At 43.7% G+C, this 110,855-nt stretch overlaps 5 protein-coding genes, 1 long non-coding RNA gene, 3 other non-coding genes and 1 pseudogene across 9 annotated transcripts in view; 5 read left to right on the plus strand and 5 right to left on the minus strand.

Annotated features, from left to right (window-relative positions):
• The window catches only part of SENP7 (SUMO specific peptidase 7), a 115,447-nt gene extending 113,524 nt beyond the window's left edge, over positions 1-1,923 (minus strand). The window contains exon 1 of the mRNA XM_049785597.1: positions 1,752-1,923. Within this exon, the coding sequence (XP_049641554.1) occupies positions 1,752-1,923 (172 nt within the window). The remainder of the gene's footprint in view (positions 1-1,751) is intronic.
• Positions 1,924-19,627: 17,704 nt separating this feature from the next.
• Positions 19,628-19,734, minus strand: LOC126026648 (U6 spliceosomal RNA). Its single transcript, XR_007501871.1, has one exon. It is a non-coding gene; the product is annotated as a U6 spliceosomal RNA (small nuclear RNA).
• A 3,495-nt stretch (positions 19,735-23,229) lies between these two features.
• Positions 23,230-27,989, plus strand: LOC126025966 (uncharacterized). Its single transcript, XR_007501547.1, has 3 exons — positions 23,230-23,276; positions 24,009-24,098; positions 27,924-27,989. It is a non-coding gene; the product is annotated as an uncharacterized LOC126025966 (long non-coding RNA).
• On the plus strand, positions 24,643-24,776 carry LOC126026948 (small nucleolar RNA SNORA36 family). The gene has a single exon (XR_007502131.1). It is a non-coding gene; the product is annotated as a small nucleolar RNA SNORA36 family (small nucleolar RNA).
• Positions 27,990-29,754: 1,765 nt separating the features above from the next.
• On the plus strand, positions 29,755-31,053 carry TRMT10C (tRNA methyltransferase 10C, mitochondrial RNase P subunit). The gene has a single exon (XM_049785651.1). It carries the CDS (start codon positions 29,774-29,776, stop codon positions 31,013-31,015), a length of 1,242 nt encoding a protein of 413 aa, XP_049641608.1. The 5' UTR covers positions 29,755-29,773; the 3' UTR covers positions 31,016-31,053.
• A 5,001-nt stretch (positions 31,054-36,054) lies between these two features.
• PCNP (PEST proteolytic signal containing nuclear protein) lies at positions 36,055-56,817 on the plus strand. Its single transcript, XM_049785672.1, has 5 exons — positions 36,055-36,209; positions 43,599-43,813; positions 46,913-46,987; positions 51,600-51,655; positions 55,613-56,817. Exons 1-5 carry the CDS (start codon positions 36,146-36,148, stop codon positions 55,737-55,739), a joined length of 537 nt encoding a protein of 178 aa, XP_049641629.1. The 5' UTR covers positions 36,055-36,145; the 3' UTR covers positions 55,740-56,817.
• Positions 56,818-59,606: 2,789 nt separating this feature from the next.
• On the minus strand, positions 59,607-91,886 carry ZBTB11 (zinc finger and BTB domain containing 11). The gene is made up of 11 exons (XM_049785644.1): positions 91,575-91,886; positions 86,015-86,250; positions 83,007-83,238; positions 77,630-78,483; positions 76,239-76,415; positions 72,293-72,538; positions 68,891-69,035; positions 67,187-67,304; positions 63,394-63,552; positions 62,708-62,883; positions 59,607-60,412 (listed from the first exon to the last, which is right to left on the minus strand). The coding sequence occupies exons 1-11, from the start codon at positions 91,882-91,884 to the stop codon at positions 59,895-59,897; spliced, it is 3,171 nt and encodes a 1,056-aa protein (XP_049641601.1). The 5' UTR covers positions 91,885-91,886; the 3' UTR covers positions 59,607-59,894.
• On the plus strand, positions 69,689-69,796 carry LOC126026804 (U6 spliceosomal RNA). The gene has a single exon (XR_007502021.1). It is a non-coding gene; the product is annotated as a U6 spliceosomal RNA (small nuclear RNA).
• A 2,329-nt stretch (positions 91,887-94,215) lies between the features above and the next one.
• Positions 94,216-99,448, minus strand: RPL24 (ribosomal protein L24; the record flags this gene model as incomplete). The annotated part of the gene is made up of 5 exons (XM_049785598.1): positions 94,216-94,355; positions 95,667-95,730; positions 96,082-96,218; positions 98,757-98,867; positions 99,362-99,448. Coding segments are annotated over 5 exons (480 nt in total), but the record flags the coding sequence as incomplete, so codon positions are not given.
• Positions 99,449-102,456: 3,008 nt separating this feature from the next.
• On the minus strand, positions 102,457-103,825 carry LOC126025965 (AP-3 complex subunit sigma-1-like; annotated as a pseudogene).
• Between the last annotated feature and the right edge of the window lie 7,030 nt (positions 103,826-110,855).

Raw genomic sequence — 110,855 nt, forward strand, 5'->3', positions numbered from 1 at the left:
GGAGAGGTGAGCTATAGTATATTATATTTGGAATAAACCTGCTCTACTTGGAGGCATGTATGCTCAAAGTAAATAATGTCTTCCTAATAGACACAAAAAATAACACTGCTTTTCAATTAAGGCAATATTTTTTTTTCCAGAGATTCATAAACACACCCCTTTAACAATGCAGGCAGAAAAACAATATGAGGGGCCAAAACAATAGTGCTTGCCTTACCCGGGCTATCCAGCGCTATCCAAGGATGAACCACGGTTCGATCCCCCAGCGTCCCATAGGGTCCCCCAAGCCAGGAGCAATTTCTGAGCATACAGCCAGGAGTAACCCCTGAGCCATCACTGGGTGTAGCCCAACAAAGCAAAATAAATAAAGAAAGAAAATGAAGTAACTGATTTATTTATTGCTGTTTGCATATACAGTATTTTAAGCTTATTATCAAATAGTTTGGTCATCTCCTCTTCCTAGGTGGCCATAGTGCTAACCTCACTTGAAGGAGATGTTTGAGAGCTGAGATGTTTGACAAAAATCTGTTGACCAGGAGGAGTTCCACCTGTTATCTAGTAATCGCACTTCTTTTATGTTTCCAAGAATGGAATACCCAAAACTTAACCGCAAAGGGATCACCAAAGCCAAACTAGGTTGAAGATAGATAGATAGATGATAGATTGATAGATAGATAGATAGATAGAGAGAGAGAGATAGATAGATAGATAGATAGATAGATAGATAGATAGATAGATAGATAGATAGATAGATAGATAGATAGATAGATAGATAGATAGATAGATAGATAGATAGATAAGTTTGGGGCCATTTGTGGAAGAAGATTGACACAGATAGTGGGAAGGGTCCTGCCTCACTGTCTAACTCAAATTTAACGATGAAGGTTTCTGTTGATCACAATTGTTAGAATAAAATTTTTAAAAGATGTATAAAAAATGTGCTTTATAAAGATGACTTTGAATTCTTTGTTCGATTTTGGGGGATTACTTTTAGAAGCAGCTGTAGAAAGTTTGGAAAAAGAAAGAGGTTACTTTCTTAAGGGGGAATCTGTTCTGTTAGAACTGGGTAAATAGGGGCCTGAGCAATAGCTTGCCTTGCACAAGTGGCTGTCCCAGGATGGATCTGGGTTCGATCCCTGGTGTCCCATATAGTCCCTCCCAAGCCAGGAGTGATTTCTGAGCGCGTAGCCAGAAGTAACCCCTGAGTGAGTTTCAAAGAGTATGGCCCAAAAACCAAAACCAAGGAAAAAAAAGAACTAGGTAAATAAAAAATAAATTAAAAAAGTATGCTTTATAAAACATGGCATCAAATTCTTCAAGTATTTTTGGGGGGTGATCCCTTTTAGCAGCAGCTATAGAAGTTTGGAAAAGAAATAAGATTACTTCCATAAAGTGGGGGGGAGAAAGGCCTGCTCTGCAAGAACTGGGGTGCAAGAACACAAGTGTCAATTAGCAAGCTCCACCCCTCCTTCTCCTGTGCACAAGCTGAGTCTCCCCGCCCCCCACCCACCCCCACCCCCCAGAGAGAAGCAATCAGCAAAGGGAAGGAAAAAAAAATGTTTAAGGAGGCCGAAGAGAATAGCATGGAGGTAAGGTGGTTCGAATCCCGGCATCCCATATGGTCCCTGTGAGCCTGCAGGAGCAATTTCTGAGTGTAGAGCCAGGAGAAACCCCTGAGCACCTGCTGGGTGTGACCCAAAAACAAAAACAAGAAAAAAATAGAAGAAAATAAGGATTAGGCAAAGTGGGACCTGGGTGGAAAGAGGAGGAAGGCGTGGCAACCCGGGGAGGCAGCGTGTAGGAGGAGGCAGAGGAGGAGGGCAAAGGGGGAGAGGGAGCTGGGGCGGCCTGGGGTGGGGTCCCCTCCGTCCCCCCAAAGCAGGGAGGGGTATGCCCTGGGAGTCTCCTCTGCCCTCCTCCCATTGTGCTCCTCCCTTCCCCCCCTCCCGCGCCAGTGCTCCCTCCCCCCTCCGTCCCAGCCCCTGGGGCGCAGAGCCAGCCAGGGGCCCTCGGACGTGAGCACCGGGAGGAGCCAGATTGCTCGGGGCCTCGTCCCCCCGCGCTCACCGGAGGACGCCCGCCGCCTCCCAGCCTTGCCCCGGTCCATTCTGGCTGCAGCTCCAGCTCCAGCTCCAGCTTGAGTCGCAGGCGCAGGCGCTGTCACCCTGGGACCCTTCAGCCTCGGGGGGAGGGTAGGAGCGAAAAAAAAAAAGGCCTGCGAAGGGCCCGCCGCGCAGGCGCAAGACCGGCGTCGCAGCAGCAGCAGCGCCTCCGGCCGGAAGTGACTCCCGGGCCCTCTCTTTCTCACTTCCGCCTCTACTCGGAAGTCACTACTCGCGACTTATTTTCTGCTCGGGGCTGGGACCTTGGTTTCTTTATGTTTTGGTTTGGTTTCTTGCACCCGGAAATCATTTCCTGGGACTTATTTTTTGCTGCTGGGCTGGTAGCTTTTTCTTTCTTTTTTTGTTTTTCTTTCTTTATTCCTTTTTCTTTTTTTTCTTTTTTCTATTTTTTCTTTTCTTATTTTCTTTTTTTTTTTTTTACTCGGAAATCACTTCCTGGGACTTATTTTTTGCTCCTGACCTGGTAGCTTTTTTTTCTTTTTTATTTTATTTTATTTATTTATTTTTTTGCACCCGAAAATCACTTCCTGGGACTTTTTTTTTTTTTTTTTTTTTTTTGCTCCTGGGCTGGTAGCTTCTTTTTTCTTTTTCTTTTTTTTGCACCTGCCGCAGCTTCAGTTGAGCTGTTGGCCATCGTTTGGCCTGGCTTCATTTAAGGAGGTGGGGTGCGAAGCCTTTTAGGTATTTGGAAGACTAGTTGAGTAAAAATTAAAAGGAGGAAAAACTTGAGGATTTCCTTGAAGTTCACGTATCATATTTGAAAAGGACCCTAGAAATATGAGCATTAAAAAGAAAAGAAAAAAGAAATATAAGCGTTAACTCTTGTGACCTTCCTGACACTGCTTTTTCTTTTCCTTGATATCCTATATCTAATGTATCTTCCTGGTACTTCCTCAAATTCTAAAAACAATTCTTTATGAGACTCAAAACATAAATAACCCAAGAGCCTAATTCTCTTGGTTTAGCAATTGAAGTGAAGATAAATGAGTCCAACTAAGGACAGAATTTGATAGCAATTGAGATTTCTTTATAAATACAAACGCAACACATTTTAAATCACCAGGATGGGGTGGAGAAGAATGGAACCTGGAAGGCAGTCAACTAGACTTAATTTTTTTGTTTTGTTTCATTTTGTTTTTTGTTGTTTTCTTTTTCTCTTAAATACAGGCTTTCTACTTCTCTCATTCATTGACATAGTTCTCAGTGTAGTTATTTCTCTAACTGCACTCACCAATCTTTGTGGTGAGCTTCATATCATGAGCTGGTCCGTCCTGCCCTCATCTCTGGGAATTATTATAATAATGTCTTTTCTTTTTGTTTTTGTTTTTGTTTTAGGGTCACACCCGGCAGTGCTCAGGGGTTATTCCTGGCTCTATGCTGAGATATCGCCCCTGGAGGGCACAGGGGACCATATGGGATGCCGGGATTCGAATCACTGTCCTTCTGCATGAAAGGCAAATGCCTTACCTCCATGCTATCTCTCCGGCCCCTTTTATTTTTCTTAAAACCCATAAATAGGGGCCGGAGAGATAGCATGGAGGCAGGGTGTTTGCCTTGCATGCAGAAGGACAGTGGTTCGAATCCCGGCATCCCATATGGTCCCCTGAGCCTGCCAGGAGTGATTTCTGAGCGTATAGCCAGGAGTAACCCCTGAACACTGCCAGGTGTGACTCAGAAACCAAATAAATAAATAAATAAAAAACAACCCATAAACAAGTGAAACTATTCTTTGTCACTTTCCCTCTGACTTATTTTACTCAGCATGATAGTTTTCTTTTTTCTTTTTTAATTTAATTTAATTTTATTATTATTTTTTAATTTTTAACTGAAACCCAACTACAAACATGTTATAATCACGATGTTTAAACAAAGACACTATTATAAGAAAAGAAATTAAAAATAAATCTTCAATCCATTTTTTTCCTCTTCTTTTTCTTCTTCCTCTTTCTGAGATCAGACGAGATCAGGCACATTCAAGGTGGTATAGCTGTAGACTCTTCTTCCTCTTTCTCCTCTTCTTCTTTCTCTTATTCTTCTTCCTCTTCTTTTCTTCCACCTCTTCTACTTCTTCCTCTTCTTTTTCTTTCTCCTCCTCTTCATTTTATTCTTTCTCTTCTTTCCCTTCTTCCTCTTGTCTTTTTTCTTCTTTTCCTTCTTCCCCTTTCTCCTCTTTTTTCTCTTCTTTTTCTTCTTCCTCCTACTCTTCATCCTCCTTTTATTCTTCCTCTTCTTCCTCTTCTTTTTATCTTCTTTTCTTACTATTCTTTGCCCTCTTCTTACTCTTCTTTTTCAGAAGAAAAGGAATCCTTTTCATCTTCCCCCTCTTCTTACTATTTTTCACAATAATCTTTTTACTCCTTTTCACCATATTCTTCTTCTTTGCCTTATTTTTCTTATTCTTCTTCGCCTTATTCTTCTTCCTCCTCTTCCTGATCTCACTCTTCCTCCAACTCTTTATTATTCTTATTCTGTTTCTGGGACTTCATTGATTTCTATGTTGTTTCTGTTGAGTTTCTCAAAGATCTATGTTCATCAATTCACATTCTTTGAGCAGTTTAGACATTGTCTGATCATTTGCTTTAAAGTTCTCTTCCAATTTCTTCTGTTGTATGGAGTTGTTTTGCATCTCATCCTCTGGCTCACTGACCCCATTTGCAGCTGCCATTAACTCCAGTGGAGAGGTGTTCCATTGAGGTTTTCAGTTCATAAGTCGAGTTTACTTAAGTGTGAAAATTTCTGATTTCAATCATCAAATCCTCTTGATGCTTATTTGTGCTCCATTCAAGGCTATTGATGCCTTTTTTGAGCTCACTGAACATCTTCCATAATTCTGCTCTAGACATCTTATTTGAGAGGATACCTAACAGTTTGGTACATTTTGGATTATCAGAGCAGCCATCTTGATTCTTTTTTTGTTTGTTTTGTTTTGTTTTTGTTTTTTGTTTTTGGGCCACACCCGGCGGTGCTCAGGGGTTACTCCTGGCTGTCTGCTCAGAAATAGCTCCTGGCAGGCAGGGGGGACCATATGGGACACTGGGATTCGAACCAACCACCTTTGGTCCTGGGTCGGCTGCTTGCAAGGCAAATGCCGCTGTGCTAGCTTTCCGGGCCCCCATCTTGATTCTTTAAACATGAGGTTGTACTGCAAAATTTCCCCATTGTTCAGGTTGTAGGTTGCTTTTTACAATGTGGAGAAATGGGATTCCCGGGTCAAGAGATAAGAGTTGCCCTGGAGCTCCTCGGGTGTGGGTCCTGGAGAGATTATGATCCTTGGTATCTCTTGGGCTCTCTCCCGAGGAAAGAAGCTGTTTCATTTTGTTTTAACAATGTTAACAATGAGTTGCGGGCCGGGACGGTGGCGCTAGAGGTAAGGTGTCTGCCTTGCAAGCGCTAGCGTAGGACGGACCGCGGTTCGATCCCCCGGCGTCCCATATGGTCCCCCCAAGCCAGGGGCGATTTCTGAGCGCATAGCTAGGAGTAACCCCTCAGCGTCAAACGGGTGTGGCCCAGAAACCAAAAAAAAAAAAAAAAAAACAAAAAACAAAAAAACAATGAGTTGCTACAATACAGTTACTACAAAGTATTACAGCAGCATATAAGATAATAAACCCTGTCAATGAATTCAGCCCCTAGTATTTACAATGGATTCTTTTGGGAAATTTTTGAAGGACTTGTGCGTTCTAAAAACTACTCTATTGGGGGCCAGAAAGATAGCACAGCGGTAGGGCGTTTGCCTTGCATGCAGAAGGATGGTGGTTTGAATCCTGGCATCTCATATGGTTCCCCCAAGCCCACCAGGAGCGATTTCTGAACGCAGAACCAGTAGTAACCCCTGTGCACCGCCGGCCATGACCCAAAAACCAGAAAGGAAGGAAGGAAGGAAGGAAGGAAGGAAGGAAGGAAGGAAGGAAGGAAGGAAGGAAGGAAGGAAGGAAGGAAGGGAGGGAGGGAGGGAGGGAGGGAGGGAGGGAGGGAGGGAGGAAGGAAGAGAGGGAGGAGATAGAGAGAGAAGGGGAGGAAGGAAGGAAGGAAGGAAGGAAGGAAGGAAGGAAGGAAGGAAGGAAGGAAGGAAGGAAGGAAGGAAGGAAGGAAGGAAGGAAGGAAGGAAGGAAGGAAAACTACTCTACTCACATAAGTTCACTATTTGAATAATGTTTAATAATATATTTAAGCACCATGATTATATTTAAATGATTTTCAATGGATAAGCTTTCATCAGTAAGCTTAGCAAAATTCATCAGTCTGGTTCTGATCAGACACAGAAAGGTCAGAGAGATAGCATAGAAGTAAGGAATTTGCCTTGCATGCAGAAGGTCGGTGGTTCAAATCCCAGCATCCCATATGGTCTCCAGGCCTGTCAGGAGCAATTTCTTTTCTTTTCTTTTCTTTTCTTTTTTTTTTTTTGGTTTTGGGGCCACACCCGGCATTGCTCAGGGGTTACTCCTGGCTGTCTGCTCAGAAATAGCTCCTGGCAGGCACAGGGGACCAAATGGGACACCGGGATTCGAACCAACCACCTTTGGTCCTGGATCGGCTGCTTGCAAGGCAAACGCCACTGTGCTATCTCTTGGGGCCCAGGAGCAATTTCTGAGCATAGAGCCAGAAGTAACCCCTGAGCACTGTCAGGTTGACCCAAAAATCAAAAAAGGAAGGAAGGAAGGAAGGAAGGAAGGAAGGAAGGAAGGAAGGAAGGAAGGAAGGAAGGAAGGAAGGAAGGAAGGAAGGAAGGAAGGAAGGAAGGAAGGAAGGAAGGAAGGAGAAAAAGGAAGAAAGGAAAGAAAGAGAGAGAGAGAGAGGAGAGAGAGAGAGAGAGAGAGAGAAAGAGAGAGAGAGAGAGAGAGAGAGAGAGAGAGAGAGAGAGAGAGAGAGAAGATGAGAATATTCCAAACTAGAAGGGACCCTGGAGAAATCCTCCGTGTTTTACCAAAACCAGCAAAAGGACTTCTGCAGCTCCATGCCAGAGTCCGAATGAGAGTTGCATGAATGCATCTTAATTGGGTCTTGGGCTGCAGAAGTCAAGTCTGGGAAGCCTCAGGTGCAGCGAACTATTGGGCTGGGGAAGTGAATGTCTTACATAACAGAAAAGTTGAAAAGCCTGAATATATTAGGACAGGCTGAGACTGAAATTCACTTCAAGGACTTTATTTAGAAGCCCTAGCAAAGCATTGCTGACTAAGAAAAAAATTCACAGCTTCTGTTTCCTTCTAAACGTAGCTAATACATTTAGCTAAAAAAAAAAAAAAAAATCAACCCAGCTTAATTCACATCTGGCTCTTCCCTCAGAGATCTCTCCTGGTAGTGCACAGGGCACCATATGTGATGCTAGAGGTTGATCCCAGCTTGGCCTCATATTAGACAAGCACTTTACTTACTGTACTATCCCTCCAACCCTTTAACAACTTTCTTTTGCAAGCTGTCATCGAAGTTACATTCTAAATGAAACATGATAAACTGAAGAGAGAAAGTCCCCGACCCCAACATTTGGCAACCACGAAGGGATTCCTCAGCAGGTGCTGGAGACGTTTCAACGAGACTAGATTGGGTGAGACCTTTGTTTGTACTTGTTTGTCTTGCTCATTTTGTCTTGCTTTGTGAAAGATGCCTGGTTTCTGTGCAGGTGGCGACTGTGTGTGTGTGCAGGAGGCTGTTTTGGTTACACTTGCGACTGGTTTGTGTCAAGTTTTGTCTTTGAATATTCCTCACTGACTGCCTCCTTTGTTTATTCGCCTTTTTGGTGATTCTGAGTCTGAGTCGAAAGCAAGCTAACGGACTTTCACTCTCACTCTCACTCTCTCTCTCTGGCATCTGATATGGCTATGAGATCTCTGGTGGTTGGAATTGTGGCTCTGCTGCTCTTCGTTTTTGTGAAAGTTGGCTCCTTGGTGGTTGCTGAGGTGAGACCCCCCAGGGAGGAGTTAGTCTTCGCTGGGGACAAGACCCTCGCACAGTATAAAGGTCCTGTTGTGCACTAGATGCTCAGTACTGGTGGCCGTGTACACTGACCCCTGAGAAGGGGACTACTGTGTAGTTAGCCAGCCCAACAGACGTGTTGTGGCAGACTACCGACCCAAGATCAAGGGACACCTTGATGGTTGCTGAGGTGAGACCCCCCCAGAGAGGAGTTAGCCTCCGCTGGGGACAAGACCCTCGCACTGTACTGAGCTGAACAGGATATTAGGAGCTGGAACTTAGACTGCTTGTCAGCATGGAGCAAAAGTTTCCCCCCACTCTCTCTCAGTACAGTGCGAGGGTCTTGTCCCCAGTCTCTGTCTCTCTGTCTCTCTGTCTCTCTGTCTATCTGTCTCTCTCTCTCTCCCTCCCTCCCTCTCTCTCTCCCTCCCTCCCTCTCTCTCTCCCTCTCTCTCTCCCCCCCTCTCTCTCCCTCCCTCCCTCCCTCCCCCCCCTCTCTCAACCTTTTTTTTTTTTTTTTTTTTTGGGGGGGTTTTGGGTCACACCTGGCGATGCTCAGGGGTTCCTCCTGGCTATCTGCTCAGAAATAGCTCCTGGCAGGCACGGGGGACCATATGGGACACCGGGATTCGAACCAACCACCTTTGGTCCTGGATCGGCTGCTTGCAAGGCAAACGCCGCTGTGCTATCTCTCCGGGCCCTCCTCTCTCACCCTTGATCATTGGTCTGAAAGTAAGAGCCCAGAAACTTTCCTTCCCAAACAAGAAAGGAAGGTTGGATGGCCAGTTAAAGGGACATTCCATCATGACTTGATTCTAAGAGTTAAAAGTGTTATGCTTTTTCTCTCCTAACCACTCAGGATTGCATTCGTTGAGGCTGTTCCAGTGTGGTGCCATTGTCAGTCTGTCTGTTTTTTGTTTGTTTGTTTGTTTGTTTTTTGTCTGTGGTTCTGTGTTCCGTGTCTTCTTTGCCTGGTTTAAACATGAAGGGAAACTCTAGGAAAAATGCCACATCTCTTCAGGTCAGAAATTGTGTGTTAAGCCGGCTTTGTTATTCTAGGGACATGGCAGAGTGTGTCGGAAATCGTAAACCCCAGATTTCTCAATGGCCATGGGGATAAATTTTCCCTGGAGAATTTCTGGACTTTGAGATCACCCAGATTTCCTGCCATGTGTTAGTTAAGGCCAGAAAAAAGATAGACTTGTGGCTAGAGAGAGGAGCAAGGCAAAATGAAAACATCATGGAAGCTGGTGCCGCGGGCCACTCTTAACTGGCCACTTTTTGGCTGAAAAGAAAAAGAAAAGTGCTTTTATAACTCTCCAACCTGGAGAGATGTCTATCTGAAGAAAGGATTCACCCAGCCCCCAAGGCAAGGCTAGCTATTGTCTTCCCAGACTCACCTTGCTGGGAAGTGTGGGTGTAGGCAAAGTAATTCCAGTGGGTCCTTTACATATCAAAGGAAGGACCAGAGCTATGGGAGAAAGTCTTTATTTAGTTAATGGCTGGGAGTCAAGAGGAAAAAATTGAGCATTTAAATTTCTCTGACTTAGAAGTTTCTTAGAATGAACAATTGGGTGGAAAATGTTGCAAATTATTGTGATTGGCCTTTTTTAGATAATATTGTTAATTTGTGAATGTATGTTATTGTTAAAGTAATTCAATTCAATTTATCTCACCAAACTTAATGGTGGGTCTTAAGATAGCTTTAATATGAAAATCTTGATGGTACTAGGTTATAATATCTAAAGAAAAGGAATCAACAGAATTTGGTCCCACTAGGTGCAAAAATATTCGGCAAAGTAATTCCAAATTGGCAGCAAACCATTTAAAGCTCTGTTGCTAGGGCCCTTGTGCTGGGTTCTAGGCTGTAAACTTGGAAAGCTGGTCCTTAAGGAAAGGCTGCTCTGAGTTGGGTGCACATGCTTGAGGAGCTCTGGGCTGCAGTCTCTATGCTGATTGGGTGTCCACACTAAGTTAAGCATCAATATGGTGACCCCCCCTGGGAGTGGGGGACCACCAGGTTGCCTAAGAGGAGCAAACTGGCTCAGGTCAGAAATGGAGCAGGTCAAAGCTCCCATGCTAATCAGTAGTGGCTGAATGCACAAAGTTTAAGAATGTGCAAAAACGGGGCCGGAGTGATAGCATGGAGGTAAGGCGTTTGCCTTTCATGCAGGAGGTCATCGGTTCAAATCCCGGCGTCCCATATGGTCCCCCGTGCCTGCCAGGAGCAATTTCTGAGCATGGAGCCAGGAGTAACTCCTGAGCACTGCCGGGTGTGACCCAAAAACCACAAAAAAAAAAAAAAAAAAAAAAAAAGAATGTGCAAAAGGGACCAAGAATCAAACTAGATGATTAAACCTGGGTTAAATTAGTTAATGTGTTGCATTAAAAGAAGTTTAAGGGGCTGGAGAGATAGCATGGAGGTAAGGCGTTTGCCTTTCATGCAAGAGGTCATCAGTTCGAATCCCAGCGTCCCATATGGTCCCCCGTGCCTGCCAGGAGCAATTTCTGAGCATGGAGCCAGGAGTAACCCCTGAGCACTGCCGGGAGTGACCCAAAAACCACAAAAAAAAAAAAAAAAAAAGAAGTTTAAATGTTTCAAAACATGTCATAGTGTTCTCATGTTTTTTTACAATTTTTTATTATTTGCTACCAAGAATATTAATAAGTGTATCACAAAAAGCTTTGTGAATATGGTCATGGTAAAAAAAATTAAAAATATAAAAAAATTATTTAAAAAGATTCTAGACAGTCAAATGGGTTTAGAATGTTCGGTGCAAATTTAAGTAATATTTTCTTTTCTCTCCTACTAGCACCTTTCAGTAAGTACCTTTCATTTTTTTATGTCATGGAATCATGTTGCTTTGCACAAGATACAAGCAGATGGTTTTCTTCTCTGCATAAGGAGTGATCCCAATGCAGACAGGAAATCTTAAAATTAGTGAGGGGACCCCAAAACCCTCTTTCAGAGGAATAGTTGGAGTTGAGGTGGTGTGACAAGCAGGCACCCTTAAGCATTTGACTGTAAAGACAGGGAAGACACCAAGATGAATGGCCTGAGTATTTCCTAGGAGTTTCTGAATCTGCACTAACTGTTCACAGCCTGTGGGCCCTGCTCTCATCTTCAACTCTCAGTCTCAAGAAAAGGAAAAAAAGAGGATTCGAGGTCAGAGTCTCTGCCAAACCTGAAGAGGAGTGGAACAGACAGGCCACCTCTGGAAATTCCTACAGAGGGCGAGATGCCCACGGCCATCTGCAAGATCATTATACTGAACTGACCAACTCATCTGCCAAACCTGAGTGACCGTGACATGATGAACCTGCTGTGTCTCCAACCTATCCTCAAAAATGCCCTGTAAGTAATGGGGGTGCCCCAGATGGTGATTTCTCCAACAGTGCTATTTATGTGCAAAGGAAAAAGCCAAGTTATTCAAATCCCTGGTAAGGTACAGGATAAAGGTGGAAAGAGAAACTATTTTTGTAGCTAATTAAATTAAACAGATTCTAGTGAACCTAACCTAAAACCCACTTCTTTGAAGTAACTTATGTAAAAATGTTCTTACTAGTTGTACTAGACCAGATCATAAATTGTAAATGCAAGCGTTAGTCTGGCTGAAGTAAGTCAGAGCTGTGTTTATTGATAATGCTATAAAGTTTTGATTTCTGTTGTTTAATTTGTGCTATCATTACAGATAATAAGAACAGCTGTACTATTTACTGCTCCAAGGCCTGATTGGGTTAAGTAATATTCCCCTGTCTAATTGATCTGATCCTTTTCAGGTATTAAGACTGCAGAAGCGAACCAGTTAACTGCTCAGTTAGGGAAATATGAGATTTCACCGTATCTAGAAATTGAAACTACAGTCCCTTGCCAGCCTGAAGTAGCTACAGAAAATTGATCTTCGGCCGGGCGGTGGCGCAAGAGGTAAGGTGCCTGCCTTGCCTGCGCTAGCCTTGGACGGACCACAGTTCGATCCCCCGGCGTCCCATATGGTCCCCCAAGCCAGGAGCAACTTCTGAGCGCATAGCCAGGAGTAACCCCTGAGTGTCAACGGGTGTGGCCCAAAAACCAAAAAAAAAAAAAAAAAAAAAAGAAAATTGATCTTCGATCATGTTCCCTTTAATGACTTCTAGGGTGATGAAATCTCTAGGGAAAACATGGAGCAGAATGGTCATCAAAAAAAAAAAAAAAAAACCTTCCAGGGAAATAGGGGAAAGGGAAGGGCCACAAAAATTCAATGAGCCGGGCCGGGCGGTGGCGCAAGAGGTAAGGTGCCTGCCTTGCCTGCGCTAGCCTTGGACGGACCACAGTTCGATCCCCCGGCGTCCCATATGGTCCCCCAAGCCAGGAGCAACTTCTGAGCGCATAGCCAGGAGTAACCCCTGAGTGTCAACGGGTGTGGCCCAAAAACCAAAAAAAAAAAAAAAAAAAAAGAAAATTGATCTTCGATCATGTTCCCTTTAATGACTTCTAGGGTGATGAAATCTCTAGGGAAAACATGGAGCAGAATGGTCATCAAAAAAAAAAAAAAAAAACCTTCCAGGGAAATAGGGGAAAGGGAAGGGCCACAAAAATTCAATGAGCCGGGCCGGGCGGTGGCGCAAGAGGTAAGGTGCCTGCCTTGCCTGCGCTAGCCTTGGACGGACCGCGGTTCGATCCCCCGGCGTCCCATATGGTCCCCCAAGCCAGGAGCAACTTCTGAGCGCATAGCCAGGAGTAACCCCTGAGCGTTACTGGGTGTGGCCCAAAAACCAAAAAAAAAAATAAATAAATAAAAAAATTCAATGAGCCAAGTTGACAATTGAAAATAACACTATGTCTATCTATCTCAAAGGTTGAAGCAGGTAGCAAGAATAAACCGACAATAACATTTAACAAAAATGTGTGGTATAAGGAAAGAAGCAAAAATTATGCTTCCTTTGGTAATGTTAAGAGTAAAAAAATTATTACTAGATATAAAATTTCTTCATCTCTGTCTGACCCAGGAAAGGCAACTGGAGTTTAGGACTCTATTATTCTCTCTACCCCAACAGCTGTTTAAGTTGCAGGATTGAAAAGGAAGCAGGAACCTCCTTTTTTTTGTGGTTGAATCACAGCCTAAATGAGAAGAAAATCCTGCAAATTCAGCTGAGTCAGCTCACAGGACCAGAACAGAAGGCAGACAGTTCTGGTGTTCCTGAAGCAGTGATCATGACTGCACAGCAACTAACAAGAATGACATCCTCTTACCCAGACTGTGGATGTGGGGGGCTAAACTGTCACCATAGGTCTCCTCCCCTAAACCTTGACTTGGTGTAATTTGCTTGGAATCTCTAGTTATATACAAAATCTGTTCTTACTAAGGTGTAAGTGTTAAAAAAAATGGATACCAACCAAACCATGGGTTTGGGTTCTGGGAAGAAAAAGTTTCCCTGCTGGATATAAGGATGCATCAGAGTAGCCTAATGGAAGCAGCACAGAGGGAGCTGGATCTGAGGCTAAGGCTAAAAGGTCTCAGGCAGAGTGTTGTCAACCTAAGTTCTCTTTGTTTAAAAGTTTCCCCTTTTGAGTGCATCTTTTGCTTTAAAATCCTTCATAAACTCTTAGTGACTTTGACTCTGGCTTGTAACAAGTCAGAAGCAACAAAAGGCCTGGTCCCACTCAAGATAGGGCTATATGCTCTCAATCCACCCCTGGCCTGTTTTAGAAGATTACTTCTAAAAGATTAAAGTAAACTAGCCACCTCCCATCCTTTAGGGTAAGAATGCAGCCCTAAATGTAATATTTACCCTGCATAATAAAGGATGTAACCACCTCCCTTAGGTTTTATTGATATGTAACTTCCCTTAGGTTTTTGTGTGTGTGTGTGTGTGTGTGTGTGTGTGTGTGTGTGTGTGTGTGTGTGTGTGTGTGTGTGTGTGATTTTTGGGTCACACCCGGCAGTGCTCAGGGGTTATTCCTGGCTCCAGGCTCAGAAATTGCTCCTGACAGGCTCGGGGACCATATGGGACTCTGGGATTCGAACCAATGACCTTCTGCATGAAAGGCAAACGCCTTACCCTCCATGCTCTCTCTCCGGCCCCTAGGTTTTTTTGTTTGTTTGTTTGTTTGGGCCACACCCGGTGACGCTCAGGGGTTACTCCTGGCTATGCGCTTAGAAGTCGCTCCTGGCTTGGGGGACCATATGGGACACCGGGGGATGGAACCAAGGTCCATCCAAGGCTAGCGCAGGCAAGGCAGGCACCTTACCTCTAGCGCCACCGCCCGGCCCCTTCCCTTAGGTTTTTATGTTTGTCTCTTTGTTGTGATAAAGGTTCCTTTCTCCTAACTGAATTAGGATGTCTGCGTTTAAATGTTTTTATATTGGGCCCGGAGAGATAGCACAGCGGCGTTTGCCTTGCAAGCAGCTGATCCAGGACCGAAGGTGGTTGGTTTGAATCCTGGTGTCCCATATGGTCCCCCGTGCCTGCCAGGACCTATTTCTGAGCAGACAGCCAGGAGTAACCCCTGAGCACCGCCGGGTGTGACCCAAAAAGAAAAATGTTTTTATAAGATAAAAACCACAGCTGTAGTTCAAAGTTAAGATATCAGCATGGTTGGGCCCGGAGAGATAGCACAGTGGCCTTTGCCTTGCAAGCAGCCGATCCAGGACCAAAGGTGGTTGGTTCAAATCCCGGTGTCCCATATGGTCCCCCGTGCCTGCCAGGAGCTATTTCTGAGCAGACAGCCAGGAGTAACCCCTGAGCACCACCGGGTGTGGCCCAAAAACCAAAAAAAAACAAAAAAAAAAAAAAAAGAAAGATGTCAGCATGGGACTACTGAGAATTCTGTTTATGGGTGATTGTCCTTTCACTGTAACATTACCTTGTCCTCTTACTTTGCATCTTTGTTCTCATAATTAAAATAAAAATTAATAAAAAAAAAACCTCACAGCTGTAAAATAAGGGATGGTAATGCTGTACCTTTGCTGTATAAAAACTTGTGAAAATTGTGTTTCAGGGTCTTTGCTCTGGGGTTCATCCTTCAGCACTGGCCCTGGTGTCACCCTGGCATGAGAAAGGAGGTTTAGAGCATGAGCAACTGAAAAAATGAAGTTGCCAAGTGTTAGGTCACACTTTATTTTACCTAAAACAAAGATGATCCCTGATTCCTTTGTACATTTGTACATTCCTTTGTACATTTTTTTACAACTTTGATTACCCCAAAACAGAGATTGTCTTACTTGTAAACTTGTGTGGGACTGGCTCAGATAGCTTTCTGTCCTTCCTCTGTCTTTACTACCCCACCAAGGGGTAGTCTTACTCAATAAAAATGGCAGTTCTGGGGGCTGGAGAGATAGCATGGAGGTAGGGAGTTTGCTTTGCATGCAGAAGAACTGTGGTTCGAATCCCATAAGCCTGCCAGGAGCGATTTCTGAGCATAGAACCAGGAGTATCCCCTGAGTGCTGCTGGGTGTGACCCAAAAACAAAACAAAAAAAAATGGGGGTTCTGGTTCTCCAGACGAGATACAAGACTGCCAGGCTATATGTGTTTCACCCTCAACCTCGTTTGGATTATTTCACCAGCGATCCTAAATCAGACTCATTCACCTGGACATGCAGATAAGGCATATGGAGTGATTTTATAGCTAAGTAAAAAGACAGGAGGGGCCAGAGAAATGGCATGGACGTAAGACGTTTGTCTTGCATGAAGAAGGTCGGTGGTTCGAATCCCGGCATCCCATATGGTCCCCCGAGCTTGCCAGGATCAATTTCTGAGCATAGAGCCAGGAGGAACCCCTGAGCCCGCTGGGTATGATCCAAAAAATAAACAAACAAACAAATACAAAGAGAACTATGTGTGTGAGGGCAGAGTAGGTGCTAAAAGGGAAGATTTATTGCCAAGAAGCAAGGTAAGGGGCAGCAAATAAAAAAGTCTGTAAAGGGACCCGGAGAGATAGCACAGGGTGTTTGCCTTGCAAGCAGCCGATCCAGGACCTAAGGTGGTTGGTTCGAATCCCGGTGTCCCATATGGTCCTCCGTGCCTGCCAGGAGCTATTTCTGAGCAGACAGCCAGGAGTAACCCCTGAGCACCGCCAGGTGTGGTCCAAAAAACCAAAAAAAACAAAAAAAAATCTGTAAAGGATAAGGGAGATTCCTAATAGGCTGACTCAATTGTATTCTTTCAGGTCACAATGAAAAATACTGAATGGAAAAAAAAGTGTAATTTTATCAGACATCAAAAGGATATTTCACTTCCCTTTGGAAATAAATTGATTAAGCAGAATTCTTCTAAAACTTTACTGAGCAGATCAAGTATAGTGCTTAACGCCAGAGTTAGTGAAAAGGCTGGTTTGCAGGCTAGCTTTGGTTTGGTTGCATTAGAGAACTTCTTTGAGTCCTCTCCCGGGAAGTAGATGCACAGATGGCAAAATATGAAGAAAAATGAGAGAGAGATCACAAAAATCAATGTGGGAGAACAATGTTCTGAATTTAATGTGAAGAATAAGGGTATAAATGGGGGATTTAGTCAGCCACAGTTTTTTCTAAGGCATGAAAAGAATGCTCTCCTATGTAAAATTACAACATGACTCTTGTAAACGGAAAAACAAAAGAATCCACATGGCTCTTGATGAATAGATGCATTTCAAGTAAGAATCCAGAGTTAAGGGGCCAGAGTGGTGGCGGGAGGGGTAAGGCATCTGCCTTGCATACGCTAGCTAGGACAGACTGCAGTTTGATCCCCTGGCATCCCATATGATCCCCCAAGCCAGGAGCGATTTCTGAGTACATAGCCAGGAGAAACCCCTGAGCATCACCAGGTGTGGCCCAAAAAACAACAACAACAAAAAGAGTCCAGAGTTAAGAAGAAAAGATTAATTTTAACATCTTTTTTTTTTTTTTTTTTTTTTTTTGGTTTTTGGGTTACACCCGGCAGTGCTCAGGGATTACTCCTGGCTGTCTGCTCAGAAATAGCTCCTGGCAGGCACGGGGGACCATATGGGACACCGGGATTCGAACCAACCACCTTTGGTCCTGAATCGGCTGCTTGCAAGGCAAACACCGCTGTGCTATCTCTCTGGGCCCTAATTTTAACATCTTAAAGCAGGTCCTTTCCAGCTAGTCTTGGATGTCAATACTGATTAGGTAATTTTGCAAAAAGCTGTTTTTTTCTATTTTCTGAGGAAACAGGTTTTGTTTTAGGGGCTAATCCAGATAACTAACTTCCTAAAGTCTTACTAAGAAATGTTTTTAGGAAAAAACAAGTTTTTCTGAAAGAGATGCAAACTACCTGGTGAAGATTTTTCTCAATAGCCCAATGCTATTTCCTGGACAAAACTTTGTAAGTTCTGAGGCAAAAATTAATTAGCAATAGGCCGGAGAGTTAGCATGGAGGTGGGGCATTTGCCTTGCATGCAGAAGGACGGTAGTTCAAATCCTGACATCCCATATGGTCCCCCGAGCCTTCCAGGAACGATTTCTGAGTGTAAAGCCAAGGAGTAACCCCTGAATGCTGCCGGGTATGACCCAAAACCCAAAAATAAATAAATAAATTAGCAAATGTTCGAAAGGCACAACATTTCTTTTTGTTTAAAACTGCAAGAGCGGCCGGCGAGGTGGTGCTAGAGGTAAGGTGCCTTGCCTTGCAAGCGCTAGCCAAGGATCAGGACCACGGTTCGATCCCCCAGTGTCCCATATGGTCCCCCCAAGCCAGGGGCAATTTCTGAGCACTTAGCCAGGAATAACCCCTGAGCATCAAATGGGTGTGGCCCGAAAAAAAACAAAAAATCAAAACAAAAAAATTGCAAGAGCATATAGAAGACAAAAAGAAATAAAGTTGTTTTTGGTGCTGAGTTTTCCAGGTAAAAAGAAAATAAATCAAGGCTATATTTTCCTATAATAATCCTCATGTTAGAAAGTACTGTATTGGGGCCGGGTAGGTGGCGCTGGAGGTAAGGTGTCTGCCTTGCAAGCGCTAGCCAAGGAAGGACCGCGGTTCGATCCCCCGGCGTCCCATATGGTCCCCCTATGCCAGGGGCGATTTCTGAGCACATAGCCAGGAGTAACCCCTGAACGTCAAACGGGTGTGGCCCAAAAACCAAAAAAAAAAAAAGAAAGTACTGTATTTTTCGGGGCTGGAGATATAGCTTGGAGGTAAGGTGTTCGCCTCTCATACAGAAGGTCAGTGGTTCGAATCCCGGCATCCCATATGGTCCCCTGAGCCTGCCAGGAGCGATTTCTGAGCATAGAGCCAGGAGTAACCCCTGAGCACTGCTGGGTGTGACCCAAAAACAAAAAAGCAAACAAAAAAAAGAAAGTACTGTATTTTTCAGCATATAAGGCGACTGGGCATGTAAAATAATCCACTACTTTTCCTGTTAAAGCATAGGGCTTTGGCTATATTCACCATATAAGACTACCTCTCTTTTTGGGGGAGAGTTGGGGTCACACCTGGTGGTGCTTAGGGGTCACTCCTGACTCTGTGCTCAGAAATTGCCCCTGGCAGGCACAGGGGACCATATGAGATGCTGGGATTTGAACCACCGTCTGTCCTGTGTTGGTTACATGCAAGGCAAATACCTTAACCGCTGTGCTATCACTCCAGCCCCAAGACTACCTCTCTTTTAACGCACACCAAATGGAAATTTAAAAACATAAGAGAAAAAGAGTAGAACCCTCAAAGGTCAACAGTATATGTTTCATAAAGCTAGACTTTGGAGTTCCAAGAAGCATTTTACATTTGTCATTTGTAGTGAGTGACTCTGATTTTTTAAATTGTGATCTACATCAAGAGTAGGGAGAGGGGCTCCTCCAAGAGCAGCTGGCTGGGGTGCAGTGATTAATAGGACCGCTAGAGGAAGACAGAGAATCTCCTCTGTGTCCCATCAAAGCTGAACTTTGATGAACTTTGAGAAGACTGAGCACATATGAGCAACAACACCCGGTGGCTGGATTGGATGCAGAGCTCGGTAACTTAGCTCCTCTGTGTGCGCTGAAAGATGAATCAGGAGAAGCAGAGGACTGAGTGATGATACCTGGCAGCTGCATGGGATGCGGCGGTAAGAGGGGGGTGGATCACTCATCTCTGAGCTGGAGTAAGTTTCAGCATGCTGTATACTGGATGGGGTCTGAGAGATAGCACAGCAGTAGGGCATTTGCTTTGCTCACAACCTATCCAGGACAGATGGTGGTTCGAATTTCAGTATCCCATATCCCTTGCCAGGGGCGATTTCTTTTTTGTTTGTTTGTTTTTCATTTTTTTGTTTTTGTTTTTGTTTTTGGGCCACACCCGGCGGTGCTCAGGGGTTACTCCTGGCTCTCTGCTCAGAAATAGCTCCTGGCAGGCACGGGGGACCATATGGGACACCGGGATTCGAACCAACCACCTTAGGTCCTAGATCGGCTGCTTGCAAGGCAAACGCCGCTGTGCTATCTCTCCGGGCCCGCCAGGGGCGATTTCTGAACACAGAACCAGGAGTAACACCTGAGCACCACTAGCTGTGACCCAAAAACAAAACAACCAAAAAAAGGGGGGGGGGAGTAAAAAGTTTTACTATTTACACACAAAATACAGCAGACAAGAGACTCATCTTTAGGCCAATTAAATGTTTTTTTTTTGTTTTTTTTGTTTTTTTTAAATATGGAACGCTTCACGAATTTGCGTGTCATCCTTGCGCAGGGGCCATGCTAATCTTCTCCGTATCGTTCCAATTTTAGTATATGTGCTGCTGAAGCGAGCACTAAATGTTTGTTATAAAGCGAACAAAATGTCAGTACCATACCATTAATCTCATTGTGAGATATTTCTCAGGAATTTTTGTCCAGCCATCCACACTGAGGGAAAACCATTTTAGCTGGTCTTCTGACGAGCCTCCTCTAGAAATATTGAAATTCCTATTTTTATGGTATGATATGGGTTCACAGGAACCAAAATCAGGCTTGGTCAAGAAGGATTCTGTCTGGGACTGGAGTGATAACACAGTGGTAGGGCATTTGCCTTGTACGCGACCAATCCAGGAATGTCACGGGTTGGATTTCCAGCATTCTATGTGGTCCCCTGAGCCTGCCAGGAGCGATTTCTTAGCACAGAGCCAGGAATATACCAGCACTGCCTGGTATATCCCAAAAAATAAAGAAACAAACAAAAAACAGAAATTTTGTCCATAAATGGAACCTAAAAGTAGATGGGTACAGCCTGAAAACTTCGGCCTCTTAATATTTAGGCAAGTGGTAGAAGGAAAAAGCCCTGTGAAGTTGCACAGAGGCCCTCTGTCACAATGGGGTTCCCCACTTTTGGCCTCCCAAGATCAAAACCTCGGGGGCTAAAAGACATGGGACAAACTTTTGGAGTGCTAAGATCAAGTTGGGGGAAGAGAAATGGGTAGCAGTTCAGGGTAGTGAATAGAGTAGAGACAGCAAGGTTAAATTTGGCAGGCTCTGGCCAGTGTTACCTAGATCAGGATGAAAATATAATGGCTCAGGCTGGGAATTAAAGCTCTACTACTTTCAATTCCAGTACTTACAGCTTCCCAAGTTATTCCAGAAGTGATTGGCCTCATGCCTCCTTTCTCTAGGACAGCAATTCTGGGATAATGTTTGGGAGTTGGTATCATCTCAATCCTAGTCCTTGACAGAGTATGAGACTTACAATACTATTAATGGCAGTTTTATGCATATGTTGTTCCAACGCCACATCCACAACCATAAACCTGCTTCCTTCCACTAATATCCCAAAGACCCCTCCCATTTAGACCAACATTACAGTTTTGTTGCCTTTGACCATTTGTTTCTTCTTATAATATGCATCTATATTTTATTGAATTTTAAAAGATTTTTTTATTTTATTATAATTTTTTTATTTTAAAATATTTTTTATTTTTTGGTTTTTGGGTCATACTCGGCAGCGCTCAGGGGTTACTCCTGGCTTTGTGCTCAGAAATCACTCCTGGCTTGGACACTGGGAGATTGAGCTGTGGTCCATCCTAGGTTAGCGCGAGCAAGGCAAATGCCCTACCACTTGCGCCACCACTTAGGCACCTGGCCCCAAACTTTTTAAAGATTTTTTAATGATCTTTTAAAATTCAGAAAACCAGATGAGAGTGATAGTGTAATGGTAGGGTGTTAGCTTTGCACGCAGTTGACCTGGGTTTGAACCCCAGGTAGGTTTGAGCCCCACTTACCTTGCATGTAGCAGACCTATGCAAGTGGTCTGACATCCAGCATCCCATATGCTGGGTTTGATTTATGTTGAGTTTCCTCACAAAAACACACTTCACTTTCCTTTTTTGTTGTTATTTCAATAAACAGAGGTTTTATATGCTTGGTTGTGTTGCTTGAATATCAAGCTATGGTGCTGGCCAGGCAATATATCTATATCTATATATACAGGGTTTTTTTTTTTGCCCTGGCTGTGCTCAGGGCTTACTCCTGTCTCTGTGCTCAGGGATCACTCCTTGTAGAGTTTAGGGGATTATGTGAAGTTCCCAGATTGGGATTGTATCCAGGTTGATTGCATGCAAGGCATGCGCCTTATGTGTTGTACTAGCTCTCTTTTCCTGGCATACATTTCAGTTGTACTGCTTGTACGTATTCTTTCTAGAAATCAAACTCATTTAGCTGTGTTGCTCATGCATACTCTGGTTGTAGTGTTGTGACTCACTTTTGTTGCTTCTCAGGTCATACTCCCTGCGTTAATGTTTATAGACTTCAGTTGTGGTACTTACCAGGATACCACAGAATTCATTTGTAGTGTTTTTGTACACTTTGCTGCAACACTGTCATGGTACCTGAGATCCCAGGTGGGAAAAAATTGCCAGGACCACATTCATATGTGAGTAGCACCAAGAATCCAGCTCACACCCTCACATTTTCAAGATACACAGTTGTGTGTCCTGTGGGTTGCCTTTTGATTGTTGCTATTGAACTTGTTGCACAAATGTTTTAAAGTTTGGTTAAACCCAAATGACTGCCTTTCTTTTTGTTTTGTCATTGGTGGGTTGTACTCCCAGCTTGGTGCTCCAGGTAGTTCCCAGTTCAGAGGCTTAAGTGGTACCAGGGAAACCTTCACTTGCAGTGTTTATTCCAGTACTTTGACTATTTCTTTAGCTCATAGAGGAGATAAGGTTGAGTGCAGGGGAGTTTGGTGGTGGTGCATTTGGTGATGTTTAGGACTTACTCCTGGCTCGGTGATCAGGGAACACTTCTGATGGGCTCAAGGAGAGGCAAACCAGGTTGTTCATGTGCAAGGCAAGCACTTGCTGTACTACCTATCAATCAGATGTATTATCTTTCAGGCTCCCTTCAAGGTCCTTGCTCTTGTTTTTGTTAGTTTATTTTGTTTTTTGGGGGGTCACACCTGGCAGCACTCAGGGGTTCCTCTTGGCTCTATGCTCAGAAATCGCTCCTGGCAGGCTGAGGGGACCATATGGGATGCCAGGATTCGAACCACTGTCTTCTGCATGCAACGCAAACGCTCTACCTCCATGTTATCTCTCTGGTCCCTGTTTTAGTTAGTTTTGATAGTACCAGGAATGAAAGCCAGGGCTTCATTTATGCAAGGCAAGGGCTTTATAGCAGTTAGTCTCCATTGTCCCTCTAACCCGATTCGCTTATGTAAGGTTTTACGGGCCCAAATTTATTTGACTATTCACTTGAAACATTTCCTTTAAAAAATAAAAATAAAGGGCCCGGAGAGATAGCACAGTGGCGTTTGCCTTGCAAGCAGCCGATCCAGGACCAAAGGTGTTTGGTTCGAATCCCTGTGTCCCATATGCCCCCCGTGCCTGCCAGGAGCTATTTCTGAGCAGTCAGCCAGGAGTAACCCCTGAGCACTGCCAGGTGTGGCCCAAAACCAAAAAAAGAAAGAAAAAAAAAGAAAAGGAAAAGGAAAGAAATAAAAAAGAGAAAAAGAAAGAATAAAGAAAGAAAAAGAAAGAAAAGAAAAACACCAGTATAAGCCTATATATATCTTTATATCTATATCTAGATATATCAATTAAGTGAAATGAGTGGGCTCAGGGCCAGAGCACAGTAGCCTGCGCACGCAGCTTCCCAGAGCAGAGGGCCCTCCCGTGACGTGACGTCACCTGGAAGCGCCGAACCGGGAGGCGGGACCTCCGGGAGACCGTGCGCTCACAAGTTAGAGATCGCTAGGATGATTGGCTAGCTGCCCTGTCTGTCTGTCTGTCTAGGCGAGATTCCCGGGTCGCACTTCCGGACCGAGTCCTGCATGTGCAAGGGGTCCTGTGGCTTTGCACTGGTCGGAACCGTCGCCTGTGTTCACGGTATGGACGTGTTTAGTGTCATCTCTCATTGCATGTGTCGAGCCGGAGGACTCGAGTGCGGCCTCACATATTCTTAGCGAACCATGTGCTCTAGAGAGGTGCACAGGGGCGAAGCGGTAGCGCGTTTGTGTAGCACGGCTAACCTAGGACAGACCTGGGTTCGATCCCCGGCGTTCCAATATGATCCCCCAAGAAAAGAGCGATTTCTTTTTTTTTTTTTTTTTTTTTTTTTTTTTATTTTTTGGTTTTTGGGCCACACCCGGTAACGCTCAGGGGTTACTCCTGGCTATGCGCTCAGAAGTTGCTCCTGGCTTGGGGGACCATATGGGACACCGGGGGATCGAACCGAGGTCCGTCCAAGGCTAGCGCAGGCAAGGCAGGCACCTTACCTTTAGCGCCACCGCCCGGCCCGAAAAGAGCGATTTCTGAGTGCAGAGCCCCTAGTAACCCTTGAGCGTCACCGGGTATGGCCCAAAATCCAACACACACACACACACACACACACACACACACACACACACACGTGTGTGCACAGATTTTTTTTTTTGGGGGGGATAAAAAAGGTGCACAGATCAGAGATGTCCCAGTGATCGCACAATGAGCAATACCTGCAACAAAGCAGTTTGCCAAAATGAGACCTTTGTTTTTTTTTTTAGTTTCAGGGTTTTTTTTTATCATATCTTCAAATGATCAGTTTCCAAAAATTTTTTTTGTTTTGTTTTTCATTTTCAGACTTGGAAGTCCAGTTAAGTGTTTGGCTAAGTTCAGAAGGAAACGTGTTTTAAGACGCTTGTTGAGGCCTGGAGAGATTGCATACAGCAGGTGGGGCTTTTGCTTTGCAAGCAGCCGAGTATATATATATATATTTTTTTTTTGAGTATTTTTATTTTAAGACGTGTGTGGAGGGCTGGAGAGATAGCTCATACAGAGGGGTCAGGCGTTTGCCTTGAATGAAGCTGACTCCGGTTTAATCTGCTGCACCATAAGATCCCCGGAGCCAGTTGGGAGTAATTCCTGAGGGCAGAACCAGAGTACCTGCTGAGCATCTTCTGATGTGGTTCAAGAAAAACAAACATTTCCATGGGTATTGATGGGATAGAGAAGACAGTCTAGTGCTTGCCCTGTATGTGGCTGACCTGCTTTGATTCATATGGTTCCTTAGTACTGCAGTGTGTGACCCAATCCCTCCTTTCCTAAAAGTGTTGAAACACTGATTTGTTTGTGTATGCCGAAAATGAGCCGATGACTGTATGATTTAGCTGCATACTCAACTTAGGCATGTTTTAAATGTTGAAATATGACATTGAGTGATTACTGTGGGCTACATACTAACAAGCGTAGGGTTCAGTGTTAACATACTCCTTGAAACCAAAGTGTTGAGCCTAGTTCAGGGCTGACTTCCCTGTTCTGGTAATTGAACTTTGGGACAGCAAGACATGGCTAGGGGAGCAGATGGGCTGGTAGGCAATTCTCTGTTTCTGTGTCTCCCGGCCTACAGAAGTGCAAAAGAAAAAAAAAGAAAACATACTCCTTGACCTGATAGCATTTACAAGTTAGTGGGACAGAGAAGAAATCAGGCAATTGCAATGCCACTCTGCAAATATGGTTGTAATGAGCTGCAGGACTCTATAAGAGTGAGTAGGAGAAATACTTGACCTCAGATATGAAGACTGGAAATAGATGCATCTGATTAGGTAAAACAGGGTGAGCTCATGAAATATTTTACATACCATATTTATAAGTTGGGTCTTTAACCTGGCAGTAAGTGGGCCTTTGAGGATGCAATGTAGGGGATATTGATGACATTTTGCACAGGTCGATTTGGCTTAGAAATTAGGAACAGGGGCCAGAGAGATAGCATGGAGGTAAGGCATTTGCTTTGCATGCAGAGGTCTGTGGTTCGAATCCCGGCATCCCATATGGTCCCCTGAGCCTTCCAGGATCAATTTCTGAGCATAGAGCCAGGAGTAACCCCTGAGCGCTGCCGGGTGTGACCCAAACACACACACACACACACACACACACACACACACACACACACACACACACACACACACACACACACGTTAAGTGAGTTGATTGAAGAACTGGAATAAGAATGGTGGTTCTGAGTGTAGAGCCAGGATTAACCCCTGAGCGCTGCCGGCTGTGACCCAAACACACACACACACACACACACACACACACACACACACACACACACACACACACATATACACTAATACACACACACATAAGTGAGTTGATTTAAGAACTGGAATAAGAATGGTGGTGGGTGTGAGAGAGGAAATGACTCCTATTTCTGGTTCCTTTGGATGATGGATAACAGTGTACCTCTCTGAAACAACTGTAGAAGCAGGAAGGGAAGGAAGGGAGGAAGATTATTTCAGTTATTTGCATTGTTTTTTGGTGCATAATGATTGACTCTACAGTGATAATCTTTTTTTTTTTTTTTTTTTTTTTTTTTGGTTTTTGGGCCACACCCGGCAGTGCTCAGGGGTTACTCCTGGCTGTCTGCTCAGAAATAGCTCCTGGCAGGCACGGGGGACCATATGGGACACCGGGATTCGAACCAAACACCTTTGGTCCTGGATCGGCTGCTTGCAAGGCAAACACCGCTGTGCTATCTCTCCAGGCCCTACAGTGATAATCTTTTAAGGGAAAATGTTAAGATTGGATTGTTTTGGTTTCTTGAGGGGGCACAGCTGGTCATGCTCAAAGCTTACTCTTGGATATGTGCTCAAAGATCACTCCTGGCAGCCTTGGGGAACCACATGGGGTGCTGGGGATCAAAAACAGGTCTGTCTTATTTAAGGCAAATGCCCTACCCACTGTACTATCCCACTGTATTTGGGACCCAGAATATATTAAGATTTTTTTGGGACCATATCCAGCAGTTCTCCTGTATGCAACGCATGCACTTAGCCCATTGAGGTACACCTAAGGCCTCTTAATTGTTACTAAGAAGTAGAGTTCCTTTTAAGCTTCACGTGGGGCACATTTCACTTTTTTTTTTTGTGGGAGACACACCCGCCAGGCCTCACTAGTAATATTACTGGCTCTACACTCAGGAATCATTCCTAACTGGCTCAGGGGACTGTATAAAATGCCAGGGATTGAACTCTGGTGGCCTAGTCGCAGTGGTCGGCAACCTTTTTTTTTCAACTGAGCCAAATCTCGCCAAAACCACGATTGAAATTTATTTTGAGAGCCACACAGGGCACCAATGACAGAGGCTAGGAGCAGAGTCCTGACTCCTGGAGCGGCCGCCTGGCACACAGAAGAGCCAAATTAAAAGTGTAAAGAGCCACATGTGCCTCGTGAGCCACAGGTTGCCAACCACTGGAGTGCAAGGCAAACACCCTGACCATTGTACTATTGCTCCTGCCCACATTTCACAGATTTAAATATTGGTCTCTTTTGTGAAAATCCAAGTTATTGTGTAAAAGTGAACTTTATGTTTATTTTTCCAAGTTTTGAGCATTTTGTCCAACAATAATATTTTATGCACAATAGTCAAAAATTGAAATAGATTTGAATTAGTTTGCTTTTATATTTACATTTTGGGGGCCATATTGGTGGTGCTGAGGGGACTTATGGAGTACTAGGGTTTGAACCTAGGTCTCCTTTATTCAAAACATGTACTCAGTTCTTCGAGATATATTTCCAGCCTTTAGTTCTTTTGAATCAGCTTGTTGTTTTGTTTTTTTTGGGGGGTAGGGTGGGTTTGGGTTTTTGAGCTACATCCAGCAGTGCTCAGCCTTGATACTAGTTACTCCTGGGGGTTGGGTAACTTGGGATCTGACCCAGGTTGGTCATATGCAAGGCAAGTGTCCTACCTGCTATACTATCACCCTGGCTTCTGCTTTTGTGTGTGTGTGTGTGTGTGTGTGTGTGTGGTGCTGGGTATCAAACCTAGAGCCTCACACATGCAGTTACATGCTTTATCACTGTGCCATATTCCTGCCACTGTTTCTTGTTTCTTTTTTTTTTTTTTTTTTTTTGGTTTTTGGGCCACATCCGGTGGTTCTCAGGGGTTACTCCTGGCTATCTGCTCAGAAATAGCTCCTGGCAGGCACGGGGGACCATATGGGATGACGGGATTCGAACCAACCACCTTAGGTTCTGGATCGGCTGCTTGCAAGGCAAAAGCCAATGCGCTATCTCTCCGGTCCCAATGTTTCTTGTTTCTTTGTTTTTCGTTTTTTTTTTTTTTTTTTTTTTTTTTGGTTTTTTTGGGCCACACCCAGCATTGCTCAGGGGTTACTCCTGGCTGTCTGCTCAGAAATAGCTCCTGGCAGGCACAGGGGACCATATGGGACACCGGGATTCGAACCAACCACCTTTGGTCCTGGATCGGCTGCTTGCAAGGCAAACGCCACTGTGCTATCTCTCCGGGCCCTTTTTTTTTTTTTTTTTTTTTTTTTTATTTATTTTTTTTTTTTTGTTTTGTTTTTTTTTGTTTTGTTTTTCGTTTTTTTATGTTTTTGGTTTGGGGGCCACATCTGAATCTACTCAGGGGTTGCTTCCAGGGGTACTTTTAGGACCATGTATTGCTACGGATTAAATGGAGCCTTTTACATTCAAAGCAAGGGTTTAATGCTTTGTTTTAAATTTTGCTTATTTTTGTTTTTGTTATTTTTGCAGTGCTGAGGATCAAAACCAGTTTCTCGTACGAATGCAAGAGCTGTACCACTAAGCCATTTGGAGCCACATTGGTAGGTGTGCAGGGCTACTCCCATCTTGGTGCTTGGGATTGAGGGAGGGGTCACTCTCAGTACTGGCCCTGGTGGATTAAACATGGGTCTTCTTCATGCATGTGCTCTAGCCCTCCAGATTATCTCCAGCCAGAATTTTGGCACCATTTATTCTTACTAAGGAAAAAAGGACTTTATATTCAACAGTTTAACAAAGTTACAGTAAAAAATATGAAGTCCAGGCCCGGAGAGATAGCACAGTGGCGTTTGCCTTGTAAGCAGCCGATCCAGGACCAAAGGTGGTTGGTTCGAATCCTGGTGTCCCATATGGTCCCCCGTGCCTGCCAGGAGCTATTTCTGAGCAGACAGCCAGGAGTAACCCCTGAGCAACACCGGGTGTGGCCCAAAAAACAAAAAACAAAACAAAATAAAAAAAAATACGAAGTTCAGGGGCTGGAGAGATAGCATGGAGATAGAGTGTTTGCCTTGCATGCTTAAGGATGGTGGTTCGAATCCCAGCATTGGATATGGTCCCCGAGCCTGCCAGGAACGATTTCTGAGCATAGTGCCAGGAGTAACTGCTGAGCACTGCCGATTGTGACCCAAAAAACCAAAATAACTAAATAAATATGAAGTCCTGGAGCCAAAGAGATACAGGGGTTAAAGATGTTTGGTTTCTGCATCTGGCTGACCTCAGTCTGAGCAACACATATAAGCACTGCTAGCAATAACCCTGTGACCCAATGACCCTACAGAACTAAGGATAGTCCCTGAGCACCATCAGATATGTCCCAAGAAACAAAACAAAAACCCATATTGACTCATTAGTTTAGGGATGGAAGATAGTATATTGGGTGAGGGACTTGCTTTGTACATGGCCTACTTGAGTTGGATCACTAGTATCACATGGTCCTCTGAGGCCTCTCAGGAGTGATCTTGAGACCAGAGTCAGAAGTAAGCCCTGAGCACCTCCAGGTATGGTCCTAAGACCAAAAACCTGGTAAAAATAAAGAATAAAGTCATAAGTATATTTCTTAGTCTATCTAATATATAAGTCTAATATTTTGTCATTTGTGTTCATGTGTCATATGTGTTTAATACTCTTTCTGCGAAGGATCTTGCCACCTTATCATTGTTTCAGTTTAGTATAGTTTGGAAAAATCCAGAACGTCATAACCTCGGCCACTGGGGTATTACAGAATATTGATCTTCTAGGTCCCTAGATAAGAACTTTTAGCGTTCCTTTTGCCTAATTGTGACATTCATCTAAATAATAATCAAAGTAAACTTAAAATGAAGTCTCATCAATTTCTGAGTCTGGAGCCAGGAATAACCCCTGAGCACTGCCGGGTGTGACCCAAAAACCAAAAAAAAAAAAAAAAAAAAAAAAATGAAGTCTCATGAGGATTTAAGGTATGAATCTCAGAAAGTTAGTGTTGCAGCAAATAAAATTGTACTAATGACACTAGATATGACTCAATGGAATATTGTAGCAAGATACTACTTTATGGAGTCCAGAACAATAATACAACTGGTAAGGTACTAGCCTTGCTCAAAGTCAATTCTGGTTGGATCCCTGACATAACGGATGGTCCCCTGAACACTGCAAGGAGTGATTCCTGAGTGCAGATCCAAGAGCAAGCCCTGAGCATGGCCGGGTGTGTTCCCATGCCATGTTCCCATGTTCCCCCAAATTCTTCACAATTGTATCTTTTGTTCTCAAATTCATTCTTGTACTGTTGAGAGGTTTAATTTTTCATTGTTTTTCTTTTGCAGGGATTCTCACAATTTTTTCTCAAAATGAGTGTTAGTTTCACGTTCTTAAGTCCTTTTGCCAGATGTTGGGCACCATTTATCCTTCATAGGAAGAAAAAGAACTTATATTCAGCAGTCCTTCAAAGATACATATGTTCCAAAACACCATCTGCACCCTTTCCTAATAAGGAAAGCACAGCACCTACTGAAGAGCTGGAATTGGATAAATGGAAAATTACAATGAAATCTAGTATGCAAGATGTTTCTGTGGTTTCAGGTAATGAGGAAGACACGCTCACTGCCACAAAGGAATTAATTGAGATGTGGAGATTGCTTGGCAGAGAAGTACCAGAAAACATCAGTGAAGAAGAGCTCAAAACCGTTATGGATTGTGTTTCTAAGTCATCTAAAAAAAAATATTTAAAATACTTATATGTTAAAGAAAAGGCAAAGAAAGCTAAGCAAATTAAGAAGGAAATGAAAGCAGAAACCATGGAAAAGGCAAGAGATGACAGGTTACTAGAAACCATTAAGGAAGATAAACAACAAAATTTTCTTTTTCTACGACTTTGGGATAGGAATATGAACATTGCAATGGGCTGGAAAGGTGTCCAGGCTATGAAGTTTGGACAACCTTTGGTTTTTGATATGGCTTATGATAATTACATGAAGCCAAAAGAAATGGGGTATACCATTTCCCAGCTATTAGAAAGTGAAGGATGGAACAGAAGAGATATTGATCCTTTCCATATTCATTTCTGCAATCTTAAAATGGATGGTCCTTACTATACAGAGTTAGTTAAACGTTATGGAGAAAAATGGGACAAACTGCTCCTGACAACAACAGAAAAGTCTTTTGTAGATTTATTTCCAAAGGACAGAATTATTTATTTGACTGCTGATTCTCCCAATGTTATGAAGTCTTTCAGGCACGACAAAATTTATATTATAGGTTCTTTGGTTGATAAAAATGTACACTCGGGCTTGTCTCTAGCCAAAGCAAAACGATTGAATCTGGCAACAGAATGCCTTCCGTTAGATAAGTACTTACAGTGGGAAATGGGTACTAAAAATCTCACCTTAGATCAAATGATCCGTATTTTGTTATGTCTGAAAAACACTGGAAGTTGGAAAGAGGCTCTGAAGTTTGTTCCTCAGAGAAAGCACACTGGTTATATGGATGTTTCTCAGCAGTCTCAAGAGCTTCTCAACAGACTGAAGAAATTAAAGACTTCAAATAAATTTCCAAAAGGTTCTCTGAAACAACACACAGAAAAAAATAGGTGATGTGAATGGAAGATTGATAGTTTAAAAAGTAAATAGATCGGGGCCGGAGAGATAGCATGGAGGTAAGGCGTTTGCCTTTCATGCAGGAGGTCATCAGTTTGAATCCCGGTGTCCCATATGGTCCCCCGTGCCTGCCAGGAGCAATTTCTGAGCCTGGAGCCAGGAATAACCCCTGAGCACTGCCGGGTGTGACCCAAAAACCACAAAAAAAAAAAAAAAAAAAAAGTAAATAGATCGAATATACAGTTCTTTTAGTCTGTTTTCTTTCCTGTGTGAGATTTATTGACTCTCTTAAAGGTTGTCTTCTTGTTAAATGTCTGAAATATTGGGGTCGGGAAGGTGGCGCTAGAGGTAAGGTGTCTGCCTTGCAAGCGCTAGCATAGGATGGACCGCGGTTCGATCCCCTGGTGTCCCATCTGGTCCCCCTAAGCCAGGGGTGATTTCTGAGTGCATAGCCAGGAGTAAAAATGTCTGAAACATTTTGTAAAGATCTTTTGTTGACTGTTTCAAAAAGTTGGAAAGTAAGTAAAGTTCGAGTTTGTTGAAACCAGTCAAACAATTATATCACTGGCATGGCATTTCTATGAATACTTAGGAAATCTCAGACTTTTTCTGCTTAAAAATTTAGCCATGCCTTCGTGCCCACCCAGGGACACCAAAAAAAACAAAACAAAACAAAACAAAAAATTTATTGGGCCCGGAGAGATAGCACAGCGGCATTTGCCTTGCAAGCAGCCGATCCAGGACCAAAGGTGGTTGGTTCGAATCCCGGTGTCCCATATGGTCCCCCGTGCCTGCCAGGAGCTATTTCTGAGCAGACAGCCAGGAGTCATCCCTGAGCACTGCCGGTGTGGCCCAAAAAAAAAACAAACAAAAAAAAAGCGATGCCAAACTACCCTATTTTTTAATTTTTTTAAATTGACATAGAGGGCTGAAGAGGTGATACATGGGTTAAAGTGCTTGCCTGCATTTACCCAACCCCATATTTTTAATTTTTGTGGGTTTTGGGTCACACATGGTAATGCTCAGAGGTTACTCCTGGCTCTGCTCAGAAGTCCTGCCTGGCAGGCACAGGGGATCATATGGGACCCTGGGTATCAAAACCAGATCCAGGGATGGAGAGATAGCATGCAGGTAGGGTGTTTGCTTTGTATGCAGAAGGGTGGTGGTTCGAATTCTAGCATCTCATATGGTCCCCCGAGCCTGCCAAGAGTGATTTCTGAACCTAGAGCCAGGAGTAACCCTTGAGCGCTACCAGGTGTGACCCCTCCTCCCAAAATGGGCTGGAGAGATAGCATGGATGTAGGGTGTTTGCCTTGCATGCAGAAGGACGGTGGTTTGAATCCCGGCATCTTATATGGTCCCCCGAACCTGCCAGGAGTGGATTTCTCAGAGTAGAACCAGGTGTAACCCCTGAGCACAACCCCGGTGTGACCCAAAAAACAAAGCAAAACATCCATCCTGGGTCAGCCCCGTGCAAGTCACTACTATTGCTCTGGACCCTCCAACCCAATTCTATCCCTGACACATCCTGTCTTCCTAAAATCCTGGTAAAAGAATTCTAAACTTCAAAGTTGTTAGGTCACTTATTAAAGTAACTGTTGTATTAGGCATGAGATGGGCACTAAAGTATATTTAATTGAATATTGACTAAAGGCTAAGGCATTGTTTGGCACGCCTTGATTATTACGAGGAAAATAAAACAGCTTGGAAGGTAAAAAGAATTTTAAAATATTGGGAGAAAGGCCACACCTGGTATTGCCCACAGCTTTTTTGCTGACTCTACACTTGGGGATTATTCTTGGATCCTCGGGGACAATATGAGGTGCTGAAAATTGACCTGGTGCAGCCGTGTACAAGGTAAGCACTCTACCTGTTGTAAACTTCTCAGTTCCAAAAAAGCCATTTTATATATATATATATATATATATATATATATAATTTCTTTAAATTATAGCCAACTAATGCTGGGGGGAAATTCCTTTATTAGGAATTTAGATCTATGTTTGGGAGAGTAGAATATATTTATTGTTTGTTTTGGATTTTTGAGCCACACCTGGTCATGCTCAGGTGTTACTCCAGGAATCACTGTGCTCAGGAATCACTCCTGACAGGCTCGGGACCATCTGGGATGGCATGGAACGAATGTATGTTGGCCATTGCTATCTCTTCGGCTCCTACTTAATATTTCTCGGTACGACTAAATGATAATGTAATTATGAAAAAACAAAAAACCAAAAAAAAATAAAAAAAAAAAAAAAAAAAAAAAAAAAAAAAAAAAAAAAAACAAAAAACCTTAAAAGAGGGGCTAGGGAGATAGCATGGAGGTAGTGTGTTTGTCTTGCATGAAGAAGGACGGTGGTTTGAATCCTGGCATCCCACCTGGTCCCCCAAGCCTGCCAGGAGTGATTTTTTTTTTTTATATTTTTTGTGGTTTTTGGGTCACACCCGGCAGTGCTCAGAGGTTATTCCTGGCTCCAGGCTCAGAAATTGCTCCTGGCAGGCACGGGGGACCATATGGGGCGCCGGGATTTGAACCGATGACCTCCTGCATGAAAGGCAAATGCCTTACCTCCATGCTATCTCTCCAGCCCCCAGGAGTGATTTTTGAGTGTAGAGCCAGGAGTAACCCGTGAGCTCTGCTGGGTGTGACCCCCCCAAAAACAAAATTTGTGATTGTCATTTTCCACAATGAGATCATACCATTGAAGGCTTACTAAGCTCTTTATGACTAGTTGAAAATTCTGTTGGTTTTGTTTATTGGGCTTATGTGACTTCTATGATAATTTCACAGCTAATTTGGTGTATTCCTACTGGGAAGAAAGTACTAAAATAATAGAGATGCACAGTCATATAAGCAGTCGCCGTGGTCCAAGACATTGAAGAGTTGTAGAGCTTGGCCAATGAACTTATATAGAAACAGTGATGGTTCATAGGCATGGCTGCCAGGACTTCTGAAAGTACAGAAGTGGGTGTGTTGGGGCGGGGGCGGGGGTGGTGGGGGGACTAAGCAGCCCACCTTGCCTCCAAAGAATCCTTGGAGATGTCAGGTCACAAAACCAGCATACCTGGAGTTTGGGCCAGTTGGTAGACTTTTTTTTTTTCCAGGAAGTATCAGCTTTATTCATGCCCTATCCACCACATGTGTGGTCTATCTTAACCATTTACGCATGCTATCCTTAGCTTGCCCTGCATCTTAGCTTTACCTGCTATGACTCCTCCTGTTACCTCTCCATGCTGGCAAAATCAGACTCTTAAGCCAGTTTGAGTTGGGTTTATAACAGTTGCTACCTAATGAGTTTATAATGTGTATATATGGTTGAGATATTTAGCACTTTTGTAGTTTACTAAGAAATTAGCTTCAAGGGGGCCGGAGAGATAGCACAGCAGTAGGGCGTTTGCCTTGCACATGCCGACTCAGGACAGACAGTGGTTCAAATCCCGGCATCCCATATGGTCCCCAAGGAGCAATTTCTGAGCACATAGCCAGGAGTAATCCCTGAGTGCCGACAGGTGTGGCCCAAAAACAAAAATAAAAAAAAAGTTTTAGGAACCATATTCATGATACGGTTTTATTAGAATATTTGAAAACATGGGAAATAGAACCCCGGCTAACTTGAATGATGTTATCCAATACATTTGGCGTGGAGTGCCACACCTAACAGTGCTTAGGGGACTGTGGTGCTGGAGATTGAACCCTCATTCCTGACTCAGAGCATGTGTTAAAAACCCTTTAAAACATCTCTGGAGTATCGCCAATAAAGTCGGAGAGAAAAGAATAGGTGTGTGTCTTAAAAGATAGGATGGAGACCAATATAATGCATTCTGCAAACTTTGGGAGTCCACTAACAGTTTCCAAGTGAGGGAGGCATGACTGCACTCTTAACTCATTGGATACAGAAGTTTGGAAAAGTCAAAGGAGTGTTCTCTCTTAGTTACATAACCTTGAATCAATATAATCATCTTTGATCTCAACTCTCACTGCTGAGAGGTTAATTGCACTCTGAACTTATCCTGGAGATCAGACAAGTGTCTGGGGCCAGAGGATGCTCTTCCCACTAAAGTGTGGGGGGGGGGGGGGAGGCAGAAACAATGTGGAACTAACTAGTCTTTGTATGGAGCAGGCATCCGGGCCCCAAAGACCAGAAACGTCTCTGCCAGCTTTAGCAGCAACCACATCCTCCATAGGGGGGAAAATCCTTAAAGTCTCCATCAAAGGGGCCCCGGTTTGAATGCCGACATCCCATATGGTCTCTGAACGCAGAGCCAGGAATAAACCCTGAGCGTAGTCAGGTGTGAACACCCCCTCCCCCCAAAAAAATACCCAGAAAGGGATCCATCAGCAAACCCAGTGTTCCCATAAGCGTCACCCATCACTTCATTTATCTCTGCCACCTTTTAGCAAGTCCCTTTTTTGTGTTATTTATTTTTTTTGTGTGTGTGTGTTGGTTTGTTTTGTCCCTTTTTGTGTTTTGTTTTTTTTGTGTGTGTGTGTGTTATTTATTTTTTGGTTTGTTTTGTATTATTATTATTTTTTTTTGTCACACTCAGGGGTTACTCCTGGCTCTATGCTCAGAAATCGCTCCTGCAGGCTCAGGAGACCATATGGGATGTCGGGATTCAAACCATTGTCCTTCTGCATGCAAGGCAAACGCTCTACCGCTGTGCTATCTCTCCGGCCCACCAGCAAGTGTCTTTTTGGTCCCCGCCCATCCATCCCTCCAACTCCGCCCTTAGATGACGTCGCCAACGAGCCAATTTCCGGTTGGGCGATGTCTTTCTAGAGGAGGCCCTCTAGGCTGACTCCCCGCTCTAGACACAGGCTCCGAAACTCTATGATCTCTGGGCGGGGCCGTGACCTCCTCGGCGCGGCTCGCAGAGGGATTTTAGGTCTTTCTAGAGTGGGGCCCCTCTAGGCTGAACCTTCCCTCCCTCTACTCCAGGCGCAGGCTCCGAAACTCTATGATCTCTGGGGCGCGGCCGTGACCTCCTCCGCGTGGCTTGCAGGGGGATTTCTTTCTAGAGGGCTGACCCCGCTCTAGGCGCCGGCTCGGAAACTCGCTGGTTGTCTGGGCGGGGCCGGCCGTGACGTCCTTGGCGTGGCTGGCAGGGGAGGCCACGGCGGGGAAAATGGCGGACGGGAAGGCGGGAGAAGACAAGCCGGAGAAGCCGCAGCGGGCTGGAGCCGTCGGAGGTGAACACAACCCCAAAGTCGCGCTTGGTGGGGGTCGGGGTGGAGTTCCGGGGTGGGAAGAGGAGAGAACGGGGGCGTCTGGCATCTTTTATTTTCCCCTTTACCCCCCCGCCTAGTGCTGGGCCCAGGCAACCCGGTGCAGCCTGCTGGGATCTAGCGGGGGGGGGGGGGGGCAGTCTGCGGCCCAGGCAGGGCCCAGACAGAGCTCAGAGCATGACTTTGGCTTCTTCCATTTTATTTATTTACTCATTTATTTATTTTTGGAGCAGGAGATGGACACCCTGGGCCTTCTATTTTTTTTTCTTTTTTCTTTCTTTTTTTTACAATTTATTTGCATTATATTTTTTCTTTTCTCTGTTCCCTTTATTTTTCAGGCCCAATAGGATGGCCCTTGATTGAAGTGGCTGGGGCCCAGGGTTAGGTTTTAATTTTTTTTTGTATTTTATTTCTTTAATGCATTGGAAAGAAATATTTGTTTCTGAGTTGCATTTCATGGTAACTGTAAGTGGATAGAAATTACCTATTAAGGAACAATTGAAAGGCAATTGAGGCCGACTCAAGAGTGAAGATGAAATGCTTCTTTGGCAGGAAAAATAGCTCAAAGCACTTGAAGTGCATGCTTTGCAAGTAGGAGGCCTGCATTCAATTTCCTGCTCTACCTGGTCTCCGAGGCAGGGGACCCCAAGCACAGAACTGCTCTTTTTTACTTTTTTTAAATTTAATTAATTGATTATTTATTTTTGGTCGCCGTCCAGCTCCCAGTGGAACTGTTGCAAACCTAGCCCTGTGCAGGCCCAGCTAAATCGGTGGCCGATCAAACTTAAGAGGCTTAGAGGGAACTGTAGTGTGGCTCTGGGGAACGATGCACTTTGGGGCCCCAGAAACATTTCCGGGAGGTGCAGGAAGGAATAGAAATTCTCATCAGGGCTGGATAGGGTTGGGGAATTCCCTCCCTCCCTCCCTCCCTCCCTCTCTCTCTTTCTGCTTAAGCAAGCTCGAGGTTCGATCCCCGGTACCTTGCCAGGGGTGCTGGAGCACCCAAACACTTTGTAGTATCTCAGCCCCACCACAGGAGGTGGCCCCCAAACCAAAAAGAAAAAAGAAACGGCACGGAATCTTCCTCCGATTTTCTCCCTTTTTGTGTTATATACAAGGCCTGTAACTTAGGTGACACGTGCAAACTGTTCCCTAATGTTTTGAGACACTCTTTAGACCCTCTAGAAGTGTTGCAAGAGAGGAAAATGCTGGAGAGTAAACTGTACGAGGTCAGCCATTTTTTTTTCTTCAGCTCAACTCACACATATGGTGTGTTATCCTTTTGTTTGGTTGTTTTTTTGAGGGGGGCTACAGCAAGTGGGCACATGCCAACTCCTAGCTCTGTTCAGGGGACCATGTGGCATGTCTAGAGTGGAACCTGGGTAAGATCAGCCCCTTGTCATGTGCTATTCTAATTGACTATAACACACACTCACTCACTCACACTCACTCTCTCCCCCCCTCTCTCTCCTCTCTCTCTCTCTCTCTCTCTCTCTCTCTCTCTCTCTCTCTCTCTCTCTCTCTCTCTCTCTCTCTCTCTCTCTCTCTCTCTCTCTCTCTCTCTCACCCTCACCCTCACCCTCACCCTCACCCTCCCATGTAGCTATTAAGTGAACCTAATTCTTTCTTTTTTTTTTTTTTTAATATGGTACTTATTGGAGTGTGTGGCTTTATAGCTCAGTGACAAAGCACTACTTGGCTTTGCATCTGTCAAGAACTGAGTTATACCCAAGCACCACTGCAACAAAAGCAAAAATAATAGGGCTGGAAATTGTCAGATTAAATCTTATTAAAGAAAAAGTCTGAGGACAAACAGATGTGTAGTATAAAGACCTTCTTCTGGAGACTAATAAGATAGTCCTCAGAACAGACCTGAAGAAGGCATATTTTCTCACCAACAGGGTCCTCAGTGGCCTGATTGAGAGCAGACTCTTCCCTTCTCCTTGCAGTGTCAAACCTAGCAGCACCCATCACCTTGGGTACTACCCAAAACCTTCTTCGCCCCCCTTCCCGGAAAAAAATCCACAAAATTTGATACTGAAACCAGAAAGGTAGTACATCAGATAGGGTTCTTGCCTTGCAGCCACTAACCTGGGTTCAATCCACAATACACCCTGACCATGATCTGAGTGTGGGACTTCCCCCACTCCCCAAATAGACCCAAGTAATTTAATGGTAAATAGGTACTGATTTTAACACTATTCAGCTGTTTTAGGGATTTCCCTAGATGATGTTTTAAAGTTCTCATTGAACCATCAGGAAGTTAGAAATATATCATGACATTACTTCCATAGTTAACATAAGCTTATATTAATAAAGAAGCAGCTTAATCATTTTCTGGAGATAGCTCAACAGACTAGAACCCATAAACTATATGGTAAACAATGCTAAGGTAAACACACACACACACACACACACACAATGCTAGAGACCATGTGATGACTGCTGGAACTGAGTGCTCTGTGCTTTGCATGTCCTCCATCCCTTTTAGTCATCTTGATATCTTGAATTTTTTATTTTTTATTTAATGATATATTTAATGATAAGCACCATGATTACAAATGTTTGTGGTTGGGTTTCAGTTATAACAACACCTCTCCTTCACCAGTGCAACTTTCCCACCACTAAAGCCTCCCATTTCTTGCCTCCCCCACCCCCTGCCTGTATTCAAGACAGATATTCTATTTCTCACACTCACTACCAGTGTCATTTTAGTTGTTAGTATAGTTATTTCTCTAACTGCACTCACCACTCTTTGTGGTAAGCCTCTTATCATGTCTGGTGCAATATGTTGGATTTTGTTTTGTTTTGTTTTGGGTTTTGGGTTACACCTGGCAGTACTTGGGTTACTCCTGGCTCTATGCTCAGAAATCGCTCCTGGCAGGCTCGGGGGACCATATGGAATGCCAGGATTCGAACCACCATCCGCTGCAAGGCAAATGCCCTACTTCCATGCTATCTCTCTGGCCCACCACTATTCATTTTAAGAGGCATAACAATCCTAATAGACAGTTAATGGTCCCTTTTTCAGATCAAGAGCTACCAAATTGCCAATGGATCATGAAGTGTGTTCTTTTTTTTTTCTCCTCCCCATGACAAGTGTTCTTATAAACCCAAGAATGTTAGGTAATTTTTTTTTTTTTTTTTTGTTTTTGTTTTTTGGGCCACACCCGGTAACGCTCAGGGGTTACTCCTGGCTATGCGCTCAGAAGTTGCTCCTGGCTTGGGGGACCATATGGGACACCGGGGGATCGAACCGCGGTCCGTCCAAGGCTAGCGCTGGCAAGGCAGGCACCTTACCTTTAGCGCCACCGCCCGGCCCGGTAATTTTTAAATTATATTTTAGATTTAGTTTATGGCATCTTGTTTTGTTTGCTGAAGAAAAATACAGATTAGCTAAGCCCCCTCCAAGTTATTTTTAGATAAGGGCTCTAATTGTCATAATTGGTTATACATTAGTGATTTTTTTTTGTTTTGTTTTTGGGCCACACCCGGTAATGCTCAGGGGTTACTTCTGGCTATGCACTCAGAAGTTGCTCCTGGCTTGGGGGACCATATGGGACACCGGGGGATCAAACCTCGGTCCGTCCAAGGCTAGTGCAGGCAAGGCAGGCACCTTACCTCTAGCGCCACTGCCCGGCCCCCTTTTTTGTTTTTTTTTGGGTCACACCTGGCAGCACTCAGGGGACCGTATGGGGTGCTGGGATTCGAACCACCGACCTTTTGCATGCAGGACAAACGCCTTACCTCCATGCTATCTCTCTGGCCCCTGATTTTTTAAAGTTGTTTTTAAATAGATGACCTTTATTCCTTTAAATTGGAAGTCACAGGGCCTGGAGCACATGTGGAAGTCTCTAAGCTCTTGAAATGTGACCCCCACTTCAGTGGGCAGAAGATATAACATCTCTGCCTGTGCTGTCAGTCTCCTGTGGCATTATGGAGTGTGATCCTTATTTAAAAAAATAATTTTGGGGGCCAGAGCGGTGGTGCAGGCGGTAGGGCACTTGCCTTGCACGTGCTAACCTAGGACAGACAGCGGTGCAATCCCCAGTGTCCCATATGGTCCCCCAAGCCAGGAGCGATTTCTGAACACATAGCTAGGAGTAGCCGTGATCATCACTGGGTGTGGCTCAAAAACCAAAAAAAAATTTTAAATGTCAGTCACGTAATTATTTCATGTTTACTGATCTATGGTTTTTTTTTTTTTTTTGGGGGGGGGGGCCACACCCGGTAACGCTCGGGTTACTCCTGGCTATGAGCTCAGAAGTCGCTCCTGGCTTGGGGGACCATATGGGACGCTGGGGGATCGAATCGCGGTCCGTCCTAGGCTAGCAGGCTAGCGCTGGCAAGCTTACCTCTAGCGCCACCGCGCCCGGCCCTTACTGATCTATGTTTATCCAATATATTTTCCACAGCCCCCAGATACCTAATAGCTCTTTAAGTTGAAACCAAAGATTTGGTTTTTATTTTGGCTACAGCTGTCCTTGCTCAGTGCTTACTCACGGATCTGTGCTCAAGGATCACTCCTCATGGCTCAGAAGGTACCATAAAGGGATCAAGCTTAGGTCGTGGGCTTTGTGCAAAATAAATGCCCTACCCACTGGACTAGCTATCTCTCCAGCCCAAGGACTTAGGAATTAATGTTGAAACTCAAATGTGTTGAAACTGAATGGTAAAAATAGTAAAATAGCCTTTTATTTGCTTTTGGAGACACTGCAGCTGTGCGGGGGTATCACTTATGCAAAGCCATCGGCTATTTTCCCAGCACAGACATATGTATTTAGTTTTTACTGCAGACTTAACAGGTGGTCTGAGTTTCCATCTTCATATGATACTATAAGATAAGAATATTGAGCTGTTCCCAGCTAACTAGTGGTTGAGTGACTTTTCCAACTTGGCTTTCTTTTTTTTTTTTTTTTGGTTTTTGGGTCACACCTGGCAGTGCTCAGGGGTTATTCCTGGCTCCAGGCTCAGAAATTGCTCCTGGCAGGCACAGGGGACCATATGGGGCGCCGGGATTCGAACCGATGACCTCCTGCATGAAAGGCAAACGCCTTACCTCCATGCTATCTCTCCGGCCCCCAACTTGGCTTTCTTTGCCACCTTTTCCTAGAACAGTCTTTTGTTGTAGTTCCTACAATATAATTGTGTTCTTATTTTAAAGTTTTTGTTTATTTTGTGGGGAAGGCTTGCACCTGGCTTTGCTGATTGTCACGCCCAAGGAGGGGACCAGGTGGTGTTGATCAGACCTGGGCTTTCTGCATGCAAGCTCAGTCTTTTGAGCTGTCCCCCAGCCAGTATCTTTTTTTTTTTCTTTCCCCATTGCGCCCCGAGGCCGCCCGCCACCACTTGTCCCCGTCCCCGCCTGGCTCCTTCCCCAGCCAGTATCTTTTAAGGAAAAATTATAAAATTGAGTTTTGTGGTTTCACTCTTGGGTAGCAGCAATCTTTGTTCATAGCTGCTTTGAAATTTTATCCCTAAATAAATGAATGGTACTTTGAGCCATCATTCCTGTGCTGTTTACCTCCTGGGGAAAGCTCATAACCAATTATGCTTCATTTTGCCCTTGTATTTTTATAGCTTTTGTTCCTTGTCTGACAGGAATAAAGAGTTTAATTTAGAGACTTCATCCAGAACTAGAGATCTGTAGCTTCCAGGTTTTTATTCCATTACTTGACAGTCTAATTTTATTTGATTTTCTCCTTTCTCCCCATTCTAGCTTTTTGTCCGGTGTCATTAAGTTGTCAGGCCCATCCTTAAAAGTGGCTCCTCTTTTTCCATCATTAAAATACTCATCCAGTATAGCACAATATATTCTGTTTGATGAAAAAAAAGAGATTCAATTCAGTCACATCAGTCAGCCTTCATAATCAGGTAGCTTTTTTTTTTTGTCTTATCTCTGAATATATTCTCCCCTTGCCCATTTTTGTTTTTTTGGGTCACCTTTAATGGTGCTGAGGATGCTCTCTGGCTTGGTGTTCAGGGGTCAGTCCTCATCGTGCTGGAGAACCACGTGGTGCTATGGAGCAAATGAAGGGTTCCTGCATACGCTCTAACCCTTTGAATCATCTTCCTGGTTCTGATTTGTTCGATTACCCTTTATAACAGACCTAAGACATTCAAGATACACATTAATTTCTTCATGACTTTATATAAACACAGTGAAAAGTATTGAAAGGAAATTTTGTATTCTAAATCTAAATATACTCACTTTTTTGTGTGTGTGTGTGTGTGGCTTTTGGGTCACACCTGGCAGTGCTCAGGGGTTACTCCTGGCTCCATGCTCAGAAATTGCTCCTGGCAGGCACGGGGGACCATATGGGATGCCGGGATTCGAACCCATGACCTTCTGCATGAAAGGCAAACGCCTTACCTCCATGCTATCTCTCCGGCCCCTAAATATACTCACTTTCTATTGTTTTAAATTCGTTCATCTTTAAAATTGTTGCAGCTCTTTTTGGGTTGGGTGCTCACCTGGTGCATTCAGGGATTACTCGTTGCTCTTTGCTCAGAAATCGCTCCTGGCAGTTTCAGGGGACCATATAGAATGCCGGGGATCGAACCTGGGTCCGACCAGGGTTGGCAGCATGCAAGGCAAACACCCTACCCTACCACTGTGCTATCGATCCAGCCCCTCTCTGACTTTTCTTTAAAAAAATTCTTTGTCTTTCCTTTTTCTTGTTTTGGTTTTTGAGTCACAGTGAACTGTGCTTAGGCTTCACTCCTGATGGGGCTCAGGGGACATTATATGGTGCCGGGGATCGAACCCACATCAGTTGCATGCAAGGGAAGCACCTTACCAGCTCAACTAAAGACTCTGTGGCCCTAAACTTTACAACTCAAGATTATCCTATGTGTACATTAAAGATACATTACTCACAAGAATCACTTTAGGCTATATTAAGTGTCTATGGGCTGTTCATAATCTGGTGTTTTGTATAATTAGTGAATTACTGAATATTACTCAAATGCATTAATGATGATCACTAATTAATTATTCACAAGCTTATTTGCATAGAACTTGATTTCTAAAAAGCAAAGAGTCTCGGGATTATTGAACAGATTATTTCTTAGTATGTAATCGAAGGGATTTTGCTTTCATTTTTGTATGATTTAAATTTATAATTTGAAATTGCTCTGTATTTTATGCTAGTTAATTCAAGGGAACCTATTCTACTGCCACACAATCTCAGTTGCTGCTATATACTCTAACAAACAGTGGAAGAGTCTGTTGGTCAGTAGGTGACATCCGCAGAGGTATCTTCCTTATAACGATGCTTTTTGAGGTTACTGCTCCCATCAGTCTGCTCAGTAAAAATAGCTCATCTTGGTAAGTTGTTTCGACTTCACCAGGACCTGAAGAAGAAGCAGAAAAACCTGTGAAAACTAAGACTGTTTCTTCCAGTAATGGAGGGGAAAGTACCAGTCGCAGCGCTGAGAAGCGATCGGCTGAAGAAGAATCTGCAGACCTCCCCACAAAGCCCACAAAGATCTCCAAGTTTGGATTTGCCATAGGTAGTCAGACGACAAAGAAAGCCTCGGCTATCTCCATCAAACTTGGATCAAATGTGAGTTATTTTATATACGACGCTCATAAGGGTTCTCAAGAATCTGGGGGGGCAGGCTGCTTTTACTGTGAAAGGTAAATTATGTGCTACAATTTGAATTGGTACCGATCTTGTATGAAGATATGATTAATACTATTTAGAGAAGTCTAAATGAATTGTTAGAACTATTTTTTTAAGCTTCATTTATTAATTGATTGGTTGTTGGGCCACACCCAGCAGTGCTCAGGGGTTACTCCTGGCTCTGCACTCAGAAATCGCCCTTGGCAGGCTGGGGAACCATTTGGGATGCCAGAATCAACGGCTCCCTGATCTGCCACATGCAGGGCAAGTGCCCCACCAACTGTTTCTTAATTCATTTTGAAAGATGAGAAGTAATAACTATTATAGGGCACATGGAATCCTTTTTTCGTAGCTTATGGCATTGGTGTGTTAGGAAAACAGGCTGTAGCACATAATTTGTATGCAGGAGGCCTGAATTCGGTCCTTTATAGCCATGTGGCCCTCTGCACTGCCAGGGTCACCTCAAGCACAGAACGAGATATAGCCCCTGATTACTGGCTGTCACAACCTCGACCCCTCATTAATAAAATAGATTGGTAGCATTATTGGAACTTGAACAGGATTTAAAATACTTTCAGAATCTTTTTTTGGAAGGGTACTTTTCAAACAATGTTGGGGGCCTAGAACTTAAAAGATTATTGATAAAGTACTACTACGTTGTTGTTTTTTTGTTTGTTTGTTTTTGGGTCATACCCTGCAGGGGTTACTCCTTGCTCTGTGCTCAGAAATCACCCTAGGCAGGCTCTGGGGGCCATAAGAGATGCTGGGAATCCAATCACCATCTTCTAAGTTGGCTGCATGCAAGGCAAACGCCCTATCGCTGTTCTCTCTCTCCGGCCCTAAAGTACTGCTAGTTAAGAATGACTTCCTAGGGGCCGGAGAGATAGCATGGAGGTAAGGCATTTGCCTTGCATGCAGAAGGATGGTGGTTCGAATCCTGGTGTCCCATATGGTCCCCTGAGCCTGCCAGGAGCGTTTTCTGATGTACGTAGAGCCAGCAGTAACTCCTGAGCTCTGTCGGATATGACTTGAAAACCATAAAAAAAAAAAAAAAAGAGTTACAAATATAGTTTCAGAAAGTCTTTACAGATTAACTTTTGATTCCTTGTGGGTTTTTGCTTTTCTGTTTTAACAGTTCATTTGTTAGGAATTGAACTCGGCTTCTAATGCATGGAAATTGCTTTGCCACTTAGTTATGTCCCTTGACTATTGAGATCCATTTTAATATACTGTATTTAGGGTTGGTGATAGAACAATGGTAGGGTATTTGCCTTGCATGTGGCTGACCAGGATGGACCCAGGTTTGATCCTCTGCATCCCATATGGTCCCCCGAGCCTGCCAGGAGGAATTTTTTTTTGAGCCAGGAGTAACCCCTGAGCGCTGCCGGATATGACCCAAAAACCAAACCAGAAAAAAAAAAAGCGACATACACAGTTCAGTGCATTAGAGGGAAAAATCCAAAAATTGTTTTCTTAGCTGACAGGTAATGCTAAACATAAACAGCCTCAGGTATTGGAATACTTTGAAAAGCAGAGGAACATTAAGCTCTGGTTGATAGAACTGTAAATTAGAATGGACAAGTTATGAAGAACACTAAAGCTAGATGCCCATGAGCTTTCTTGAGTTAAGAGCTCGGAGCACTTACTCTTACTCGAGGCAGCTCTTTTTTTTTGTTTTGTTTTTTTTTTGGGGCCACACCTGGCAGTGCTCAGGGGTTACTTCTGGCTGTCTGCTCAGAAATAGCTCCTGGCAGGAACGAGGGATTGGGGCACCGGGATTCGAACCAACCACCTTTGGTCCTGGATCGGCTGCTTGCAAGGCAAACACCGCTGTGCTATCTCTCCGGGCCCTCGAAGCAGCTCTTGGAGTGGGTACAGGGTCACTTGGTAGTGCTTACAAGATTAGAAATTGAACCCAGGCCTCCCTCCCAGGCAACTTCAGTGCTCTAACCTAGTGAGCTAGCTATCTTCCTGGCTCCTAACACCCACTTTTTAAAAATTTTAGATAACAATTATAGTACTGATTTTTTTTAATGGCTTTTTGTATTGTTTTCATCATCATCAAAGTGCCTGGGACCCTTCATCACTGTCCTTAAATTATTTATAATCAGAGCGAAAGAGATTCTACCGTGCTTGCCTTGCCTGTGCCTCTCCTGGGTTTGATCTCCAGCATATGGTCCCAAGGAGTTCTCTAAGCATTGCTGGGTGTGGCCCCAAAACAAAACACAACAGAAGTTATTTATAATTAATCTGTTCCTTCTTCCTCTATTTCCCCCACTGCTTAGTTATTTTGGGTTTGTGCTCAACTGCCAGATGTTTGGTCATTTCTAAGACCCATTTATTTGTTTTGTAAAACCTACTTTTTTTTTTTTTTTTTTGGTTTTTGGTTTTTGGGCCACACCGGTTGACTCTCAGGGGTGCTCCTGGCTATGTGCACAGAAATCGCTCCTGGCTTGGGGGACCGTATGGGATGCTGGGGGGATCTAACTGAAGTCCTTCCTAGGTCAGACGCATGCAAGACAAATGCCTTACCGCTGCGCCACCGCTCCAGCCCCCAAACCCACATTTTTTGTTTTTGCTTTATTTAGATTATTTGGGGGGGGCCATACCCACCGTGCTCAGGGGTTACTCTTGGCTTTGTGCTCAGAAATTGCTCCTGCAGGCTCGGAGGGCCATATGGGATGCTGGGGATTGAAGCTGGGTTGGCCCCATATGCAAGACAAACACCCTACCCCTGTGCAATTGCTCTGTCCAGAGAAAAAAATTGAGGGGACGATATCTGACAGTGCTTGGATTGTCCTCAGGACCCTGTGATGCTGGGCTCCACCTGTTTTTTTTGTCAAAGCATGCTGGCTGTCCAGTGACCTATCTCTTCATCCCACACCCATAGTTTTAGAAAGGGAATTAATTTGTCCAGAATTCTGAGTTTCTTACTATGTGTCTATGGAAATCTGAGGTTGAATCTTGAAAAAAAAATTATATCTCATTAAATAACTTTGATTTAAAATGTGATACGCTTCTTAATGTTCTTATTTTCAGAAGCCTAAAGAAGCAGCTCCAACTCTTGCTCCAAAAACTCTTTCGGTAGCAGCAGCTTTTAATGAAGATGAAGATGTAAGTCATATCTTTTTTTTTTGGTTTTTTTTTTTTTTTGGTTTTTTTTTTTTGGGCCACACCCTGTGCTGCTCAGGGGTTACTCCTGGCTATGCACTCAGAAGTTGCTCCTGGCTTCTTGGGGGACCATATGGGACACCGGGGGAATCGAACCGCGGTCCGTCCTAGGCTAGCGCAGGCAAGGCAGGCACCTTACCTCCAGTGCCACCGCCCGGCCCCGGGAATTTTTTTTTTTTTTGGTTTATAAGTCATATCTTTTTTATTGGTATATTTTTCTTTTGGTTTTGGGCCATACCCTGTAGTACTCAGAGGTTATTTCTGACTCTGCACTTAACTTCTGCCAGTGCTGCTGGCACCATATGAAATGCTGGGTTGAAACTGGGTTGGCTGCATGCAGTGCAAATACCAACTCTTATTTTATTGTGACCCCTTTTCTTCGTGTGTGTGTGTGTGTGTGTGTGTGTGTGTGTGTGTGTGTGTGTGTGTGTGTGTGTGTGGTTTTTGGGTCACACCCGGCAGTGCTCAGGGGGTTATTCCTGGCTCCAGGTGTAGGGGTGTGTGTGTGTGTGTGTGTGTGTGTGTGTGTGTGTGTGTGTGTGTGTGTGTGTGTGTGTGTGTGTGTGTGTGTGTGTGTGTGTGTGTGTGTGTGTGGGGTTTTTGGGTCACACCCGGCAGTGCTCAGGGGGTTATTCCTGGCTCCAGGCTCAGAAATTGCTCCTGGCAGGCATGGGGGACCATATGGGATGCCAGGATTCAAACCGATGACCTCCTGCATGAAAGGCAAACACCTTACCTCCATGCTATCTCTCCGGCTCCATGACCCCTTTTCTTTGTTTTGCTTATTATTTTTTTTTTTTTTGGTCATAACGATGGTGTTCAGGGGTTACTCCTGACTGTCTCAGAGGTCCTTCCTGGTGGTGTTGGTGGACAATATAGGATGCCAGGGATAGAACCTGGATCATCCATATACATGGCAAACATTCTGCCTGCTGTGTTATTGATTTGTACCCTTACCTTTTTGTTTCGTATTTTGTGCCATACCCAGAGGTGGTCAGGTAGGTTACTCCTGGCTATGTGCTCAAAAATTACTACTGATGGGGCTGGACCAGTGGCGCAAGTGGTAGGGCATTTGCCTTGCACTGACCTAGGATGGACCTCGGTTCGATCCCCTGGCATCCCATATGGTCCCCCAAGCCAGGAGCAGTTTTTGAGCGCATAGCCAGGAGTAATCCTTGAGCATCACTGAATGTGGCCCAAAAACCAAAAAAAGAAAGATTTCTTTTCTTATACTCATGAGCTTGAGGGTCCATATGGAATAATTTCATTTATTCATATGGAATGAAATCTTTATTTTCTCCTGATGGGATCAAATCAAGGTCTAAAGCACTTAAGACATTTGTTTTGTCACTAAGCCACTATACTCAGTTCCTCTAGTTTGTTTTTGAAAATCAGGGGATTGTTGCGCATAATTGGGCTTACTCCTAGCTCGTTTTTGGGAATTATTCTTTACAGGGCTTTAGGAACTATATATTTTTTTTTTGTTTTTTGTTTTTTGTTTTTGGACCACACCCCTTTGATGCTCAGGAGTTACTCCTGGCTATGCGCTCAGAAATCGCCCCTGGCTTGGGGGGACCATATGGGACACCAGGGGATCGAACCGTGGTCCGTCCTTCGCTAGTGCTTGCAAGGCAGACACCTTACCTCTAGCGCCACCTTCCTGGCCCCCTTTAGGAAGTATATTTAATGCTAAGTATGGCACCTAGGCCAGGTGTGTGCAAGTATATTAAGTATATATTAATAATATAATTATATTATAATGTAATATATGTTATATGTAATGCATGTTACGTATAAAAAGAAAGAATATATTAAGTGAAGGCTGGAGTGGTAGCACAAGTGATAGGGCATTTGCCTTGCAGTGCTTGACCTAGGACTGACTGTGATTCGATTCCCCCAGTGTCCCATATGGTCCCCCATGCCTGCAGGAGCAATTTCTGAGTGCATAGCCAGGAGTGACTCTTGAGCGTCACCGGGTTTGGCCCAAAAACCAAAAAAAAAAAAAAGGATATATTGTCTATAAATATATCAAGTATATCAAATATATTAAGTATATCATGTCCTGTTTGTTTCTCTGACCTCACTTCTCTGTTTTGGTGGATTATGATTATAAAGCTTTCCTGTATTTTTTTTTTTTTTTTGTTTTATTTTTGGGTCACATCTGGCAACGCTCAGGGGTTACTCCTGGCTCTCTATTTAGAAATACCTCCTGGCTGGCTCAAGGGACCACGTGGGATGCCGGGAATTGGACCCAGGCCTGTCCATCATTGGGTTGGCTGGTGCAAGGTGAACGCCCTCCCACTGTGCTGGCTGGCTGTGCTGTCTCCAGCCTCTATTCCATTTTCTGTAAGCGGGGGAGGAATTGGGCAGCACCTGCTAACACTTAAGACTAGTCATAGGTATGTGCTCAGGAGTCACTCTTGCTGAGTCCTGGGTATCTACGAGAAGCTGAGGATACAAACCAGGGTTTAGCACATACAAGGCAAAATGCCTTAACCCTGTATTATTTCTCTTTTTTCTCATATTTTTGGCTTTTGGGTTACACTCGGTTTCTTCCTGACTTAGCTCTGGGATCACTGCAGGTGAGGCATGTTTGACGCACCATTTGGCCACATGCAAGAGAAGCATCTACCCACTGTACTTACTATTCTCTTGTTTTTTTTTTAAACTTTTTTTTTTTTTTTTGGTTTTTGGGTCACTCCTGGCAAGCTCGGGGGACCATATGGGCTGCCGGGATTCGAACCACTGACCTTCTGCATGCAAGGCAAACACTTCAGCTCCATGCTATCTCTCCGGCCCCACTCACTGGCTTTTTTTTTTTTTTTTCTAAAAAAACAAGATAGGTTCATGGGTTATTTTTGTTTGTTTTTGGTTTTTGGGCCGGCCACACAGTAAGTACTCATGAACTGCTTCTGGTTCTGTACTCTGGTCACTAAGATATTCTCAACCAACTTCGTGATGGGATTGTGCCCAGGCCCCTTGAATACGAAATATGCACTTAGCTTGTTGAGCTCTCTCACTGTTCCCGATCGTTGAGTAATTTTTCAAACCTCAATTATTTCATTTAATAAATATCATGGTTACAAGGCTGTTCATGATACAGTGGGCCTCTTATTAAGTGGGATATTTCTGCTTGGTTTTTGGTTTTGCCTATATCCAACAGTGTTAGGCGTTACACCTGGCTGACTGTGCTCAAAAATTACTCCTGGCAAGCTCAGGGGATCATATGGGGTGCAGGGATTGAACCCTGATTGGCTGCATTCAAGGCAAATGCCTGGTGTGCTATCATTCCATCCCAAGTTATTAGGTTTTAAAGAAAGAGTGCATATTAAACATTTAACCCAGGGGGCTGGAGAGGTAGCACAACAATAGGACATTTGTCTTGCACGTGTCCGACCTGAGACAGACCCAGGTTCAATTTCCACCATCCCAATGCCTGCCAGTGTTACTTCACCCTGAATTTACGTGTAGCGACCTGAGACCCACCCATTTCTGGGAGGGGTCTTGGGAACCGGATATTAGGTGTGACTTTACCTGCAAGACCCGGCCCATTCCTGGGAGGGGTCTTGGAATAGGTAGATAAACCCGGAAGCCAAGGGATTAAAGGGCTTTTGCCTTTTGGCCCTGCTGGGCTCTCTGAGGGAGATGGCTGAAAGAGGATAAGACGCAGGGCAAGCCTAGAATGGCTGTATGCTTGAAAGGTTATGAGATAGGCCACACACATGTGGTGGCTAGGGCCTAAATAAAGATGATTCTTCCTGAAGTCTGCCTGTGAGTGAGTCTTTTTTTTTTTTTTGTGGTTTTTTTTGGGTCACACCCGGCAGCACTCAGGGGTTATTCCTGGCTCCATGCTCAGAAATTCTCCTGGCAGGCACGGGGGACCATATGGGACACCGGGATTCGAACTGATGACCTCCTGCATGAAAGGCAAACACCTTACCTCCATGCTATCTCTCCGGGCCCTGTGAGTGAGTCTTGATTACGCCGATTACCTGGGCCTGGAATCCGCCAGCTGGATGGGGATGAAGCCACGTGGCTGGGGCCTAAGCACAAAGGCCTCCATCCATCGCTATCCAGCCCCATCGTTATTAATTTAACAGAACATGCCAGGAGCAATTTCTGAGTGAGAGCCAGTAGTAACTCCTGAGCGCTGCCGGGTGTGGCCCCAAAACCAAAATAAGTAAATAAATAAAATGCTTTGCATTTGCAACATCAGCACACAAGACATTTTTTTTTATTTATTTTGGTTTTTGGGTACACCTGGCAGCGCTCAGGAGTTACTCCTGGCTCTATGCTCAGAAATCGCTCCTGGCAGGCTCAGGGGACCATATGGGATGCCAGGATTCAAACCATCGTCTGTCCTGAATCAGCTGCTGCAAGGCAAATGTCAGCAAATGCCCTACCACTATGCTATCTTTCCCGTCCTTTTTTTTTCTTTTTAATTTAAGGTAATTTAATTTCTCCGTTTCCTAACATTGATAGTATTGAAAATGCTGAAAGACTTGGAAACAAAATTTATATATTTATATAAAATTTAACCTTTTTCTTTCTTCAGAGTGAACCAGAGGAAATGCCTCCAGAAGCAAAGATGAGGATGAAAAATATTGGAAGGTATTTAAATTTTTCATAAACATTAGAAAATAATGAAGATGAGTATGAATAATTCAAGTAATCTTTTAGTGTTCAGACTTTTCATGCTCCTTTTGCTCAAATAGGTTATGTTCATTTGGTTTCGGTTGGGGGGGGTCTCTCTTGCTGATGCTCAGGACCATATATGTTGCCAGGGATCAACCGCGTTGGCCATGTACCAGGCAAGTGCCTTAGCAGCTAGACTATCTGGCCACAAAAGAGATTTTTCTCTTTGTTTTTTACTGTGCTACGGGTTGAACTAAAGATCTCACACATGGTTTTTTTTTTTTTTGGTTTTTCGGGCCACACCTGTTTGATGCTCAGGGGTTACTCCTGGATTGGGGGAACTATATGGGACACCGGGGGATCGAACCATGGTCATGTCCTTCCTTGGCTAGTGCTTGCAAGGCAGACACCTTACCTCTATCGCCACCTCACCGGCCCCAAGATCTCACACATGTAAGGCTTGTGCTCCACTGCTGAGCCATCACATCCTGACCCTGACAGTTTCCATTGGAGCTCTAATCTTATTTTCTCTCCTGGTGAGAAAAGATTGTTGTCTTCAGAAAGAAGTAACGGGCTGGAGAAATAGCACAGTGGTTGGGCATTTGTCTTGCAAGCGGCTGACCCAGGATGGACAGTGGTTCGAATCCCAGCATCCCATATAGTTCCCTGTGCCTGCCAGGAGCGATTTCTGAGCACAGAGCCAGGAGTAACCCAAGCGCTGCTGGGTGTGACCCCGAGACCAAAAAAAGAGAAGTAACAGTTTGAATTCCCACCCCCCCAATACATGCAATTTTTATATTTTAGTAAGGTGAGTTTTTAAACTCATTTAAAATTGTATTTTAATTTAGGTTAGCTACAGGGGAAAATGCCTGATTTTGGGCCAGAGCGATAGCAGAGTGGTAGGGCATTTGCCTAGCATGCGGCCGACCTGGGACAGACCTGGGTTCGATTAACAGCATACCATATGGTCGCCCGAGCCTGCTAGGAGCGATATCTGAGTGCAGAGCCAGGAGTAATCCCTGAGCACTGCAGGGTATGGCCCAAAAGCCAAAAAAGAAAAGGAAAAGAAAAATGTCTGATTTTAAGTTTAACATTTTTTTTCACCTGTAAAAGCAAAAGGACTTTTATAGGCAGGTAGCTTTTAGCACTTAGATGTCTAACGTCCTAGACTGGACTTTGCTCTCACACCACCAAAACCAAAAAACATACACACAACAACAACAACAACAACAACAGATTAGGTAAAGGATTTTGGTTCATTTATGATGGTATAGTTCCTACATTTTATCATTTGTTTATACTTTGGACATAACCATGTTTTGTTCATTCATTTTCTTTTTTTTTTTTTTTTTTTGTTTGTTTTTGGGCCATACCCGGTAACGTTCAGGGTTTATTCCTGGCTATGTGCTCAGAAGTTGCTCCTGGCTTGGGGGACCATATGGGACACCGGGGGATCGAACCGCGGTCCGTCCAAGGCTAGCGCAGACAAGGCAGGCACCTTACCTTTAGCGCCACCGCCTGGCCCATTGTTCATTCATTTTCAACGCAAAGAAATAATAACTAAATTATTATAGTCATTTTTGTTTAGGTTTTTATTTAGCTTATGTATGGTTCAATGGGAATTAATGTGGGCCATTGGCTGTCATATGAACATGGGCTAGATGCCTTTCATACTGAGACATTTATAGATTTTTTTTTTTTGGTCCTGGATCGGCTGCTTGCAAGGCAAACGCCCGCTGTGCTATCTCTCCGGGCCCCATTTATAGATTTTTTTATGAACATTGATGGCAAGCCAACAAAGTGATTTCATGACCCTCTGAATTGGATGGAAGCAAGAAACAACAGTATTAAAAGTTATAGATTGGCCCAAAGTATAAAATTTTTCCTAAAAATGTTTTACACCCAAAGTATAATAAAATTTTGTCCCAAAATGTCTTAGAAAGTTTTTTTGTTTGTTTGTTTGTTTTTGTTGTTTTGTTTTTGTCAGCCACACCTGTTTGATGCTCAGGGGTTACTCCTGACTAAGTGCTCAGAAATTGCCCCTGGCTTGGGGGGACCATATGGGACACCGGGGGATTGAACCGCGGTCTTTCCTTGGCTAGGGCTTGCAAGGCAGACACCTTACCTCTAGCGCCACCTTGCTGGCCCCATAAAGTTTAAAAAAAAACAAAACACTACTGTTGGGTGTAAGTGATAGTACAGCAATTAGGGCATTTGTCTTGCACCTGACCAACACGGGGTAGATTCCTAGCATCCCATATGGTTCCCAGAGTCAGCCAGACATGATCCCTGAACTCAGAGCCAGGAGTAATTACTGTGTATTGCCAGATGTGGCTCAGTTGAAGTATATACTTTGCCTTTGTTAGACAGCCTTGAGTTCAGTCCCCGTGCTGTATGTTTTGTAAGAACTGCTGGCTGTTGTCCTAACAGACAGGCTCAGCACTTACAAGCCGAGTGTCACCAGAAGAGGTCATTTCCTCTACCCCCCAACATCCCCAAAGAGGGAACTAGAGCTTTTCTTGGCCCTTCATCAGGCATTCTGAATATGAAATTCTAGGATAGCATTTGTAAAAGTTATTTTTTAGGAGCTTCTGGGGCCTGAGTGATAACACAGAGGTTAAGGCATTTGCATTGCAACATTCGACTAGAGTTTAATTCCTAGCATCTCTTATGGCCCCCTGAGCTAGCCAGGAGCGATTTCTGAGCACCAAGCCAGGAATAACCCTGAGTTTCTTGGTGTGGCCCCAAAACCTGGAAAAAAACATAAAAAGCTCTTAAAATTGCTTGTGATATGCAGCCCATTTTCATAATTGACACAAATGTAGTTGAATGTAAGTAATTGGGGTAGTTTGGTGGTAGAAAACATGCTTGCAGCTCTTAATTCAATTGGAAGAAAACAATTTTAAAAACACACAGCAAGGGGCCTGGAAAGATAGCACAATGGCGTTTGCCTTGCAAGCAGCCGTTCCAGGACCAAAGGTGGTTGGTTCGAATCCCGGTGTCCCATATGGTCCCCCGTTCCTGCCAGGAGCTATTTCTGAGCAGACAGCCAGGAGTAACCCCTGAGCACCGCCGGGTGTGGCCCATAAACCAAAAACAAAAAACAAAATAAAAACAAAAAAAGACACAGCGAGGCCAGAGACATAGTAGGTAAAAAGCTTCTTTGCACGTTTCTGACCACAGTTCAATACAACAAATGGTTTTTTTTTTTTTTGTTTTTTTTTTTTTTGTTTTGTTTTTTTTTTGGTTTTTGGGCCACACCCGGTGATGCTCAGGGGTTACTCCTGCCTATGCACTCAGAAGTCGCTCCTGGCTTGGGGGACCATATGGGACACCGGGGGATCGAACTGCGGTCCATTCAAGGCTAGCGTAGGCAAGGCAGGCACCTTACCTCTAGCGCCACCGCCTGGCCCCCAAAATGGTTTTCTTTTCTTTTTCTTTTTTTTTTTTTTTTTTTTGGTTTTTGGGCCACACCTGGAGGTGCTCAGGGGTTACTCCTGGCTGTCTGCTCAGAAATAGCTCCCGGCAGGCACAGGGGACCATATGGGACACCGGGATTCGAACCAACCACCTTTGGTCCTGGATCGGCTGCTTGCAAGGCAAACGCCGCTGTGCTCTCTCTCCGGGCCCAACAAATGGTTTTCTAAGCTCTATCAGGAATGATCCCTGAACACAGTCAGGAAGGAGTAAGCCTTGTACACTGTGAGTATGGCCTCAAACCCCAAAAAATGCAAAGACAAAAATTAAAACACTATCGCAGCTCCTGGTATCCTCCTTTCCCCCGAGAAAAGTAGATAAGAGTGCAATGAAGTTCAAGAAATTGAATTAATGTGCACTTTAAAATACAACTTTTCAAAGAAATGTATGTTGAGCTAAACATTACCCCCACTGAGGCTTTACCTAACATTTTACATGCACTTTGTTTTAACACAGGGATACACCAACATCAGCTGGACCAAACTCATTCAATAAAGGAAAACATGGGTTTTCTGATAACCAGAAGTTATGGGAGCGAAATATAAAGTCTCATCTTGGAAACGTCCATGACCAAGACAATTAAATGATGTGTTTTGAAATTGGGGTTACGGGGTGGGTGTAAAGTTAAAAGGAACAGTTCCCTTTTTTAAAGAATGGTATAAGACTATCTTTGGAGCCGCCTTTTTTTTTTGTTTGTTTGTTTGTTTGTTTGTTTTTAAGATTGAGTGGTACACTAATGAGAGTTTGAAATTAGAGGTAATTTATGTTTTATATACAGATTTCAAGACATTTGCTAATTTTGTAGTTTCATGTGATTAGTTCCAAAGGTGACATATAGTAAAATCAGAAATGGTACCTTTTTGAGAATTACATATTTTTTTAGACACAACTATTAGCACACTGAGAAGGAAACAAGTTTTTATCTATTTAAACTGTAAACAATTACTCTCTTAACTCCCTTATTAACCAAAATGGCTCCCAGGAACAGCCTTATAAAGAGGGGAGTACTCTGTTGGGAGGGAAATGTTACGAACTATTGATTGAACGTGAATTAGATAAAATGAAATATAGCTCCCCCCATGGGCATTTTTGTTTGTTTCAAGTCATCGTAGGATTAAGTAATGCATTGCTATCAGTGGATACAGATGCTTAGCTGTTAAACAAATATATAGTCAACTTGAGTATTTGAAGAAGCCCATTTACCTTTGTCTACTTTAATTAGTCTTCAAAGAACAACCATTTGCTACCAAAGTAAATCAGTATTTTGAATGTGCTTCTCTTGGTTTTTGTTATTAGCTAGTTTTCTGTAAGCATTTCCACCAGAATTTGTGGAAATGGTAAGGAAACTGTTTCTTTTAAATGACAAACCACCACCAAAAATTTAAATGTACATAATACTTAAATATTAAGGTGTTTTTATTTTCAAAGAGGTATAGACACCAAAAAAGAAAAAAAAAAAAAGCATTGTATGAAGATGGAAAATAAGAAGATGCACTTTCCTGTAATTTTGTCCAAACATTTAGTTACTAACTTGTGAAATACAACTTGATTTGAGCTTAACACAGGATTTATTTAATGTTTCATCTTTAGTGTATACGTACGTGCTTTCTCATAGGCACATTTTAAGTTACTGAAAACAAAATAATGCATCTTCAAGCATATCTTACGGCTCTTTGACCATATATACTTTGTTAGATCTTTGTGTTGTAGAGGTTTTTTTTTTATATTTTTGTATTGTATCTGGGTCTTTTTAATGTGACAGCTAAACATCTTTAAGAACATAGTCACAGGTAAAGCAAGTATAATGCTTGAAAACTACAATGTTAAATTTGAGGCAGCTTCTGACTATTGGATTGGTGGTAACTCTTCATTGAACTTAGTAATAGGTAATAACTCCAGAGAAGCAGCCTGTATATATTCCTAACACTTCTGTTCACTTGCATTTAAGTTTTGTGTAAGTCCCAAGTAAAACAATGGAAATGTATATAGGACTATTCTTACATGATTTAATTTTATCAGGATTCATGAATTTAACTTGCTTTAATGTAGGCAAACGTTTTGTTTTGGTTCATTTTGCTGTTAAAATAACATCCCTCTCCTATATGTTCTTTTCATTCAAATGAATTACTAAAGTTGGGAGAGAAATGACTGAAATGAATGTCTTTACTAAAATACCAATAAATTTGTCAAACTCAACAGTATCATTGTTTTCTTTACACCATTTCATTTTCTGGGTGGGTGTTTTTGCTTACAGGTCACACCCAGTGGTATATAGGAGTTACTCTTGGCTCTGCACTCAGAAATTGCGCCTGATGGTGCCAGAACTTGAAATCACCACTATATTAGTCTTCTGCCTCCTAAGGATATCCTTAAGCACAGTATCCTTTATCTCTACTAGTAATGTTAATTTTGCTTATTTTGGATAGAAAATGTCAGATTTTCTAAACTTCCAAGTTTAGGATTTTTTCCCCTAGTTGTCTTGGGAAAATCAAGTCTATAAAAAAATCCTGTTCCTCATCATGCTTTTGGGTACATTATAATAGTTTATTAATTTTTCCCTGAAACAATTTTTGTTGTATTATGACAAATGATTTTTCCTCCTTCTTTAAAAAAATAGTGTGGTAACATAGTTACAATTGTGCTTTAGGGCTTGTGTAGAAATTACTGCCTTTCAAGCCCCACCAGAAGCCCCTACTTAGGCATTTTTTTTTTTTTTTTTTTTGGTTTTTGGGCCACACCCTGTGACGCTCAGGGGTTACTCCTGGCTATGCGCTCAGAAGTTGCTCCTGGCTTCTTGGGGGACCATATGGGACGCCGGGGGATCGAACCGCGGTCCGTCCTAGACTAGCGCAGGCAGGCAAGGCAGGCACCTTACCTCCAGCGCCACCGCCCGGCCCCTACTTAGGCATTTTTTAATAGTAAGTATTACATACAGTGGTAATCTCAGTGGCCCAAGGAAATTTCAATGTTCAGGGGTTACTCCTGGCTGTCTTTAGTCATTCCTGGTGGTGCTTCGGGGACCATATGGGATGCTGGGGATCGAACCCCGGTCCATCCTGGTTCTTTTGTGTGCAAGGCAAATGCCCTACCGCTGTGCTATTACTGAGCCCCCAAATATTATTTTGTAACGTGTTCAATTCCTCCTTTAGTAGTAAGATAGCATTTCAATTATTTTATGAATGGAAAATAATGCCAACGGCATTTAAACAAGCTTCAACATGTTTTATTTACATATTTAGACACAGTAATGGTTTTATACAACTAAATCTTAATGGAGAGAATGGGACATAAAAGACAATTTCCTTTTTTAACTAGGTTGAAATATTCTCAGTAACCAGTAACTGAAATATTTCTATAGACAAGCAGCCAGACAACTGTAAAGTTAGAGACCGTCAACACACTCAAAATTGAAAGTCAGCCACAAATTTACTGAAACAATAGAAAATTTACAAATGCAAGAGTACATGTGCAAAGAGAATACATGCAACACATCAAATGTATTGACCTTTTAAGTCATTTTTAAACTAAATTGAATATATGTACATCAAGGCACATTCTCTTCTTGTGCTTTAGGAATGATTTACAGGTGATTACCTAATACCTTAATTTTACACATTATAATAGTTTCTAATACTTAAAAGTTTAACAATTCAAGCTTAAGTGGTCATTTCCCAGGAGAGAAACAAGGCAACTCACTCCCCGTAGTTATCCTGAAAATCAAAAATTCCATAACTTAAGGAGGTGGGTCTTTAAAAACCAAACACAAATAATGTACAGTTTCAACAATTTGATGGAACATAATAAACGTTTTAGCATCTATAATGAGGCTGTATTGATGAAGTTTTAATTCTAAGATTACTCATCAATGATATGGTATCCACAGGACCTTTAGATGTCTATGTTGCTATTTCTATTTCTAAACTGCAGTTTTTCAACAAAACCAGATAGACATGATACAAAATCTGCAAATATACCAAACCTAGCTTTAACTTGTTTATTCTTTAGCAAAAGAACAAGCTTCCAAGCCCCCAACCCCATTTATTGTCCTATGTTATCAAGGAGAAATTTCCCATCAACAATGTTCAGTAACAATGTTCTTTGCTCATGGTCAATGTACTTGCCTTGAAGAAATAGTAGTATAAGGCTTTTGTAGGCATTTCATGCATTAATAGTATATAAAAAATTATTCTTTGAAAGGTTCCCCATATAGGTAAGTATACAGTGCAAACTTGATCACTACATGTAACTCATTAAGTGCTTTAAAACAATTCATGGCTTTATGGAATCAAGGAATTAAATACTCAAGAATCATAGATGAAGTTTTTAAAATGTAACATTCCTATGCATCCTACACTAAAAAATTGTTTATATTAGAATTTCTTGTAATCCATAAACATGGGAAATTAAGTCACAAAACCTGCATATTTGGAGGATCAGAGTGGTCTATTGTAAACTCAAAATATGTCAAATGCAAATGAAACTCGTTTTAATATAGTCCTTTATTTATAAGCAATTCATTAAAAAGTATACCATGATAAACTATGGATTTGTTTTCAACTTTTTTTTACACAAATTTTTACAGAACCCATGAGTCAAGCTATTTAGAAATATTTCAACATCGCCAAACAGCAGGGGCCTTGACGTACACGCTCTAAGCAGATAGTCACATTGTATTGTAAACAAAACTTTCTGAGAATTCAGTACGCATCGAATGGCACTTTTGTCCCTGGTACTATTTTCATTCCGCTTCTGAAATATGTGCCACCTCTACTTCCACAGTCTGAATAGCCTCAGCAACTTCAGAGAGCTTCTGTCCTTGTTGTTGTGCCAACACGTAATTCACCACTTGCATAATACTTTGGTCAGAAAGGGTCGACACTAGTGGACACTCTTCAGTAGCGGCAACAGCTTCAAGAGCTTCCATGGTCTCCCCTGTCACGACTACAGTCTCGATTTCTTGAGGACCACTGTTTTCTTGTGCCTGCATGTCCGCTGTTAAGATGCTAACAGCATGCTCTACTTGAGTTCCTTGGTCATGAAACTGAAGAGTGTCTTTTTGCAGCATAATTTTGCAAGGCACATAATCTCTGTGGAACTTGGTCATATGTTTACGAAGTGTTCTGGCATCTATGTAGGCTTCGCTACATACTGGACAGACGTAGGGCCGTTCACCCGTGTGTGTTCTGACATGGCGTTTTAGAGAACGGGCATCGGCCCAGGCAACTCCACACGTTAAGCACTCAAATGGCTTAACGCCTGTTAAAAAAAAAAAAAAAAGGAGTTAGAGATGGTGAGTTCAAAACACTTAACTAAAATGTAATAAAGCTGCAGAAAACCACTGCTTTGAATACAGTAACTGAAAAGTCAATCTTGTTGGAAACCATATGATTCTGTTAGAGACCCCAGGCAGGATATTTCAAGGGGGGCCCAGGTTAAAAATCAATGGGTACAGCATAAAACTAGGGAGCCAACATGTAGGAAGAGGGGAGAGACACCCTGCAAGAAGGAACAAAGTCAGAAATGGGCCAGGATCAGACCAAAAGTTAAAAGTTGAGAAACAACTGAGTTGACATTTAATGGTTTCAGGAAATAAGTCCTTTGCTAAAATCTAGAACAACCGAGACAAATCTAGTTCCTGGAAGAAGAATTTCAGGTGACCATCATAGCAAACCCTGGATGCTAAAATAAGTGGATGGATGCTCAAAGTAGCCCAGTTGAGCACAAACATGTTGAAACAGATTTGGGATAGTTTTAAGTTGTAAAGTACGTGCCTCACCACGTGTGGAGTCTGGATTTGATTTTGATTCTATGTACCAAAAGGAAAAAGAAAGTCGTTATAGGATACTATGCTCAAGAAAAAGGCAATTAAGGGGCTGGTGCAACAGTATAGCAGGTAGGATGTGACTGATGGGTTCAATCCATGGCATCCCATATGGTCCCACATTCTATCAGGAGTTATTCCTGAGCAGAGCCAGAAGAAACCCGAGTACTACTGGATGTGGCCAAAACAAATAGCAAATCAAGCTCAGTTCTAAAACTTTTACACTTGCACACCCACTAGCACACGAGACAAAACAGGTTCAAGAATAGAAAAAGCTTAAGAAGTCCTTCTCTAGGTAAAAGAATTACTTGGGGGGGGGGGCAGAGCAATAGCACAACAGGGATTTGGGGTTACTCCTGGCTCTACCCTCAGAAGTTGCTCTGGGCAGGCTTGGCAGACCATGTGGGATGCTAGGAATTGAAGCAGAGTCTGTCCAGGGTTGGCTGAGTACAAGGCAAACTCCTTACCGAATTGCTATCACTCCAGCCCTCCCCTCCCCCCAGGTTGTTTGCTTGCATGCAGCTGACACAGGTTCAATTCCCAGTAGCCCAACTGAGTCCCCAGAATCTGCCAGGAATGATTTCTTGAGTGCAGAGCCAGAAGTAATCCCTGAGCACCACTGGGTGTGCCGTCCCCCCCCCCCCCGCCAAAAAAAAAAGAAGACAAGTACTTGGGCAGGAGAGGTAGTACAGTGGTTAAGGTGTTTGCCTTGCACACATCTAATCTGGGTTTGAACCTTAACACATCCATATGGTCTGTCCCTTGACCCCTGCCAGAGTAACTCCTAAGCACAGAGCCAGAAGCCCAAAGCATCTGTAGGTGTAGACCCAAAGCAAAAAAAGATCAATTAAAAATTGAATATTAGGAGCCCGGAGAGATAGCACAGCAGCATTTGCCTTGCAAGCAGCTGATCTAGGACCTAAGGTGGTTGGTTCGAATCCCGGTGTCCCATATGGTCCCCCCGTGCCTGCCAGGAGCTATTTCTGAGCAGACAGCCAGGAGTAACCCCTGAGCACCGCTGGGTATGGCCCAAAAACCAAAAGAAAAAAAAAAAAAAGAATATTAGGGCCAGAGCGATAGTGCAGCAGTATTGCATTTGCTTTGCATGGAGCCGACCCAAGACGGACCTAGATTCGATTCCTGCCATCCCATATGGTCTCCCAAGCCAGGAGCAATTTCTGAGCACATAGCCAGGAGTAGCTCCTGGGCGTCACCAGGTATGGCCCAAAAACCAACAACAACAACAAAAAACAAAAAAAAAAACCCTGAATTTTAGAGGCTGGAGTGATAACACAGTGATAGGGCATTTGCCTTGCATGCTATCGACCTGGGATGGACCTGGGTTCAATTCCTGGCATCCCATGTGGTCCCCTGAGCCTGCCAGATCCGATTTCTGAGCACAGAGCCAAAAGTAACCTGAGCGCCACTGGTTGTGGTCCAAACCAAGCCCCCCCACCCAAGAGAAAAAAAAACCCAAACACCTGAATTTTACTAAGTGTATATATGATATTACAATGCATTGCGGTTGGGGCTTACACATGGGGTGGCCAGGGGATACTTCTGGAATGGTGTGCCAGCCTTTTCCCTAGCAGTGCTCAAAGAACTGTGCACTGCCAAGAATCAAACCTGGGACTTCCATATACAAAGCATGTGCTCTAGTCGCAATGATATGCATGCATTCCCATGTGTGCACATACATGCACACTGCTCTGATATTCTGAGTCTGATACCTCCATGGTTGTTCATATGTCTTCTGTACTCTCTCAGCTGTGTGAACTTTCTTCCACACTGTTCACAGATCCGTTCCAGGTTCTGCTTCGCTCTTCCCTTTTTCCCGTGGGTAGCTTTCTTTACATGCCTTCTGAACAATGCTTTTTCATAAAATTCTTTGCCACATATATTACACCTAAAAATAGATGAAAAGCTTCTTTTTCTCTAAAGTACTAGCATCCATAACAAACCCCTTTGAGAAACTGAAGGAAAAAAATTTTTTTTTTTTTTTGGTTTTTGGGCCACACCCGGTGATGCTCAGGGGTTACTCCTGGCTATGTGCTCAGAAGTTGCTCCTGGCTTGGGGGACCATATGGGACACCGGGGATCGAACCGTGGTCCGTCCAAGGCTAGCGCAGGCAAGGCAGGCACCTTACCTTTAGCGCCACCGCCCGGCCCTATGAAGGAAAAATTTTAAAAGTAATCCCAATACAGGCAATACATATCACCAAAGCAATAGAAAGCACAGCAGGTAGGGGGTTTGCCTTCCAAGTGGCCGACCCAAGTTCGATACCTGGCATCCCATGTGGTCCCCCCTGAGCCTGCCAGGAGTCATTTCTGAACACAGCTGGGTGTGGCCCCCAAACAAACAAACAAACAAACAAACAAACACAAAAACAAGACATACAATTAAGCTTAAATTTACCTGTAAGGTTCAGTGACAGAATGAGACTTTACGTGGGAATACCAATCTTTCTTCCAGCTATAGCACTTATCACAAAACTGACATTGGAATGGCTTCACACCAAGATGCTTATTCATGTGCTGGCGAAGATCTCTAGCTTCAAAGAAACTTTTTTCACACCTGCAATATAAGAATAATAATAATAATCATGCACCTGGATAACTTTATTCTTTTAAAAGAAATTTTCAAGAACTTGGCACGTTCTTAAATTTCTAAAACTCCACAAGATGATTCTTCTAGTTTAAGACAAGAACAATTTGTTGAGCGAACAGGGCACTGGCAAGACCCAGTGGTGCCATGGCCTAACTGGCTCCGTGCTGGGGCTCTGGCCACTACAAAATGAGCTGAGGCTCATGCATCATTACGGTTAAGGCAACCACCATAACCACCTAACCCAAAGGTCTCTTCAGATGGGCCCCCGGGCTTTCTTTCCTTTTTTTTTTTTTAAGTAACTGTTTTCTTTTAGGGCCCCAATCTAGTAAAGCTTGGGAGTTACTCCCTAGTTCAGGGAACACCTCTGGCAGTGCTGGTTATCAAACCCAGGGCCCTACACATGCAAAGCAAGTGCTTGGTGTATTGTACTATAGCCCTTTAAAATTTTGTCACACCGGGCATTGCTCAGGGGTTACTTCTGGCTCTGCGCTCAGAAATCGCTCCTGGCAGGCTCGGGAGAACATATGGGATGTTGGGGCCGGAGAGGTGGTGCTAGAGGTAAGGTAAGCCTTGCAAGCGCTAGCCAAGGAAGGACCGTGTTTTGATCCCCCGGCGTCCCATATGGTCCCCCCAAGCCAGGGGCGATTTCTGAGCGCTTAGCCAGGAGTAACCCCTGAGCATCAAATGGGTGCGGCCCAAAACAAACAAACAAACAAACAAACAGAACATATGGGATGCTGGGATTCGAACCAGGGTCCATCTGGGGTTGGCTGCATACAAGGCAAACACCCTACCACTGTGCTATTGCTCTGGCCCCCGCTTTAAATTTTTTCTCCACCCCCCCCCCCCGCTTTAAATTTTTTTTCAAATTAATAAAATGAATGGTGATTGGGGAGTGCTGAAGTGATAATACAGTGGGAAGAGTACTCGTCTTGCACATGTAGCTAACCAGGGCTCAATATCCATTGTCTCATATGGTCTTCCAAGCCGGACTAGGAATAATTTCTGACTGCCGAGACATGAATAATCCTGAAATATTGCCAGGGATGGCCCCAAAACAAATTAAAAAAATGAACTGGGCCAGAGTGGTGGCACTAGAGGTAAGGCATCTGCCTTGCAAGCGTTAGCCTAGGATGGACCGCAGTTCTATCCCCCGGCATCCCATATGGTCCCCCCAAGCCAGGAGCGATTTCTTTTTTTTTTTTTTTTTTTGGTTTTTTTTTTGGTTTTTTTTTTTGGGCCACACCCTGTGACGCTCAGGGGTTACTCCTGGCTATGCGCTCAGAAGTTGCTCCTGGCTTCTTAGTTACTTTTATTTTATTTTATTTTTTTTTTGCTTTTGTTTTTGTTTTTTTGATGGAGCGATTTCTAAGTACATAGCCAGGAGTAACCCGAGCGTCAAGGGGTGTGGCCCCCAAACCAAAAACACCTGAACAGAGGCAGAGCGATTGTACAATGAGTAGAGCATTTGCCTTGCACAAGAATACAGAGCCAGGAGTAAGCCCTGATGACTGCTGGGTGTGGCCCAAATACTAATACCCTCCCCTCCCAAAGAACACCTGAACATTGAGTATCAATGAAATTTTTGTGGCATTTCAATCTATCCCAGGCCATCCCATTACTTTTTTTCTCAGTTCAAAGAAAGCCACTGTGAAGATAACAGACCATTACTGCTATGGGTGTTAGTACCAAGAGAGACCCATGGTCACAATGATAGGCTTTTTATTTTTTGTTTTTGGGTCACACCCTGGCGGTGCTCAGGGGTGACTCCTGACTCTGTGCTCACAAATCGCTCCTGGCAGGCACAGTGGACCATATGGGAGGTGGGAATTTGAACCGCCATCTCTCCTGAATCGGCTGCATGCAAGGCAAACACCCTACTGCTGTGCTTTCTTTCTGCCCTACAATTGGTTCTTTGGACCTATCTGATGACTCCTTTAAGAACCCTCAAAAGGGGCCGGGCGGTGGCGCTAAAGGTAAGGTGCCTGCCTTGCCTGCGCTAACCTTGGACGGACCGCGGTTCGATCCCCCGGTGTCCCATATGGTCCCCCAAGCCAGGAGCAACTTCTGAGCACATAGCCAGGAGTAACCCCTGAGCGTTACTGGGTGTGGCCCAAAAACCAAAAAAAAAACAAAACAAACAAACAAACAAAAAAAAGAACCCTCAAAAAGGGCCGGAGATAGCACAGAGGTATCATGCATGCAGAAGGACGGTGGTTCGAATCCTGGCATCCCATATGGTCCCCCATGCCTGCAGGGGGCTATTTCTGAGCGTAGAGCCAGGAGTAACCCCTGAGCTCTGCTTGGTGTGACCCAAAAACCAAAAATAAGTAAATAAAAAAAAAAAAAAAGAACCCTCAAAAGGCTTGCCTTTATTCTACTTAACTCTACAAGGTTGATGATATGAGAAGGGTAGGAGTTTTTGGTAAAACTTGTTAAGGCAAATGTATTAGCCTTATCTATCTAGAGTAAGAAAGAATAGTCTGATATAAACAATACTAAGAACCAAAGACTTGTTTTTTGTTTTTGGGTCACATCCGACAGCGCTCAGGGGTTACTCTTGGCTCAATAGTCAGAAATCGCTCCCGGCAGGCTCGGGGGACCATCTGGGATGCTGGGATTTGAACCACTGTCCTTCTGCATGAAAGACAAACACCTTACCTCCATACTATCTCTCCAGCCCCAAGAACAAGTCTTGAGAGGAAAAGTTAGGGGAATGAATGATTTAAGGATTATAGGCTTTGAAATACTCTCACATATTCCTGGAATCTAGGATCCAACACATTTGTTCAGTATTTAGCCATGCTTAGAAAACCCAAGAGACTAAAATAAAAGCAGTGTATAGAACATTCGCCTTGCACATAATCAACCTGGGTTCAAGCCTAGTATTCCATAAAGTCCCCTGACCACTGCCAGGAATAATTCCTTAGTGCATTGCCAGAAAATAGCCTTGAGTGCTGGGTATGGCCTCAAAAACCACCCAAAAAAGAAAAAGAAGAAAAAAAAGCCAAAAAAAAATCTTAGCTCCTAAATTCTCATCGCCGACATTACAAACAGAAAGACAAGGCCAAAGCAGTTAAAATCTACCTGGGTATGCTAATAAAGGTATTCAGGAGTTAGAGAACTGGCTTGCACAACACTGAATTTACCAATAATCAGTGAAATTCACATTTTAAAACCATGTATGTTATATATATATATATTTTTTTTGTTTTGGTTTTTGGGTCACACCTGTTAGTGCTCACTCCTGGCTCTGCACTCAAAAATCGCTCCTGGCTGATTTGGGAGACTATATGGGATGTCTGGATTCAAAACACTGTCTCCTGGGCTGGCCGGGTATGAGGCAAAATCTGGCATTTTTTTTGGCCCCAATGTTACATAAATTTTAGAGCAATCACAAAATAAGAGGTTTCAAAGGGCTTGAAAGATTCTGGGAGACTGGAGAGCTAGCACAGCAGAAGGGTGTTTGCTTTGTGCAAAGTAAAAGCCCTACTCACTGTGTTATCAGTCCAGCCCCTCAAATAATATTTTTTTAAAGTAACTTTCAAATAAATCAAGTAAGAACATAAATAACTGAATAGCTCACATCCTAAATACTTACTGAGTACAATGATAACCTCGAACCTCAGGCTTTGGTTGGTGTTTTTTAAGGTGCTTGCTAAGTCCAGAGCCCCTGTGAAAAGACTTTCCACAAACTGAACAAAGGTACTTTGACTCACCTATAAAAAATAAGAACAAGTCATAAATCCAGCAATCATGTGTTTTTCCAACAGAATGCTTTCATATCATATTTCAGAAGTTATTTTCCAAAGGGGACATGGAAGCTGTAACATTTGCCAGCTAACTTCTAGCAACAAATCATGTTAAAGATCCTAATTTCCGGGGCCGAAGTGGTGGTGCAAACGGTAGGATGTCTGCCTTTTATGTGTTAACCTAGGACAGACAGCGGTTCAATTCCCCGGCATCCCATATAGTCCCCCCAAGCCAGGAGCGATTTTGGAGCGCATAGTCAGGAGTAACCCCTGAGCGTCACCGGGTGTGGGCCAAAAACAAAAACAAACAAAAAAAATCCTTATTTTCTGGGGATAAAGAAATAGTACATGGATTAAGGCATTAGCCTTAGATGCAGATGACCTGATCCAATTCAAACCACTACAGGATGCGGCTCAAATTTCCCTCCCTTCAGAAACAAAGAAAAAAAAATAACATAAATTCAATTTACAATGTCCTTTTAACTAGAATACTTGTAAGGTTACTATTCAAAGAACACTGGGCTGGAGCAACAGTATAGCAGATAGGGTGTTGGTCTTGAGTACAGCTGATCTGGGTTTGATCCTAGGCATCCTATGTGGTTTCTTGAGACCCACTAGGTGTACAGAGCAGGAGTAACTCACGTGCATCACGGGATATGGCCCCCAAATAAAAAGAAGTCTGTTCTATCTCTTGTTTATCTCTGACAAACTCTTTGTCTTGTCCCCTCTCTCTCACCTTATTTCTGCCTACTTTTTTTTTTTTTTTGGTTTTTGGGCCACACCCATTTGACGCTCAGGGGTTACTCCTGGCTATGCACTCAAAAGTCGCTCCTGGCTTGGGGGACCATATGGGATGCCGGGAGATCGAACCGTGGTCCGTCCTAGGCTAGCGCAGGCAAGGCAGGCACCTTACCTCTAGCGCCACCGCCTGGCCCCCCTACTTTGTTTTTTCCTAATAAACTCTTTTTGCATATGCAGGGTCGCTACATGCAGGCCCGCTAAGAACATTTATCCTGCCCACCAGGTGTTTTAGACTCTGCTGCCTTTCCTGAGCAGCCAATGTGCCCCAGGCCCACAGTGTGCATGTGTGGGTTGTGCGCCTTACTTTCCAACTCTCCTCCTTCTCTCTCTCCTCCTCCTCTCAGTCTTGGACGGGGTCCTCAACTCTGACCCGCCAAAAGCAGGCCCATAGTTCCCACTGAAATACTGGAAGTTTATTGATTTAACTTGACTTGTTCTTTATTTTAAACATTGTATTTGTTCCCGTGTTTTTCTTTTTTACTTCAAAATATGATATATGCAGTGTGGATAAGAATTTGCTCATAGATTTTTTTGTTTTTTTTTGTTTTTTAAATCATAGTCCGGCACTTCAGTGGCGTAAGAGATAGAGAACTGGCCTCCTGTTTAAAGTTTGAGGACTGTTGGCCTGTAGCGTCCTTGGTGAATTCTTTTTCAAACTCATGTTCCTGATCTCCGTGACTCCAATGTAACCTTATTCATGTAGTAGTAAATTAGTAAACAACACACAACTATCAAAATGAGTTTCTCGTTACCTGTGTGAATACTCATATGTTCTTGAAGACTTCGTTTGGTAACAAATGACTTATCACATAGCTCACACTGAAACTGCTTTTGAGATTGATGAAGACTCTGGTGTAATTTTAGACCATGTTTGTAGATGAATGTCTTTCCACAGACCTAAGAAAACATAAGTATTTATTCATTTATTTACCTTTGATTATTATTGTTATTATTGTTTGTTTTTTTTTGTTTTTGTTTTTGGCCCACACCTGGTGACGCTCAGGGGTTACTACTGGCTATGTGCTCAGAAATCACTCCTGGCTTGGGGGACCGTATGGGATGCCAGGGGATCAAACCACAGACCATCCTAGGTTAGCGTGTGCAAGGCAGACACCCTACCAGTTGCGCAACTGCTCTGGCCCCTACCTTTGATTTTTCAAAAAAAACTTTATTTATTGATTGATTAATCGATTTTGGGGCCATATCTAGAGGCGCTCAGGGGTTACTCCTGGCTCTGCACTCAGAAATCACTCCAGGCAGGCTGGGGGACCATATGGGATGCTGGGAAACCAAATGGGGTCCCTCCTGGGTTGACCACATTCAACTCAAATGCCCTACAGCTGTGCTATCTCTCCAGCCCTACTTCTGAGTGGTGCTCAGTGTTTACTTCTGGTTCTGTGTTCAAGGATCAATCCTAGCAGAGCTCAGGGGGCCGAGGATTGCACCCAGGTTGGCTGCCCACTGTACTATCTCTCCAATCCCTGTACAGCACAAATATTTAAAACAGAGGAAGGAGCTAGAGGATGTTTTTCAAAAATGATGACAGAGAAGTGCTTGTTTTGGCAGCACATATACTAAAATTGGAATGATACAGAGAAGATTAGCATGACCCCTGTTGCAAGGATGACACGCAAATCTGCAAAGCGTTGCATATTAAAAAAAACCAAAACAACAAGGGGCCCGGAGAGATAGCACAGCGGTGTTTGCCTTGCAAGCAGCCGATCCAGGACCTAAGGTGGTTGGTTCGAATCCCGGTGTCCCATGTGGTCCCCCATGCCTGCCAGGAGCTATTTCTGAGCAGACAGCCAGGAGTAACCCCTGAGCACTGCTGGGTGTGACCCAAAAACCAAAACCAAAACCAAAAGAAAATAAACAAGAATAATGACAATTTAGTATGCCATTTCAGGTATTAAAATTTATAGTGGGGCCGGCGAGGTGGTGCTAGAGGTAAGGTGTCTGCCTTGCAAGCGCTAGCCAAGGAAGGACCGCGGTTCTATCCCCGGTGTCCCATATGGTCCCCCCAAGCCAGGGGCAATTTCTGAGTGCTTAGCCAGGAGTAACCCCTGAGCATCAAATGGGTGTGGCCCGAAAAAAAAAATCTGTAGTGACAAAAATATGGAAATAAATATCATCAGTTAGCTGACAATCTTCTGGTTCAGAACTTAATATCTGATATTCTTCTAATAATCATGTGATCATTGGAGAAACAATGCCTCCCAATTCTGCTGACATGTGAGAGTGGTATGAAGAGGCAGGAATTAATTGGTATGAACAGGCAGTTCCATAAACCAGCATAGTAATATCATATTACCACGAACATGTCTTCCTACATATTTTTCCCCCATTTTTGTACATGGACAACATATTTTGAGTGGTTACAAGACGAGATGCTCAAGTTATAATTTTAAAATTTGTGAAAAACATGTGGAGAGCGAGCTCTGAGTACACTTTGGCCTTTCTTGTCTCCCGTCTCACTCTCTATTTTATCCTCCCTTAGTACATTTACTTTATTTAGGTCTTTTAAATAGCCTAGGGCTGGAGAGGTGGCACAAGTGGTAGGGCGTCCACCTTGCACATGCTAACCCTAGGATGAACATTGGTTCATCCCTGGGCTTACCATTTGATTCCCCAAGACAGGAGCGGGTATGGCCCCAAAACAAAACAAAACAAACAAAAAGAAGTTAATCAATCCAAAGCTCATTAATTAGAGGATGCTTTTAGGTAAACATGAATAATTAGTTCTTTAAAAGACATATAGCTTGGGCAGAATATCTGTGAAAAAAACGTTTAAGTCGGATCCTTTGCAGTTCAGGTTGATCCTACGAAGGCTAAAACAATAACTGGGAGGATTAAGAAGCTACTCATTCTCTCTAGTACAAATTGTGAACCGCATTATGTTTTACAAACACTCTTCACGCTCACTACAAATTACAATTTCAGACAGAAAATGACAAAACTTGTGAATTACAGTATTTTCCAGCATATAAGATGACCTCCCCCCCTACGTTTCCTGTTAAAATATACGGTTTGGGCTATATTCACCATATAAGACTACTTCTCTTTTAATGCACACCAAATGGAAATTAAAAAATGTGACAGAAAGGGGCTGGAGAGATAGCATGGAGGTAAGGAGTTTGCCTTTCATGCAGGAGGTCATCGGTTCGAATCCCGGCACCCCATATGGTCCCCCGTGCCTGCCAGGAGCAATTTCTGAGCCTGGAGCCAGGAATAACCCCTGAGCACTGCCAGGTGTGGCCCAAAAACCACAAAAAAAAAACAAAAACAAAAACAAAACAAAAAAAAAAAACTGACAGAAAAAGAGTAGAACCCTCAAAGGTTAACAGTATATGTTTCATAAAGCTAGACTTTGGGGTGCCAATAATCATTTTAGATTTGTCGTTTGTAGTGAGTGACTGTAATTTTTTAATTGTGATCTATATTGAGACCAGGGAGAAGGGGCTCCTCCAAGAGCAGCTGGCTGGGGTGCAATGAATAGGACAGCTGGAGGGAGACAGAGCACCTTCTCTGTGACCCATAAAAGCTGAACAGAGGACTGAGAATCGGAAAGCTGTATATTTGATGGCTGGATGAGATGCGGTGCTCGATAACTCAGCTCCTCTGTGTGCACTGAAAGATGAATTAGGGGCCCGGAGAGATAGCACAGCGGCGTTTGCCTTGCAAGCAGCCAATCCAGGACCAAAGGTGGTTGGTTCGAATCCCGGTGTCCCATATGGTCCCCCATGCCTGCCAGGAGCTGTTTCTGAGCAGACAGCCAGGAGTAACCCCTAAGCACTGCCAGATGTGGCCCAAAAAAAAAAAAAAAAAAAAAAAAAAAAGAAAGATGAATTAGGACAAGCAAAGAACTGAGTGATGACGCCTGGCAGATGGATAGATGCTGAGGTAAGAGGGGGGCAGATCACTGGTCCCTGAAGCTGGAGTAAGTTTCAGCATGCCGTATACCGACATATAAGATGACCCCCGACTTTTAAGAAGTTCTTCATGGATTAAAAAGTAGTCTTAATACGCTGGAAAATACGCTACTCTTGACATAGGCACAAAATTCCCTGCAATATTTTACAAAAAAGAGGTTGACACCTAGAACCAATCTCCTTACTAAATTCCAATATTCTTAAACTATAAACAAAAGGCTTTACCTGGCATGCGTGTGGCTTTACACCCGTGTGCTTTAACATATGTATTCGAAGGGAGTATAATTTAGGCAATGTCCTTCCACATATGGAACATATAAATTCTCGTTTCGTCCTGCCCTTCTCAGATGATGTTCCTGATGCCTCGTTAGAGTTGGGATTAGCAGAGGACGAAGACGGAGCATCTTTCTTGGTGTGTCGAATAAGGTGAGCTCGCAAGGAGGCACTGTACTGAAACTGCTTTTTGCACAACTACAAGAAAAAGTATTAAAACTCTGTTTAAATTTTATTTGCATTACCAATACAGTATTACAAACGTTCAGCTGAACTTAAAACTCGTATTTCAGCTTTCCATTCCTTACTACTATAAAAATCTATAAATTTTTAATTTTTTTGTTTGTTTTTGGGCCACACCCGACGGTGCTCAGGGGTTACTCCTGGCTGTCTGCTCAGAAATAGCTCCTGGCAGGCACGGGGGACCATATGGGACACCGGGATTCGAACCAACCACCTTAGGTCCTGGATCGGCTGCTTGCAAGGCAAACGCCACTGTGCTATCTCTCCGGGCCCACATAATAATTTTTATGAACATAAATTCAATTTATAGTATTAAGTGAAAATATTTGTATATCCAAGCCTTAGAACACACACACTACGGTTCTCATTCCTACTCTATTCTGCTCTGCTTATTTCTCTTTGTAATTCACTTAAAATTCATCAACAAATTCCATCCTCAACTGTATACTAAGGACTAAAAATATATTACCTGGCTCTGAGCCCAGAAATTACCATATATACTCGAGTATAAGCCGAGTTTTTCCGGCACAAAATTGGTGTCGAAAACCCGAACTAGGCTGATACTTGGGTTATACAGGTTATTTGATTCCATAACGCACAGAGTATCCAGTTAACTTCTGGCGTCTGCTGGAGGGGGTGGTGTTCAGCTCAGTCCACAAGTCAGAGCTTGTAGGTAGGCGGCTGAAGTGAACTGGATGCCACTGAACTCCTTAACCCACATTCTGGCTTTGTATGAGATGGACAGCAGTGAGGCTGGTATTTGTGAACTCAGTGATGATGACAATGTCTATGCTGGTACCCTCACATCAGATCCAGCTGAAGCTCTATGTGGCTATACAGATGAGGAGGAGGAAGATGAATCCAGTTTTGAAAGATTTTAACCCTTGTGATTTAGCTTGATTACTGTTAAGCTATGGTTTCCTGCACTTTACTTAAAGTTTCAAAGTTATTATTACTAGTTTACAGTTTATCTTCAGCAATCAATATTGAAAAACATTTAACCTACTGATTCCTCAATTATTGTAACTGTTTTGGGTCTATATTTTTATTTTTGAATTTTACCAGTGGCTGCTGCATTTTCCACTGGGCTTATACTCAAGCCACTAACTTTTCCTAGTTTTTAGGGTAAAATTAGAGGGGACAGCTTATACTAGGATCGGCTTATACTCGAGAGTATATACAGTACTCCTGGCAGGCTCAGGGTACCATATGGGGTGCTGGGGATCGAACCAGGTTGGCCATGTGCAAGGCAAATACCCTATTATCTGCTGTGCTATCGCTCTGACCCAAAATTAATTAAATTTGAGAAAGGTGTTCAGGAAATAATCTAATTTAGTCAGCCAAAACATTGATAAGCATCTAGATTTTCAAAGGATATATTATGTCTGAGGAGGGTTCCATTGGAACCTCTGATCTATATCTAGTTTATTAAATACATGGATAGGCAACCTGGAGCATTTGACTGGTGTATCAAGTTGAGGGACATTCTGAGAGACTGAGTCCTTTAGCTCTTCAGTCTTTTTTCTTTGTTCTTGGGCCACATCTGGCGACACTCAGGAGTTACTTTTGGCTCTACATTCAGAAATTACTCCCAACATGCAGTCTCAACAATGACAGAAAGTACCAAGAAGTTTTGGGATCATGCTGGTATTTAAAAATTGCCCGTTTACATGGGAAAAATAGCAAAAAACATTACTTTATGGGAGAGCCCTGTCAGAGCACTGTAACTAGTTTGAACACAGGCTGAGTGTTTACTATACTTGAGCCTTACAGTATTATGATTACTATGAAAATACGTATGTGGAAATTCAGACGACCAAAACATATTTATTGGAACCACCTCCCAAAACCCACAATGCCAACTCTTTGTGAACTGTAACCCATGTTTACCCTTTCTTATGCCGTGTTCATTTTAGTGAAACACCTTTGCCCAGAGCCTTCTAAGAAAGGAAATTTGAAAAAATTTGAAGACATTATAGATTTGAAAATGTTCTTATTTTACCATCACAAATAACTTATTAGATTGGTTATCAATTCTAAGTTGAAAACAACTTCCCTTAAGGGGTTATTGTGACAGTACAGTGAGTAAACAATTTGCCTTGCACACAGCACACCAGGGTTCAATCCCAGAAATCCCAAGCAGTTGCTTGAGTATTGTCAGGAGTAACTCCTGAGCATCACAAGGTGTGGCCCAAACAATACCCCTTTGCCCTCCTCCTCCAAACCCAAAATAAAAAGAAAACAACTTCCCTTAAAATATTTAAAGTCAGGCTGGAGAGATACACAGTGGTAGGGCATTTGCCTTGCAGGAAGCTAACCCAGAAGATGGTAGTTCGATTCTCGGCATCCCATATGGTCCCCGAAACCTGCCAGGGTGATTTTTGAGTGCAGAGCCAAGAGTAAGCCCCTGAGCACCACCGGGTGTGACCCAAAAACAGAACAAAATAAAACAAAAAAATTCAAAGTCAGAGTTGGAGCGGTAGCACAAGTAGGGCATTTGACTTGCGTGTGGTCGACCTGGGTTTAATCCCTGGCACCTATATGGTCCCTTGCGACAGCCAGAAATTATTTCTGAGTGCAGAGCCAAGAGTAACCGAAACACCACTGGGTGAGGTCCAAAAAAAAAAAAACCACACCAAAACACCCTTGAAGCCTCATCCCTCCATTCTTCCTAGGTAACTAAAGGTACCTGCAAGACCCCACCCATTTCCTGGGAGGGGTCTTGGGAAAAGGTAGATAAGGTATGGACCAGAGGGGATTAGGCCCTTTTTGGTCTTTGGCCAGCATGGAGGTCAAAGGGAAGATGGCTGAAAGGAGTTAAGATGCAGGGCTAGCTAAGAATGGCTGAATGAGGGCCGGGAAGGTGGTGCTAGAGGTAAGGTGTCTGCCTTGCAAGCGCTAGCGTAGGACGGACCGCGGTTCGATCCCCCGGTGTCCCATATGGTCCCCTCAAGCCAGGGGCGATTTCTGAGTGCATAGCCAGGAGTAACCCCTGAGCGTCAAACGGGTGTGGCCCAAAAACCAAAAAAAAAAAAAAAAAAAAAAAAAGAATGGCTGAATGCTTAAAAGGTTATGATATAGGCCACACATGTGGTGGATAGGGCATGAATAAGGCTGATACTTCCTGATGCCTGTCTCTGGATAAGTCTGATTCCACCATTCACCTAAACCTGGGACCCGCCAACTGAATGGGGATTGCGGAGCCACTTGGCCTGGGATGGCAGAGAAAAATCCCTCCATCCATCCATCTCCATCCAGCAACCATCGTTAATTATTTAATGCAACACACCCTCCCCCAAATTAAACCAAAACACCTCACCCAAAACCAAAAAAACCCAGCTAACCAAACAAACAAAATGCTTTTGATAAATTCTTTTTTTTTTTTTTGTTTTTTGTTTTTTGGGCCACACCCGTGATGCTCAGGGGTTACTCCTGGCTATGCGCTCAGAAGTCGCTCCTGGCTTGGGGGACCATATGGGACACCGGGGGATCGAACCGCGGTCCATCCAAGGCTAGCGCAGGCAAGGCAGGCACCTTACCTCTAGCGCCACCGCCCAGCCCCACTTTTGATAAATTCTAAGCTAACAACAAAACAGTAACCTGTAGCCTTATCACAAAATTAGAAATAATTTTGATTAGCTTTCTAGATACTTACTGGACATTTGTAGTCTCTTGTTCTTTCATGTTTCAGTGTGTGTGTTATAAGGGCATAACGTCTCTGAAAAACCATTCCACATTCCCCACATTTATGAGACAACTCTTCAGGATTCTCTTTCGCATCTCTTTTTGGCTGTTTCATTTTTTTCCCTCTTTGAACTAATTTCTGAGCCACCTATTTAAAAAATAAGAAACAATTCAAATACTCATTTTGATTTTGAAAGTTAGGAATCATGCTATAAAAAGCTTTAACTCACATTAATTTCATCAATATTGTTATGTTTGTCCTTCTCCTCCAGCCTCTCACTTCTCAGTTCTGAATTAAACACAGGTATCACACAGGAGGCTCTGAGTTATTTACATATTTATCTTACATCTTTGTTTTTGCCAGAGTTGATCTTTTATGTTTGTTTGCTTGCTTCTGGGCCATGCCCTGTGACACTCAGGGGTCACTCCTGGCTCTATACTCAGGGGACCAACTGGGATGCCAGGGATCGAACCCAGGTTGGCTGTATGCAAGGCAAACGCTCTACCTGCTATGCTGTCACTCTGGCCACAAAGGCAAGCATCTTGACCGGTCCCTTCTCTCTGGCCCCAGAATGAGCTATTTTAAACATTAAATTCCTGGGTGGAGGTGACAGTACAGAGGGTAGGGCATTTGCCTTGTACAAGGCCAATCCAGATTGATCCCTGGCACCCATATGGTTCCCTGAGCCCGCCAGGAAGGAGTGATTCCTGCAGGCAGAGTGAGGAGTAACCCTTGAACACAGCTGGGAGTGGCCCCCAAATCAAAAGCAAAAATAATTAAGTTCTTTTCTACTGCCACCCTATACCACCATTCTTATGCACACCCCCTCCCCCCGTTCCTACATATACCCTCCAAAAAAGAAAATTCACAATAAATGGTTTTTCCTAGCACAGCAGTAGGGTAGGGCATTTGCCGTGCATACAGCCAACCCCAGAACAGGCCTGGGTTTGATCTCCAGCATCCTACACGATCCCCGAGCCTGCCAGGAGTCACCGCGGGGGGGGGGGGGGGAAGATGGCCCCTAAACAAAACAAAACAAAAAAACTCCACCATTTTACCTCTAAGTTATATCCCTTGCCTTGGCATGTATTTTTCTTTTTTTTTGGGGGGGGGGGGGCCCACACCCGTTTGATGCTCAGGGGTTACTCCTGGCTAAGCGCTCAGAAATTGCCCCAGGCTTGGGGAGACCATATGGGACCCCGGGGGATCGAACCTCTGTCGAGATCTTTCCTTGGCTAGTGCTTGGAAGGCAGACACCTTACCTCTAGCACCACCTTGCCTCCCCGGCATGTGTTTTTCAATGCAACACTTAGAACTTTAAAATGAAAGTTAAGTCCAGAAAGATTAACATTTCTTTGTACCTGTTGAACTGCTGACTTGGGAATGGCTTTCCGCTTCTGCAGTTTTTTCTCCATGCCTTTGTGTAGTCGGATATATCCCCCTTCATTAACAGAACGCTGCCGAAGCCTGCTTTTGTAAGTATCATCCTCAGGGCTCAGGCCTTCTGTTTTTTCTACTGGTACCAGATTGTCCTCATTTTTTAAAGACTGTTGTTCACAGTTCTGCAGCCTGGGCTCTGTAATATCCTCAGCAGAGATATCTTCAGCTGAGGCATCAATTTCCATATCTTCATTTTCTGGAAAATTTTTGATTACATTCTCTTGTGAAAGTTCAGGATTAATATTAGAAACTGTGTCATCTTCTCTGCTACATGAGGTTTCCAGTTGTGACTGGCTGCTTTTCATTCCTAAATCAACAGACTCCACTTTAGGAGAGGAATCCGTTATACAGACTTCGGGTGACAAGGCGGGTTCAGAAGAAACCTGGGGCTCAGGTTGCTGTCCTAGATCTCCATTCTGCTCAGCCTCGGGCAATTCTCCATTAACCAGCAATACAATTTCGCAACCCCCAAGATCAGAAGATAAGGCTGCTGTGGTTCCCTCATTGCACGTAACAGGAGTAACAGGAGGAGCTGTACATTCATTCTGTTCTGGTAAGTCCTGGGTAGATGCAACTGTTTGTACTTCACCCTTCTTATAGACTGTTAACTGCTTCTCTTCCATCAGTTTATGTACACTTTCACAGATCTCTAAGACTTCTGACATGAAAAGATGGCGAGCCAAGATGGCTACATCAGCCATGCTACAGAAGTCAAAACTTAGCACAGAAGTATATGCAAATTCAAGCAAAGGAAGGAAACTCGCCTTACAAAAACCTGTAAGAAACAAGACGATAAACAAAAAAGTCAACAGCTACTAAAACACGTTATAAGAACAATATATGATTATGACAATATAAAACATGATATAAAAACTAATTATGACCATTTAATCTGCAAATAAAAACCTTGGGTTTGTGTTGTGTTCTGCTTGCTTAATTAGTTCAGTTCTATAAGCTGGGTCTCTCAAAGCCTAAAACAGAAAATATATCAACTCAAAGAGTCATAGAGACTAAACTTGAACAAGGGGCCAGTTATACTGGCAGGCTGGGGGGCAAAGGGTGGTGGTATGAGATGCATTTTGGGGACATTGTTGCTGACACTAGTAGTGGGAATGGCCCTGAATCACTATAGATCTGAAATTCAACTATGAAGGACTTTGTAGATCACAATGGTTTCAATACAATAAGAATTTTAAATTTAAAAATAAGGAGTTGTGGCCCGGAGATATAGCACAGCGGCGTTTGCCTTGCAAGCAGCCAATCAGGACCAAAGGTGGTTGGTTCGAATCCCGGTGTCCCATATGGTCCCCCGTGCCTGCCAGGAGCTATTTCTGAGCGGACAGCCAGGAGTAACCCCTGAGCACCGCCGGGTGTGACCCAAAAACCAAAAAAAAAAAAAAAATAAGGAGTTGTATGGAACAAGAGACAAAGCACTTGTCTTGCATGAAGCTGACCCAGGTCTGATTGCCAGCAACAAATATAGTTCCCCGAGTCTAACAGAAGTGATTGCAGAGCACAGGATGAAGAATAAGTTAAGAGGGGGCTGAAGCAATCATTCTAGTCTAGTCTAGTCATTCTTGCCTTGGGCATGAGTAGTGCGGTGCAGTGCAGGAGTGCTTGCTTGCTTTGTACAGGGTGGACCCACATTCGTTCCCTGGCACTCCACGTAGTTCCCGAGCACCGAGTGATCCCTGATCATAGGCCAAGAGTAATCCCTGAGCACTACTGGGTGTGCCCCCCTAACCCAAAAAAATTAAAAACCGAAGGAAAAAAAACAAAAGAGTTGTAAGGCAGTCATTTTCAAACTATAGTCCTTAGAATCCTAGTGTTTCCTCAAACTCTCTACAAAAAACAAGCTGCTGGAGATTAAAAGGTGAAAAGAAGGATGCAGATGATTAGTAGAGCTCATTCATATCTGTGTTCCCTACCTTCAATCAGTAAATACAATTAAATATTTTACCTTTTTATGGGTTTATAAAGTTTTTCATAAAGTTTATAAAAGTTTTTTTTTAATAAAGTTTAGTTTGATTCAGAGCCACACCTACCCCATGCTCAGAGTTTGCTTTGGTAGTGCTCAGTGAGACATGAGGTGTTGGGGATCAAACCTGGGCCTACTGCATGCACTTCAGCCCTCTGAGCTATCTCCTCTGCTGTAATTCCAAATACAGATTTTATTGTGAAGAGGTCTGACTAAAATTTTTAGAACCAACATCTAAGATGTGCATTAGCAAAGTGGTCCTGGAAAGAGACAAAATAACAGCATGTAGATAGGGCATTTTCCTTGCCTGTGGCTGACCCAGGTTAAATCCCTGGCATCCCATATGGTCCCGAATCTGCCAGGTGTAATTTCTAAGCACAGAGCCAGGAGGAACCTGAATGCCACTAGTGTGGCCCAAAGAAGAAAACAAACAAAAAATATATATTAAGTAACAGATCATAAAGTGTTGCAATTACTCAACTTTGCAGGAAAAAAATCAGCCACAGATACACATTACATTACATACACTGACAGGTGAAGATGTCATACAGCTTTATTTACATAAAAAGAGGGGTTGGAAAATAAAATAGCTCAAAGGGCTGGAGCACATGCTTTACATGTAGGGAGGTTTGGCTCTACACTGCCCCGGGAGCACCACTCAGGAGTAGTTTTTAAGCACCTAAGCACTTGCAGGCTCTGGCAAACAAAACATGACACAGAAAGGAGACCTGATCTCCAGAATTTATCTATAGTCTAAGGAATAAAAAAATGGCTAAACAGGGCCAGAGCGATAGCACAACAGGTAGGGCATTTGCCTTGCACATGGCTGACCTGGATTCAATCCCTGGCATCCAATTTACTTCCCTAAGCACCGCCAGGAGTAATTCCTGAGCACAGAGCCAGGAGTAGCCCCTGAGCACTGCTGGATGTGGCCCAAAACAAACAAACAACAAAGGTTAAATATATATGATGTCTTAGTCTGTTTTGTGTGTTTGGGGGCAGGGTGTGTGTATTGAAATGTCATATTTTTAAAATGCACAGCAGTGAGGGGCACCCCATAGCAGCACTCAGGGGGTCTTCCTAGCTATTCGTAGCCAACTTACTGATGGTTCAATTAAAAGGATACAGAAATGCTGGGCAAGCCCAGCTGCATAAGGGGAACCATGTGGTGCCAGGATTTACTGGGGTCAGCTACATGAAGGCAGGTACCATAATCCTGTACTATTTCTCTAGTCATTCTTATTTTACTTTTTATATTCAGAATTTTCTGTTGTAGTTACAGTTACATGGTTATCATACTATTTACTTTCATGCTTTGATATACAAAACTATTGCCCTTCTTGGGACTGGAGTGGTGGCGCAAGTGGTAGGATGTCTGCCTTGCATGTGCTAACCCAGAACGAACCAAAGTTTGATCCCTTGGCATCCCATATGGTTCCCCAAGCTAGGAGTGATTCCTGAGCGCATGCATAGCCAGGAGTAACGCCCGAGTGTCACCGGGTGTGGCCCCAAAACAAAAAACAAACAAAAAAACTACTGCCCTGCTACCACCACCAGTGTGCCTAAGGCTGTCTTGGTGTCACTTTTAGGCTGCCCAGGTAAGTAAATCTTTGTGGATTTACCTTCAACATCAAGAGACAGAAAATCCAAATGGATTTACATAAAATTAAAGTTTCTGCAGAGTAAAGACAGCAGCCTCAAAATAAAGACTAGAGTTATTTATCTGCAAAGCATACATCCAGTAAGGGATTAACATGTGAAATATACCAAGATTCTCCTAAAAGAACCTGATTAAACAAATGGACACATATTTCTTTAAAGAACATAAAAGTGACCAACAAAAGGCCCAAAGGAACAGTTTACTGGGCTCACACTTTCACAGGCAGTGCCTGTCCACTTGTCCAGGTCTGCACTCCTTTAGTGCTTGGACACATGCTCACCAAGGGTAAAGTGTACACACAATCTGTCTGTGCACTGGCACATGCACTTATCGTGCTAACACATTCCTGGCTGAGAAACTGGAAATTTCTAGGCACTGCAGGCAACAGAGCTGCCAGGACATACTCAGCACACGTGGTAGCACTGAAGTCTGAACTCACAACTTTCTACTTACAAGGCATATATTCTAAGACACTGAGCTATCCTTCAAATCTCTCAAACTGGGCAGGAGCGGTGGCGCGAAGTAGTAAGGTGTCTGCCTTGCTGGTGCTAGCCTAAGGACTACGGTTCGATCCCCAGTGTCCCATATAGTCCCTTAACCCAGGAGCGATTTCTGAGCGCACAGCCAGGATTGTCACCAAGTATGGCCCAAAAAACCAAACAAAAACAAAACCAAAAAAACAAAAACAAAAACCCAAGTATCTCAAACTTTTTTTTTTTATTATTATTTTAGGACAATACCCAGAGGTGCTCAAGGGTTACTCCTGGCTCAATACTTGATTCCAGCAATGCTCAGAGGAACACTCAGTTTCAGTAAATAAACATGGGCCATCTACAGGCCTGGCATGTCCTCAGTCTCTATGTCCTCAAACTTTTCTTTAGTTTTTGAGGGTTGGAGGATTGGATCACACCCAGTGGTGCTCAGGGTATATTCCTGGTTCTTTTCCTCAGATCATATGGATCAGAATCTTGATGGCGAATCTATGGCACACGTGCCAGTGGTAGCACGCGAAGGCCTTGCAGTTGGCACGCGGGAAGGGGTCCGCAATTAAGATATGCGGCGCAGCGGGAGGCGAGTGTGCTGGTGTCTGCTTTGCAGCTCACCTGGCAACAGGGCACTCGGGCTCAAAAAGGTTAGCTCTCACTGGATTAGAACCAGGGTGGTCACAGCTTCATGCAAGGCAAACATCTTACATCTCTCCAAGTCCTCCTCAAACTTGGTTAACTTTGGGGGAATAGGGGAACTTCACACCCCGTTGTGATCAGGGCTTATTATACTCTGGCTCTGCCCATAGGGATCACTCCTGACAGGCTCAGGGGATCATATGTGATGTTGAGAATTAAACCTAGGTCAGTACCATGCAAAGAAAGTACCCTACCTACTATATAGTATTTCTCTGGCCTTCAAACTGTTTAGTTAATAATATCCCAGGAGCTCTTTTAAAAAAGACAATAGCTGAGCCCAAAGATAGCCTTTTCTTTAATTCTACCTAGGAACCTTACTTATGAAGGATACTTTTCGATTTGGCTCAATTTACAAGTGGGCTCTTCTCACAGTAGTATATGTGCTGAATTTGTAAAGAACACGCATACATGTGCACACACATGTCCCTCTCATACTACTTACTTAAAAAGAGCAAGAACATTAGAAAAGTCCTTACCAGAAAGATCCACCACTGCCTCATGACTGGAAACAGCTCCCTTCTCAATAAAAAGATCCCGAAAATATTCACTGTTAGCTGACAAAACAGATTTATGAGCTTTGTATTCTTCTCCTTCAATTAATAAAGTAACATCGCAGAACTGGTTGGAGAGTCTCTGTTCATTCAGCTGTTTCAAGACAGCCTGACAATGTTTGGGAGAAGATCTTTTCACAACTCCTTTGGTATCAACCTATCAAAGTTTGAAACCAAGAATTTATTAAAAACCACCTGTATTTCTACCAGTAACAAAACTGAAAACAGAAACACCACCCTCATTTAAAAGATGCCACTAATAATAAAATATTCTGGCACTTTTTTTTTTTTTCGTTTTTGGGTCATACCGGCAGTGCTCAGGAGTTACTCCTGGCTCTATGCTCAGAAATGGCTCCTGGCAGGCTCGGGGGACCAAATGGGATGCCAGGATTCAAACCACCATCCTTCTGCATGCAAGGCAAATGCCTTACCTCCATGCTATCTCTCTGGCCCCTTGCACTTTGGGGGGGGGGGGGGCCCACCGCACCTGGCGGCCCTATTTGCTATACTATCAATCTTATCCCAAGAATGAATTTTTGGGCCCGGAGATAGCACAGCGGCGTTTGCCTTGCAAGCAGCCGATCCAGGACCAAAGGTGGTTGGTTCGAATCCCGGTGTCCCATATGGTCCCCCGTGCCTGCCAGGAGCTATTTCTGAGCAGACAGCCAGGAGTAAGCCCTGAGCACCGCCGGGTGTGGCCCAAAAACCAAAAACCAAAAAAAAAAAAAAAAAAAAAAAAAAAGAATGAATTTTTGTGTGTATGGGAGAAATATGAAGATAGTATCTGTAAATTAAGGTCCATAATTTTTCTTTATCAGAGATGCTCAAATGACTGAGTGCAGGATTTCCATGCAGGAGACTCAGTTTTGTTTTAGCTGTTTTTTTTTGGGGGGGGCACACCCAATGCTCAGGGTTACTCCTGGCCATACACTCAGAAATTGCCCCTGGCTTGGGGGGACCATATGGGACCCTGGGGGAATTGAACCCAGGTCTATCCTAGGCTAGGGCTTGCAAGACAGATACGCTTTACCTCTAGAGCTACCAATAGGGTCAGTTTTGTTTGTTTGTTTTTTCGGGCCACACTCGTTTGATTCTCAGGGGTTTCTCCTGGCTAAGCGTTCAGAAATTGCCCCTGGCTTGGGGGGACCTCCTTCCTTGGCTAGTGCTTGCAAGGCAGACACCTTACCTCTAGTGCCACCTCACCACCCTTTCCCTTTTATTTTTTTTAATGGGCCACACCTGGCACCGCTCAGGGTTTACTCCCGGCTCTGTGCTCAGAAACCACTCCTAGACGGCAAGGGGGACCATATATGATGCCGGGAATCAAACCCAGGTCCATCCTGGGCCAACCATGTGCGAGGCAAATGCCTTACCGTTATGCTAGCTCTCTGGCCCCAGTGTAATATTCTTTATTCTCATTACATATGTAAATGAAAATATGTTGTACGGGCCAAGAAGAGGTTTCAAAGAAGGTTGAAAGAGCACCTACCTACGAGTGCATATAGAAGGCAAGGGTTTGATACCAGCACCATGTGGTTACTCACATAGAGTAATGAGGAGTAACAGCAGGTGTGGTCCAAAATCAAAATAAAAGACATGTGTACTTAATCTTCTTTGTATGTTTTTTTGTGTGTGTGTTTGGGCCATACCCGGTTGCAGCTCTCAGGGTTACTCCTGGCTCTGCTCTCAGAAAATGCTCTTGGCAGGCTCAGGGGACTTCATGGGATGCCTGGGATCAAACCTGGGTTGGCCCTGGTCATCCATGTGCAAGACAAAAGCCCTACCACTAAGCTATCACCCTGGATTCAATCTTCTTTATGTTTATTCTATTTGACCCAACTAAAGATCTGCATGCCAGGACCTGAACAAAAGCATAGCAAGTAGGGCATTTGTCTTGAATACAGCTGACCTAAGTTCGATCCCTGGCATCCCATGTGTCCCCCATGCCTGCCAGGAGTGATTTCTGAGCACAGAGCCAGATGTAACCCCTAAGAGTCACCGGTTGTGGCCCACCCACCCCACAAGAGAGAAAATCTGCATGTCATTTCTTGCCAATAGCTGTTCAAAATCCGATTATATGAATCAAATGCAGGTGATAACTGATAGCGCAAGACCAAGAAGCTTAATTTTACTTCAGAAATACTATAGAAAAATATATTCTCTACTTATACCAAAATACCATAAAGTAGAGAGAAAGAGTGAAAGTAAGAAATCGACAGAACATTTCTGATTAAAGGACAGGTAAAATTGGTCTTTGATTTTGTTTTGTTATACCAGTTGGTGCTTCAGGGACCAGGTGTTATGGGTGATCAAACTTAGACCTCCCTCAGGCAAAAGCCAGTGCTTTGTCCCGAGTTACCTCCTCATACTCAATACTGGCATATTTTGGTGTATGTAACAACATAATAATAATTCAAACACAAACCAACTTCATTTCTTCTTGTGCCAATATCAGACAGGTTTAGTAGGCGTAAGAAAAATTCCAGAGCCAGAGAGAAAGATAGCTCAGTGGGCTGAGCAGATGATTTGCAGGTGAGCAGGCCAGATTCAAAGCATGGGACTGCACAGTCCCTGAGCACTGCCAAGAGCAACCCCTGAACTTTAAGCCGGAAGTAGCCTCTGAATATCCTCAGGTGTGGCCCAACGACCAAAAAAAGAAAAAGAAAAAAAATCAGCAAGACTACAAAGACTGGGGGCTGGCACATTGGCGCAGCGGTAGGGTATTTGCCTTGCTTGTGCTGACCTCTGACTGGCCACGGTTCGATCCTCTGGAGTCCCATATGATCCCCCAAGCCAGGAGCGATTTCTGAGCGCATAGCCAGGAGTTAACCCCTGAGTGTCACCGAGTGTGGCCCAAAAACCAAAACCAAAGAAAAGACTACAAAGACTAAGACACTATTACAACATTATAAGAGAGTGGAAGTGTCACTTACAAATACAAGCTCATGTTTGGATACAGGCTTTCTTTTCGTAGATTTAGAGGCTGTACTTGCAGGTGAAGTGAAGTTGCTTAGGTCATCTTCTGATTCGTTACTTTCGTCTCCAGATTCAAGGTCCAGTCCTAATTCTTCCAACATTTCGGAAGTATCTGATATTGGACGGGATCGATCCAGTTTTTCCTGGCACTTGCTACATTGCTTAATGTAATCTTTGACTTGCTTCAAAATGCCTATGACAAAAATTTAAATTAACACCTCAAATTTCAATCTACTTTTATTTTGAAAACGTGAACAGATCACATTAACTTATACACTAAAATATGTCTGAGTGCATATATTTAAGTAAGTGAATGCTGACATACAAAAGATGCACAAAATTTTTGAAGTGAGAGCTTTAGAATTTATGATCCTTTCTCAACTAAGATTATAAATGGTGGACTGGAGCAGTGTTGCAAGCGATAGGGTGTCTGCCTTGCACACGCTAACCTAAAGCAAACCGTGGTTCGATCCCCCGGCGTAACATATGGTCCCCCAAGTCAGGAGCAATTTCTATGTGCATAGCCAGGAGTAACCCCTGAGGATCACCGGGTGTGGCCCAAAAACCAAAATATATATATATAAATAGTGGGACAGAGAAGTCTCAAAGGAGCTCATGTTTTGTAAGTAGATACCCAGGGAAAATAACCCCAGTAGCACATAGTGCCTAAAGCACTTCCAGAAGTGACACCCCCCACAATAGTAAGAAAAGAATACTACTCAAGCGTCCACCCCTTCAAATACATCATAAATTATTTGCTTTTGTGCTAATGTAGACTGCTATATTGTCCGTTCCCATTTATTTGTCATATAAAATGGTTCTATACTCCCTCACTTCCACAGGAATCACAACTCATACATGAACTAAGAATGTGGGGGCCGGGCGGTGGCGCTGGAGGTAAGGTGCCTGCCTTGCCTGCGCTAGGACGGACCGCGGTTCGATCGATCCCCCGGAGTCCCATATGGTCCCCCAAGCCAGGAGTGACTTCTGAGCGCATAGCCAGGAGTAACCCCTGAGCATCACCGGGTGTGGCCCAAAAACCAAAAACCAAAAAAAAAACTAAGAATGTGAAATTACTAATATTTAACTCAAAATTTTTTTGTTTGTTTTGTTTTTCGAGTATTGAGTTCGGGCCATACATCCAATGCCTGGCATTCAGCTGATCCTGGTTCAATCCTCAGAACTGGATATAACATCCCCTTACCCCCAAGAAAACACAAATAATATGTCCTGCGCACCACATTGTGGACCCCCAAACAAAGCAAAACAAGATTCCCTTCTGGCCCAGGAATTTGCCAAATTATTTAGATTTCAGTAATTCACACAGTATGAAGAGTCCTCAAAAAATAAATAGAACTCCCATATGACCCAATGATTCTATGTCTTAGCATCTACCCCTAGAAATCTACCCCCAACAAAAAAAATTTTTTTATTTGTAGACTACACTCCGCACGGCTCAAGTGTTACTCCTTACTCCGATCAGAAATTACTCCTACAGCTTTAGGGGACCATATGGGACGCTAGGATCAAGTCATGGTAAACAATGTGCAAGCCAAATGCCCTATCCACTGCGCAATCACTTTGGACTATCTTGCAACAAATTGTGAATCCACTGACCAGTTATGTAACCACAAAGCACTCTCTGTGCCTATATAACTATGAAATGGGGTTAAAAGAATAACAATCTTTTGAGCTGGAGTGGTAGCACAGCAGTAGGGCGTTTGCCTTGCAAGCGCTAACCTAAGTCGGACCGAGATTCGATCCCCTGGTGTCCCATATGGTACACCAAACCAGGAGCGACTTCTGAGCGCATAGCCAGAAGTAACCCCTGACTGTCACTGTGTATGGCCCATAAAGAAAAAGAAATCAGTCTTCAGGGGGCCGGAGAGATAACACAGTCGTAGGACGTAAAAAGTGGTAGGACGTATGCCTTGAAAGCAGCCGACCCAGGACAGAAGGTATTTCGAATCCCAGCATCCCATTCGTTCCCCCAAGTCTGCAGGAGCGATTTCTGAGTGCAGAGCCAGGAGGAACCTCTGAGCATCACCAGGTGTGGCCCCAAAACAAACAAAAATGATACAATGATCATTTTATATCTCCCTGTAGAAGGTGTAAGCCAGTCAGATAAATAATGGAAACCACCAATAGGTGGTCAAAGGGGGAACACAGTATAGGTAGCTTCCTTTTTAAAGAGGAAAGACAGCATTCTAATCTGTCCCTAAGGTCTAGCAGCAGTGTCCCAGGAGGTGGCAGGAAAAGCTATGGCTCTCACCTGCCAGCAAGTGGTCAGAGAACCAAGGGAAGTCAAGGGGGTTAAGGTGCTTGTCTTGCATGCAGCTGACCTCGTTTAATCCTGGGCAGTATTGCCAAGGATCATGGCTGATAGTTTCTGAGCAAAACCAGATGTGAGCTAATACTCCTTCACCCAAAGAAATACATTTGGTTACTCAGATAACCCATATATATTTCTCATACATATTAAGTTTATGTCAACAGTTCCAGTCACAAAACAGCTACAAAAAAAAAAAAAAAAAAACCACCAAAAAAACAAACCAGCTTTGGAGTTTATTAAGTGTTGATGGTACCTTTTGCTAAAGTAATGAAGGAACTTTGAAAAGCATCTCAGGAAGAAGGCTGATTGCCAGATCTGAGGACAAAGGAGTGAGGCCAGATAGTCAATCAAGTTAATAACAAAACCACCTAATAGTGAAGTCTCTACAACAGGAGAGTTTTTCAGAGGAATTCTGGGTTAATAATAAACACAAGTTTTAGGGAGAATGGGCTAAAACTAAGACACTCAACTGAATGGGAGAAAATATTCGATTCAACACATCAGATAAAGCTTTAATTGTTCAAGTTAATGTATTAGCCACTTGTGGAGAAAAGGAAACTAATCTTGCTAGTGGATGCTGTCTGCTTCTACCCCTGTGGAAAGTAGATTTCAGTAAAAACACAGTTACCATATGATCCAGCAATTCCACTTCTTGGTATCTACCTCCAGGACACAAAAACATTCATTCACAATTAACATATACACATAATTATTCACTGTAGCACTTAGCACAATAGATAGGAATCAACCTATGTGTCAAACTATAATGATGCATGGATAATGCAAGTGTGGTATATATAAAAATGGAATACTATGCTGCTGCAAGGATAAAATCATGCAATTTGCTGCATCCTGTTGAGAACTGGAGGATATCATATTAATTCAAGTTAGAAGCAACATCATCATCATCTCACAGATCATCTCACTTTATCTGTGGTATGCAGAATAACAGTACAAGGGGATGCAATGTATCAAAGGGGGGGGGTACCTGGGGCCGAGGGATAGCACAGTGGCAGGGCATTTGCCTTGCCTGTGGCTAATCCAGGACAGACATGGGTTCGATACCCGGCATCCCATATCGTCCCCCAAGCCTGGCAGGATTTCTGAGCGCAGAGCCCTAAGCACTGCCAGTGTGGCCCAAAAACAAACAAAAAAAAGGGAGTGGTACCTATAATTTTGCTGGTCTTTAGATTACAGAACAGGGAAGATTACAGGATAGGAAAGAAAATAAGAAGAGACAGATGGGAGATAACAGGTAAGAGTCGGTGAGCTCTGACAAAACAACCGAGATATACTGAATCTGAACCACAGAGCCAACAACCACGAAAAATGTTTCTCTCAAGGAGGCAAGCTGAGCGATGGGAAGGAAACTAGTGGAAGATAACACTGGTGTTGCAACATTGTATGGCTGAAACTCAGCTATTTATGACTTTATAAATCACAAAACAAAAAATTGTTTCCAGGGACAGAGAGACGATACCGTGAGTCCCGCGCTTGTCTACCATGTGGCCAATTAGAGCTCAGAACCAAACTGGGACGAAGAGATCAAACTTAGCTTGGCAGCAAGAGAAGCAAACACCCTGTGTCCCATTTGGTTCTGAGCTAGGCAGTAGTGACTCCTGAAGTAAGTTCTAAACAGAGCCAGGAGTAACCCGAGTGCCACATAGTGTGTGGCCCCTCCCAAAAAAAAAACAAAGCAACTCCCCAAAAAGGGGAGTTTATAATCATAAATATCAGTTGTGTGATTTAACCTCTAGGTGCTTTTGGTTCTCCTTCCATTTATAAAAGGTCTCCAACTCACAGAATAAGTGCAAACACTTGATTGACGTTGGCCTTAGCTATCATCACTCTCATTTTTAATGTCAAAAGGCACAGGACCTGTTTAATGAAGTAACGAAGGACCAAAACAACCCTAATCAAATGGAGCAATGATCTCTTTCGGAGGAATTTAATTCGACTACCTAAACACAGGAAACAAATTAGGGTGCATATTTAATAATACAGAGCTACAATGCCTGCTTCCTTCCTTCCTTCCTTCCTTCCTTCCTCCCTCCCTCTTTCCTTCCTTCCCTCCCTCCTTCCTTCCTTCCTTCCTTCCTTCCTTCCTTCCTTCCTTCCTTCCTTCCTCTTTTCTTTGTTTTGTTTGAGGCGCAGGCACCGGGCGGAGCAGGGGGATCATGGTTTGGAGGGCCCCGTTGTCCCTCGGCCCACCCAACCCCTACCCCAAACCATCAGCCTCAAACTTGGCTCGGAAACTGCAGGGAAGACGCTGCAATGCTCCACCTCCCAAACCCCAGTATTGCCCCGCACGGTTCCGCCCATTCCTCCTCCTCCTCCTCCCGGCTGGCCCAGCCCCCGGGGAGGGGGGGAAGCCCCCTTCGCCCCACCCCGGGCCACGGCCCGCCCCAGCTTCCCAGCCTCCTTCCTGTGGGAAGTGCGGCGCCTTTCGCGTCCCCCCAGTCTCTGCATGCAGAGAGGCTGGGGCTCCTTCCAGCTTTACGGAAAAGGGGTGCGAAGGGATCTCAGAAAAAAAAAACTTGCAAACGGATGAGCAACGAGCAGCTGAAGCCTTCCAGACTTGCAGAAAAGGGGTGCCGCGGTATCCCCCCCCAAAAGCTTGCAAATATATGGGCAACGAAGCAGCTCAGCTCAGCCGAACCGGAACCCCGTGTGGCAGCCGGGCCCCGCCTTCCAACGGGGCAGGAAAAGGGGTGCAGCAGGATCCTCCCAAAAGCTTGCAAACGGATGAGCAACGGGCGGCTAGCTCGGCTGAACCCGGACCCCGCCTTCCAGCACGGCAAGAAGAAGGGGTGCAGCGGAATCCCCTCAAAAGCTTGCAAACGGATGAGCCACGGGCAGCTCAGCTGAACCCGGACCCCGTGTGGCAGACGGGCTCAGCCTTCCAGCATGGCAGGAAAAGGGGTGCAGCGGGCGTCTCGCCCAAAGCTTGCAAACGAATGATCAAGGAGCAGCTAGCTCGGCTGGACCGGGACCCCGTGTGGCAGCCTTCCAGCATGGCAGGAAAACGGGGTGCAGCGGCATTGTCCCCCAAAAGCTTGCATGCAAACGGACGATCCAGGCGCAGCTAGCACGGCGTCTCGTCGAGCCTCCCAGCATCGCGGGGAGAAAGGGGGTGCGGCGGGACCCCTCCCTCCGTCCCCGCGCCCCCGCGCCGCCCTGCCTACCTCGCCACCAGTAGGCGCGGGACAGGTCGTGCCAGGTCTGGTGCCGGGTGTGGTGGGTGCCGCCGGGGCCCAGGTGCGCCGCCTCGATGAGCCCGCGGCGCCGCTCGGGCTGCAGCACCACCTCGAGCTCGGCGAAGGCCTGGCGGTGGCGCTGGCGCCGCTGGTAGTAGAGCGTGCCGCCGCGCACCACGTAGCAGGCGGCCGCCTTGCGGATCTTGCGCTTGGCGTTGCCCTCCGTGCCCGGCGCGTACGGCTCGCGCTCGTTCGTCAGGTAGCGCAGGATGGCCCGGTAGCTCTCCTCGCTCGACATCGCGGCGCCCCGGGCCGCCGGGGGCCGAGGGCACGGCAGGGGAGGCGGGGAGGAAGACAGGCAGGCAGGCAGGCAGGCAGCAGGCGCCCCCCGGAGGAGCAGCCGGAGGCGGAGGCGGAGGCGGAGGTGGGGGGACGGAGGGGGGAACGACCGCGCACGCACTCGCCGGGGGAACTGCACTTAGGCGGCGAGCGGGCTCCGCGGGCGGCCGACAAGATGGCTGCTGCACCACCGGAAGTGGCGCGTTACGAGACGTCACATCCGCCCCGGGCGGCTGGGCGTGGCCGGGAGGAAGGCGCGGGGAGGGGGGCTTCTTTCGGGCTGGGCTGAAGCCGGCGGCGGGACTGACTGCGCGGCAGACATTTTGGAAGTGGGCAGAGCTAAAAGCGTATTGGGTCTTATATTTTGGGCTGGGCTGAAGCCGGCTGCGTGACGTCGGGACTGCGCGGCAGACATTTTGGAAGCGGGCAGAGCTAGTCCCGGTGGAGCTTGCAGCCGACCGACATCTTAACTCCTGGCAATTTCTTGTGCGTTTCAGTGGTTCCTTTTTGCCTGCGTTCTCCCAGCACACGTGTACGAAGAAGCTGGCGGTACCACTTGTTAGCTAGCGGGTTTTGGAGACCCCAAAATACAGAGGCGGGGGGCCCGGAGAGATAGCACAGCGGCGTTTGTCTTGCAAGCAGCCGATCCAGGACCAAAGGTGGTTGGTTCGAATCCCGATGTCCCATATGGTCCCCCGTGCCTGCCAGGAGCTATTTCTGAGCAGACAGCCAGGAGTAACCCCTGAGCACCGCCGGGTGTGGCCCAAAAAAAAAAAAAAAAAAAAATACAGAGGCGGTCGGCAGCTTAAAAACTTCAGATTTTAATGATAGCAGAGTCGGCCCGGGTTCAATCTCCTGCTTCCCATAGGATCCCTGAGCCTGCCAGGAGCGATTTCTCAGTGCAGAGCCTGAGTGCAGCTGGGTGTGACCCACCCCAAAAAAAAGGGTGTTGGGGATTGAACCCACACTGGTCACAAGAAAAATAAGCACCCTACCTGCTATTGTTTCTCCAGTACAGCCTTTGAGGGTAATTTTACCAAAGTCCTCCCATTTGCATGGTTAAGTGCTTTACTGCTAAATCACATCCTGTTTTTTTTTGTTTTTTTTTTTTCAAAATGCCCCACTCAACCCCACCACAGGCCCAGACAAATTATACTGAGGAAAAGGTAATTAGTTGCTTTGCATGAGGCCAACTACAACTCAGTCCCTCTACATCCCATATGGTCCTCTGAGCATAGCCAGGATTCCTTGAGTACATTCAGGAGTAACCCAAGCACTGCCAGGTGTGGTTCAAAAACAAAAATAATCAACCGAGGTATAGCACATCTTTTGTTGTGAGCCCATGAGACAAATATATATTAGGCAAGCCTTTGGTCTAATGTTCTTATGTTCCTTCGAGTCAGTAGACAAATGTTCTAGTAAAATTTTTTTCTAGGTGGCCAAATTGTTGTTTGCCATATTTATGAAAACCTAGTGTTTTTAGATCATTCTGGGTGGTCTTCATCCATTACATCTTTCTAACACAATATAGTTTGTGAATCACTTCTAGGGGACCATACATTGAGGATTGCATCCAGGTCAGGGTCTTAAGACTGCAAGGCAACCTATTTTACTGAGTCTAGCCCCTAGACATCTTTTACTCAAAATTGTTCTTTGAACCATGGGGTGGAATACATGCTTTGTATATGAGGCCTTGTGTTTGATTCTCTGGCAACATGAGAAAAATGTAAGCTTATTTTCTGAAGACAATAGAGGATTCTGAGTGTGATGTCAGACTTAACCTAGGACCTCAGCTGGGCTTTTTTTTTTTTAATCGCTGAGCCACACCTGTGGCCCCAATATTGTTTTAACCTTCGACTAGTCTATCAGATGAACTAAAAGTGACCTCCACTGAACAAAAAGCAAGTTTATGGGAAGGATAATTCACCAAGAAATCAACTTCTAAGCATTTACTTCTTGCAGAGATGTCAGAAAATAAATCCTTTAGTAATCAACCTGATCATGTACCACCCTAGGTAATACAACCATTGTACCTAAAACTTTATATGATAGTACAGTCAGACCATCAAAGAGATTTAATCAAGTAAGTTTTTTGGTTTGTTTTTGGAGCCACACTCAGTAGCACTCAGGAATTACTCCTGGCACACTTGGGGGTACCATTAAGGGAAGTTAGGGTATCAAGCGCAGATCTGACTCCCAATCATGTAGGTTTTATTTACGTCTTACTTACCCTCCTATCATCTAAGATGTTTGCACTGAGCCATTTCAGAGAAAAGATTTATATTTTAAAAAATGAAAGAAGACAATTCATAATGGTTAAATCTTTATTTAAGATTTGGATCTTTCAACTTAGCGTTTTCCACCAACTCGGGGAGCAGAAACCTTCACAGGCTTCACAATCTTTTGCTTAGGGGCTGCTTTTGTGGGTGCCTGTAAAAAATAACATGTTATGTAGCATCCATCCAAGTTAATTATCCCTTCACAAAATATGATGTTTAGGTTATTTCCTGACGTTTCTATTATAAACCTTAAATAAAACCCCCAGGGCCTGGAGAGATAGCACAGCGGCGTTTGCCTTGCAAGCAGCCGATCCAGGACCAAAGGTGGTTGGGTTCGAATCCTGGTGTTCCATATGGTCCCCTGTGCCTGCCAGGAGCTACTTCTGAGCAGACAGCCAGGAGTAACCCCTGAGCACCGCCAGGTGTGGCCCCCCCAAAAAATACCCAAATAAATAAAATTCCCAAATATTAAATTCAAAACCATTTTAATAATAAAGACAAAGATACTGACACAGATTGGTGGAGAAAAAAAGGGAACCAAAGGCCTTAAAATTTTTGCTTTGGTAATTAAATTGATGTAACATTGAGGAAAAGCTACTGTTACTAAGAGTGAACCTGAAATTTCAAAATAAACTTCAAAATGCAAAAGCCACCTTTATCTTGCACTTTTCAGCTTTGTGTATATTGGGAACATATTCATTATACTTGACAAAAAAAACGCTTGAGACAAAATTTACTTCGCATTATTTTCATGGCCTATTGCTGGCACACCATGCCAACGATGTGGACTACTCTCAGCACCCAAGAGAGACCCTCTCTTCCATCTTCCCCCAGCACTACTAGGGGTGGCACCAAAATCTATAAGGAGAGGGAACCCTTAAGTACTCAAGACAGGAGAGACTACTTTAAGGACTTAAGTGCATGCTTTGTTAGAGGAGTCTAGGTCCTAGCAATAAGATGGGAGTAGCACCTCAGTACTACCAGGCACTCTACTACCCAAAAAAAAAAAAAAAAAAAAAAAAACACAAAATGAGGGAGATAATCAGGAATTGGTGAGAGTACACTGATTTGGGCTTTTGTCCTGCACAGAGCTGACCCGAATTTGATCAGGACAGCACATAAGGTCCCTGAAGTACCACCAGGAGAAATTCCTGAGCATAGCCTCGTGTACTAACCCCCAAATTATATTGACCATTATCTGGAGTCATAGTAAAAATTGGTTGCATTATGATGAAGTCCAATAAATCACAAAAGTACATGTGTATCTAGGCCCATCATATGGTGCTGCATGCACCTATCACCTCCCCTCTTGAGATGTGTACTTTCTACTTAAGTTTTGGGATTCTCTCTATGGTGAGAACTGTTTCTTTTCCCTTGAGCGTGTTAAAACTCACTCTTCATCCCTTTCCTCAGAACTCAAAATAAAAGGTGTTTTCCTCCCCTCAAATTATACGAGAATTACCTTTGCAGCAGCCATTGCAGTCTTTTTAGATGCTTGCTTAGCTTTCTTTGCTTCCTTAGCAGCCCTATAGGGTTACAAATAACAGAAAGCACTTTACCCAGTATTTGTGGAAAGATTATATATGCCATTATTTTGTAGAACAAGTTCAAAACTTAAAGCTTATCAATACAGTTCATTAATCACCAAGTCCAACTAATATATACCAACTACATGGTAGCTGTAATTACAGTAGAATCTAAACAGGTCATTTAGACTATTATAAGCCTGTATTGTAAGTCTAATATATTGACAACAACAAATCCTTACATATATTATCAAAACAATGTATCAAACTAGGTTCTTGTGCCCATACCCTTTGCTATACATTAAAATCCCTCCCAACAGCTGGAAGTGCTCATAATTAAAGATTCCACACCTGATAGCTTGTTCCCGTTGAGCCTTTCTAACTTCAGGTTTCTGATTTCTCTTGGCCATTATATCAGCAAGAGATGCACCAGTGATGGCCCTTTGAAATTTGACTGCACGACGAGTTCTTTTCTTCTGAATTTCTTCCTACAAAACAAAAAAGATGAGAAACATACTTGAAAATCTGCTTCACAAATTTGTCAACTGTCTGGCCCGCAGCAATGAATTCAATCTAAGTCAGGGGATGTGGTAACAGCACTTGCATTTAAGATCCTGGGTTAGACCACCCCAAATCTCAAACATAAAAAAACATGAGTAGTATATAAACAGAAATGTAGTTCGTAAAGTACTAGAAGCTAAAAGTCAAAACCAGCACCACTAGGTGAGGTCCCTTTCCCATCTCTGTCCTTACATGGTAGTCTCTCTAGTGCCCTTTTAATTAGCTCCCGGAAGGGCTTTGCACCTCTTTTGGGCATCCCCAGAAGATCACACCTCTCAATACCACTGCCTTTGGGATTAGGTTTCAACATGAACGAGGTGCTGGGAAATGAAATACAAAACTCAATATAAAAACAAAGTCACGCATGTTTATAAAAAGTTACACTGGAGATACTGCAAATCAGAAAACCTCCAATCATGAACTGGTAAGACACTAAAAATTCTGGTTGTTTTTCAATTTTTTCAATTTTTTTTTGATTTTTGAGTCACACCTGGCAGCGCTAAAGGGCTACTCCTGGCTCTGTGCTCAGAAATCGCCCCCCCCCGCAGGCTCGGGGGACCATATGGGATGCCCAGATTTGAACCAACGTCCTTCTGCACGAAAGGCAAAACACCTTACTTCCATGCTATCTCTCCGGACCTCTCAATTTTTTTATTTTGGGCCACACCAGATGATGCTAAGGGATTATTTCTGGCTATGAGCTCAGAAATCGCTCTGGGCTCGGGCGACCCATATGGGATGCTGGGAGATCCACCCTGGGCCAGCCGTGTGCAAGGCAAATGGCCTACCGCTACGCCATGGCTCTGGCACCTCATTTTTCAATTCTATAAAAATATGACTAAAAAAAAAGGAAAGGGATTAGGAGGAAAACTGTGAAAGGCTAGCTTTCAGCTGACAAGCTTAACGATGAACATTGATGGATGGGAAATTTGGGTTATTTCAACTTTTAAACTACTGTAAATGATGCTATGAACACTGTAATCATCAGCTTGAGCCCCAGCTTTCAACTCCTAAAACCTAAAACTAAAATTGTTACACTTCTGTTAACTTTAAATAGCGACCAAAAACCCAGGCAGCAGATATTCAGTATTCGGGCTATTTTGGGGGGGTGGGTGCACACCTGGTGAGCTCAGAAATCACTCTTGGCTTGGGGGCACATTATGGGACACAGGGTGTGTGTGTGGAGATAGAACCAGTCTGTCCTAGGTTAGCGCGTGCAAGGCAAACACCCTGCTACTTGCACCACGTCCCCCACCCAGACACCCAGCATTCTATATGGTCCCCCAACCCTGCCAGAAGCATTGCTGTATGTGGCCTTAAAGAAAAAAAGCAACACACACACACACAAAAAAAACCTGACCAACTCCTTTCCCCAGTTCCAGCACATCATAAATGAAAGCAAGTCAGGGGGCCGGAGAGATAGCATGGAGGTAAGGCGTTTGCCTTTCATGCAGAAGATCATCGGTTCGAATCCCTGCGTCCCATATGGTCCCCCGTGCCTGCCAGGAGCAATTTCTGAGCATGAAGCCAGGAGTAACCCCTGAGCACTGCCGGGTATGACCCAAAAACCACCAAAAAAAAAAAAAAAAAAAAAAGAAAGCAAGTCAGAGTTGTTTGTTTCTCCATATCCTCATAAACTAGTGACCAAGTCCTACTTTTCAAAAAACACTGTCTAATCCTTTCTAACGGTTGAATTAAGTTCTCTCAAATAAAGTTACAAACAAACATCACCTTCCTCTGAATTCCTAGTTCTTTTTCAGGAAAGGCTCACCTGGTACCCTATATGGTCCCCAAGTCTGCCAGAAGTGGTTCCTGATAGACATCTATCAGCCAGATGCTCAATCACCTTAATCTCCTGAATACTGTCACAGAAAGCACCCCCCCCCAATTCAAGCTAGGGGGCCAGAGATAGCACAGTAGATGACATGCTTATCTTGTGTGATGACCCCAGGTTCAATCTAGGGTACCCCACTTGGTCCCCAGAGTCCTCCAGGAGTAAGCCCTGAACACCAAAGGGTTTGACCACAAAAGTGCAAAGAGCACTTCAACATAAAATCTTCAGGCGAAATAAAGATACTTTGTCACACTGAGTAGCTTAAGCACATCCATGGTTCCCTATGAGCCAAATGCACTTAAAGTAATTTACCTGATCTGCAAAGGAATTCTTCCAAATTTCAACTCAACCTTTACCAAAACAATAAAACGTACAAGGACAATTAGTATCCAGAGCTTGAGCGATAGTTTAGCGGGTAGGGTGTTGTCCTTGCACATAGGAACCCCATATGGTTTCATGGTGCCCCACTAGGAGCAATTCCCCTCAAATTTGATATTAATGTTTTATGCTCTACCGCCAGGCTCACTTTCATATTCTACCTCACTTAAAGTAGTCTTACAGGGCACCAAAACTAAGAAAAAAAATGCCATGTGAGATAACCCCGGAAAAACGAGCGTGCAGGTTAACTTACCGACTGTCCCTTTTTGTGCTTTCTCCTGTAGAGGACAGTCCAATTTATTTGCCGAGGATTTCTCTTGGAAAGGAATGCGGACTCGCATTTTGCATTAAGAAACTGGAAAACCTGTGAAAAAATGTTTAACAGTAAGCACTCACTCCACTCTACAATGTCTAGGAGGCTTGGCTTGAAACCATTTGCATGACATCCCGTTATCTATATTAGTGAATTTGGGTGCACACAAAAGTAAAAACCCAACGTCCCATAATTGCCACCCATCTTGTGCATTTGATCCTGTCTTCCCCCAAAAGCATGCAAACTTAGTACAGGGGCATATGCGATGGGTCAAAATGTAGGAGGCATCCAGTTGCTTTCCCTCAGAGGACCTCGCAAGACCATTTTCTATCCTCCCTCCAACCCGCCAAAGGAACACTTGGCCCACTTCCGGTCTCAGCCCTGATCAGACACCAAGACAGGCCTCATTTGGAACAGTGCCAACAGCGTCCCCAAAACAAGGCTTTCGGTGTCCGAGAACCCGCCTAGGCCGAATCGAACCGGCCAGCCCTTTCAAAGAATATAGGAGGCGTTTATTTATATAGCTGGCGCGGGTTGTCAGTCACCTTTCCGTCGGTCCTGGCGTAGCGCCTCCCATGGCCGGGGTAGATCTTGTACCCGCTGAAACTGCACAGCTCGACCCTATGAAGACAAAAAAGTACGAAAATCCATTAGGGAAGGCATCCGCGGCATCGAGAAGCCATGTCCGGGATTCGGCAGAGGGACTCTGCCCGAAGATGGACTTAGATTAACATCACGCGAAGAACTTACTTCATGGCTGCAGCTCCCGGGGAAGACGAAAGACGGCGAAGAGGCCGAGAGGATCATGGGAAGAGGCCTTATATGGTCTGGGTGGGGTCAATTTCCCCCTCCAAGTCCCCGGAAGAGTCCCGGCGCTCCGTGATGACGTCACGACCAGGAGCCTCTGCGGTGCCTTCTCGCCGCTGTTCCGGAGATGGATCTAGATGAACATCACGGGAAAAAAAAAAGCTGACTTCATGGCGGCGGTCCCAGGGAAAACGAAAGACGGCGAAGAGACCTAGAGTTTCATGGGAAGAGACCTTAGTATGGTTCTGGATGGGCCAAGTTATTCATCCAACTCCCCGGCGCTCCGTGATGACGTCACGGCCAGGAGACTCCGCGATCCGTTCTCGCCGCTGTCTCCGGAGATGGATCTATGAACATCACGGGAAAAATAGCTGTGGCTCCCGGGAGGACAAAAGACGGCCAAGAGGCCGAGAGGATCATGGGAAGAGTCCTTATTAGGTTCTGGGTGGGATCAAGTTATTCCTCCAAGTCCCCGGGGGAATCGCGACGCGCCTTGATGACGTCACGACAGGCCCCTGCTGTTTTGGGCTTCCCTGGAATTTGGGTTCGCAGCGGAACCTCTGTTATCACGTGGGTGGGGACGTCCCCATTGTCAAATCAGAAGTTGGATTCTCATTTATTATCCTGTTTCCCATGTTCACTTGCCACCCTGTCACCCTGCTGTAGGAAATGTGAGGAGCCAGAGAGAAGGATCCTCTCCTCTCCTCATGGCACAAACCAATCTGTATCCCTAGGGACAGCTGAAATTTTGCAGCACCATTCTGACTTGCCCCGCTGTCCTCGTCAGTACATCCAAACTGTTTTTATTTTTAGTCCCAAAATACCTTACTAAGCATTTATAAAATTCTCGTTCATTGATTGGGCCAGGAATTTTGCTAGAACATCAACAAGTATTAATTCAATTTGCAGTTTGCAAAATCTCTTTGGTAGGGCGCTCAAGTACAGCAAGGTAGGAACAGGGGCGGGGGTGGGGGGGTACTCTGTTGCTGGGCGGAATATCTGTGGGGCCCAGGGGCAAATCTCAAAGGGCTAAGAATACAAATAGCGGGCCGGAGAGAGGAGAGATAGCACAGCGGCGTTTGCCTTGCAAGCATCCGATCCAGGACCAAAGGTGGTTGGTTCGAATCCCGGTGTCCTATATGGTCCCCCGTGCCTGCCAGGAGCTATTTCTGAGCAGATAGCCAGGAGCAACCCCTGAGCAACACCGGGTGTGACCCAAAAAACAAAAAACAAAAAAAAATACAAATAGCAAAGTTTTTGACTGGAAAATGGACCTCTGGCTTAGCCCATTGGTCATCCATACCTCGATCTCAATTCTCTCTATGGGGTTAACTAGATATTTGAGCACTGTGGAATGAGGCAAGATGTGATTAATTTTTTTAGATGCAATTATTTTTTAATTTCGTGGGCAGCTAGAGGACTTGACTAGGAAAATGAAATTTACATTGATTTACGCTGTCAAAGCTGCCCTATAAAGGGTTTTGTTCGTTTAAATGTTTGACATATCATACATACAGTTATAACCTTTCAACACCGGTTATTGGTTTTTGGGCCACACCCGGTGTGTGTGCTCAGGGCTTATTTCTGGCTCTGCATTTATGATTTACTGTAGGCAGGCTCAGGGAACCATGGGGGATATCAGGAGTCAAATTTGGGTTAGCTGCGAACAAGGTAAGCACCTTATCCACTGGGTTCAATCCTAGTACTAATATAAGGAAGGAAGGGAGGGAAAGAACAAAAAGAAAACAGCCATAATTTAAACAACTTCATAGCATTTGGAATATTTTTTGAGCAATAGGTCTGAAAGTAGAATGTGTAAAGAAGCATCATCTAGTGTTACAGGCTTATTTTCTGGAGGCAATTACTGAGAGAATTTAGACTTCAAGATATTTGTTAGGATATTTTTCTTTTCTGTGAAAAGAAGAGGGGTAAAGTAGTATAAGTTAAATATAGTATTGGTCCAGTTAAAGCCCAGTCAATCCTGTCAGGATCACTGCAGAGTTATTTGTTAGATTAGTTCTTCCCATGCCTCAATGACCAATCTTTTTTTTAAATTTTTTTTTTTTTTTTTTGGATTTTGGGCCACACCCAGCGGTGCTCAGGCGTTACTCCTGGCTGTCTGCTCAGAAATAGCTCCTGGCAGGCACGGGGGACCATACGGGACACCAGGGGATCGAACCGCGGTCCGTCCAAGGCTAGCGCAGGCAAGGCAGGCACCTTACCTTTAGCGCCACCGCCCGGCCCCATTTTTTTTTTAATTTTTTTAATTTTTTATTTTAATTATGAAAACAATGATGCAAAGAGGACAAGGTAAAGTTACAGTGAAAGAACAATCGCCCATAAACAGAGTTCTCAGAAGAAATCCCCTTGCTGATGCCTAAATATTGAACTTACAGTCAAAAAAACATTAAGAAAAATAAGGCAGAACCCATGTACAATTACTTTGTCCACAAGTCCCCAGATTGTAGTACATTATAACATTTTTTTTTTTTTTTACTTTTGAAGTCCAGTTACCTTGGAGTTTATTTCAACTAAGAGAAAAGTCATGTTTTCATGCAATACATACTTGGTTCTTTTTTTTTTTTTTTTTTTTTTTTTTTTTTTTTTTTTTTTGGGTTTTTGGGCCACACCCGCTTGACGCTCAGGGGTTACTCCTGGCTATGTGCTCAGAAATCGCCCCTGGCTTGGGGGGACCATATGGGACGCCGGGGGATCGAACCGCGGTCCTTCCTTGGCTAGCGCTTGCAAGGCAGACACCTTACCTCCAGCGCCACCTACCCGGCCCCCATACTTGGTTCTTAAACAATTGCGACATGTAACAGAAATGTATAAGGAATGCTTCAACTGTGAACCATACAAAACACCAAACATTTTAAGGTTGTACATAATTGAAATAAATGTCTCAAACACTTTTTGAAATACTGTAATAGCAAATACACAGAAGCATGCCTTAGGTGGACACAGGAATGCAGTTTAGGAAGAAAAAAGAAAAGCTCACCAGAATCACTCAATTTCTTTAAGATTACTGAGCAAGAAAAGGAACACTGAGCTTCCATACTGATTTAAACAATTTCTATACAGTACCTTGACTTAAATCCAAGAGCAAAAGTTAAGACTCTCCTCTCCTTTATTTTTGGTAAACAACTGCATGGTAAACTTAGATGACTTGTCCCCCCCTGGAGTTTTACCTGGGAGTGGTCTTTTTAATTGTTTATTTAAAAGAGGGCAGGTTTGGCACTTTTATACTGATGTCACCAGTGTTAATATTTCTTGGGATCTCAGGAAGATTCATATTCTTTACAGCTGATACAGCACGGGCTGGAGCTCCTGCTAAGCCAGCCTCAGATTTCTCCAGTTTGTTTTGTGCATCAATTTGTGTGACAATTTCATTCATGTTGGTCTCCAAAACCATCCCCCCATCACCATTTCTGCAAGGATATTGTGAACCTTATCTACATGGAAAATTAAATCCGGGGCCGGGAAGGTGGCGCTAGAGGTAAGGTGTCTGCCTTGGAAGCACTAGCGTAGGATGGACTGTGGTTCGATCCCCGGTGTCCCATATGGTCCCCCCAAGCCTGGGGCGATTTCTGAGCACATAGCCAGGTGTAACCCCTGAGCATCAAACGGGTGTGACCCAAAAACAAAAACAAAAAAAAGAAAAAAAAAAAAAATTAAATCCAGGGCCGGGCGGTGGTGCTAAAGGTAAGGTGCCTGCCTTGCCTGCGCTAACCTTGGATGGACCGCGGTTCGATCCCCCGGTGTCCCATATGGTCCCCCAAGCCAGGAGCAACTTCTGAGCACATAGCCAGGAGTAACCCCTGAGGGTTACTGGGTGTGGCCCAAAAACCAAAAAAAAAAGAGAAAATTAAATCCAATTCACAAACATTTTCAAAACACTTGTCCAGAGTTTCCACAAATACTTGAATTAAGTCTAAAATGCCAAGTTCACTTTCTGAAGAATCCACGCAGAAGACAAAATATAATGTTGCATAATGTCTATAAATTAGTTTGTTGTCAGATCCTCCAATTAATAATCCTCCTTCAAGGAAATTATAAACATTTTCATCTCTCTTAGATACCAAGTGGAATGTCTCCCTGATGATTTGCTGTTGTGTATCTTCACTGTAGGGCTGGTAGAACTTGGAGAGCCGCGGCTTGCCGTGGTTGTTGAAGATGAGGATGGCCTTGATCATGGCTGGGCCAGGCGGTGCGCGGAGGGCCTCCTCGCTCCCTCCTGCCCGGCGTCCCTTATGCGCTACATTATAACATTTCTTAGCAGTACACAAAGCAACCTAAAGCCATGAGATTTATGTGACTCCTTAACTTTGAAGGCATAGTATTTTTTATATATTCATGCATATACATATTAGTTTAAGTTAACATCAAAAGTTTAAGAGTTTTTTTTTAAGGGTTAGTCAAAAGGGCACAGTAAAAATGGTGTTAGAGTGGCAAATATTGTTTGCATAGGCCCACCAAAATATGGGGGTCATAGAAAGGAATAGCCTTGGTCTAAATACAAGGAGACCACTACCCCTGAAGTTTCCTGGCATAAGACCAACTCTAGGCTCCAGGCAAATTAGTTTATTCAATCCAAGTCATTGTCTGTAGTGCCAATACAGTTTTATTTTTCACGCAGTCCTATTGTTGGCATCAGGTTTCTGTATTAAAGATCCTGGAATCTGCACATCCTACATTAAAGTCAGGCTGGTGTGGAGTATCCTCTAGTTTCACCTCACAAGAGGCAATACAGCAAGCCCTGTCCAGTAAGCAGGTCATTGTTCTTGTTAAGTCTTCTCAGTGTTAAGGGAAGTCTCTTTTGAGTAGATCGATGTCAGAGCAGCTGTAGGGTCTTCCCTGGTAGAGGATTGCCTCCAGGTAATGTTATAGACAACCTTGGATGTTTTGTAGATGTCTTCTCTAGATCAGGGGTGAATGGAGAATGCCCATTCTTCTGAGGCCTGTGCCAGGTCTTTATGTCAATGTTCAGGGTGTAAGGTCCCTCAATGACCAATCTTAATTTAAAAAATTTGGAGGGACCATACTCAGGGGCAACTCCTGGATCTATTCTCAGATCTATATGTTGCTATTTCTTCAGTGTTTTTTTTTTTTTTTCGGAGTTGTTTTGCTTTGGTTTTGGTTTTTGGGTCACACCCAGCATACTCAGGGGTTACTCCTGGCTCTGAGCTCAGGAATCACTCCTGGTGATGTCCTAACTGCTGTCCTATCTCTCCAGTATAGGTTAATTCTTTAGGATATCTTGTAGACCTGGATTTTAAATGGTGGCGACTATCAAGCCACCTTCAAAAATATGGTACTATGCCACCGTTTGATGTAAGAAGAGAAAAAGGGATTGGTGTCACAGGAGTGTAGAATCAACAGTCTACTAGAAACCATTCCTCAAAAGTGAAAAAGCAGTAGAAAGTGGACCATTAGAGATCTAACACAAAGGATTAGGGCACAGACTTGGTTTGCAAGATCCCTGAATTTTGATCCCAAGCATTGCACAATTTTCAAAGCACTCAAGGACAGGTAGGTATGCCACTCTCTTGTAAAAAGAAAAGCTATAGATACTGAATATTAATTATTTAAGTACATGTAAGATATATTGATATACTTAAATGATAACTATAACCATGTGATAAAACAGTAAAATTTGGATAAAAGAACATAATGAATTTGTGAATATTCGCAATAAAAGTTATTTTCTATGTATTGGAAATTTGTCATAGAATTTTTGGAAAATAAAGTGAGCCATCTTCTGGAAGAAACAAGTATTGCATTCCTTTTCTGAAATAATCTTTATTTTTATTTCTTTTTTGGTTTTTGGGCTACACCCACTGGTGCCAAGGGGTTACTCCTGCCTCTGTACCCAGAAAGTACTATTGGCAGGCTCAGGGGACAATATGTGATGCTAGGGATCGAACCTGGGTCTTACGTGTGCAAGGCATATGCCTTACCTGCTGTGCTATTGCTTCGGTCCCTGAAATAATCTTTATTTCATGATTTTTATTTGAACAACAACAAAAAAGAAACAGATATTACATACTCAGGGCAAGAGGAAAGTACGGTGTTCAGATGAATAGATAGGTAATATTTATATACATACACTGTTCTCACTCGTGTGTCTAAGCTGTCTTTTTTACCTGGAAATATCTCTTCCCTTCAATTTGTTAACTTTATATTCAGAGTTTACTTTTAGAAAAAAGATCAGCAAACTTTTTGTAAGAGGCCAAATGGTAAATATTTTGTTCTATAGGCAGGCAAAAAAGGATGTAAGGAGATATGTATTTATGTAAAATTAAAAATTTAACACTTTCATTGGTGAAATAAAAATCCAATATTAAGTACAAGTTTTTAATAATTTGTTTACTTAAGTTAATGAATTAGTTTTTTGTTTGTGTTTGGGCCACAAGCAGCTATGCTCATGGCTCTGTTCTTGAGTGTCATTCCTAGCAGAATTCAGGACTGTATGAGATACCAGGGATTGAACCTGGGATGGTAGTGTGCAAATTAAGTACCCTATCTGCTGTACTATCACTCTTATCTCAAGAAGGAATTTTTTGTGTGTATGGGAAAGCCATGACAATAATATCTTTAAATTAAAGTCTATAATTTTTCCTTATTATAGATGCTCAAATGTCTGAGTGCAGGGTTTTCATGCAGGAGACCAAGTTTGTTTTAGGGTGTTTTTTTTTGTTTGTGTTTGGGCTACAGCTGGTGGTGCTCAAGGGTTATGCCTGGCATTATGCTCAGAAATCACTCCTGGCAGGTTCAGGGGACCATATGGGATATAGGCCCCAAAATAATGCCTTTTATTTTTCTTAAAACCCATAGATGAGTGAGACTATTCTGTGTCCATATTTCTCCCAATCACTTCCAAAATTTAAAAAAAATTAAAAATATTTTTATTGGGGCCCGGAGAGATAGCACAGCAGTGTTTGCCTTGCATGCAGCCAATCCAGGACCTAAGGTGGTTGGTTCGAATCCCTGTGTCCCATATGGTCCCCCATACCTGCCAGGAGCTATGTCTGAGCAGACAGCCAGGAGTAACCCCTGAGCACCGCTGGGTGTGGCCCTAAAACCAAAAAAAAAAAATTTTTTTTTATTGAATCACAAAGGTTCAAAGTTATTCATGATTAAGTTTCAGGCATACAGCATGCCAACAACAATCCCTTCATGAGTGCCCATTCCCCTCCATTGACCGATGTTCCTGGTTTCTCCCTCACACCCCTATTGTTTTCCCCTCCCTTTTACACATAATGGTTTACAATATTGTTACTGATAGGATATCATGCATATCTCTTTACCTATTTTCTGCACCTAGTCCTGGTCCTAAGTGTTTATTTCACTCTGTCATTGTCATAGTGGTCCCTTCCCTAACTTATGCCCTCTTTCTTCCAAGTGATAAGTTTCCTACTACGGATCAATTTTCTTTCGTTCCTATTGTTTTTGGTTGTAATTATTCCCCTTCTATGGTTCTTTATAGCCCACATTTGAGTGCCAAGATTGTTTAAAGTAACAATATCCTAGTTTTAAAACACTAAGAGTTATAATACTTTTTAAAAGTGTAAGTTCTCACTTTATTTAATAAGTCTCCCTTGTTTTGTTAAGATAAAATGCACTATTCAAAGATGTTCTAGTTTTCTGTCTACCTAGTCTTTTAGCATTAGGTTATCTAGACTGGTAAATAATACTCTCAAAATTGTTCTGCTAAAGGTTACCATCCACTATTACAAGTTTCCTTCCTGCCACTGTACTACTTTTCAATTCACCCTTGTTCTATGAGCAGTTTAACCTTTCTGAGACAGTTTGTTTTTATCATTTGCTTAGAAACATAAAATGAACACTAGTGGTGTGTAGCATATGAAAAAGTTTCCATAAGATGATTCTTGGAATTGTATTTAAAAGTGTTTCCTTAGGATTGTTCTGTGACTTTTGCCCCACCTAACCCTTCCAGGTGGGGCGCTGTGGAGTTGGCAATAAATAGCTTGAGGGACAGGAGTGAGGGGTCCTTCTGTGAAAAGCTGCTGGCTGCAGGAGGATTCTCTGGCTCTCCTTGCCCGATCTTTTAAACCCTATCGTTCTTGTCTGTGTGGATTATTACTTGCTGCGGATAAATATTACCAAGGCCTTCCCCCGAAAGGGGACAAGGGGATGGGAAGTAATTTCTCATTCTGGGGACTGTTCTGGGATTCACAAATACCCAGCCAAGATAACGGCGAAGATATCTTGCAGTGGTGTTCTCAGACACATGAAATAAACACTAAATGCTGAAAAGGAGAGTGAGGTCAAATTATGGAGGTGCTTGAATGTTGAATTTCCAGGAAAAGGTTAAGAGGGGAATGATAAATTATACTGTTTTACTTAGATTGACATAGTAGCAGTGGCAGATAAATTAGACATGGGGGAAATGAGTTAGTGTGATCTTCTTTTAAAGATCAGGTGTACTGTGCCAATAGGAAAGAAATAAAGACTTTCTTGTGGAACTTAGGCCTGTCTAATAAATGGTCAATTCATAGAGTTGGCGACTGAAATCCTCCAAATGATTAAAATGTGTAGGGTTTAATACATATACAAAGTGAAGCTATTTAAAGGGTTACAATTTGATTTTGATTTAAGAGCTGTATCTAAATATGAAGCTCACCTCAAGGAGGGGTGAGTGCAGTTAGAACACTAACAACTACCAAGACAACGCTAATGAGTGAGAGAAGTAAAATGCCTGTCTCGAATACAAGCAGGGGGTGTGGGTGGAGAGAGATGGAGTGCATTGGTGGTGGGTATGTTGTACTGGTGAAAGGGGGTGTTCTTTATGTGACTGAAACCCAACTACAAACATGTTTGTAATCACGGTGTTTAAATAAAGATATAAAAATGTTTTAAAAAAACCTTGTATCTAAAGCACACACAAAAATGTTAAAAGTAAAACAAAGGGGGGTAGCATTTTATACGGTTCTGACATACATAGCATGTGCTTCAGCCCTTTGAATCATCTCCTGGTCCCACAACTTCTTTGTTTCTTTTGGGCAGTGAGTGGGGATCGATCCAGGTCAGTTGCTCACAAGGCAGATGCCCTACCTGCTCTTTCTTGCACCTTGGCTATTACTCTTTTTAAGAACTTATACCTCTGCACTGCCCATTAAAACCTATCATTTGGCTGTTTCCTCAAGATCAGAGCCTGGAGAAAGTACAATGGGTAGGGTACGGTCAACCCAACCTATATTCAATCTCCTACATCCAAAAGGATCTTTGGTGTAGCAGAAGTGATTCCTGAATGTAGAACCAGGAATAACCCCTGAGCACCCCTGAATATAGACCCAAAACCAAAAATCAAACAAAAAGATCCCAAGGCAGATGAGACTAAAAAAGTGTGGTTCTTCTATTGCTAGGAACTCTTTTTTTTTTTTTTTTTTTAATTTTTGGGTCACACCTGTCAGCACTCAGGGGTTACTCCTGGCTGTATGCTCAGAAATCGCTCCTGGCAGGCACAGGGGACCATATGGGATGCCGGGATTCAAACCACCAACCTTCTGCATGAAAGGCAAATGCTTTACCTCCATGCTATCTCTCTGGCCCCCAACAGCCTAGGTTTTTGGGTTTTTTTTGCTAGACACTTTTAAGAAATTGTGCTCCTTACAAATTGCCCTCTCCACGTCATTACCTTACTAAATTGGAGAGACTTTAAACAGCCCTTTCTCCCTCATCATCTAGAGACACTCAAAATTGAGATGTCAGCAGAAGACAGGCCTGATTTGTTCAATTCAGGCTTGAATTGAAGAACACTCTTACATCTATAGAATGAACTTTCTTGGTTAAGTGTCTCTTGGTTAGAGAAAGACAAAAACACCAAATCCCTGTTTTAACTCTTCAGAACTAGGTAATTTATCTTCAAACTAAAACAGTAAGAAATAAAGTTTATAAAAAATGGAAAAGTGTTGTTAGACAGGAGAACTAGAAAAGAGTAAATGATTATGAAAGGAAAGAAAGAAAAAGAAAAGAAAGACCCCAAAATCTTGAAGCATGATTACTGGACTTTCCAAAATAGAAATGATCAGATTTAGGACATTGCTGTTTCAGAAAGAGCTTTTGTTCACAAAGAGATGATCTGTTCACAAAACCCATTGTCAACAGAACAGTGTGTGTGTGAGCGTGTAGAGGGATAGAGGAGGGAGAGAAAGAACCTTGGGACAAAGGCAGAGAGTGATACATTTGGTGGTGTAAGTGGTGAAGAAGCATTGCAAATACATAACAAAACTATGAAAACTTCTGTGCGTAATTTAAATAGAAAGCGGTGCTGAGCATAAAGATTGCACGAGGAAAGAGTGATAGAAATTGGAATTCCACTTTGTACAGCTGTAATTTTATTCTTATTTTCTCACTTCCAGTGAGTACAACTTTGTTATCATTTAGTCCCATTTTCAGACTGTGTTAATAATATATTTTTCATTTCCACTAAGCCCTTTCGAGTCTACAGGCCTTTTAGGCTCTGGCTCTGCTTCATTTCTTTCTTCATTTCTTTTTTAGATTTCTTTTCTTTATCCAATCCTTTTTTTTTTTTTTTTTGTGGTCACACCCATTTGATGCTCAGGGGTTACTCCTGGCTAAGCGCTCAGAAATCGCCCCTGGCTTGGGGGGACCATATGGGATGCCGGGGGATCGAACCGCGGTCCTTCCTTGGCTAGCACTTGCAAGGCAGACACCTTACCTCTAGCGCCACCTCGCTGGCCCCTCCAATTCTTTAAATTGAATTTAATTCATAGTTCAATCACACTAGGGTTGCAATAAAAGTGTCTTTTTATATACATATTTATTAAAAGTGCAAGCTTACAGCCTTCCAGTTTTAAATTTGGAGATTAACTTATTTTATAAAACTCCCTGGAAAGTCTCTAGGTTGGTACACAGGTCAAAAGTTCAGTTAAGGGGCCGGCGAGGTGGCGCTAGAGGTAAGGTGTCTGCCTTGCAAGCGCTAGCCAAGGAACGGACCACGGTTCGATCCCCCGGCGTCCCATATGGTCCCCCCAAGCCAGGGGCAATTTCTGAGCGCATAGCCAGGAGTAACCCCTGAGCATCACCGGGTGTGGCCCAAAAACCAAAAATAAAAAAAAAAAAAAAAAAAAAAAAGTTCAGTTAAGGGGCCGGGAAGGTGGCGCTACAGGTTAGGTGTCTGCCTTGCAAGCGGATGGACCGCGGTTCGATCCCCCGGTGTCCCATATGGCTCCCCAAGCCAGGGGCGAT

This window comes from Suncus etruscus, chromosome 13 (assembly GCF_024139225.1).
Source record: "Suncus etruscus isolate mSunEtr1 chromosome 13, mSunEtr1.pri.cur, whole genome shotgun sequence".
Classification (NCBI taxonomy): Eukaryota; Metazoa; Chordata; class Mammalia; order Eulipotyphla; family Soricidae; genus Suncus; species Suncus etruscus.

What these genes read in the sequence shown, in the direction of transcription:
- TRMT10C (XM_049785651.1), top strand. Translation starts at nt 29,774, where the DNA reads ATGAGTGTTAGTTTCACGTTCTTAAGTCCTTTTGCCAGATGTTGGGCA.
- PCNP (XM_049785672.1), top strand. Translation starts at nt 36,146, where the DNA reads ATGGCGGACGGGAAGGCGGGAGAAGACAAGCCGGAGAAGCCGCAGCGG. An exon ending in CCATCAAACTTGGATCAAAT is followed by an intron (nt 43,814 to 46,912) that starts GTGAGTTATTTT and finishes TCTTATTTTCAG; the next exon opens with AAGCCTAAAGAAGCAGCTCC. An exon ending in AGGATGAAAAATATTGGAAG is followed by an intron (nt 51,656 to 55,612) that starts GTATTTAAATTT and finishes GTTTTAACACAG; the next exon opens with GGATACACCAACATCAGCTG.
- ZBTB11 (XM_049785644.1), bottom strand. Translation starts at nt 91,884, where the DNA reads ATGTCGAGCGAGGAGAGCTACCGGGCCATCCTGCGCTACCTGACGAAC. An exon ending in CCAAACATGAGCTTGTATTT is followed by an intron (nt 83,239 to 86,014) that starts GTAAGTGACACT and finishes AAACTTTGATAG; the next exon opens with GTTGATACCAAAGGAGTTGT. An exon ending in ACATATGAGTATTCACACAG is followed by an intron (nt 67,305 to 68,890) that starts GTAACGAGAAAC and finishes TATTTTTTATAG; the next exon opens with GTGAGTCAAAGTACCTTTGT.